The sequence below is a fragment of the Brachionichthys hirsutus genome, chromosome 15 (assembly GCF_040956055.1).
Source record: "Brachionichthys hirsutus isolate HB-005 chromosome 15, CSIRO-AGI_Bhir_v1, whole genome shotgun sequence".
Taxonomy (NCBI): domain Eukaryota; kingdom Metazoa; phylum Chordata; class Actinopteri; order Lophiiformes; family Brachionichthyidae; genus Brachionichthys; species Brachionichthys hirsutus.
The window spans coordinates 7,084,848-7,202,574 of NC_090911.1; the positions used below are offsets into that span (position 1 = coordinate 7,084,848).

The 117,727-nt window shown below is 42.1% G+C and overlaps 4 protein-coding genes and 1 long non-coding RNA gene across 5 annotated transcripts; 3 read left to right on the forward strand and 2 right to left on the reverse strand.

Annotated features, from left to right (window-relative positions):
* The first annotated feature begins 23,020 nt into the window (after nt 1-23,020).
* On the forward strand, nt 23,021-35,607 carry cables1 (Cdk5 and Abl enzyme substrate 1). The gene is made up of 10 exons (XM_068749090.1): nt 23,021-23,571; nt 28,320-28,391; nt 28,488-28,580; nt 29,318-29,395; nt 31,685-31,790; nt 32,336-32,492; nt 32,611-32,714; nt 34,701-34,807; nt 34,901-35,108; nt 35,467-35,607. The coding sequence occupies exons 1-10, from the start codon at nt 23,021-23,023 to the stop codon at nt 35,605-35,607; spliced, it is 1,617 nt and encodes a 538-aa protein (XP_068605191.1).
* A 4,975-nt stretch (nt 35,608-40,582) lies between these two features.
* Nucleotides 40,583-53,181, reverse strand: npc1 (Niemann-Pick disease, type C1). Its single transcript, XM_068748576.1, has 25 exons — nt 53,104-53,181; nt 50,780-50,908; nt 50,579-50,685; nt 49,752-49,897; nt 49,357-49,524; nt 49,016-49,265; nt 48,787-48,869; nt 48,310-48,680; nt 47,931-48,157; nt 47,678-47,778; nt 47,323-47,425; nt 47,047-47,236; nt 46,610-46,792; nt 46,389-46,503; nt 46,083-46,210; nt 45,644-45,778; nt 45,404-45,493; nt 44,419-44,609; nt 44,219-44,334; nt 43,967-44,096; nt 43,654-43,839; nt 43,188-43,419; nt 42,722-42,835; nt 42,368-42,530; nt 40,583-42,259 (listed from the first exon to the last, which is right to left on the reverse strand). The coding sequence occupies exons 1-25, from the start codon at nt 53,179-53,181 to the stop codon at nt 42,177-42,179; spliced, it is 3,819 nt and encodes a 1,272-aa protein (XP_068604677.1). The 3' UTR covers nt 40,583-42,176.
* Nucleotides 53,182-54,463: 1,282 nt separating this feature from the next.
* On the forward strand, nt 54,464-56,216 carry LOC137904978 (uncharacterized). The gene is made up of 2 exons (XR_011105820.1): nt 54,464-54,627; nt 54,961-56,216. It is a non-coding gene; the product is annotated as an uncharacterized lncRNA (long non-coding RNA).
* A 2,170-nt stretch (nt 56,217-58,386) lies between these two features.
* On the reverse strand, nt 58,387-91,465 carry egfra (epidermal growth factor receptor a (erythroblastic leukemia viral (v-erb-b) oncogene homolog, avian)). Its single transcript, XM_068748677.1, has 28 exons — nt 91,381-91,465; nt 73,197-73,348; nt 72,201-72,387; nt 71,875-72,006; nt 71,688-71,756; nt 71,307-71,425; nt 70,799-70,940; nt 70,119-70,235; nt 69,342-69,468; nt 69,182-69,255; nt 69,016-69,103; nt 68,688-68,887; nt 68,407-68,539; nt 67,899-67,989; nt 67,197-67,354; nt 66,768-66,806; nt 66,516-66,660; nt 66,300-66,422; nt 65,187-65,285; nt 64,207-64,392; nt 63,214-63,369; nt 62,523-62,598; nt 61,761-61,907; nt 61,540-61,637; nt 61,287-61,454; nt 59,600-59,647; nt 59,414-59,507; nt 58,387-58,912 (listed from the first exon to the last, which is right to left on the reverse strand). The coding sequence occupies exons 1-28, from the start codon at nt 91,463-91,465 to the stop codon at nt 58,569-58,571; spliced, it is 3,597 nt and encodes a 1,198-aa protein (XP_068604778.1). The 3' UTR covers nt 58,387-58,568.
* Nucleotides 91,466-96,590: 5,125 nt separating this feature from the next.
* Nucleotides 96,591-106,054, forward strand: mmp16b (matrix metallopeptidase 16b (membrane-inserted)). Its single transcript, XM_068748358.1, has 11 exons — nt 96,591-96,716; nt 98,365-98,513; nt 98,735-98,749; nt 99,003-99,119; nt 100,149-100,453; nt 102,494-102,655; nt 102,838-103,055; nt 103,187-103,325; nt 104,203-104,353; nt 105,370-105,485; nt 105,693-106,054. Exons 1-11 carry the CDS (start codon nt 96,591-96,593, stop codon nt 106,052-106,054), a joined length of 1,860 nt encoding a protein of 619 aa, XP_068604459.1.
* Nucleotides 106,055-117,727: the final 11,673 nt, after the last annotated feature.

Sequence of the window (117,727 nt, forward strand, 5' to 3'; positions counted from 1 at the left end):
TTACCTTTTCACAACTTGCTTCATCCAAAAATGTCATGTCATTCTTCTGGACTTATTTATTTTTGAAGTATCATGTTTATTTTATTATCTCATTTTGTTGTTTTATTTTTTAAGAAATCATTCTATTTAAAGTCAATCCCCAAAAAATTGGTCTGGTGATGCAAAATAATTTAGTTATGCTGTGTTTTAAAGACAAATTATTTGTATTTTTAGGCAGTGGTAAGAAATTCGAATATTACTTTGGAATTCTTTGTACGAGACACATTTTCTCTCTGGCTGAACTCAAACTGAATAATCAGGTGTTTTCACGATGGAAGTACATAAAGAGAAAAAAAAGAAAAAAAAAGAAGGTTCTTGTCATTGTTAGAAATTCAGATGTCTCACACAAATGTTTCAAAAACTGCATCCAAAACTGGAAAAGAAAAATATTTCAGTTTCAAGATTTTTCTTATTGGTTTGCTTCTGCACTCGACTTATGTTACATTAAAGCAATCATTTATTCTTCCTGACAGTATTTTTTTACTCAAGAGTTTTTCTTTCCTGTTGGCCCCTGCAGGCTCAAAGCGCAATCCACTTTCCTGTGTCCTCTTGAACCAGCAGCTCAAAGTACCTGTCACAATGTTTACTGTACTTAAGCGAATATGGCCTTTGAGTAATACCACATGAAAAGATTTTTAGAGATGTTTAGGATTTATGTCTGAGCTTAGCGTTATCTGTCTGTGTTTGACACATTGATTTAGCTGAGCATATTGAGTGTAGCAGAATGTGGTCGCTGCTGGACAATCACTAACACGGTCCTCAATGGGATCTAATCTGACATTCTATTACGATGCTGCAGCCGTGTCCTTTTTGTTGTGGCAAGATCTGCATGTCAAAAACCTTTTATTCAGTCTTAGTACCACCTGTGTCGAGTTTGGCTGCAGATGGCAAATGGAAATACACGGCATGTTCTCATTTGCAACAGTGTTCGATAAAATTCAACGCTAAAACCACCAGCACATTGTCCTTCAGTTTCCAAGCAGATAAATTACAAAACCACCTTAAGATATGTAAATGCGAACTGGTGTTGAACTCAAAACACGAGCAAATATTTATAGGTTTCTGAATTTATGAGGTAGTTCTACCTTGGCACTGTCCGATGGGTATCCACGGTGCTGCGAGGGAGGAAATATAAACACAACTTTGCTGAAATCCTCCCTGCGCTCTCATCTGGATAGATGTCCGCAGAGCTGAGGGTCACATCAACAACTGAGTTCACACGGAATGATGCAAATGGCAAGCTTACAGTTATTATCTGTGCTGTGATGGAACCTTGCAGTGAATGTTGTTTGTCGCAGGGCTGCAGCGTTGGTGGGAATGTTGCACAAATGAGCGCTGGAGCGCTTTAAAAAGGGGAGAAGAGATAGATGTAAGCCAGCAAAGAGGGAGAATACAGAGATCTTGATTGCTGCACAGGGTTTAAAGTCCTCCTAAAGTAAACAGTGCAGGCTAACCCAGCAGCGGGAGCAGCAGCAGCAGAGGCAGCAGACGGGCTGCAGGGCTGTTTGACCATGGGGCAGCGGCACACTATGTGCCAGTGACTCCCTCAGGAGGTGCCCATTGATCTTTCCATTTTGCCTTTCCAAGGAAAGAGCTGATGGCCCTGCCTCCGGAAGAGATGGGATCTCTTACTCAGCCCCTTTGGTTTTCCTCGACAGACACTGTGGCATATTCTGGAAGAAAAAAAAAACAAATTAGGAAACATATAGCTGTCCAGTTTGTATAGGAGCTTCTTAGATTTGGAGCATCATCAAATGATGTCTGATCAAAGAGCGCACAGATAAAAAAAAAAAAAACGTTTGCTTTCAAACTATGTCCACAGAGTGTTTTGTGTTCCTGGGTCACAAACATATCAATGGGTACATATGAAGGAATAATAATGTAATAATCTCTGACTGTCTCACTTATATGTTGGCTACAGAAGAAAAGGAGTAATAAATAACAAAGAGAAACTCTTCTCTATAATAGTAAAACACTCGTCAAAAATGGAATGATAGTGAAATATGCTCAGAGCTTACTTCATATCGCTAAGTATAGATGGTGCAACTTATTACGGCTTCATTGGGCGGGGGGGCAAGCTTGGTGGAATAAATTACTCTTCTGGTGGGAATCAGAGGGTGGGACACGGTGAGTGTCAACTGTAAGATATGCAGTAAGCGTTTGTCCCAAGTAGGAGCTGCTGGAAGGGATGAACCTGGAGGTGTGCTGCATAATACAAGACAAATACAGAATGATTTTTAATGACAAAAAACGTACCTTCATACCCTCATAACAAGTTCCACCATTACAGCATTTTGTCGTATCTGATGGAAATTACTCATCAAGAAATCAACATGCATACTGCAGAGAACCAATACATATACGTGTACTGCAAATTCCCCCCCCCCCTCTATTTGTACATTTCAGCGTCTGGTACTGCAGGCACAGTAAACAAAGCTCTACTCCGATGTGCAAACATCCAAGATGAATTAAGCCAGGTTGGGATTAAATGCCTTGCCTACCTGTGAAAAAGCATGGCTGTGTTTTCCGTTTGTTCAGTCTGTTGTTCTTTCTAAAGGTGTAGTCTGTGGGGAATTTTCTGCAGTTAATAGTGTGCCAAACCCATACGCGCAGGTACACACGATCACAAGGTCATCGGGAAGGAGCGTTTAAATAGTGCCTCTCAGCTCTTTCACATTTCTCCAAAGTCCTCATGTTGTGTATAAATGCGGTTCTAACATTCTAAACTAGGTTCATCTCTGGTTGCATGATCGGACCCAGGTTGAGAAAACATGCCTTTAACCTGAATATAACCTGAACTGATGATACTGCTATAAAAAGTATGATGGAAATTTAATGAAAGTAGTTTAGATTATATATAGTCCAATGCAAACTGGTAGAACTGGAGGTGGTGGTTGAGTCGGGTAGAAAAGGGACTGCGATGGTAGCAGACCAGTCACTGGCAGCATCACCAGTGGGTAGGTTAGAGGTGATCCTGGATTACCGTTCTTAGTGTGAGTGTCCATTATTGTGTGCTGTTTTGGGAGCTCCATAAATCCTCAGATATAGTGGTGCTATAGTGGTAGATTTGAAGGAGCCATTGATACTAGTCTGATGCAATCGAACATCAAGAGAGAGAGAGAGAGAGAATGGAGATTTACACATATTACAACTAATCCTTAAGACCTGAATGTTTGCATGAAGTCTGTTGATACTTGGCAAACAGCAGGTGGTGACAGTGGAAAAGTCATAGGATCATCAAAGGCAGCTCAATTCATCCCCATTAAACCGGAGAAAATGATTCTTTTCTGAAATTTATATTGCAGAAAAAATAATATGTGAAGTACGTGATGACCCCGGCACATTTTTTGACTACTAAATATATCTATTTCTACACAATACAATGGTAGTTTTGTCAGGAAATTGACGTAAATGACGTAAAGGTATTTGATTGCCAAGTCCTCTGCCTGAGGGGGTCTGGGCTCTGAAATCCAGCCAACACAACAGTATTTTCTGCTGGCCAGATTCAAGGAGTACTCTGAGATTCCTGGGAGTTCAGTGCAAGGTTACAGCTATCTCTCCTGTCCTACTAGCCACACAGCCAGCCTTGTGTCCAAGGCATTTTGAATTAAGTTCAGTGCTCTCGTGTGTGAGAACCCAAACTCCTCGCCAAATGCAATACATCTCAGAGTATTTCTGTCAGAAGCCTGGCCCTTAAAAACAAAACACAGTGAAATCACAGCAGGCTTGTTTTAATCAATTAAACGTCTGTCAACAAGCAGAATGCTAATCATTGTCCCGATGGGGAAAGAAAATTCTCTGCTGGTGATGTATGATCAGGAGTCTGCCATTTACCGTAATAAAACGCTTGTTGCGAGAACATCTCGTCCTTATTTCAGCGTCTGACGGACGCTACAGTACCCATAATTTTCAAATTTGCGTTTTTCCGTACAGATTTTCTTCTACGCCGTACACGTCTTAAAATGCATAAAAAAACGTACTTTGTACGGCAAAAACGTACTGGTTGACAGGTATGTGATTGTTAAAGGATGAACAGACAAAAAGGTGGCTTCGGCTTGAAAATGGTTGAGAAACATCTTGTAAAAATAAATTCATGCCATTGTTGTAATTAGCTAAAAAGATTCCTGTAAATATTTAATCACCTGCATTCGTTTGTCTGTCTGTCCGTCTGTCTGTCTGTCTGTTAGCAACTCAAAAAGCTACAGACGGATATTAATGAACTTTTCACGAAATGTTGGGAATGTTACCAGGAACAGATGATTACATTTTGGTGATGATCTAGAAGAGATCCTGCATTCTGGATCACTTTGAATGTTTCATTAACATTGCAGTCAATGGAGCATCAATATCTCGGTTGATTATTGACCGATGTTCATGGAATTTGACACAGTCGTGTAGGACGGGGACCTCTAACTCACCATGGATCTGATCCAGAATGACGTTAGAAAATAATATTACATTTTAACATTTAAAACTCCATTTACGGATTCAAAAGTCAGTTAAAAATACACATCAACTCTGATTCACTTTTACTTTTCATGGTTGGTGTATAAAGATACGAAAAACAATTTAGGACATTTTGATGATGATCCAGATCACATTGTGGATGGTGTAAACCCAATTAGGAGGGGAATGAGCTGTTTGGTGGTGGTCTGCGCTCTCTGAGTGCTTTTCTAGTTTTAATATAAAAAGTGAGAGACAACGGAATTCCACTTTGGATGTGTGTCTTTTTAAAATGAAAGAAGCATTCGGGGGGAACAATGCCTTCCCACTGATATCAGTTGTTTAGTTTATATCCTCCAGTCTGCGAGGGAAGCTGCATGGAGTCACTGCTTTAGTCATCTGTGAGTTCCACGGAGTTTGGTGGGATTTGACCAGCCCCTCCTTCCCAGAATGCAACGCAACGTCTGAGACGTTAGGACTTCAGAACAAGGTATGCTTGTGTAAACACCATTTGGCTCAATGAAGGCTTGAAATGTAATAAATTTACATTTAGTGCTCAAGATAGCAGCACAGTCACCCTGTGAACAGTGACTAAATCGTGTAAATGCAGCAGCGAGACAGAAGAGACCAGCGAGACTTCTCTCTTGCCTGCTGATTGGGCGCCTCTCTACTGAGACCTTTTATTTAACTCCTGATAACCATAGACGCATCTAAATAACAGCCTGACACATGCAGGCTTCAAAACAAGGAGGCATTATGATTGTTAAGATTTACCAGCTGTTGAAGTAGTCAAAGATTTTCTTTTTCTTTTTTAATTATTTAGGAACATGGTATCTGACCAACCCTTGCGTACTATTCATTTTGACTTTAACATCATATAAGGGCTGAATTAGCAAAATTAAAAAATAAATAAAATCGTTTCAGCCATCTCTGCAACATTGCACTCTTTAAAGTAGACGCTCAGATCTTGGAAATAACCAACGTCCAACGAAAAAGACAAGCACAACCAGCGTGTTTTACAGAAAGTAAAATTAGTCAATTATTAGTCATTATTCAAAAGATGCTCAGTCAAAAAAATTAGGATGAGAAGTCAAACCGAAACCTGCTGGTGAAAATGTGCTCCGGCACGCAGTGATTGAATGTCAAGTTTCTGAGTTTTCTTATGCTGCCTCTGATTTGTTTGATCTTCTGCAGGGACTAAAGTAAAACTCAAATCAAATAGATTTTCTTTGGGAAACGTAGCGGCAGGAGGACTGTTATAAGTCGTATATGTGAACCCACTGACTGAGCAGAACAGAGCTGCTTCCTTATTCTCCCCTGACCAAGCAGACCCTTTGGCTGAGCCAACCAATTCATTATAGCCATGACTTTAACACTTCCTGTTTTTCCCCTCCTTAATTATGCCAATCTGCCCGGCTACTCTAAAGAGAGGAAATACCTCAAAATAGTTCCCAAATTTCAGCACATTCAATTATTTTGCAAGCAGTACAGATTGCATCTGTTGTGTTAATGTACGCCACAACAGCGTTTGATCGCAGGGAAATGATGTCTGTCATTTCTTCCTGCTTCGCCCTCCAAATAATGTGGGAACTGTGAAAAGCGTTGATGCTCAATGTGGGCACAGATTAGTAACTACGTGCCCTCAGTCAGGCCCATCCAAAATCAATCTCTGCCTGAGATGTTTATTATTACACACATACAGCCACTTATTCTGAGGAGAGAGAGGGAAAAAGCCCTGATTTATGCCTCCACTGTTACCCTTTTCCTGTCCTCATTTCTGAAAACAAAATTCCAGTGAATTCCTGCAGCATTAACACGAAGCAGTTACGAGGTCAAGCTTTCACTTACACTGCACAATTCAACTGGCGGGCCGCAGTTCCTGCACAGACATTCAGCGTTTAGCCGGAGCTTCACTTCACGTCACTGCTACTGCCGTGAAGGCTGAGCAAAGGAGCCTGAACACAAAGTTACAAACTGACCTTGACAGCAGGCACACTTCATATCTCCCCGCTGCCTGTTTTCCAGTTACACTAAAACCCCAGCCAACGATCAAGAAGTCAACTTGACTCTTATCATAAATTCACTAAACTTGTTGAACACCTGCCAGTATTTTTCAGCGGTGCCCTTTTCAACTTTGAACCGAAACTCACCTCCAGGCCTCACCCCTTGCATTTTTCATGAGGAAACAGGAAAAAGGAGGAGAAAGTGAGGACTATGTGTGTAGAAGGAAAAAAAACCCAAGCTGGGGCATTTTTAAAAGGGGAATTTATGTGGACTGTTTCTTATAAAAAATCTGGATTTAAGAATAGAGAGGACAGTGGGGCGTGGATTTCTTCCTCTGGCCGTATCAAGCGAATACCATCTATTGTTATGAGCTGTGGTGTTTTGAGTCAAATCACGGAGGTTGATTTATTTCTCTCTACAATACTATCAGAGTTTTAATATTTATTTGCTTATTTTTGCTTGTGTGTCCTGAAAATGAAAACGTTTTCTTTATTTTAAATTGGTGGTGCATCCGTATGTACAGCAGGCTTTGTGATAATCTACGACGTATTTTGGTTTGGTCACTCTTCTGCCGCCTTCCACAGCTGCAATACGTGACACCTACAGTGAAGAGTACTCGCATTTTCAAGTCCTTACTTTGTGATTGAGGCAATGCCATACGAGAAAACCCCCGTATGCGTCCTCTTCAGTCACGCCATCTCATTTATTTAGCTTCTAAAGAAATGTACAGATCTAAAGACAGGGATGCCTGATTTGGTGGACTGGCGGTATGACATCATCAAAGAGGAAACCCAAGCAGGCCAAGCGGTCCTGCTGGAGGCCCCTCAGTAAACAGGCTGGTTATCACATCACTAACATTTATTTAACCCTTCTGCAGAAGGTGTTCTGTAGAGCATGTGCAGGGGAGGGAGCTGTTCCCAAACCTCTTTGGCTGACCTGTTACCAACCCGAACATGCAAAGCATTCATAACAACGTAGTGTTAAGTGTTTTAGATTGCTCTCAAGACTCCCTTGAAATAGTACGCTACGCTCAGTTCCCCATTTCATCCAGTCCTCCCAAGTCTGGCCGCCTCTTTGAGTAAGAGGACTAAGAACATGACTTCACCAGAGAGTTGCTGGGTCAAGAAATGAGACGGGCGAGAGGGTTAAAGGATGAGGAGACTGCTCCTATCTTTGGATAGCTTGAGCTCGCCGCCGTTCCTCTCTGATTTGCAGCGAGGCTGTGAACGTAGCTCTCTCCCACACGTCCCCACATCCCAGCGCCAGGGCCTGTGTTTTCTTAATTCATTACTAAAAGAAAGGAAATTTAGCCCATACCAAAATAAATATAACTTCTAGGATCAGACCATGTGTCATAGTGCGATAGCGCCAAGGAAAAGACTGTTGTTTTAACTGGAGGAGGATGGACCGCTCCGGATCTGCAGAGCGTCTGTCACTCTGCTCTTTGTCTCCATCACACAACACAGACCAACAACATGTACCCTTATCGCGTGATTGAGGCCTAAACACATTATTTAAAAGCGGACAACACTCGGCTGTGAAACTGTACGGTATTCACTGGGTGTAAGTCTGAAGTCAATGACGTCGCCTAAAAAAAAAGAAGAAGAAATGTTTTTGCTTTTAACTCAGCCTTTGAGGATTTCCATGACTCTAACCTAACCCTGACATATAAACTTTTTACACCAGTTCTTAGTCCCAGTAGTCACATTGTTCTGTCTGGGCTCTCTTATTGCCATCACTTTTTGCTTATAAATACACGATCCCCAGAGTCTTAATCCTAAGTATTTTTATGATCCTCTGATTTTCCTGCCATGAGGCTAAAATATGTAGTTTTTACTAAACTGACGCCAAAACTATTTCGCAGATTACAAAGACATCTGATTCAATATTGATAATCCACTTGGGTGCAATTTTTTATATATTTTTTTATCCTTTAACTTAAATTATCTAGCTCATTATGATGTCAAAATATCTTTTAACCTGCAGAGGGAATGACAGTCCCGCCGGGCTCAGCTACAGTTTGTAAGTTGTGTTAGTTACCTTAAATGAGAGTTGCAGGAGGTCATGACATCAAATTCATTCGTTTGCCTCATTGCTTGAAAGATGTAAACATTTCTCAACAGATTGGATGCAAGTTAGAATTTGGTAATGTCCAGTCATGAACAGTTCATGATGTGTGGATGTGCGTTTCAAGTAGTTGAACAGCCCTGATCTCATCATGAAACTGCAGAAGCATCTTCCGATGAGCAAAAACGAAGAATCAACAGGGCTCGTTCACGTTTTATTGAAGATGTTTCACCCCTCGTCCAAGAGGCTTCAGCAGTTCTGGACTGAAGAAGCCTCCAGTCCAGTTGATGCTTCATTTTTGCTCTTCATGATTTACCTGGTCCTGGATTACTGAGAACCTACGCAGACATGTAGAAGCAAAATAATGGTTTCAGCATTCAAGCAACGCATGATGTCTATTCATTACGCAAAAGTGTTCAAATGGAGTTCTTAGTGACTTGTCTAGAGTACACTTCAATGATTTGGGTCTAGTTTACTGAACACTAACAAAAAGGTTTCAGGAGCCCAGGTCGGGTTTTTAATTTTATTCTTATTTGCGGGTTTTTGCCATTCGTTTTGTGGCTGTCTTCATGGAGCGTTCACTTCGGGTGAGGTCTGTTAAATGGCCAATTGAATGCTCTGTCAAGCGGAACCTTCTTGTGACCCTAACGCACGCACACACACATGCCCACACACACACACACACACACACAATTCCTTCTCTGGCACAATCGACCACAATCCTTTGCTAGAACTTTAATAGTTTGTTTATAATTAGCCTTGGCACCTCTTGACTACTTAGAGAGAGTAATTGTTTTTGAAAATGGCCCCTGGGGTCCTGTTGACTGATTGGCCCAAGGTGGTTAGGGGGGGGGGGGGGGGGGGGGGGGGGTAAGGAGGGGGAGAACTGAGAGTCAGCAGTTGCAGTAGAGGGTCTGTTGCTGGCCCACTGACTGCATTCCTCTCAAGCCGTTCTGGACCCTTGTCTGACAGCCACTCCGATAATATCCCAGTCAGATAGAGTCGCAGGGGCGGCGTGTTTGAGCCCTGTTCTGAATCACTCAATGAGAGGAGCAGCAGCAGCAGCAGCAGGAGGAGGAGGAGGACGGGAATGGGGAGAGAGAGATGCACCAGAAATACCTTTGTTCTCCCAAACCCGGGCAAGCAATGCAGGCTAGGACACAAACAGCTTGACCTCCATTCATAGCAGCACTGTTTATTCAAAGCGATGCAAGGTGTAAATAGCGTTTGTGTGGTCCTGTGGCCTGTTGGTGGGGAGAGGTGTAAGTGAGTTTGTGTGTAGCATCACTTCACAGCCAGAGTGTTGGGTGCCAACACCTGCTGAATGGAGCCATCCTCCCCCTGAACTGAGAGACTCCTGCGTCTGTGTGCGCAGGTATCTTATTCTGCGTTCATTCTGAGGTTCTAGTTATTATGACACGTGATACATGACCTACATATGGCTCTCTGTAGGTCTGATTGTGTGTAAAAGATATCTTAATACCGGTAAGTTCTTGAAGGGTTTTGAAGTTTTACGGGCTGAAAGCAAGAGGCAGGTCTGCTAGTACACATCTGTGTATCCACTCCTGCTGCTGCTGATGTGTCTGTACTTGTATGTTTTTTTGTATTTTGTCATTACTGTTAGATGTAGCACGACTTCACCGAGAAACATTCCTAGTCTGTGAACCCTCACTGACAATGGCAATAAACCACTTCTGATTCTGATTCTGAGATCCAAGGACCGACTTTGTGTCATGGAAAATAATCCATCATATTTAGTCTACTTGTAGCTTTAGTGCGGATCATTTTCTGGCAAAGCAGACCCTCCCACAATTATTTTGCTTTTTAATATTTCATCTGTACTATTTCAAGAATAATAGTACCAATAATTTTTATGTATATCCATTTAGAATTCAAAGTTTAATGGCTTGTTCATATGCATGGATATTTGTTTCCTGTGCAAGTAACTGTACTTTATGCGAATAAATGTTTAGCAGCATTATAGCTGTGCTGTGTCTTATCTGAATATTTATTAAAGACATTTGTTGTGGTCTGGTCTGGAAACCATTTCCTGATTGCTTGAATTTTAATGAGAACTTTGTTGGCAGAGGCCTGAACTATCTGAGTCCTTCCTTTAATGCCGTACTCAGCAAAAACTCTGAAACCCTGTGAACACAGAGGTGCTGCAACAACAACAAAGAAAGCAGGATATAAATAAGATAGCAGTTTAGTCAAACGACTAAATATTCTATTTTCACATAACAAAGTTGTGTAGCTTGTAACTTCTTCCATTCCACATCTGCAGGGCATTTGTTCTGTGATCACATTTTGAGCCGTTTCTGTCACTGGCGTTTGATTCATCTGAGTGCAGATGTTGTCTTTTCTGCAGAGCGCTGAACTCCCCTATCCAGCCCAGGTTGTGCTAAACCATAAGTATATCAAATATGATTTAGGTTTTTAATTTTCTGGTGGAAGTTTAACAGTTCTTACAAGTATATGATTAAAAATCCTGGGAGGACAAACACACATTTTATGCTCTTTCTGAAAAAACAACAAAATGTTTTTGTAAAATCTACAAAATCCCTGTCAGCCAAGCAGTGTTCTCTGTTTCCTCCATCCCTGCCAGCCTGTGACTGACCCCTCACCCCCAGCCGACCTGTCACCTGCAGACACCCTCTGCGGTGGCTTTTGATGTGCTGTTTGCGCTTATATACAGTAGGGGTTAATCACACACCTTGAGAGAGTAACGTGGAATTCCATACAATGGGCCCGCTGGCCTGTGTTGTCTGAGGGCTAAGAGAAGGATTAGAGATTAAAGGGCTGCCAGTTTGTGAAGTAAACAGGAGAGAACAATATTTTACCTACTCCAGCTTCAGCCATCGGATGTTGGTGTCAGTCCACTTTTCTGATTGATGGCTTTGTGAAAGGTTGATGGCTGGCATACTCACCTTGTTTTGTGGATTATTATACACAATATTATTAATATTGTGATGGTTTTGTCTTGTATTTTCTTTGCTTTTCTTTGTGGCTTTTGTGAGTCACACATGTACACTTTACTTAGCTCTGCAGATATTTGAGAATGGCTGTTTTTCTTCTCTTCCTCTGCTCTGCTATAATGATTTTAATCAAGCAGGGATCTTATTGTTTTGCATGGTTCGAGGTTATCAGCTATTAAGTCACATTTTAGCTCAAATAAATAAAGATTTATTTCAGTGAAACCCGGTATAGCTCAGCCATAACCACGACAAACACGACACATCAGTCAAACTAATGTTCCTTTCTTAGTCTCAGAAGAGTTTGGGGGGAAAAAACAACAACTTTACATCATTGATCTTCTAATCTTGGAAGTAACCCAACATTGCTGTGATATTCGTTCAATCTTTGCAACTTGTTGTATAAACTTTGCGATGAAAGACGAGCTCCTAAAGAACAGAAAACGTATTCCCTCAAATGCTGCGTGCGTGGAACCGGACACCCCCCGCCCCAAAGAACACGGTAATTCACATACTAATTATAAGTGAAGCGCTTGATTTATGGTCTAAAAAAAATTCATAAAAATAAACATTTGTTTTTGTAATAGCGGAAACCAACCAAATGAAACAGGAACATATCTGTAATGCATAATGGCAGCAAATTATGAAAAGGAAAGACTTAAGATGATTAATAGCTAATCGTCTCTCTTCTTCATGCAGACCGCCAGTGTCTAATGCTAATACTAGCATTTTCACAAGGATAACATTGTCTAGTTCAGCAGAGTTTATTATGAATACTTGGAAATGTTACCATGAATAGATTATTACATTTTGGTGATGATCCAGAAGAGATCCTGAATTATGGATCACTTTGAATTCTTCATTAACATTGCAGTCAATGGAGCTTCAAATATTTTTCCTTAATATCGCGGTTGTTTATGGAATTTGGCACAGTTGTACAGAGTGGGGACTTCTATCTCAACACCGAATTAAATATGGATCTGATCCAGAATGACGTTAGGAAAAAAACATTACATTTTAACATATAACGGCTGCTTGCTGGAGGTTTGAGCTCTTTTCACATTACATTTCTGTGCAAGCCAGGAGTCACAGGGTGGGCGTAGGACGTTGACACTAGTAGCCACATTCTGAGTCCAGCTTCTGATCTGCAGATATTAACTCATTATGAATAATTGGTCTGTGTTATGTTCCTTTTTCCATATTTGTGACTACAGACTAACTGTACGTAAACATAATTTCCAGGAACCAGTGACTGATAAGAGTACTCTGGAAAACAGGAAAACAAAACTGATTTTTTTTATGATGTAAGGCACGTCTTATGTTGTATTTGGTAAACGAACGCAAATCTCCCAGCTGTCATTTAAGCAATGCATACTGTTCTGCTTGGCAAACCCCATTGATAAACCAGACGAATGAAATTAGTTTTCCTGTATTTCCGCATGCTTGTGATGACAAGTGAATCATGTTGTGAAAATATTAACCACGGATCACCGCCTCTTTAAAATTGTGCAATGCAACTAGAAAAACAGCAGGGAGTATGGATGCTTGGAATGTCACATCTTTCTTTTATACCTGGCTCGCACCATCACTGAGTTCCACGCAGTCCTCACATGAGCATAAGCAAAAAGGCTCTGTTTCCAATTATTTGATTGTGTGCCATAACCGAGCTATAAAGAGCAGATTATTTTGTACAATAATTTGTGACTTAAAATAAAATAAATAAATCAATTCAGAAACATTGTTTTTGCATCATAGCTTATGATGCGTTAAAGTCGGCAAGCAATCTATCATCTATTTAAAAATGACCAATATGAAGAACACGAATGATGAAAGATGCAAAGCCTCTGGTTTCAAAGGGAATTGCTGATGAGATTTCCTGGAATAGGTGTCAGTAGGAGTCAGACGCTGCCTGTGAACAGGCCTTGCTGCTCTTTGCACAACGTCTTCATTCCTCCCTCCCACTGGAATCTGATGACAAACTAGGTTTAACCGCCCTGCTATGTAGTTGAGTTCAGCTTCTTATTGCTCTGTGAGGAGGAGTCACTCGCCTAGTGAGAAATGAATTCTAGCGCTGTGATGGAGGGGGGGGGGGGGGGGGGGGATTTATGTTCATCCAGCACATTGAGATTTGACTCACAAATGCAGTCGTCATTGGAACAGACATGAACAGATGGACTGCAATTCTAAATGTGGCCAGATTGTCTTCTCTTGTCTGCATTATTTACCAGAAGAGTTGAATACCTTAATAAAAAGCCGGGCTCGATTGGTGGTAGAATCAGGTTACAGCATTAAGAGCCATTAATGGTTTTGGTGATCCCTCAAATTGTAAAATCCAACATTTTGCAAGTTCATTTTGCAAAAAGGTGCCTGACACAATCAGCAGATATAGAGCAACATTCAATTTAATTCAGGTTTCTGGCCACCCAGTGAATTTAAAGCCTATTTTGCGTGCATTCTTCCCAGGTAGCTGATAATCTTTCAGGCACAGCTAGTGAATATTTCAGGAACATTTGAATCTTGCCAGAGTTCACACAAACCTTGGCAATGCCGGACGAGATTGGGTAAAGGGATGTGATGCAACTCCAAGTGGATGCCAGTCGCAGTAAAACTTTCCAGGAGAAGCTGGGGGCCAGGTCACACTCAGGTTACCTGTATGGAACAGAAGCCTTATGTATTCAGGAACATGATGGATGTGGAAATCTGCCATTGATTTATTCATATATTAATTATTCACTTCGTCTCAGGACTAAGAAGTTAGGTAAATATTTAGATCTTAAACCGCACCGGTTTATTGTGGGGCAGGTGTTATCAGCTACTGCTGCTAACAGGTGCTAATTAGAGCAGCTTTAGTGAATGAAAACAGGGATGTTGGTGGGCTGCAATTCAAACCAATAAGCTAAAAAAAACAACTTAACAGATAGCTATATAAAACAACATTGATTTTCAAGTATCTGTTTGCTACTCTAAGGTAACAATTTTGTGACACATTACATAGTATCAGTTGTTATTATAAAACAACTCATACAGTCAGTGAATCCATGCTAACCGTTTTTGTGAATCAATTAATTTTTACAAAGTCAATGGAACAAATTCAGTCAATCTGCAATTGTTAAAAAAAAAAGTTCATCAAAAATGTCTGAGCAGGAATCATTACAATGTCAAATAGAAGTGATTTATATTGGGATGAAAAGATGCAAACCCACTGATAGGGCCCTTTAAAGTGCACAATACATTATTTGTGTTTATAGAGATCTGGCCTGTGGTTTTCAGGACAGACCTAAATGATACTAGCCAGAGCAGGTTTAAATATAGTCTCAGTAGGAGATAAAAACAGTAAAAGCTGTAGTATCTGTACTTCAAAGTCGTCAAATTATCAATACTTCCCCTGGCATTTCAAGTCGTGCCAGGTCTTTCATCTCTGCCCACGGTCCTTTCGGGCAAAGCACTTAGAAGGAGTCAGGAAGTCATTGGTACTGCTTGGCATTCTGGGATGCATAAGGCAAAGCGCTGGATAGTCGATATAGAAACAATCAGTCTTAGAAGATTTATTCCTTGTTGGTGTATTTCATTATCTAATGTTGCTGTTGCATTTTCTCTCAGCTTCCCTGACTTCATTCATTTATGATTTAAGGTGAGAGTAAAATCCAGATAGAAAATCTTGACTAGAAATAAAAGCTCAACAAATTATAGTTCCCCAGCTTCACATTCACATGACAAATCGTTCACATTTCCAGCCTGTGTGTTTCCTCTGAAACCATTTCACGGACAAAAGAGAGCTAAAAGTGCTGATTTTGCATGAAGGAAGGTGTTTTCATAAGTGGTTCGGCGTCTCCGTCACAAAGCAGGCCACACACCACTAGACATTATCTCTCCGTGGGACAAGGGAAGTTATCTTGGGGACCTATTGTGTGTTTGGTGGAGTTTTGACTGCATGTTTATGGCACCTCTTCTGTGCATACAGGAGGTGTTGGGGACACCAGGGGTGGAGCTTTGGATCCCAGAGGAAAGTCTTGGCTCCAGGGGGCCTGTCCTCCCCTCCGGCCCTTGTCGGGCTGCTGGGGAAGCCAAGCATGGAGACAGTAGGATAAGGGAAAGGGGAGGGGGGGGGGGGGCGACATAGAAGCAAATGAGCAGAAGAGGTGCTAGGCCGGCTCTTGCCCTCTCACTGACAGGATCTGGTCAATGTCCTGCCGCCAAGGGTCGCGGCCCAGCTTACGCACACAAACTTATCTCCAGTACATCTGCCGGGCCGCCTGCGCAGTCAGGCTGTCTCCATTGCAGGCCACGAGCGTTTTCCTGCTGGGGGGGGGGGTGAGAGGAGGATGGCGGGAGGATGAAGGGAGGAAGGGAGAATGGTGGGGGAGATACAGGGGACAGAGAGGAGCTTGAGGCAGGGAGGAGCGGGAGGGGGCTCAATGTGAAACTGCCCCTGCAGAGGCCTGCCAAGTCACTGAGCTATATGGAAAACATGAGCTGCCTCCAGGGTAACAGGACCACTTCTGAATTTCTACGAACAAAAATAGCTCCGATGTCTGGCTGCGACCTCGCTGTTCTCTGGCCCTCATCGCACTCAACATGTCTGTCACATTTGAATTCCCACACGAAGGCAAAGCTCATGTTTGAACCGAAAAAGAATAATTTCATTGACTGTAGAGAAAAAAAAGGAAAAAAGGTAATCATTTTGGTGGAGCCGAGCATATTTATCATGTTTTTTTAGATAGTTGTGACCTCTTAGCGACCAATTGCGTGGAGCTCAGTCGAGGTCCCTTTGGTGGTCCCCGTTTCATCATTTAAACAGCACAAGTTCCAATTCTCATGACCTAATGCATTGTAGAATGCCTGAAAGCTGCTGCTTGTGTTTTCTCTTCTCTCGCTCAACCTTTTCTCTTCAACAGCAATCGGGACCCAAAACAGGAAGAGGTGAGGTGGGGAGCTTGCAGTAAAGTACAGAGTGTGCTGTGTTTGTGCTCAGAAACATTTCACTCCATCTTTGGAATGGTCATTTAGGCATTATTGTCTTTATTTAATAGTTGATGCTGTAAATGCAACCAGAAAACATGAAGAAAGATGTTTCAAGCATCCATAGACACAATCAGCGCTAGGATGAGTTAAGCATCTTAACAACGAGACCAACAAGACATGCCTTGAGTCTTAGTTTTGTCATTTTGGTCTTCATATCTAGTAATACATTACTGTAATCAATTGAATAAAGATCTCACAATTTAGAACATTTCTGGACAAAAAAAAATCCCAGATCACCATCAGGTTTCACACAAGCCAAAAGTCTCGAGGATCTAATCTACCTTTTTGAAATTAAAATAACTGTGAATGTTCTCCATTGTGAGATCAATAAAGTGGATCCATCTTCGAAATTGAAACCAAGAAACTGAACTGAATCCCTGAAGCATATTTGACGTGGACATTTTACCTGCTGAGTGTTCATGTCATGCTCCACAGAAGACTGGCTAATGTAGGGTTTTTGCTTAAATCCCAATTACAAGAACATTACACTGTGATGATGATGATGATGATGATGCTTATTACTCAATCATTAATGACAAGATGTGAAAAAAAATGGATAAAGGAAAGGTTGTCATTATGGTAGATAAATCATGCTTAAAAGTAAAATTAGAGTTATGGAAAGATTGTGCTTACAGTAGGGAAAGTAAAGTCGGGTCCATTTCCTTGAAAGTTGGACTTTCGACATGCATATGATCCTGACCTGCATATGCACTGATCCATTTTAACCTAAAGAAGGAACATATTCTCATCACAGCTTGCCACATACTGATGTCCTCCCTTTCTGCATATAAGCCAGACTCACAAAGGTACCATCTGCATTTGGATGAGACCCAGACAGATGTGCCAAAACTGCAATACGTATCTGGGAACGAGCCCAGCCTCCGGACACTCTACGTCTGATTGATTAATCCTGCATGTAAATTTGCGAGCTCCGAAAATCGTACAACATATTCATAATTCACACTTATAAAACCAGTGATCTTGCTCCTGTCCTGCTCTGTGGTGCCTTGCAATGCCACTGCATTCCTAAATCCCAGAAAGACTTTGTTCATTTCAACTATGTTAATAACGATAAAAACAGTGGCCAAAAGTGCAGAAAAAGACCAATAAACCAGAAGTGCCATGTAATGCAGCAAAAAAGCGGAATCAATTACATTAATAAACTTCTCAGCGTTTTATGTCCGTGTGTATTTTCCTTGTTTTGATTCTTACATGGGTCAGGTACCTTTAAGGATATAGTATTTCACATTTTGGCTGTAAAGCGGAACGCTATTCCTCCCATGCTAATTCCTAAATCGCAGATCCTGCAATATATCCTGTAAATCCTACATGACAGCCCACCTGACCCTGACACACGCACACCTATAAACCTACACACACACAACTCCCCTCATCTGCTACTCATTGGGTGCATGGCTAACGCAGGACATTTAACACAAAAATAAAACCGTGCAATGGGTGTTTACAACGCAGAGTTAGGCCATGTGACCTTTGGTGATTAAACTGCTTGACAGTGACTGGAGGAGGAAGGGAGCAGCAGGGCGAGGGCTCGATTATGGCACACTGCTCTTCAACCTTTAAACGCTCTTGATGTTAAGGAACAAGCATGACAGTAAAACGGACTGTTTCAGCTACAAGTCGGGGGGGGGGGGTATTGTAGCTGATTTCACTGTGACACAAACAGGAAGTAACTTAAAATGGGAAGAGCTGAAGGTACTCTTCACTTTGCACCTCAGTTCAGAGATTTTAGGGAACTTATTTTAACCTCGCTGTGCAGTTCAGGTGGAGGGTGCAGGCGGAGAAAGGAGGAGAGGAGGGGAGGAGGCGCGACCTCCTTAATGTACATTCTGTTCTGCTTTGGCTATGATTCCCAAGGTTGCCTGTTGTATGTGTGTGTGTGTGTGTGTGTGTGTGTGTGTGTGTGTGTGTGCGTGCGTGCGTGCGTGGTGGTGCCAGGCACAGCGTCTCCTCTGGCTCACAGTGTTGACCCTGCCCTGTACTCTCCTCCCACTGTGGGTGAGGCGTGGCGGTGCAGCCCGTAGCAACACTGTGCTAATACTGAAATGTGCAACACAGATAGGTAAACAGACAGACACACACACACACCTTTACACGCTCAGAGGAATAAAAGGCATAATATTTGTTCATTGCATATGGGCATTCATAGTTCAGAAGCCGCAGACATGAATCCTGCTTTGTGATTGCTCCTATATTCCTGCTGTTAGCAGGTGGCAAATGGTTCCGCTCAGCTTTTGTCATGCTCTCCGTTATCTAATGAATGAGACAATGGTGAGAGAGCTGCCAATCAAACCAGCCTTGCAGTTTTATTAACGATGCATTGTAAAAATGTCAGCACAAGTTGCAGTGTTTCTTCTACTTTTCCTCTGACCTCTCACGATGAACAGAAGAATTCAAATAAGTCCCCCCTTTATGTGAGTCCTCCTTTAGCAACACCCAATCCTGACAACCGTAATTTTTATAAAGTGAGACAAATATTGCCCTTTGAAATGAATTGCAAGGTATGTAGCGGTACATTCCTGCAAACAGTCTACCCTGATTTTGAACTTTCCTTCACAAGTTCAGCTCGTACCTCATTTAAAAACCTTCATGCTTGTGTGTGAGAGCCCATGTCCTTCCAGCTATGGCTCCAGATCATATCTTGCCAACAGTCCACTTTATGTCTCTCACCCACTCAATTCCAAATGAATATAAATGAGTGTTTTCATTGTGAGACATAACGAAAACAGCAAAGTATGTTATGAGAAACACTGGCTAAAATACTCTTAAAAGGAGCAAACTCATCTAGAAGAAAAACAAAAGTAGGACATTCTTGGCCAGTTCTTGTTTTTCATGTCTGCATTTGGCTAATGTGCATAAAATGCAGAAAACCAGAAGAAAGATGAGGAAGACCAATACAATAAAAAAAAAAAGACACATAGTTATTAAGTAATACTTGCTTTTTAATCAACACAAGATTAAATGCTCTATGTTTGGCTTTGGTATTTAGCTTTTCAAAAACTCAAATGCATTTTATATTAAGCGCAGCAAATAACCTGGCCTGCTTTATCAGATGTAAAACCACACAAAGTGAATAATAGCATGGAGTACTAAGGTCAAAAGCAACAGGTACAAGTCACTGGATGTGGCACGATTTTTGTACAAAGAGAGTTCATGTATTGTTAGAGAGGGCTAACTATAGATCGGATTTTACCATTTAAAAGGAAATATAAATATAACCGACCTCATGCATGTTTTCAAAAAGTTGTATCGTCATTACTGTGGAATCCTGAGAGATGCCAGGAACATGTCAGAAGTATAAAGGAGGTTTTGAATAACTTTAACCCTGCCTGCCTCACATTCTGGAAGAAAGTATGTGCTAATGTGTTTGCAGCGTTTTAAGAGAGTCCGCTGCTGAGCATTTACACTGCAAGCATGAGGAGACGTCTACAATTAAAGGCCTTTTATGGATAATTTATCAATCGTGGCGGATTATCATGATGCGACTATGGCTTGCTAAATGCTAACTGAATTTAGCTTGTCAGATTTAAGTCAGATGTCACAGTGCCTGAGATGTGTTCAGGGTCTCACAGCGATCTGAAGGTTGTCTATAAATCTCTTGTTTCAGGAACCTGGTCTGACCCTCCAAGTTAGCCTTTGTTTGTGAGACGCCTTGGTCCCCCTTTAATCTTGTGAAGAGATAAATCCTTTGATGGACCTGGCCTGACTCAGTTGAAAGTGCTGGCGGGCCATCTCCATAGATCAACATAATATGGCATGTTTGATGTTGGGGGGGGGGCTGTGGCACACGGGTGGGCTATTGCTCCATGTCCTACAACAGAGTCATCAATCCCAGGCCATGACCGCAGACCCCACCGACTCTTCGTGCCTCCTATCCCCTCCTCCTCCTCCTCCTCCTTTAATTGCGGACCACAACCAGCTCTGCCCTCTTGACCACAGAGCACAAACACTCAATCAGGATGAGCATAAATATCTTCATCAGGCACAAGCAGGCAGACTTTTGACACACAGATACATTCCTTGTTTAATAGAATTGAGCACACACCCCGGATAGAATAAAAACAATCATTTTTGAACTCATTATCTGTGACTTTTGACCTCTCAAATGCATTATGCACCGCATCAGTCTAAAGTTCGGACACAATGGTCAAGTATGTCCAAACTTTACTGGAACTGCCATCTGAAAGCCTGTGATAAAACTAAGGTGAACTTCAGGGAGCTCTTTTTATTCCTCTGATAAGACACCAAGCCCATCAAGTTGAGCCACCGACGACTCAGTATCGGCTTCACGCACTCTCTCTTATCTAAATCCTCCATCTACACACACCTAATCCAGCCACAGCTACTAATGTTGATAGATTTGGTTTCGGCGTTGAGGGATTCAAAGTCAAAAATTAAACAATCACAGCCTGATTCACTATCCCAAAGTTGAAAAGATCACTGCTGTGGGCCTGCTAAAGTAGACACTGTGTGTGTGTGTGTGTGTGTGTGATGAATGTAAGGAGTGTGTCCCAGCAAGCCCAACTAAGGCAAGCAGTGACATTAGCACCCCTGAAATAGCTTGGCTGGCATTTTAATTGCTTTCTCCTGCAATGGCTCAACATGTAATGGGATAAAAAAAAAAAAAAAAAACTTTCCCAGGCAGAGGATGACCAAGAACACTAATGATGACAGGGAGTCGTTCCAAGTGACGCCTTATAATAAAACAATAAATACTTGGATGCTGAATTTTATTTCCCCGTTGTCGCCTCTGATCTTTGTCCTCTTGCTTCCACATTCCCTCTTTTCACCTCGTACTTTCAAAGAACTCTGATGAATGCAGAGGGCAGAAATGCTGCACTTCCATTCTGTGCTTTTAGGCACTAAGAAACTGCAGGATTGTGTCCATACGTCTAAGAGCAGTGAGGGACAATCTATGATGCATGTTGCCATGTTTGTCTTGAATCATCGTAAAGTAAAAGCAGAGTCATGCGCATGAAGCCTCACAATGAGGTGCTGAAGTGCTTCATGGGTAGGAAACTTCACACAAACACAGGAAGCTCAGTGTTTCTCACCGAGGGCAAGAGTCTTTGCTGCGGTGCTGCAGGGACTGATGGGCCGCTCAGATTAACTGGGGCCAAAGAACCTGCAGTTCCTACATTTGTTTGTTGCCCAGGTTGTCTGCAGAAAATGGAGAGCGCATAGATCCTTGTTTCTATAGCGAGCTATGGGTAACATTTATTGAATATAACATTCAATTTTAAACGCTGGTTTCACTTTTCCAGTGCAAAAGGCAAAAAATGAAATAATGAAAAGCTTTTCTTTGCTTTTTGGAAGCAGAAGTAAAGTTGCGCCACACCTTAAGGGTTTAGAGGACTGATTGAGATCATCTACCTATCGCTGCTGGTTTTATGACGTAGGCCCACTAATGTTGCACTGTGCAGCGTGTACAGACCTGCAGAACACAGATGTGAGGTCTGACAGCGACCTCTTGTGGTAAAGAAGTGACGTTCGAAGCCTACAATGCAGGCAAAGACAAAAATAATCCCTGCTGTACAAATATTTATCCATTTATCAAACTTCCTGATTTATAAATTCAGTTCTATAGACGAATGCATGTGGGTCATGTGATTCACAATCAATTTATATTAATCATTTCTGTATGTGACATATGCATAATGCAGCAGATTTGGTCATACTTTTCAAGATGAGTTTAACATTCAATTTATTTTACACACAATCCATTGGAAATAAGATTTAATTCAATAAAGACAAATTACAAATATCCAATACTTTAAAGCGCACCGGATGCAGATGGAATATTTAACTGGGTTAAACATGCAAGTGCGCGTCAAGCAGACAGGTGGCGCAGTTGTCGCATAGATATTCACCTGAGTTTCAGAATGTTTTTTATTTGTTGTACATGCTTTGCAGCTCCCATTGGTCGTTTTGCACTGGTTTGTTCAGAGAGAGAGAGATAAAAGCAAGACGCTCCTGCGCCATATTGAGTAGAATGTGTAATTGAGGAAGTTTCAATCCCCTTAATTAATAAAAGAAAGACAAGATGATCAATAAAATTGTCTCCCGACCGAGTAATATTGTGCAGCTCGGGCTCCTTTAGAGGCCATAGGGTCGTGCACTTTTGGCATAACCCGTCCAAAAAAAAAGAAAGGAGGCTTCAGCAGTCAAATGTTTTTTCTAAAATCAAAAATGTTTTTTTTTTTTTACTCATTTTCCCGAGAAGCCCATTGGTCCAAATTTCCCCCTGCGCTGCCACAATACTGCAAACACGTGACCTCCCTGTTTTCACCCAGTTAAAGCGCATGTACATATAAGACAGGCCGCACTGCCATTCACCAGCACGACAAAGCACGAATAACACTATTAATGTCCGGTAAAAGGTAAAAGGCTCTCGGCTTCAGCAGGACTCCGACCCCCCCCCCCCCCCCCCGGGCTCCCCCCCTGGACGTGGGACCATGGCGGCTGCCACGAGCAGCAACACATCCACGACCACGCTCCAGATCCAGCGCTCCACTATCGAGCTGACGCGGAGACGCATCGACCCGAGGAGGAGGCAAGCGGCGCTGTCGTTTCTCAGCAACATTTCCCTCGATGGGCGACCCGTGCAAGACGACGCGGACAACCGGGACGAGCAGGACGACCCGCTCGGAGCCGGGACGAGACCGAGCCCGGTGGCTCCGGTTTCCCCGGCGCACGGAGCTGCCGCCGCCACGGCCGAGGTGCTCGCCTTAGCGAACCAGACTCTCCTCGCCAGCAGCCGGGCCGGTTCCGGGACGGGTCCCGCCGCGGCTGCTGCTCCTCAGGCGGGCACGGACGCGGAAGGAGATGCCTTCGCGCCCGCCACGTTCGGCTCACCGTTCTCCGCGGTGCCACCCTCGACCAGAGGGAGGCTGCAGACGTACACTCAGGGAGTCCTGCCTGCCCCCTACTCCAGGCAACCCCCCCAGAATTACAGCCTGGAGGGCGGCCAGATAGCCAACTCTGCAATAGAGCTGCAGAGATCAAGGTAAACTGTGTGATGTCTTGTGATGTGGAAACATGCGGGCGCAGCGTGAATGGCCGGACTTTGATTGCTGGGTATCAACCCCCTCCCAATTCTGCAAGCTCACCTAAAGGGCTCTGAATTGAGTCTTGCAAGTTTTCACAGTCCCCTGAATTGGTGTGCCTGAATGCAGCTATTTGTTCCATGCGTGCGGCCAGAATGATCCGTTGGTGATGCGTTCAGGGCCTCTCCGGTGCAGCAGCGGCTACACACTTTCCTTAGAGAAAAGGAACATGATATTTGCACAGAAACATGCTTCTATTTTTCTTTTTATTCACTTCAAATGTACACTAATTTGAAGTGACATTTCCTAAGCTTGGTGCACACCTGCTGTCTCCCTGCCTGTAAACATCCGGTAACCCGACACCCCTGTTTAACTGCCCCATGTCTTCTTATTGTTAGCCCTCTTTGTCCACTTTGTCCCCACTGGAGGCACGAGGACAATGTCGAGGGCTCCCTTCGCGGTACGCCGGCTGTCTGCAGCAGTCGTCTCCTCATCCTCTAACTGTCGTCACCTGCTGTCAGGTGCTCTCTCTCTCTCTCTCTCTCTCTCTCTCGCTCTCTTTCTTTCCCCCTGCCAGACATCTCAGGATGAAACGCTCAATAAGCATTTAGTTCCTCTTTGTGATCTTGTAGAAATTGCACTAACAAACTAAAGCTCTCCCAAAAGCCTTAATTTTGATCTTTTTTTGTTGGTGTTGGGGCTGGGGGGGGGGGGGGGGTAATTAAGTATATTTTATAACATTGAGGATGACACAATCGATCTTTTTCAATATGCTTCAGAGTGGCTGAGAGGCTTTTTGTGTTTTTCCGAGGCTGAAAAAGTACAAAACTAGAGAGCACAGACCTCCGCCGAGCAGCTCATTCCCCACCTAATTGGATTTACACCGTCCATACGGTGATCTGGATCATCACCATTGGTTTAATTTCCATTTTCTTGTATGCTCGGCATCTGATTTCTGGCGCGTTGTTCAGTCAAGAGTTCTGACTGTCCTGCTTGTGGAATGTATTTGGAGGATGTTCACACAGAATGAATTCTAATGTGGAGCAGTAAGCAACCTGTCGGTGGGGAGGGCAGCCATATTCCACCAGCGCACAGACAAACCAGCCCCCCTGGACAGAGCCGGGCTTGTCTTCTGGGGGGAACTTGTCCAGAGGTTCCTGGCTGAGGGAGACGGGATGCCCAGACATTCTGAGAAGCAGCACGGCTCTATGCTCGGTGTTTGCTGGCCTCCACTTTCTGTCCCTGGGGCATCAGAGAGCTCCACCCCCCTGCAGCGTTTGGCCTTCTTTCCTGCTCCCATTCAGGAAGTCAGCGTCTCTGATGTGCCACCAAAATAGACAGAGGCCTGATGTGCTTTAGACCAAATCCTCATCAGATTGTAATTCATTAAAGTGTCAGGAGAATTCATTCCACCACCTTAAACCTCAGCTTTTATTAACCCCCCCCCCCACAAAGTGGATGTGTTTAACCTAACCTTAACGAAACTCATTTGTTTTGATTTGTAATGTATTTCCATTTTACAGGAAGTGCATTTTAATGACCCCCCCCCCCACTTTAACCTCAGTCAACTTGAAATTTGGTCAGTGCAACCTCGACAGTATCAATGATGGCGTAACCGTGGCGGAGCAGCAAATCTCCATGTCGTGCATGAAACGGGAAGCTGTCCGCTGTCTATTGCTCAATCTGGCCCCAATGAGCATCCTGTCCTGGAGTCGTCGCCGTGACGATATGCAGGCGGCCGGGAATAAGCCTCTGTGACAAAGCATTTCATTTATTGGTTTTCATCTTCAGTTTCTTCACATGATTTTTGCCAAAGAATGTTATAACTGACTCGAGATTTGAGAATGAAGTATCAAACCCGCCCCCCCCCCCCCCCCCCCCACGCCCTCCCACTTTTTCTGCTTCCTTCTCAGCTGTTCCTGTCACTCATTTAAGGCTAAAATGCCCCCCCCCCCCCCCCCAAAAAAATGCACATAAAGGTCTGAATGGGGGAGAAAAAAAACTAAATTACTGGAGTCACCTCTGTTCAAATACTGTAACTACCGGTACTCAGGTTATTAAAAAATGAGCTAACGTTTCACGACACTCGTAATCATTATCTCGTGCACATTAGAAATGAGACTTGCATAACGTTTATCACGAATCAACATGACAAGCAGGACACAGGACTGGTTTACTTTATCCCGTCCCCTTAAAGTACAAGCGGGTCAAACTACTGCAAAGTCATGACTTTACAGGATTTTGACCAGCTCTCTTTTTTTCCTCTCTCCATGAGGCAGCTGAGGCTGTGTTGTAAAACAAGCAGTACAAGTCATTGTATTGGCCCTGTGCAGGCTTTGTGGGATCGGGTCACATACTTCTGGTTATGAGGCTGAGCGTTGCTTCGCTGATGTCACCGTTGGCACTTTTAACAAGACGGTATGAGAACGGTTCTTTTTCTGTCGCTGGGTCTGTCGGCGGCTGAGCTGTCGACACACGGCGAAGGCCGTACGATCGAGCATGTTTTACATCTTGTTTGTTCAAGTTGGACCCTGGAGTTATGTTTTCACATGATGCCTTTTACTGTTCCCCACCCCCCCCAAGCACTTAACAATACCATAAATCGTTACGCAGAGGTGGAAATACTTCAGCAGTATTTCTGTTTCATTTGTTTCTCCCTTTGGCAACTTTAATTCTGAATCGTTTTCTTCAGCCTGGGCTTTATTTGTTTCTAAATAGTCACTCTCCTGCAAAATAAGGCGATGCCCCGCTGTGAAAGGCCAAAGGGCATACGTGGGAAGCTGCAATCTAAATACCCCTCTTGATTTTTATGTGGTCGTTTGCATGACGTCGGCGGGTGGGATTATCAATAGCTTTAAAAAAAAAAAAAAAAAAAAATTAATTGCAAGAGGAGTTTGCTGGCTGTAAAAAATAAATTGATACCACATGGTTTTGCATTTATGAAACATCCTTTAAGAAAATCCTTCGAAGCACAGAACTAATAATGAAGGATGTTTGTTTGTTGCTCCTTTGCCGCTGATTCTTTGATGCCTCTGACCACGCAGGCCTTGTTAATGTCAAACGGAGCAGTAACCTGGCTGTTCGACTTGTGTCTGGGTTCAGTGAGTGGCCTGGTCCGTGTTGTTGTTTCCAGCATGTGCACCAGCCAGGAAAACGCTTTTTGCTTTAAAAGCACATCCTGTAGTTCATTCATATCCCCGTGGACGGGGGAAGCATGTCCAGCTTTTACTTTCCATGGTTGGTGTAGAAAGAAATGAATGCATTTACAAGGGGGATGAGCTGCTTGGCGAAGGTTTGTGCTCAATGAGTGCTTTTCTAGTTTCATTTCTTATATCAGATCATAGTTGCGAAATTGATTAAGAGATCAGACACTCCGATGGCGCCTGTATAATTTGGTTAAATTTGCTCGCCTGGTGCTTATGTCAGTCTTTGATCATCCTCTTCATCTTTTTCAATATTAGCAGTGTTCCTGCCCTTGTCCCGCCCTAGTCAACAATTTTCAATTGATAATTTCATTTATCCCACAATGTTACACGCATGGAAGCGAGGCTGAGGGGAGACGATCCTCTGCTCAGCGTTTCATCTTGAAAAGGGATGATGTAAGATCATAAACCGCACGAGCCCACTAGTTGCACCTCCAGGATGACGTCGGGTCCCTTTAAATAATGGCCCTTTTCTTCATATTAGCGAAAGCAGTGATGAGATCAAGCATTCTTGGTCAGACGTTCCTGCTAATGCAGCTCGAGCTTCTTCCCTCCACTCCAGGGTCATTTAGGTGATAACAAACAGCCGGTTAGCCAGTATAATGGCCCTCGGTTTCTGTCTGCTTCAACGGTCCAGCTCACGGAAACACTCATCTCACCCCACCTCCTCCAGTGTACAGTGTTCACTCAGGTGGTGTTGGTTTAACCCCCCTGCGAGATCCTCGAGGACGCGGTTATCTCTTGTTAATCGGTGCTCATGCTCAGTCGTTCATTAACCGTCCTCTCTGCTTCGCGCTGCACCGTCTCTCCATGAAGAGTCTGGGTGTCAGATCTGGGCGTGTTAATGCTGTTGGGTCTTGTGGCGCAGCACAATTCTGAAGTGTAAAATGAAAGCCTGCCAGGAGATGCACCACATGCGCGACACAAACAGCTGGTTGTTTACACCCATAACACCCATGGGATCTGAGGAGCCTCACGGCCGTGGTTGAAGGACGCTCCTAATAAAAGCAGCCAAGAATTGTCACACCGATTAAGCCATGGTTTGACCTTTGTTCTGAGGCCCTCAGTGGGCCCTCACAATGAAATGACTTTGAATGTGTGGCCAGATTTTAAGGCCTGTTTTCCATCTCTGATCAGATCCTTGTCTGGAAGAGTCCTTTGAACAAACACTGACCAATGCACCAATGTTTTTTTCTGTTTTTTAATCAGACATGCTTATTCATTCATTCATTCATGTTTAGTGCTACTCTTTAACTACAAACAGACACATTGCTGCAAACTGAGGCAAATGGAAATACGGTTGTAAAAAGTTAGTTCTCCAATTCGTGAGGAGAAACATGGACATTCTTGGGTATCACTATGGAATTCGATTTATTCTTGCCATTTACTCAGACTGCTTGGAAACAAGAATGATAATTATTTTTGAGTTGGTTCTTCTTAGGCCTGTTTCACAGAAAGAAATAAAGAGACTGATGTTTCCTCTCCTCTTCCCTTCTGTCTGACAGACGAAGACTCATCTCGCAGCGCTCTTCACTTGAAACGCTGGAGGACATTGAGGAGAATGCTCCTTTACGCAGGTAGTAAATGCCTTTTCCTGTTTTCCCTCTCCTCTCCTGTGAATCAGCCCCTCTGGTGTTTTTGGGGACGCTGATGTTTTTGTGTCTGTTTTTTAGATGCAGAACCTTGTCAGGTTCACCCCGACCAAAGAGCTTCAAGAAGATCCACTTCATAAAGAACATGAGGCAACACGATATGCGCAATGGAAGGTATGAAGGCAAACAATGCCATCCCTTAAGTCGGTGCAAGTCCTCAGCGGGTAATTGCAGGCTGTCTCACGTTACGAGGGGACGTGGGTGGGCGAGCCAGCCGGGCCCTCTCCCTGCAAGTCGGGGGCAGCCTCCGTGTAACACGGAGCTTAATCTGATTCAAATTCATTATAAGCTTGATTTTTGTCACCTTTTAAACATGTTGGAATCTCAGCAGAACCGGCGAGTGTTTGATTTAAAACACACAAAACACGCAGGCTCATTATTTAATAATGGCGTGCATCCCAGAAGCATTTAATGTACTTTTGTCCACACATGAAGTCAGCTGACGGGGGGGAAACTAGTTTCCACTCGCGTCCACATCAGTGACTTGTGGGTTGTTTGTGGTTCAGTGCCTCAGTAGGACGATTCGTCGTGTGTTTGAGTCGCAGCGATTTAAAGAAGTGATTTTTTTTTTCACGCTGTTGTTTTCTGAGTGCTGTTCATCCCGTCACTGTGGAATCGCTCTACTTGTATAGTGTAGATGGAGTAGGTTTAAAAAAAAAAACCCAGCTGTTAACTCGAGACGACAAACAAAATGCATAATTGTTTTTATACCAAACCGCTGTCTACACGTGCTGCAACACAACACAGACACACTCACACACTGAAGTCTCAGCCCATTTGTATTTTTATTCCAGCTTTTATCCTGTCGGATAGATATTGATTAGCCTGTTTACCATTTTTTGTTTTTATAGGATAGTCCTTATCAGTGGCAGAAGATCCTTCTATAGTGTATTTTCTGTCCTGCCCTATCGAGATTGTAGCCAAGCAGGGTATGTATCCTACAGCATGCCGATCCTTGTAACCTCCTCCAGCCTGTGCTCCGTCGCCTTCCCTTTGTCTCCTCATCCCTCTCCTCCTGTGGATGTTCTCTCCTCCTCCTCTGACTGGCACTTGCATTCCTAAGGGCTGGTTTTAGTGGATGCATTTTTTTTTTTTTTTTACCATACCGGTCTAATGAAAAGCTGAAATGAGCTTATGTCATATATTTAGCTCAATGCTTGTTGCTTATATTGCTCTTTCCACAATGGCGCTGGTTGCTTTGGGGCATCCTTTTTTTTTTCCCCTCCAAGTCATCCCATTTTTATCTGTCATAATTGTTGCTGATTTTGCTGCTCAGCATTGAAGAGTCAGCGTTCCTGGTGCTCCTTCTCCGCTAAAACCTTAAATTACCTTTGTAAGTCTTTTCTAACCATGACGCTGTTGCATGCGCTCCACATAGCCACAATTTGCAATAGACTATTTAGCATTTTCTTTTGCCGTAACTTAATATTTGTTGGTGCTAAAACATAAAGCATCCCTGGTTCCTCTGTAGAAGTTAGACCAGGGCTTAGTGCAACATTTAATATTCTGTTTGCCGGACAATCAGTGCAAGGTCGAGGGTTAATAGACCTCCGGGAGTATCCGCAGTGCACATCTGACTGCTCCTGGCAGATTGCAGTTATTTGTAACAGAAATACAAATCATTGCATGTTGTTATTATTACATGATGCCCAAATCTGACATTGCATGTAAAAGAAAAGAAAGTCTTTGATACTTATTTACTGTAGTTTGATATCAAGACATGCCTGTCTGTTAAATATATAATGATACGCAGGAGTTAACTAGTTTATGCTGGCACGAAGAATGAAAGCCTAACCTTGTCTCCAGTGACAAAAAAGAAAATGCATTAAATAAAAAAATACATATTAAAATGTAAAAGGCTTCAACAGAGAGGACAAATGTCCTCACAGTGAATAATAATAAGCCTTTCATGAGTGAAGTTCAGACACATTTTAAGGAGCATATTATCACAAACCCGGCCCGAAGCTTGATGTGAGCTGTAGCGCACGTGTGTTAACTTTATTCTTTTAGATTAGTAATTATTCTCAGATTGTAGATGCAGAAACGGGCTGTGATTTCGTTTGTGCAAATTTCAACGGCCAATAGCATGATTTTTCTTTCATTGTTCTTTATTCTCAGCAGACTGAAGCCAAACGATTTATTTTCTGGTCCTCCCTGGGAAGCTGTCTTCTCTTCACTTTGTTAATTTAAACCCGCTTTTCCATGAGATGCCCGTTGCTTTAGGATTTCCATGATTTGTGATACAACACGGTGAACATTGTGTCCAGACGCGCCTGTGTTTCCAGACAACACTGTTTTCATTATGACGATTGAAGACACAATTTATCAAAGCTCTGAGGGGGGAGTCATGTGAAGCCCCCTGTGGCTATGTAATCTTTTTATCTGGTTACCGCTTAAAACCAAATGCATAAAAGAGCAAAGGCAGATAACGGAGGGCAAGACAGCATTCAAGTTTTTTGTCTGCTGTCATTGCGATTTCTTTCTGCAGTATAAATATCAATCAGGAAAAAGGTTTTTTATACCACGAAAATGACAAGTTACACATAAATAACTTCTCATGTAAATATTCTTGTGTTCAAACACTAAAAAAACACAAACCTTAAATTACAGAGACTTTTCAGATCACCTCACAAATTCATGTCACTGAAGAGTATTGCAGCACATGCACGCCCATTAGCCGGTATCAGCGGTCATTCGAAACTCGCCAAATGAAATCAAAAAAAATATTTTAATTACTGGGTTATTGTTCATTTATTATGTTTATCTCTACGCGGCGCTGCCAATTAAATGCGACATAATGAGCACACAGGTTTTAATTTAGTTGCCGTGTGCATCAGCCTGCAGCCAGTCTCAAAATAAAGAAATATATGCACGCTGCTTGCTCCACTGACACACTTATTACTATTTTGGCATTTGACGGGCTGCAGATCTTCCATCTCAGTAAGGCATTTTCAGGTTTCGTGAGGCAGCAACTGAGAGACCGACCTCTCAGAATAAATCCAGACTGTCCTCCATCCTTCCTCCCTGAGGCCAATTTCACCCCAAAAATACAGGAAATGACCGAAACAAGGCCAGCTAAAGAGCACAGACAGATACTGGGAGTTGTTGGAGGAAACTTAGAACGGACCTCCAAGTTGCTGTCAAAGAAAGATGGTGGATAGAAGAAGCTGCTTGGCGGGTTTTATGGTGAACGGCTCTAAAGGTCTTGTGCTCATTAGGGATGTAAAGTTGGAAGGAGGGCGGCAGCGGCATCCGTCAGGAGGCGTCAGTGCCAAGGAGATGGTGATCGGGCTGGAGGGAGTGGAGCTGGGAGCTGATGGAAAGGTGAGAAGCGGGAAGAGGGACATACGGAGGAGGAATGGGATCGTCTAATCGTTGTGAAGCAAAAATATCATAACGTCCGTAATGTTCCATTTGATCTTTAGTCTGTAAAATTATGAAAAGATCATTTTGTTGTGGCACAGTCACAACTAATTCATTAAAGCGTAATAGATGAGGGCAGAGATTAGGCTGCACATGAGAACACAAGAAACTGTGTGCGTTCAGGATATATTTGCTGTTTTTGTCCCAGTCTAGCTTAAAGGAATCTTCATTCAACTTGATCTGCTACTTAACCTCTGAATGAAAACATTGATTTTGGTGGTTTCCAAAAGAAAAAGGCTTTATATTCTGCCGGCGGTGTCCAGACACGTGTTGGCGAGCACGCTGGTTCACTGGAGCCACACAAAACGGGAGCCATTCTTACTGTTATTGGTGCCATCTGTGCCCCCCCCCCCCTCTTGTGAAAACGATCTATTAATCTAAGATGTGATTTGAATAAAAGACTTTTTCAGGCATTTGTGAAATAACTCAACAGCCATTGTCTGCAGACTGTGTCCTACACCCAGTTCTTGTATCCCACCAACGTGTTGGGCGGTCGGCGAAACACCATCGACTCCACCTCATCCTTCTGCCAGTCTCGAAACGCCAGCCACAGAAGCCTTAGTTTGGGTCGAGCCAACAGCAACCAGAGCAGCTTAGACACGGGTCAGTCAGCTGGCGACGAGCACATCTTCCTTCTGAGTGTTTTGTGTTGTTTTATATATATATATCCTATGAAAACATGAAGCAAAAATGTTTTCAGCTTCAGCCTCTGTTCTTGCAGGGAATGACTTGGGGGACTTCCGCGAGTACGACCCGAATCTGCTGGATGACCCGCAGTGGCCTTGTGGCAAACACAAGAGGGTCCTCATCTTCCCCTCGTATATGGTGAGAACGCGTTGCAGCACAAAATCACTACAACCTGCAACGAAACCAATTGCAGCCTTATTGTTTGGAGAGCTCAGAGGAAAGGCTGCCTTTATTCCAGACAGGATTCCACGAAAAAGAACGAGTTTGTTTTTTTCTTTTCCTTTCCAGTCCAATGAAGCGTGCCTCCATATCTTACTGTTGTGAGTTTATTTTTGTCTTTGTGGTTCTTTTTCTGGCTCTGTTTTCCAACCGTTTTTAAGACCAATAGCATCCCGGAAAGGTTTGTCTTCCCCTGAAGTTTCTTTTCTTTTTTTTATATCAGCTGTTGAAAAGAAGCCAAGAGCATGTTTCAGGTGGTTTTAATCAGCGAGGTCACAGGCCGACACTCTCCCACCTTCTGGGACCTGAATGAATACTGCGTGCTTTATTCCACTGCGGCAGCCAGGAGCTCTTAAAAAGCTCCTTCACCACAGCAACCTTTTTTTTTCGGGGGAAAGGAATGGATGTTTTATCATGACTGGAAAAAGAAAAACAGTCCTGACTAGACTCTGACCTCATTCTTTCATGGGCTCTGTTTTTTATGAGGGAGACTGTCAGAACGCACAAATAGGACTGACATAGTTCAAATGTTCAGTCAAGGCTGGGCGATGTGTGTTTTTTTTGGTCTTCCTCTACTTACAGCTCCCAGCGTGTAACAACAATGACCATTGTGTTTACTACAGGAATAGAAGCAATAAATTCGGTGGTTCACTGGCTGAACAGGGAGTTCTAAGAAGACGCTCTAACTGGACTTTCAAGTTCAAGCTGGGGATAATTTGAGCTTCTATACCTTGAATGCATCTAGAAAGGACGATCTTCCATTAGTCATGTGGTAAAAAAAAAAAAAGAGAATGTTGGATGGAGTTCTTTTCTTTAGGATTTAATCATTCTCCTTCAGGGATCACGATCTGTAGCAGCGTTTTAATGTGGCATTATTCACACACCATGTCTGGACTAATAGCACACAACACTAGATGTCTGGACTGTAATAACACACATGGATAGATGTCTGGACTGTAATAACACACATGACGAGATGAGAGATGTGTTGTTGTTGTTTTTAGCATTGAGTTGAAAAAACAATCTATTCCCCATAGTAGAGCAGCACAAATTTAATAATGGAATTAATCTGTTGCTCTAATCTGCAGATTATTTTTCAATTCTTCAATTAATAATTCTTTCTGTGATTTTTTTTATTAGCATGATCTAGAACCAATGTGATTATTACAGGAGCAATAATCCAAAATGTTTTTATTTAAGGCTACAGTGAGAACATTCTGGTGTTTAGGCTTGAAAAATTACTGAAGTGAGCGCTTGAGTAACTTTCCTTTCAATCTCCTCCTGAATCATCGACCAATCACTTCAGCTCTGTCAACGCTCACGTCTGAGAACACAGCAATGCTTCAGCAAAGCTAAAGTACGTTCAATATGTTCTATTCTGCACTTTGACTGGGGAAGAAACATGATAAAAGTTTCTTGAAGGGAAAATAATCAATCGTATTGGATAATAAACCTTTAGTGTGAGTGGCCAAACTGAAAGTAACCTCTTCGAAAACGTTTTATAAAATACAGTCTGTTCTTCGGGGAAATGCAAAAGTCGCAGCAAACGTGGGCAAACATTTTTACTACAACATTCTGGTGTGCTTGCTTTTATCAAATGTTACTCAAACAGAAGTAGATTAATTTGTTGGGACTACTTTCAGCAGAGGATTGATACGTACTGTATTTACAGCAGCACGATAATGAGTTTGGGATTGATGTAAGACAAACCAATGTGGCCCACTGATGTTCTTGCAGTGTTTGCATGATTGTAGCTTCGGGATGTGCTCTGGTGACCTGGGAACGCCAGCCCTGTTGAAACCCTCTTTTGCGAGACTTTGGAATCCAACACTTGCGTGTTAGGATCCAGTCACCTTCCTCGGTGCTCAGTGTGATCATTTTCACACCACTTCTGGTTCTTTTCAGACCACAGTCATCGAATACGTCAAACCGTCTGACCTCAAGAAGGGCATGAATGAAACCTTCAAGGAGAAATTCCCCCACATAAGGCTCACGCTCAGCAAAGTTAGGAGGTAAAAGCACCGATAACTCGACATCCTTTTGCGATGGAGTTTTTATTTCCTCATTTTTCATTCCACATTCTGTATGCTTTCCCCTTTCTGCAGCTTGAAAAGGGAGATCAGAAAGTTGGCTCAGGACGAATGCAGGTACGAGGAACCTACGGTCGCGATGGCGTTCGTCTACTTTGAAAAGCTCGTCCTCCAAGGCAAACTCAACAAGCAGAATCGTAAACTCTGCGCCGGCGCTTGTGTTCTTCTGGCGGCCAAGATCGGTGGCGATCTCAAAAAGCACGAAGTCAAGCTCCTCATTGATGTGAGTTCCTTCTGTTTCCCTCGGTCGTTGTAATGATGACGCTGACGTTGAGGAACAGTGAGGCGACACGCCGCAAAAATTCTATTCATTTTTATTTCTGTAGCGCCACGTCAGGAGAGGAAAAACTTAAATTTAGCAGGCAGAAACCTTGAACAGAACCTAAGGCTCATAGTGGATAGTTCAGACAGAGAGACAAGGACAGGTAGGAGGAGAGTGACAGAGAGAACAGGAGCAGACAAAAACATCATATATTTCTATTATATAGATGGCCTGACATTTCCATTTGAGCGGTTGTTGCCCTGATGAAATGTTTGTTAAAAAGTTGCAGAATTTAGAATCTGATTTCTTTTACCTGCAGAAACTGGAAGAGAGGCTCCGAGTGAATCGCAGAGAGCTGATCGCCTTCGAGTTCCCCGTCCTGGTGGCGTTGGAGTTCAACCTGCACCTGCCAGAGCACGAGATCATGCCCCATTACAGACGGCTGCTGCAGACCTCCTAGCATTAGTGACCCATCAGGAGGACGGCTGCAGTTTCTCCTCCTGATCATCTGCTCCTGAGATCTCCCCCCCCAGTCTGACAGCATTAAGCTCCCACGAGCTATCGGCCAAGGCGGCCCTTCTTCTACTCTGAGACCTTTTCCTCAATGAGTTGATCAATCAACAGCACTACAGACATCTGAATGAAAGGGTTCAACACATGCAGACGAGTCGTTTCACTCGTTTTCATCTTCATTTAGCATATTTTAGACGCTTCTTGTTGATTAAGAGAGTTTCTTTTCTCAGTTCAACAAACAATTTTAATGTTTTTAATCATCTTTTCATTAATCCTCTGTCTTGTACTTTTTAACATGATTAGTTGCATCCTGACTTAAGATTTAAGTACCGGTAGCAGATTTTGGCTGGATTCCTTTTCCTTGGTGACGGATTTTGTCTCACTTCATTGCTTTAAAAGTGCACTTTTGGAATATTTTGGGGAAATGTGGGACTCTTTTTTTTTTTTTTTCGGAGCTTGGGGACTAACCCTGAAAGGTGAGGTGTGTTCATATACACCATGAATAATGAATTCGAATGGACCTCGAAATCGTATTTCTCTTGAGCGTTTTTTTTTCTTTTTTCTTTACCAGAATTCTAAGCATGAATAGTGACACTGGTTTGTACACAAGATGGGACTTCCTATTTTCACTGAAGTTTTTCGTTAATTTTCTACCAATCAAATGCTTGCTATGGGACTCATGTCACATGTCCTGTACTCTATGTTAGAGTGTATTGCTAGCACATTTATGGTGCTATAATGGAGTCTGACAGCTAAGTAATGAAGTTCATGAGGACCAAACTGGCATTAAGCTGTGATGAGGATCAGCAGCAGACTGGAATTTGAAGCTAATAGAAATGTCCATTAGCTGGAAATGGGCTACGACTTTGAGCTATAGGTGTTGGGAAGCAGGTGCAGCTCTTTGAGGAGGGGAGTAGAACTTGGATCAGATCCCCACAATGATGAATATGGATAAAATAATTGCATATAATTTGAATCTGCATTAATTGATTTAGAAGGGGGGGGGGGGTCTGACAAATATTAAAGTATTGTAGTTATTTTACATGCTTCTTTCTTAACGTGATTTTCTCGTTCTTGGAAATTGGTTTGTACCAAACCACAGGTTGCGAAAACAAAAGTGTTTAATTTTGCTCCAAGTATTGATTGTTTCAGAAAATGATCACAGCATAAATCCAAATCTCAGAGAAATGTGTGGATTAACCCAATCTCAGTTTAGTAGAACAGTGCTGATCTTATTTTCTGTCTGCAAGCCCAAAGATTTTGTGAGAAGATGCACACTAAATACTCTGTGAGGACCGACCCGTGTGCTTGTAAATAAACTGCTTTGCTTGTTCAATCAAATCAAGTCTGATGTGTGTTTTTGCTGCAGCTGAAAGTCATGGGAACACAAACCAGCTGGGTTTGAGTTCAGGGAGATTAGACAGTGGTCATTGATCGGCAGGTGTATGATTCAGCGTTTAGCTGGTCTGTCATATGAAGTATTCATAAAAACTAGAACAGGTGCTAATGTTTGCCTCAGTTCACATTAAACTGGTGTAATTATATTTACTTGCATAAAGTATCTCTCTAAATGTGTTAAGATGCTACTCTATGTATTAAACGTAAAGCAACCGTCAAAGTTAAAGTTCAAATTTAGCAACTTGAGTTATTCGACATGTAACGCATAAAGATATATTGCCTTATCAGGGCTGTGGTGGGTGTGGCCTTTATGAGGTGACGCAGCAACATCACAAGCATCAACAACTTTTATTTTGAACTCTGATTGGTTAATGAAAACATGTGACATCCCCTACTCACTGAAAATAATATTGGAATAAAATGTAAAAAAAAAAAATAGTACATATACAAATTATATACACAATTGAATGTAATAACTTAATGAAAGTTAAGTTCCTCTGGCCTGAACTCCAAGCATGAAACGATTATGATTCTGGTTCAATAAACAAGTGTGAGCTTTGAGCCGTGGCTGGAGGCGGATTGCACCTATGGCTATGATGCAATCCAAGAGGTCATTTTTTTGTATCACCTCTCCTGCTCAACACATCCAATGTAAACAAGGCCAGGAGTCACGCCATTCTCGTGCCGCTACCAAAACAAACAGGCCAGGCCCGAGTGTGAACACGGCATGTGCGGTTTAGTCCCTTCCATTGACAGCCTAATTCCCCTTCACCGCCTCATAAAAGGGTCTATTGACAGCCCTTCCTGAGCCCTGCTCACACACATAAGTGACCCTCATTGGGAAAATATGTGCACCATCGTTTGGGGCAAGCTTCAGCCTATCGCCCTTCCCTTTAAAATAACAGCATTTGGCTGAAATGGCATTTTGCACCTTTCCTCTCATGACGCTGTGACTCAGGGATTTTAACAGTAGTTTGTAAACAAGGAACTTTTTGAACACAGATCATTGTGATGCATTAAGTGCTTAAAAAAACTAGGTTGCAACTGGTTTAACATCTTTCAATATGCATTCTGGTTTGCGTTTATATCACATTAAGAAAACATCTCAAACTGTTTGTTCCTACACTGAGGAAGGCACAGCGCTGCAGGTAAACCTGCACACCTGATCCTGTCACCATGTTTCACCAGGCTACCTGGAGCTCAGAGATAGACGAACCCTCTGTAACCGAAAACCAGTGACGCAAAGCAGGACATTAAATGCTCATTGCACTTACTTATTGATGATCTTTAAAGAAAAATAAACCTTTGCACTGGGTGAGCGGAGAAAGCACAGGGAAGGGCCGGTGGACACAGACGTGACAAGGTTTCTCATTTACAAAGTGGGACTGGATGATGTTTAATTAAGTTAGGCAGTATAAGCTGTTTTTCATTCTCATACTATTATAAGATTTAAAAAAATAAAAAATTATGATATGAAGTTCACTCAAAATGAGCTTTTTCCTCTCCCATCCAGTCGGGCTGTTTGTCTGAGGTAGTTATCGTCTGCAATCACTTTAATTACACTGACTGGATTTTAATAACAATTTTGTATCACACTTTCCGTTTTACACTCTTTAGTCTGGCCCATTTACCCTGATTGCTAAATTGCATTTTACTTTAAAATGTAAATGAAATGAGAGTGCAATGATCTATGAATCCGTGTTTTATGCTAAATGCACATGCACAAATGCAAGATGTTAAATGTTCAGGGCTTCATCATGCAGCTGGACTCTTTTACGCTGAAGCCACACTGTTGTGAGAATGCAGAATGTCATTAATTGTTTTGCTGGAACAATCAGGTCCATCTCTGAAAAAGCTGCAATCTGGTTTGGCAACATGTTTGTATGGACGTTTCACCTTTGTTCACAGACGTGCAAATGTCACCCATACCGTGGGCACTAATTCCCCTCATACCATCATGGATGCCTGCCTTTGAGCTATTTACGAGTCACATTCTGGATAGTTTTCCTCTTTTGTCCGGAGGACACAATGTTGACGATTAAAATGAAACTCAGTCATTTTATGTCAGAGGAGCTCAGGTCCAGGGAGGTGCGTGGTCTCAGCTCACATGGCAAGGGAATAGAAAAAGAAAAAAAAAGAAATTTAAGATGACTGACATGGATGCTCAGACTCTTTTGATATTATGGGTTGTAGAAATTCCTTGCAATTATGGATTAAGAAACTTTGATGTTAAAAAGCTGGCTCTTTTTCCCACACATATTTTCTAGAAAGTGGGAGACCTCTCCCCATCTTTGCTTGTAACTTACTGAGATGTAGTGATGGGTTAACGATACCTCAAGGAGCGTATTGACACATTACACAAACTGTGTCGACACTGTGTTGACACTTGTGTTGGTCACTCAAAAGTGACCTCTGCTGTAGATCTAAAATCATTGCAGGTAAACACAATGAAAAAAGATGGAAAACCTTGCATGCTGTAAACCCAACAGTAGCCTGTGAAATATTATTTTAACTTTAATTGCTAGTCTCTCACTTAAACTATGATCATCTCTGTATAATATCATTTTCTCCACTTGTTTGCTGAGTGAAGTTGTTCATGTGAAGGGTTCAAATTGTGCTTGTTTGTGTAAATGCTCAAGAGTTGGCATGTATAATATAGCAAATTTGTATGTAATAAAATTCAGAGTTAAAATGTTTATGTGGTATTTTATTAACCAAAGTGTTCAATCATATGAAATAACACACTAAAAATGGATTCATTCACACATTTCCGAGAACGATCCATGAATGGGAGCAAACAATGTAATCTCCATCCAACGAACCCGCAACAAGTCGATACATTTTGTTTCCTTTTAACACATTTTGTCGCGGCACATCCGGACGACACAACTCCTGCATCCGATCACGTGGGTTTCTGTTAAAGCGATACGCGCACCAATCCGGGGTTTCACGCTTGCGCACTCGACACAGTTCTTTTCTGACGCGCCAGTGTTGTTCGTCCCATCCCTCCTGAGATGTTCCTTAATAAAAAAAAAACCCAAGCAAACTACACATCAGCTGCTATCAGTTGACCTGGCGAGCGGACCAATCAGGTGTTTGTGAGATTCCTAGAACTTTGACTGGTACATAAAATCCATATCGCAACAGTATCCGCAATCCGGATCCGATCCGGATGAAATTGGGTGCTAAGATAGAGACCCCCACCCTACATGACTGTGTCAAATTCCATAAACATCAGTCAATAATGAACCGAGCTATTGAGTAACAAAGCTGAAGCTCCATTGACAACAAAAGTTTCAAAATTATCCAGAATCTCTTCTGGATCTTCACCAAAATTGTATCAACTATTCCTGCTAAGATTCCCTACATTTCCTTAAATTTCCTCAAGATCTATCTGTAACTTTTTGAGTTATGTTGCAAATAGACAAACCAACGCCGCCGAAAACAACCTCCTTGGCGTACAGAAAGAACAGGTCGAAGGAGCGAACAGACATGTTATCTATTTATTATTCAACAACCTTCTAAGAATGAGATTCATAAAATTGTATTATTAAAGTTTTCCTTGGGCAGGAGTCGGGGGGGGGGCGGTGGTGATGTGTATCGGGTCAGAAAAAACTGAACAAATGCAGCTGTACTCTTCCAGAGAAACAAGACCCACTGCATAAGTCACCAAAAAACAATTTAATGAGTTAAAACAGTTAAAATTCAGACATGAAACCAGTTTTATCAGAAACGCATATCAGAAACGATTCCTCCATGCCAGGTAGTACAAGTAGCTTTCTTGTTAGTATTAGAAGACGTGAAACACTTTCAATGAGAACATTCCATCTTATGTTCCATAAAACATTGCTACACCAATAAATCTAAAATTATACTTGACCTGTAGAATTAAAAACAACTGCCTAAACATAGCAGCAAATCTGTTAATAGTTAAAACAGTAATAACTTATAATAGCTCCTGACTGTATCACAATCTAATCACCGTGCATCATTTGAACATCAACATTCTTTAGATAACAGAATAAATGAGTGAATCCTTTCTATGTCGTTTACAGGTGAATGTTAAGCTTCAGCTTCTTCTCTGCGTTTCATTCAGTGACTGCACCGTGTTTCCTTTGTTGTTAGCATTATAGACCCTTTTCACACCAGGCATCAGAACTTACCCCGACGTCCCAAAAGCACCAAAAGCACCAAACCCACCAAAACCCTCGACTAACACTTTAAAAAAGGAAACTTCAGAAATATTAAAACAATTCTAAACTGGAATGTTGCACTGTAAAAATTAAAGCGCTGCCATTGATGCAGCTAGAGATTAGCAGGTAACACCTGGGCTGCAGCATGCAAGATGATTTTGGCCTCATGTTTCCAGCCGGGCGACTTTTGAATAAAACGACGGCTGCGAGGTTTTGAGGCCGTTCATTATCCACGTTCGTGTAGAGATTGAAACCTCCGTTTAGGCCGCAACTCCTACACCACTTGAAGTATGCAGACGTGTACCGTACACGCCTCTCACACACCTATGAGTCAATAGTGACATCAAAACAATGCCTGGCTAGAATAAGAACATGCTGACAACTGTCATGTTAGCCGAAAATGCTCCAGCTACCTGGCCTGCAGTAAAATTCAAAATGTGGACAGTCCAATGTTGATGCCTGGTAATAAAGAGACCCATGATATCTTTGTTATTTGATCGTCTTATTACGTGCCATTCATTTATGGTTCCCGCCTAAGTAAACATGATCAAAAAAAAAAGGTTGCGTTCTACACTTTTCTCTTCTGTGTAAAACCGACCAGTTTCATCTTTTGAGTTTTCAGAGCTACTGATGCAGAGCTTGCATGTTAAAATGCTGGTGCCTCTCCGTCTTTTGTCTTCCTGCTACTAATGCTGAAGTCAGGATTGTTCTGTGTGAGTCAGTGCGGGTGAGTGAGTGAGTGAGTCAGAAGCGGGTGGGGGTGGGGGGGGTCCAAGGTTTTCTGGAGAAAATCAGGCTGGACTAGGCACTCCTCTTCCTGAGTTAGATCCTTGCATAGTAGTGGCAACGATGAGTGTGTCAGTAATCACTCGAGCTCACACCCTCCCGGGCAAATAGTTCCTGATTCATCGTCCAACATGACCTTCTAGTAGTTGAGGAGGCGCTCCCTTTCTGTACCAGCCAAGCGCTTATTCGCAGCGAACACCTTTGCTTTGTTCACCGAAGGACCTGAGAAACACAAAACGACACGTTACACATATATATATATATATATTCTTTAAATGGCTTTAAATCCCTGCTTCATATATTTCCTTTCAATTGTGTGACATCACTGACCGACATAACTGAGCAGCACAGGGAGGAAGACCAGGCCGTGCGTCGCCCCTAGCAACACAATGGCCAAGTACATCCTGAAGTAGAAGACCTGGAAGATCTGTGACTTGGAGAGGGCCAGGATCAGGATGCCTCCGAACTTTGTTAGTGTGATCCCACTGAAGACCTGTGAAAGGTTAACAGGAAATAAAACAGATTTTCACAAAACAATTATTGTAGACAAAATAACTTGTAATAGTAACATGAAAGCAAATTCTTTCCATCTATTGAAAAAAAAAAATCATAAATATTTTTTTGCCACCCCCAAAATGATTTACTTCCTTTTGTGGGCTCTCTTTAGGATATTCTCAGACTTACGGAGCTGCCCATGTGAGCTAGGGCTTCCTCGGCTCGCGCCACTCTGTTCTTCTTCACACTGATGGAGAACGCTCGCACGATGTGACTGCAGAACTCCACCGAGATACCGCAGCTCTGGAACCGGGGAGAAAGCAACGGAATGAAATACAACAATCAAGTTCACTTATTATTCGCTTGAAGAGCGGTGCAAAAGCAAACAATGCGGAGACGTAGCCAAGTCACTGCATCCAAAGCCTCTCTAGCTAGTAGTACATACAAGAAGTAAAAAAAACAACAGTGAGCGTTCCTAAAACAGAATTATGCCAGTGTTGAGTCTGAAGTATGAAGTTGACGAGTATAACGATGTCATACCCGGCAGAAAGAAGAGCGAACACAGAAAGGACTAGCTGAACGGAGTAGAAAGATCCTTGGCCCGACGTGTCGCGTACCAGAAGCGTAAATATTGCGTTTCATGCCGTTTTCTCACCATGACCAGGTTCACCAGAGATACTGCATTGAGGCTGATGCTCCACAGGTACATGACGCCGAACATGTTGATCAGGATCATAGCGATGGTGACGCTGACGAGCACGGCAGACCACAGCTCCAAGCCCAGCAACACCGCCGTCACCACAAATATGGAGGCCAGTGACACGCCCAGGTTCAGGGCGGTGTCGTAGGCAATCGTGAGGTACTGCTCGTAGAACACGTAGAAGATGCTGCAAAGGAGGAAAATGCATTTTAGTCAAAGCAACTGTTGCTTTTTAATAACCTACTTCCCCTCCAAAACATTGAAGCTTGAGTTCACAACTAGGCAGAGAATCAATTATAATTTCACCCCCAGAGTGAAAATGGAAAAACACCGTAACAATTCTTCGAACAATAATTTACCACACAATCCAGGAAGCATATTACGTAGAAGAAAAGACGACATTCAGCAAAACGAGACTCACCTATAGGCAAAAACCTTGTGGTTCATGGTCTGGGTGATGTTTTCAGCAAGGTTTCGAGCAATTTTCAAAGCATGTATGAAGTCTGGGGAATCCTTCAGGATGGTGTGGTAAGTCATGAAGTACGATGCTCCGACCCGCGCGTTCCCGGGATAGAGGTCCACCGCGGAGGCATACGCTGCATGGCCACTGGAGGAGCATAAACACATTGTGAGAAAGCTTTAGTGTGGAAACCAAAAGTATAAGAAGATGAAGTATTCAATAAAAACAAAAACCTCAAACGAAAAGACAACATATCGCAGAGCTATGAAATTACCCTTTTCCACACTTGGCGTTGGGATTATCTGACAGAAACATGGGCAGGAACCGCATGAAGTCGTCTCCTGCCGGCCTCTGCTTCCCGCTGGGAGTCACGGGCCGACAGTGGACACAGGAGGAATCCACCACTTCAAAGCAATAGAAACAATATCGTCATATCGTTGTGTTTACAAAGGACTGGCAGAAAATAGTGAAACGCATGTCAGCAACGCAGGTGAGAGAAGGTTTCAAAGTCGCTTTCAATCCTCACCTGAAGCGTTGCAGAAGGCCCCGGTGGCGTTGTAGTAGCGGCAGCATGTGGACCGAGGCGTCACCCAGTCAAAGTAGTCATCGAGCCAAGAGGAGGACGGGAAGGCAATGGTTGTACTGGGAGTAGATCAAAGAGACACTGGTATCACACGCATTCCCCGTAGTGCATGAATGAACCCCGCGTTCATAGATCAGACTCACTAGTCGCTGATGAGCGATGCAGAGTAGACCTGCTGGACGAGAGAGTCGTTGTTGCAGCCCACTCCTCCGCAAACAACATTCTGGTCCTCCGGGCTACTGTAGTTGAGACCATCCTCAACCACGAAGTACACCGGAGGTCCGGCGTGGAGATACTCGCTCAGGTTTCTAAAGTACTGCAGCACATACGAGTCCTAGACGGAGACACGGATCGTCAGAGTGACATCGAGCGTCATGGCCGACTGGAGTAGCGGTAGTAGATTCCTATGCAACACACTTCAGGTGTTACTGTGGATATGATTTACTTTGAATTCATCTATTAAACATGACTCAAGCTGAGGCGACTAGCAAAACACATCTGTGAGCCTAGTTATGATAGTTATGCCTGAAGATCATTTATCCATCGAAGCCACGCATAAAATAGCAGCACAGATAAAAGATCGGACCCTTCAATCCTCTGGTGAGTCTAGATACGGTTGTTTTGGATGGAGAATAAAATACACCAACAATCACAGAATCACTTTCAAATCATTTTTCCACTGAAAACTCCAAAAGAAAAAAATCTAAACGAACTAGAAAAGCACTCGGAGAGCGCAGACCTCCACCAAGCAGCTCAGTCCCCTCCGAATTGGATTTACACCGTCCCCATGGAGATCTGGACCATCATCAAACGGTTCCAAATTGTGCTTGGTGTCTTTATACAACAACCATGAAAGGTAAAAGTGAATAAGAGTTGATTTTTTTTTTAACAGATTTTTTTTTATCCCTGAATGGAGTTTTCAACGTTAAAATGTTAATATTTTTTCCTGACCTCATGCTGGATCAGATCCAGAAGACATTTTGCATGATAGTTCATATCAGACCCTTTATGACTGATTTTGGTGAGTGAATTGAATCCATATTTTACAAGATCTTATAATGGAGGCTTGTGTTGCTAACAGACAGGCAAACAAACGCCTGCCTCGAGAGAGGTAAAAAAAAAACTCACGTCTGGCATGGAGAGTTTCTGGTCCAATCCAATCTCCACTTTATTCACTGCAGCGATACTGAAGGAAAGCATCCCAACAAACACTGCCACCTAAACAAAGAGGGCAGACAGAGACACGACGTCCTGATGTCGATCAAGCTATAATCTAACAACTAAACCCATTCACGTGTTGGAGGTGAACGGAGGTAATATAAACGCCACAGCCAGACAGCCCCCCCCCCCCCCCCCCGAGGAACTCACAATGATCGGCCGCACCCAGCCCTTGAGGATGAACGGGGCATAGACTTTCTTGAAGAAGCAGAAGAGGATGCCGTCCGTCTTCTTCTCCTGGGCTTCCGACAGCTTCACGCAGCAAACGATGTCAAATCGGTTCTCCTTTTAAACGCGACAGACGTGTCAGAATTTGATGACGTGCAAATAATTTGAAGGTCATTGAATTTAAAACAAGGCTTCATCACGCTTCACCGAAACGCTGGAACAAGTTGCACTGCAAACATGAAACTGAACTGGCTAATTATTAAACAGCAAACCAAAGAAGAGCGGAGCCATTTAATCCATTTCATCAACAGGATAACAATTGATAGCATCACACTGGAAGTACAGGAACCCTGTAACCCTTCCCTGTTAGATAGATCACCAGCACCCCCCCCCCCCCCTCCGCTCCGCTCCCAGCTCTCACCTCCTGTCTTCTTGCATCTATTCCAAGCAAGCTGACAAAGCAGCTGATCTGCAACAGGAAATCAATAAAAACAGCCAAGCCAGCAAACAGCGAAAACGTCCTCACGGCAGGCATGGTGGACAGGGCTCCTGTGGAGGTCAACAGTCAGTTTTTTTTTTAGCATGTGACTCAAAAGGAAGCTACGACACTTTAGACTGTTACATCGATCCTGCCCACAGAAACCTTTCAGCCTTTCGATCAGTACATTTGGACGCCGTCGGCGTACGCGTAGAGGACAGCACGCTTCAAGAGAATGAATTATTTTACCCAGGGAGAAGGCAACCGTCTCAGAGAAGGAAGAGAGGAACATGCTCGGAGCGATGTCTCCAAGAATGCGCCCAATCTGCTGGTGAAGTTCCTCGTGAGGAATCCGCTCGTCTCTCTGTTGAGAAACTCCTTTTAGTGGGTTGAGCAGCGCGCGTTTAGAATGCAGCGCTCAGAAGAGAGATCAAAATGCTTCTTTGATGCATCAGGTGAAGGCTGCTCACCTGATAGGTTTGCACTATAATGAAGATGTTGTCTACTCCAACAGCGAGCACCAGGAATGGAATGACTTCGATCACAATGAGGGTGAGGGGAACACCAAAGTAGCTGAAGATCCCAAGTGAGGAGGTCACAGAGCTGAGGACTATGAAGATGCCCGCTAAACCCAGAGAAATCTTTGAGTCCACCTGTATAGGGGGGGGGGGGGGCAGTGATCATTCTCGCTCTTCCCTTTAGCTTCTCTCTTTTACACTCGAGCAGCCGGAAGTCATCCAGCTCGTTTTCTATTTTTGCAGAACTTGGATACTTAAATTTGTTACAAGCCAGGAGTTCCACATGAAAAGGTTGTCAGACATGGCCTGTGGGGACACTTGGAGCGGCAAGCAGGATGGCACTGTACAAAAATACAACCGCAGCAGCAACTTTGGATTTGGGCTCCTACCAGCAGTCTCCTGAAGCTGTGGATGTGACCCAGGGCGAGGGAGATGTAGACGAACATGATGATATAGCTGATGACAATGGTGCGGATGTCGCTGTTGCTTTCTCGGTCTATCTCGTCTTCAATACTCCTCTCTGCACTATAGGCTATAGTCAGGTTGGGGTTTTTGAAGGACTTCATGAACGTGATGAATCTGAAATACACACACACAACAAATACAATAAAGTATATGTACCACTGGCAGTGGCTCTAGCTGGCTGGTACAATTACGGCTCTCACTCTTTCTCCCACGCCAGAGCTTTGTCCAGCATGACAGAGTTGTTCAGGTAGTTGTTGAGAGGAAAGGTGATCACCAGAGCGGTGGCATTGTTATAGTTGGTGTCTGTACAGGAAGACAATGAAAGATGCGCTCTGTATTTAGACCGCCATGTTTTTAACCACATTGATAAAAGATGATCAATGACCTAAGAAATTTGGGATGACATTGTTGTAACTTCATATACAAAATGTTCACCGACCACAGGTGCATTTTTTGTGCCTTAAAAAAAAATCTACAGAGGGTATAAACAGATAATGTAGCTGCATTAGATGGAAAACCGCAAACCGACTTCTGCTTTAGTCAATAAAATCTCACCGTCGTAACCACCCATGGCCAGCCAAGGGAAGATGGGGCCCCCGAAGGTCCCTAAACAGGGGTCATGGAGGAGAGTGGTGTCATTGAGGGACGCCGGAGCGCTGAGGAAGAAAGGAGCAGGAGTTAGGAATCGTTATTCCTGTGTTCGAGCAACTACATGACCGTCCTAGTTTAAGACTAACAACTGCTTTATAAAAGACGATAGTTAATGGTTATCAATCAACAAGATAACAAAACAAAGCTTTAAAATTACCTGACACAGTACAGGAAGTGGCTGTGAAAGTCAGCGTAGACATAGAAATGGTCTCCAACGGTGTGGTCCAACACGGTGTGGCTGTTCTGGAAGTAATTGAGGACACTCAAGATGGTGCAGTCGTCGTTGTAGGGGGACAGCGGCGCCAAGCAAATATCCTTCAGCGTGATGTTTTGGCCTTCATGTGTGGCCACGATGCTTTCGATTTCCAGCTGCAGATCCAGAACCTGGTCGGAAACGAAAGGAGAAGATAGAAAGAAAAATTAAAGAAAGAAAGAAGAACAACATTTTCAGCTGCAGCTGTTCTTCACATCTATATCCAATCTGGTACAAAAAAAGATCGATGACGACTCAAATGTCCCTTCTTCCTTTGACCCACCTGGTGCAGAAGTTCTTTGCCCAGGATGGCTCCAAATGGGACATCAGATCCTCCAAAATATGGGGAGTAGATGAAAGTGTCATTGCGCGGGGTAGTTATAATCAGCTGCATGGTTCTGAAGAAGGGTCCGAAGTGGCTGTCAAAGTAATCCTTCTCCTGGCGGGCCTGGCTCGTGGGAGCCGACCACAGTTCGACGGGGTCGGTGGTGATTTGCATGTAGACCAGGCCCCCAGAGGAGGCAATCACCAGGACCAGGCTGCCCAGTATGACCACAGAAGGATGCTGCACACAGAAGGATCCCCAGGAGCTGAAGATTGTCCGCAGGAAATTCTCAAAGACTTCACCCAGTTTCTCACAGCATGATGCATTTACTACAAGGGGAGGAAGACCGCGTTGGTTTAAATTTGTGTTCCAGCAGGACAAACAGGCGACATAAATATGGCAAATACTTTGACTTGCTGCCATAAATTACAATACCATTGTCGGGGTCATCCCTGTTGAGGGACAACGGGGAGTTGCTGTCCAATATGGGGCCGTACTCAGACGTGATCATACGTTTTCTATACAAACAAAGAATCATAAAGCCAAATTCAAAATGAAAAAAGCAAATCTCAGAGCACATTTTAGGAGGAATGGCACGAATCCTCGAAGAAAAACTTCAAAAGCCAAAAAAATAAATAAATAAACCCATCCTCCAGTCTCTTACCTGTAACACCAAGTTCCCAGCACAGCCCCAGAGAAGATCAGCAGGAAGGCCATGTAGGAGAACCACACGATAACAGTCATGGCATCAATGCCAAGGATCGTCCAAGGAGACGGGAGAGGGGGAGGTACGGGTTTGGGGCCACATGCCTTGGAGCAGTCCTGACAGGAACATGGACCCGAACCGTCCTCCAGACCCTCTGTGCAGTCGTACGTCTGGTTGTTCATGGGAGCGTAACCAAACACCGGAGCGTCTGCAGGATCGAAACAGCAAAACACAGCACGGTGTATTCACGGCACAAACAGCAGCACTATGCAGAGAGCATATTCTACAAGATGATTTACCTGAGAATATTGGGATTATTGGAAAGGGAGTCTGTTCATTGCTGACGTCGAACATGTACTGGATCCAGTTAGTGGCGTTGCAGTACTCTGCATCCTTCCCGCACAGCAGCGATAAGGCTTTGATGTTGCTGGAAGGAGCCTGGACGTCCTTACAGGCATTGTACATCGCTGAAAAGGTCAAGTTGGGGTTTTTTTTAAGGGGAAAGCGCAAAGGTTTTCATCAAGTTAAGTCGCACATCACTTATTTCCTTCAGGAAAAAAAAGGATGACGAATAGACTTCTATGACCATTAGTCACCCACGGAAGTAGAATTACACAAGACGTGACACAGATGTGACGCAAAGAGGGCGGAACCGTCCATGGTGTCGAAATCAACTGAGAAAGACTGAACTCACCACCAGCAAATGTCTCTCCGATATAGTACTGCACTTCCACCACATTAGTTCCGTTGAACTTGGTAGCATTCATGAACTGACTTTGGTGGGGGCTGCACGTCAGCTCGCAGAAGAGGTTCATCAGATTAAAGAAACAGGCAGGACACCTGGACACAAGGAGGGTTAGCGGCAACGTTTTAAAACTGGAAACTATATTATTCTACTACAGGGTGATCTATGGCTGCTCAACACCTCATAGGCCGAGGAGCTGAACACTGACAACCCTCTGCAGAAACGACTTCCTGAGGAGGTTGTGTTCATTTAACATCTGCAGGAAACTCCTTTTGATATTCAAAGCTGGACTCTCTGGTGACGACAGCAAAAGGAATGATGCTGAACGATGCCAGACATCTGCTGCTTCTGAGGAGCAACACCGACAGGCCCTCGTAACATCAAACCGGACAGCGATTGTAGTGGTGCGCTTTAATTTGTATTTATCATGTAAATGACTGTTGCTACTTGTGAGTGTGTGTGTGTGTGTGTGTGCGCATACATCCATTAAAGTCTCTTCGCATGACAATTCTTTACACTACATTTTGTATATTTATCTAATCTATCTATCTAATGGTAAATAAATCAAAAAAGAAAAAAAATCCTCAATCTACCCGCTCATCTGCGTCTAAATTAAACGGGGTCCAGTTTCATGGAAATCCATTCTGGGTGACCAATCAAGCAAAGAGACCGAGACGTAGGTGGAAACACGTCCTCCTTGGCAGAGGTAAAGAGACCAACTGCCTAATTTGATGCTTGCATGTGTTTCATTGCATGCGTATAACAGCCCCGCATACCGGGACAAGAACTGGAGGGGCAGCTGGAGGCTTCCTTTGAGGGTGTTCAGCTGGTGGACATCGCAGCAGAGGCTTCTGTTACCGTAGTCATATCCAGGACAAAGCTCCTGCAAACCAAAATGTCACGCTCATCAAATTTCTTCCTGCACAAAATAAAGCTCAGCTGCAAACATCTGGGCGGGGGGGGGGGGGGATACGCACCTTGAGGAGATCCAGATCTTCATTGTGTAGTGGGATTGGCGGACCCGTGTAATTGCAATTGTACTTTTTTCCGTGCACCCTCTGGGATTCTCCACACTCGCCGTACCACACACAGTGCTGGGCCTCGACCTGACAGACAGACAAAACAAACATTTGTGTAGTTTGTTGCAGGAGGAAAGTCATTCACACTTTATGTTGCGGAGTTGCTGGTCTGTATGAAAGAATCTGTTTTTGAGAGTCTGGTGATTCTGATGAATCGTTCTACCGATAGACAACTACTGATGTTTTTATCTCGTGAGGACAAGGTCCCGTCAACAAATGCAGGATAATCCATTCACACAGCTCCGCCGCAGGACGCAATGGGGCATGTGACCTAGTTTTATAACTTATCAACACCAGCCTATGGTGTGAGCGTAACCCTTTTTCTTTAGTTTAAACATTTTGGGTATGTTTCACATCCTATGTTTCTAGAATCTTGCATTTTGGATCGCTGACAGAAAAATCTCACTTCTGCATTTGAGGAGTGCAAAGTGTCACCACAAAAATATCTTAACCTAATGTGACATTCAGTGTCAAAATATCAGGCCAGAAAAAAGTAGCACTGTGGTAAGATTCCTAAAGTAACCTAAATACATTTGGCTTTGAAGTTTTGTTGTTCATCTATTCAGCATAAGAGCCTTCCTGTGTTTTCCATAAGGAAGTTCATTCACTGCGGAATAGTTATCTTGGTCGTTATTTGGTCTTGAATGTCTCCAAACAAGGGATCCAAAAGCATTTTAGCATGTTTTTCGACAAAGTCCACAAGGTGTTGAAATTTGATTCTCCTGCCAGTTCTGTGTTGTATCTCAACAGGCTGTGGCTTGATCCAGATACTGCAAATTCTCTCAGATATATTGCATATGCATGCAGCATTTTAACCAGTTTAAGTATTTTTCCAGATTAGCTCCAGAGATTTTCATTTCATTCCCAAAGTATTCTTTTGAGAGTTGTTCTTGCTTCACTGTAGCCCCGACTCCTATCCATGTGCAGACAGCTGCAAACCAAGTCTTTTGGCAAACCCGAGGTGAACTGCTCAAGATAGTATAGCCTGTCACGATCATTTTTAGTTCTGTCTTCAATCAAACGTTCAAATGCATGGATGAAAGACCGATAAACCTGCGGCCGCAGCTGAGGATGCATTTTATCCAACCGTTTTATGAGTAACATCAGGGCTACACTTTGTTCTACTTCTGCCTTGTGAGCTTAAGTTCAAGGACCAGAGCCTTTGCAGCTGCAGACTAGGCCAGCAGTCACACTGTATTGGATTTTTGTCCAATATCCTCTTTAAGGACAGGGAACTCATCCCAAGTTGAGTGAAAACCAATGCCTTACAAAGCTTAGTTTGGTTTAGACAAGCCTAATAAACAACCTTACAAAAGCAAGACATGCACGTTTTTGTAATCTCTCTGTTCATCTACTGCAAAATCTGCAATTATTCACTCATCCTATCACCGTTGCTACTGCTTTTTGTTTTTTTAACCAGTGTACTGTTAGCTTATCTTGAAACAGTAATGAGTACACGGAATCAATTTTGCAGCTTTAGCACAGGTTTGAGGTACTATATGCATTGCACTAAATACATGGAGATTAACACTGACAAGAGTGTGACTGATTGTCAATTAAATCAATTTACTGGCGATGGAACACGTGACTTGCATTTGATTTGAAATTGCAGGACAAATATGCAACAACCACACACACATATATAGCTGTATATAAATAGAGCTATATATAAGAGACATATGTTACATTTTCACCTTTATGCCCATCACTAGTTTGCTTTTTAATCAACATATACTTAATTGCTATGTACTACATAATGCAAATATTAATAAACTCTCATTTGCACTGTCTTTACCTTTTATAAAGAGTTGAAGTGGAAATTACACCGCGTTTAGCTAGCTAGCTGCTAATCCATGTAATTCTAGTTTTGCGAGCAGCATGAACGGGATACACGTTTGTGTAACCACGTTTAATTTTTAGTACTTAGTTGATTTTAATTTGCAGAGACGTGATATCAGGACATTTAGGACACTGGTCGGCATTACAGCCTGCATCAACGCAACCTGTTCCTCAGGAATGTAAAAGCTTACTTAACATTTTGCATTTTAACTAACATAAAAAAGGCCGGGACAGTTGCAAACTCGTAAATAACTGCGCAATAATAATCCCCTCGGATTAAATGGTGAACCCCTGATAGAGACGCACCGGTTTGTTCAACTAAGATTAACACAACATTAGCAAACTGCTGACCGAGCTGAGTCACGAACGCTGATCACACTCACCAGCCGAAAATATCCTTCAGACAGGAATACGAGGAAGAAAATGAAGCACGAAACGCCTCTCCTTGGTACGGAGCCCATTGCTGTCGCTGGAGAGACTTCGCCGAAGTGACACTCCTGTTGACGTTTCGCATATATTGCTGATGGCTTCTTTTTCTTCTTCTTCGTCGGATTATTGCTACTTCTTCTTCTTCGGATTATTTACTTTGGTTGGAGACAAACTGTGCGGCGAGTGCTGCCCCCAAACGACGCTGAAGGCTCATTACACAAAGGTACCTGCGTATATCCATGGCTTTTCAAGAGTTTGTATAAAATAAAAGACTTCTGTACAAGTCAAATGCACAACTTAATTTATACTGAGGTACACTTAATTACACAAAATATATCATATGTCTGGAAATAATAATCATTGTTTGGCATCTGCAAAGTGTCCCTCATGATCATGCTTTGTCCCACTCACACAGACCTGTTGTCTCACATTTGTCCGGTTGTGATCTGGTCACCATAGTCTTGAACAAGGTCCAGCATAGGTCCCCTCATGTGACTTCAGTAGCTGCTAGTCATCTGAGCATTTATCATTCTGTCTGTCCTCTACACATCAGAAGTGCATACAGCATAGCCACACTGTACTCCATATCTTGTTGCCAGTTGCTATAAAATAATATAACTGGACTAAGAATCACACATTATACTTCATTAAAAGTAATATGAGGCAAGAAAAGGATTACTATAGAGGTCACTCACACAGGAACCAAACAATTGGTGTTAGGATTCAGCATTACATTCGAGACTCAAATCCAGCTTTGTTTGTTTTGTTTGTTTGTTTGTTTTGCCTTGATGGAACTGCTTAATTACTGACATGAGTAATAAGTATGAATTACTATTCGGACACCATAAAGTTGTCCTTTGTTATTCTATTATTTACGTGGTTATATTCTGGTTTTACAATCTCAGAAAAGAAGCTATTTAAAAAAAAACACTAAATGTGCATTATATTATTCTTATTATTATTATTATTATTATTAATATATTCGCCGTTAGTTAAAGAGTAAAGTTAAAAAGTATTTAAAAGATTTCATCGTGTGCATTGGCTGTCTTGTATCTGGGACGTGAACCCAGAGTTTACGTCAGCAGCTCAGCAGCCAATGGGCGTCTGATCCGTCACTGACGCGGCTCAGCAACCAATGGTCGTCTAATGCGTCTCTCCGCTCAGCAGCCAATGGTCGTCTGATCCGTCACTGACGCGCTCAGCAGCCAATGGGCATCTGATCCGTCAATGACGCGAGGAATGACGCGCATCTTTCGCGTTTCTGTACAGTTCTGCTAACAGCTAAGCTAAATCAGCTGCTGACAGTGTCGGAGATCGTAGTATTTTGTTTGATCGCTGTTGAAATAGTCCTGGCCCACGTCAAAGAGTTCGGTAGAACTTCATCGTATGTGTCTGGAATGGATGGATCGATAATTGACGGAATTACGTCGCTATTTGAGCCCGTTCATGGGCAAAATCCACCGAGTGGCCCAAGAAAGGTAACGGCAGCGACCTGGTGTAGAATAGAAAGCCTTTAATGTCATGGCATAGTAGCTACACAATGAGATTAGGAGCGGGGGGACCAGCAGCAACAGAACCACAACAGACCGGCGAAACGGAACTTTTACAGTGTTGATATTGCAGACGGTGTTTCCCAGAGTGACCTGGTGGAGGTGAAAAGATGCAGAAGGGGTTTGTTTAAAAAAAATAAACAAATGTTGCTCTTAATAACTTTTTAATTGGACCATTGTGTCTGCAAATAAAGATTTGATTGATTTGATTGATTAATTCCAAATAAAGACAGCTGTTGACATTTGTCTCCTGTGTTTCAGATGCAGTTCTAAGCTTTGTAAAGAAGACTGCGGTTGGGGTAGCAGGTCTGCTCATGCTCCGGAAACCGCTGACGACTATATCTGAAAAGCCCAGACATTATGGAGAGACGCAGGGAGATAGCACCGAAAGGAGGTGAAGCAGGAGAAGAGGCTGGGAAACAACCAGTCGTGTTGTGACTAGAGGGAAACGAGGCCACGGTGTGTTTGTGGGGGAACAACAGCGATAAAGGCTCATGAAGAATGGGAGCACGGCAAAATCTAGAAAATGCATGCACTGTTTACATTCTGTGAGCATCAATCTCGCTCTGCTCTATTATTTAAACTATAGAAGGTTACTATATTTGAGTGAAACAATCTGCCCCCAAGATAGTGTTTAGATGTGAATGTAAAGTGTCTCAAAACAGCAGCAACAACATCAAAATCCTGTGGTTAATCCTTCCACAAAACAAATAGAATACCGGTACACAGAAATATATTACAGGTGAGGATCTTATTTTATTAGGAATTGTTGTTTACTGTTTAACAGCCCAGACCTATACAAACTGTACCTTTAAATTATATTCATATGCCTCCATGACAACAAAAAAATAGAAAGTTGCAGATGTCTTTTCTTTAAAACATGTTACACTTTATTCTTCCAGTTATTTACTTGTCTGAATATTGCTAATAGTTCTGTCTTGGAGTAATGATTCTGTTTAGGCTCTTCAAGCTTTTTCAGTACAAACAGCCTTGAAATGAAACGGTAATTATCTTAATCTTGAAAAAGTGTGTCCAAAATGAAAAGGCAATGCCTTGAAGAAACGGTATCTAGTAAATTGATAATTTAATTTATATCTTAAGGACTGCCACAAACAAAGCCATCAGTATAATCTTATAATGGGTCTGGTAATTTCTCACAATGAAAAAACATCTGCAACACATTTAAAGAACAGGACGTCACAGCTCTGCCAACATGAAACCATTTGTACTTATTTTATTTCAATTGCAGGAGAATTTTCCGATTGATTGTTTGATTATTATATGTGAATATTTGTTTTGATGATGATATATGCTGCCGAAATGGCTTTGAGTTATTTACTAATGTGTTAACTATTACTTGACGTGTTATGGATTTTGACAACAGTGAGCAGTAGTGTCATTCAGTCACAAATGATGCAAAAACAGTTGTCTTTTTAGCTATTCTACTCAAATGCACTGGTGAAGATGTTGATCTGGCCAGTCTGAATGTGATCAAATAAATAATATTCATAGTGCCACCAGTATTCTTTATTTTTGCCTGATATTTTGTGTACTTGTGTCCCGTCAGGTCCGTCCGTTCTCCAGCCTGATCCAAAAATCTTGGACCAGTGTTAGTCGTCGTCAACAGCATTGCGAAGTTGAATGCCGAGGGTTGACTCGCTGCGCTCGTCAACTCGTCGTCTTCTGCGTTGCAAAAGCAATAGCCCCTTGCGGCTAGATAGGCGCTCGGGCCTAAATAGACAATATTTTACTTAAAATTCCCAACACACTGTACAGTGGTAAAGTGAAACCAGATTCAAGTTCTTTAAGTTATTACAAGATTCATAATCCTTAAAAAAACAAATGCATTTGAATAATTGACTCACAATATATTGTGGAAGTTTGAAATTTGATAATTTTTTCCTCATTTTCCTTGCTGTAAACACAGAATAGCGATGAAATATATTTAAAATAACAATAAAAAAGAAATTAGAAAATCGAAATAAGTAATTAATACTTATTTCGCTTTTCTAATTTCTTTTTATAGTTTACAACATGCAGGGCCAAAGTAGCAAAGCAAAGAATAGAGTTGGACACTGATGAATATCTACTTAGGGATTTAATCATAGTCTTTAGGAATTGAGATAAAAAAAGACTGAGGAGATTAGTGACTCCTTGGACTCTCAGTCCGACTTTCTAAATCCAACCCTAATTTAATTTGTGAGGACAAAAACAGACGTGTTTGTTTCCATACAAAAAAGAGATTTATTCATTTTCTCTTTTGAAGGAATTCATGACAACTCAGATTTAAGTGCATATTCTCATATGATGTGACCAAACTGTGTACTGATTTTAAATTATAGGTGACTATTTCCAATATATTGCATATATAATCATTGTTTTCTGCACAAGTACCTGTGTAACATCTTCAAAAGTAGGCTTACGGGTTGCTGCGATAGTATATCCCTTTAAAACTAGGAATAATGTCGGAAAGGTAAAAGCTCTGGCAAGAGTTCAAGTCTTTAAAGAGAGCGTGAAACGACAGCACACGTCTGTTAAAAAAGGAAATTTTCCAAAGTGTTAAAAATAGACACATTAGATTAGAAACAGTCTTAATTTGTAACGTGACATGGAATAAACATCTGAATGAAACAACCCATGCTTACAAGGAAATACAACTTCGTAAAATGTGTTGTTCACAAATAGCCTAAAACTGCTAAACCAGCCTTTTTTTTTATTTAGGAACCAAAAATAAATAAATAAAGAATTGAGAAACATTTATTGGAAAGGTTTGTTGGTGTTGGTTTTAACTAATTTTGTTTACACTGATATTCTGTGAGCGCAGTCTCAGTGTTAAAAATATACTATCTGATGGAAGTTAACAAGAAAGAGACCAGAAACCACGTCCTAGATACACACTAAGATAAAGCTCAGAGTTTAGCTAACTTTGTGGGTCCACACAAATACGCTTCATGCTACGGGAATGCTGCAGGTTTTCAGAATACATCCACAATCACATTTTCTGTATTTACCTCTACATTCTCTAGTTACTGTGTCATCGCATATCAGGGGATAAAGGACAGACTGTTATTCTGATCTAAAAGCTACAGCGATCAGTTTGCAATGCCTACAGACTGTCTTAATGTAACATTAAAAGTTACATTTCAATAGAATTCACCTTTACACTGACTATACATTCTATACATCATGTTTCCTCACCAACTCATCCGTCAGGACGAGTTTCGTCAGGCCTCTAAGGAAGTCAAAAGTAATGCCATCCTTTACTCCCCAAACCCACCTTTAGTCATCTTGGGTCCACCAGGGCAAAAGGTTCTGAGGCTTCACATCAGCATCGCGTGAAAGCTGAAATTCCAATGCATGACATTGATCCGATGTGATTTTACAGCCCATGTACCTCAGGTTGGGTTTTAGATTAAGCTGCCAGTTTCTGTTCCCTGCAACAAGAGCATCCGTCTCTTTAAAAAAAAATCAGAGGCATTTCCATCCTTTCAGTCACAGTCCTTTTGCGCACAAGTTTCAATGAGCTGTGTGTGAGATTTCACTTTCGTCTATGCGACTGGTCCAGCGAGTCGCAGTTCAACCGAGTCATCGATGGGCCAGCTTCAGTCCAGCTTTGATTTAGAGTCCCTTGTAGTTTGGTGGGAAGAAAAAAAACAAACCCTCTTTGGAATGAAAGTTTTTCTTTTGTGTGAGATGTTACTGCATGCAAATGACACACGGGCGGATGCAAGTGTCAACTGACAGGAGAGAACATACATATGAAAACATGGTTGTACCACATAGTTATGCTTTCACAGCCAAGACATCTACGAGACATCTAAATGGAACAGAAGACAGTCTGTTATTTCTTGTCCGTGCTCACCACGTCCTCAGTCTGGGCCCAAGTACTCTGCATTCTCTGCTGCTGGGATGTGTCCATTTATGCGGGATATGAAGGTAGGAGTAAAATCTTGCTGATAATCAGGGTTGTCTATGCTATTCTGTGGCTGGTATTTCTGCGTGTTGTGCATTGCGCCATTGGAAGTGAGCGGGAGGAAGGTGCCGGATGGGACCTCATTGAGGTACTCGGGTCCATTGACTTCCTTCCTAAAGTAGTTCAGGTATTCTGTTTCTGTCTCATCAGAGGAGATGGTGGGAAGGATGCTGCGAGGATGACCAGGGTGCTTGTAGATAGGATTCATCACATCAGAGACTCCGTTCTGGTTAATGTAGTCTGCAAGATAATCAGCAACAAGAATAATGACGCTCGATGGTTTCTCATTATGTGTAGCAAGTCGCCTATAAAACTGAACAGACCATGATAATAGCACAGCAGTCGCAGCCCATTAACTACAAATAATTACATCACATTGTCAGCAATAATGCGCCTTAGGCTGAGAGAATTCAAAAGCTGACGAAAAAAATAAAAAAAGCCTTGCGATCTGGATTTTTGAAGAAAAAAAAGAAGAAACATTTCTTTATTAATTTTGTTAATAGGAAATCTTTTATATGTCTATTTTATTTTCTGTATTACCACTAAAGAATGCCAACACAAAATGATAAAAGGCACACAATGTTCAGATTGGGGAGGCGGTGCTGCAATTACAGCAATATGCTTCCCGTCCACTAGATGACCTCCATCCTCACAGAATCGCGCAGGAAGAAGGGGAGCGACCGATGAGATGCGTTTGAGCTGCATAGAATAGCGGTGGTTATTAAGATGGAGGATTCTCACCTGGAGCTGGCTGGAAGGCCTTATCTAAATGATTGTCCGTGGGATCAGGTATATATCGGAGAACAATGCTTCCGTCTCTGCTCGGGACCCCGTTCTGAAAACAAAGAACAGTATGTCGGGCAGTCGCACACAAACAGAGAAACTCTCTTTCTGCATGAGCCGTCAAATGGATTGATCTCTTCTTACCATTAAGCCATTTCTGTTGTGACATGTCCCAATGCTGCTGTTCGTGCTCTGTGAAACAGATAATAAAAGCTCAAGTTAATGTGTCATGATGACAACACAGGGCAGGAAATTGTGTTTTATAGCGCCATAAACATTTGAAAATTACTCTATTGTCAATACAGTAGACATTAAGAAAAGCACAACTTAAATTGTAATACGCAAATGTAAATAGATTCAGATTGGGCAATTCATTGTTTCTTTTATGGGAGTGAGTTCTTTTTCTAAGCCACTGTCAGTTTTAAAGCCTCTCAGGAGACAATAAGAATCTGCTGAATGAAGATAGTGATGTGCTTTATCTGCAACCGGGGAACCGCTCTATCATCTGGTGCAAGCTGATTAGGATCAAAATAAACGTCCACTGAGCAGATTCATATTCATTCATGCAATGTGACAAGCTTTGTTGTGTCTGTCAGATTCTTGAGTCACGGGACTTTGAACGGTGCTAAAACCATGGAAACAGAGAATGAGAGAGAGAGAGAGAGAGAGAGAGGAGTGGCAGCTGTGGCAATGCAATTACTTTCAACAAGAAAAAGGAAATTAAAGACAAGGAAGGAGCAACCATCTGTGAAAAATGTCTCAACCTATCATGGGCCGTGCCCCGAGCTTTTTCCTATGCTAGGCTTTTGTTGGACAAAGATTTTAAAGAGTTTGTCTGCAAAGGTAATCAAGCTTTAAATGTTATATGAGCTAACCAGGCTGTGAGTGGCCGGCAATGATCCCAGGTATAGAGGAGCCAGGCCTACGCATGGCCTCCATTGAACCTGAGGTGTTTCTGTTTTGCTAATGAACCTAAGACTTCTGCTCATTCAGCTCTCATTAATCAAAGGGCACTTGGGAGCAAACGTGGGAGAAAGGATGAAGATGATGATGATGATGATGATGAGTGGGCAGGGGTCAAGAAGAGGAGAAATAGTCCCGGTGGTGACCAATAAAGAGCAAGAGGGTAACTGGTCAGCAGGATCCAGGCCAAGAATGACTGGCCACTCAGAATCAAGACAGAACAATTTAAACTCTTCACGCTGCATCATCAACTGGATCGTGGTCAAGAGGCAAAAAATTGGTTTGTGTGTGGGTTTTCTTTCATTCTGACTGCAATGAATTATGCATAAATTCCATCTGACAAAACACAGCTAAAATAGCACAATTAAATTATATTACACTTCTGGTGCAAATTCTTAATCAATTATTGTTGTTTTTAGTCTGGGAAATGTAACCCCATCTCCAACGCAGCTGGTATTCCCCTCCAACATTTGCAGACAAAGTCAACGAGAATGAGTCTAAAGTGTGTGACTGCGGTTACAACATCTGTCTGTTCCTCATTACATGTAATGAGTCTTTTTTTTTCCATTCATTTAAAAAATAATAATAATTCATTGCGGATTAAACAAAAAAGCACATTATGCGAAACATCGACATTATATTCCCAGTCATATAAGTTGTGATGATGTTAGCAAATACTGTTGGATGCATGTTTTTAGAAAAATTACATCCATCATTGCTCCTGTATGTGCAATGCAAACAGCATTTGAGTTCATAAATCATTCTTTGCAGGATTGTTGGTCGGCAAAACAAAAACCTAAAAACAAAATCCGAGGTTTGCCATGAATCCATCATTTTCAGATCGTCACATGAAACAGCAGGATCTTACTGTGGAGTGTAGCAGCGGGGTCTGGGAGGTGCTCGGGCTGCTGAAGAATCCGTGTTGCGGCAGCAGGTACTCGTCAGCATCCACAGCGTCCTCCATGTCCTCCCTGCTGATCAAGCTACGGAACAATTTAGCATCCGAGGGACTCGGCAGGTGCATGCGGTCGTCACCCTGGAATAGGAAAATAAGTAACCTAGTTAGCTTCGTGTGCCGTCAAACAAATTGCATATTTATGACTAGTGCGAATGCTAAATACCTGAATGACCAGATAACGAGAGGGATCACGAGCCATCTTTGTGAACTCCGCTATCAGTTCCCGGAATCGAGGTCGGCTAGCCGCGTCAATCATCCAGCCTGTGCCGACACGTCAAAGCAGACATTATCATAAGACAAAAACATATTGCATTCACCAACATTATCTGCGGGGAAATGAGGGGTAAATATCATGCAACGCAGCCAGCAACCCACTCCTCTTACATTTCACCATGATCATGTAGACATCTATTGTACAGATGGGCGGTTGAGGCAGTCGCTCCCCTTTCTCCAGGAGCCCAGCTATTTCACTGGCTGGAATCCCATCATAGGGTTTGGTTCCAAAAGTCATCAGCTCCCAAACTGTTACACCTGGAGAGAGAAAAAAAACGTCTGATGAAGAGCTGCCGTTCACCTTCACAGTGGCAGGATGTAAACGTTCCGAATAACAGTCCGAATAGAGTTGACATGTTGGCTCTGCCTGCAGTGGTGGGAGTCAGCAGGATGCATATCTGTGTTGGAGGAACTGAAGAAGAAAAGAGGAGGAAAGGAAGCCTGTCACTCCTGCCAGGGTCTACTGATGCTTTTGCCATATTGAGCGGAAGGAATGATCAAACCCCCAGGAAAAGAAGATTTGGAAGCCGGCCCATATACGAAAGCTGTGTGAGTGTGTGCAGTTGTGTAGCCATATGTCTGCTCCTGGGGCTGAAAGAACAGCTTTAGAAATCCGGGTTGTGCCAGCAGTCCCTTCTGACGTAACACTGTCCCAACTGAGATTGCTGTTGTGTAGGTGTGCGCTTCCAGTGTCCTAAAAATCACAGATGCTAGCAAGATGTTCTTCCCTTCTCATTCTCATGTGGGAAAATGCTGACGAGCCTGAATAGATCCAAAAACAACCTCCTGTGCAACATGTTTTTACACTTTATTGAGCAATGGTAATAGCGATCGGCTCAGTTTCCAAGAGGTAACACGAAGCACACGACTTACCATAGCTCCATACGTCACTCTGGTGGGTGTACGTTCTGTTCAGGATAGATTCAAGAGCCATCCATTTTATTGGTACCTATGGAGAACAGATCAGTAAATACTGCAGTGATTCCCAACATGCCTTAAATCTGAAAAGCTCCAGTAAGTCCTGTCAGTACGTCCGGACAATAAGCTTGAATGGATTGCTATTTCCCACAATCTTCCTGTAAATATATACCGTACTATCCTCCTAAGCGCTTGCAGATATTTTTCCTGGCACAATTTATGTCTGTTTTTAAAAAGGTGTTTTGTTGTCGTTTATAGTCTATAGATACAAGTAAATAAAAAGTACTGCACATCTTCTGGGAGGACATTAAATGTTTCTCTTGGACATAGAAACACTGATGAGAAAAGGGACTTATTTTGATTTGTCATTTCTCTAAGAACTCGATTCACTCGTTTCGTTCAGATATACAAGAGAAGAACTACAAATGCAAAGATAAAATATTTTTTGCATAATGAAACAAATTCATTCTTCGATTAGAAGGCATCAGGTTAACAAACGCCCAGTTTATAAATTGAATGTTCACATTACGGGTGTATTTACAAGCACCGACATGGAGATGAAATGCAAAGTTGATTTAAGGAGTTTTGTAGACATTAATGAGAGACACTCCTTAGCAAACCAACCTTTCCACCTTAGCAAACCAACCTTTCCACCATCGGCGTGGTACTCCTTCTCATCTGCATTTAGGAGTTTGGCCAGACCAAAGTCTGTGATCTTGACATGTTGGGGAATCTTGACCAGGACATTTCTGGCTGCCAAGTCACGGTGTACCAAGTGGCGCTCCTCCAGGTAGTTCATGCCCTTTTGTCAAGCAAACGATGAAGTGCAAGTTATTACAAAAGTGTCTTACAACTGACATGGATGCAAAAACACAGAAGAATTGCTTGATCACACAATGAAATGCCTAATTGTGGTCGACAATTGTTATCTTCACCCGATGAGTCAAATCATTTGACACTCACAAGCATGTAATGTTTACTGTGTCCGACACATCAAAAATCAAAAACGTACAAAACCAAAAAATACAAATACAGAGAATTCAGAAATTTTCAATCAAAATATTTATTTCACAAAGCAGACAAACAGATATTTGCTTGCTGCTTCGTGCAGCGCTACCCACTGTAGCACAGCATTCATTGTGACATCGCTTTTTGAGCCTTCGCTGTCGGCTGTACATTGACTGTATAATCAGGCATTGTAAAATGTTGTAGTAGTTGCAATACATATATATATATATACATATATGTATTGACCCTTTAATATCCATCTGTTTTTATGTTATTGAGTTTTGGTTTCTAGACATTCTAGAGGTTGACTTCGGAGAAGGTTGGTTTGCTGTTTGACAATATTTCTTAACGGCTAAAAGTTGCATGCGCTGCTCTTTCTAACAACTTGACTTGCTCTGCAGAAGCACTCAATTGGATTGCTGCTATCTCATACCCCGCTTCTCTAAACAAAACAAAAAAACAGGCATGGGATGATCATTATTGTTACCGCAAGCAAACATCAGCAACATATTAAATATCTTTATTGGCTCACATCTAATGTAGGTGTGTCGAACAGCCCTGCAAAGGTTGTACCTATGGAACAATACCTGATGTGTAACCTGATGACTTTCAAACGGCGTCTCTCTCTTACCTTGGCTATCTGCACACACCAGTTGAGCAGGCACTGGGAACCGATGTTGTCCTTGTTCTCTTTGACATAGTCCAGCAGGCAGCCATAAGGCATCAGCTGGGTGATGAGCTGCACTGTGGATGTCAGGCAGATGCCAAGCAGGCGGCACACGTGGGGGTGTTCCACACTGGCCATTACATAAGCCTCCTGTGGTGCACATGTAGGCACAAGAAAAAGATGTGTTGTTATTCAGGTGAACATGATATGAAGGCAATTGTGTGACACAAAGAACAAAACAAGCCCATTGTTCACATGGAAAGACGTCACCGTCCTTTCTTTCCGTCTTCCACTGAATCAATATTAGTAAATCGTGCACAATGAATAAGAAAGGCCTTAGTGTGGACAACCTGCACTGAGAGGTAGGTTCTTAAGCAGCAGAGCCAAGTTGATCTTATGTGTCTCAGCAGAGAGCAGAAACTCTCATGGGTATAAGGGGTTAAGCAGCGCTGGCCAGCACTACAACAGGCCGCCCACAAGCAGGTTCAGAAGACTCCAGAAGTAACAGAGGCTTCTGGCAACATCACATCGAAAGTTGCACATTCAACAGTTTGCATGGTGCATTTTAAACTGGCTGCTTCCACAGAGCAGCTCCAGGACTGCAATCCTTTCCTCAACATCTCAGTCTTGGGTTACACCTGCCACAACCTGTCCTCCAATGAATTAGTTCCATTTCCTACAGCCATGTAAGAGAGAGGGGGGGGGGGGTCACTGTGTAGAAACCTGGCACAAGCCAAGAAAGTGAACACGTGTTCATTAGATTCTCATAACGCTAGTATAGAATACAGGATACATAATGGTGTGATTGACACCTGGGAAATAATATCTGTCAAAACACTGCGATACATCTGAGCCTGTTATCTAAGCCACAATATTTTGATAGTACAAACAATTATTACTGTCATATTTTTGGTAAAATGTAACATATGAATCTGTAAACCTACATCCAAGACCTCTTTGTTTGCTTTTGGTGATGTGGCTTCTCTTAGAACCTTGATGGCCACCGGGATCTTCACGTCCTCGCCCTCTGGAACCCACAGGCCCTGCATGCACACAGGTTTGTTATGTTACATGAACAATGACACCAGGTTCAAATGAATATACGCACAGTTACAGCTAGCTAACATATGCTGCACAGTTACACATATATGAACCTGCATTTTATAAATTGTATGAGTGTAATCCTACACCAGTTTATTTTCTATACTTGTGAGGACTATTATTGCTCCATAAACCCAGATTATTCAGGAAATCGTTAATCAAATGTAATCAGCTATTGTGCTTCAATACAATTTTTGAGGTAGCATATAAATACTTATGACTAATTAAATGATCCTCCACCGGCTTGAATTATAATAATCAAATATTATAATTACCGGTCGTCTCTGTTAAGGGAAATTGCAATGCAAAATTAGCACTTTTATTTTTGATATCTTAAGTATATTTCACTGCTAATATTTTTTTTCAGGGTAAAATATAAATGCATAACTTTTGCAGTAATAAGTATTTTTATTATGGTTGCAGCTTGTTTTTTTCTATGAACATCCATACTTTCAGCACTGATGAAACAAAACATTACCCTGAACGGCTTGCAATGTCTTTCTCCCACTAAAACTGAAGCTCCATTTTAGCCCTTTGAGAAATGTACATACTTCACAAAAATGTCCTATCTCTCAAGGTCTAAAACTTAAACTGGTATTCACAAGGATAGAAAAGAGTGGTGCACGTACACTTGTATTAGTTCTCACAACAATGTGTTGACTTCCATTCTCTCTCCGGGGATTTAGTCTAACCTTAACCAAAAAACGCATTCTCAAAATAGATAATGGACTGTGGAGCTGGCCCACAATGTTACAGTGGAAACAGCATCAGTAAGCTGTTTACACAGACACATACACACAGGAATGTGCCGTTTAAGTGAAGAATGCACAACAAATTTAGATGAGCAAAAACACGGGCGAGTGGTTGCTATGCAGGCTTGGCACATTTAGTACTCCTGAGCATTGCCTTTAAAAGGCTCAGGTATTCGGAGGGACAAGCAGAAGCTTCTTTTGTACCTTGTAAACTGTGCCAAAAGCTCCCGATCCCAGCACTTTGATTTTTTTAAATTCAGGCTCCTTCAGGATCCGCAGCAGAGCCTGGTTCGGTGCCTCACCACTTGGAGTCAAAGGTTCAACCAACTGGAAAGGAAGGATCGCATCATGTTTGCAACTCATCCCTGATGTTTCGATGCCTCCCTGCAAAAAGCAGCGACTTCAGCTCCCTCGTCTCACCTCTCGTTCTTGGAGAAGCCTACGCGTGGTTCTCTTCCTTTTGATGTGACGTCGGCGTAGCAACACAAAGACAGACAGACCAGCGACGACAACAGCCAGCAGGCCACCGACTACGCCGGCCGCAATGATGGACAGACCAGAGGAGCTGAAAGTGATTTCAAAGAGCTCATCGTTACAGTAAACACGGAATGATGAGATCAGTGCTGAGCAGTGGCTACTTCAGCATCAATGATCAGCGTTATATTTATTTACCCTTTGTTCTGGCAACCGTCAAGACCAGGCGCATTGCACCTGTTAAAAAATAAATAAAAATAATAATTAATGTAAAAAATTGTGGTGTGTGCTTTAACATAATGCCAAATTGCCTTACTGTAATACAGTTTAATCAAAGCTCTAACTTCTTTATAAAGTTCTGTAACTGTGTATTTTAGTGTTTTATACAAATCTATGAAAAGTACATTGTGCTCCTTGAAAAGAGCTCTAGAAATGTCAATATTTAATCCATTGTGTGCATAAAAAAAGAAAACAATCATTGCGTCACCCTTTTTTTCCAGCTAACCTCCATTTCCAATCCGTGACAGAAGAACGACAGTTCTGGATTACACTCCCACATTAACATTTCAACAGGAAAACAGGAAAAATACGGGGCCACTTCTCAGGTTGGCTGAACAATAGCTTTACCCTTGAGTGCAGTTTTTATGGCATAGCTGGCACACTTTCATCTCGTCCACATATTTCCACACCAGCGCGTCATCCTCCCCGGGCACGCCTTGTGGACACCGATACACACAGAACAATCCATCCTGGAAGTTGGCACACTTTGTGCAGTTTCCCGAACCCTGGAAGTGAAGAGCAATAAATATAATGTAAACAGACCTGTCTCATAAAAATCATTTCTCAAAGGATGCTGCACCCATCTTCCTCGTAAAAATGCAAATGCTAAGCAAATAAATCCCACCCAGACATTTTGTGCTTTATTGTGTCTTACAATCAAATCCACTGTTCCAATTTGACATTTTCTCATAAATGTTTGATCCCATTTTCAATAATGATATCTAACCTTTCCAAGAGTTGCTGTCAACAGTTTCAAAAATAGGCTTGAACATGAACTGGATGAGATGAGAATTTGACTATACAAAAGTAGGCGGTGCTCTGGCTAGATCACACAGCCACACCCAATATCCAAAACAACAACACAACTTGTGGCTGCATTTGTTAAGGTTGCCGTTGATGGAGAAATTGGTAGAGCTAAAGGATACATTTGTGGTGCACGTTCTTAGTGCGCAAACGACATTCATTTAACCAATAACGCTTGCAAGGCGATACTGAATCAGCTCAAGTATTGGGAGTTTGGATTTTTTCCATAATAGTCGTGGCACATACTGGTGCATTGCAGGTTGCAGTCCCATTCACGCGCCGGCACTCTGGATGACACCCCATGCAGGTTGTATTCACGTTGGCCTCCCGTGGCTCTCTGCAGCAAACAATAAGAATGTTGACAGACTTATCAGCGAGTTTAAAGTCAAATTCTTGATCCTTGTTTTGAGGGCACAAGTTAAATTGTAAGCATGCAGTGGTTCAATGTTTGACAGAGATCTGTGAAGATAAATGATGCACACGGAGTGCACGTGCCATTTCAGCTGCAATGTTTGTCTTATTTCTACTGGAGGTTTAACTTCAAAATACTTTGGACCATACTCAGTCTTCGGTTTGCTAACCCTAACCCAAACTTGTCTAATGTCACAGTCTGGATAGGTTTGTGGTATGAAAACAGATTTTACTGATGTTAACAGTGCAGCACACTGATCTGATGTTCGTTTTGTTTGTATAAAGTGAGGAGCACTGCATTTTAGAACTTAAAAAGGCAACAGGACCCAGATTCCTCCCTTACCCCTCCAGGATGTTGCAGGAGTCAACGCAGCTCCCATCTCGGCTGTAATCTCGGCAGGCCAAACACATGTGTGGGCCAGGACCCCAGCAGCCGTCTGTGCTGCACTTCCTGTCACAAGTGTTGTTCCTCAGAACTAAACACAAACACAAAATGTAAAAAAAAATATATATATTCTCAAGCATTGTGGACTTAGGCTTCATTAATTAATGCTGGTTGTGCATGTAAGAATCAGTAGCTGCAAACCAAACAAGGAAGAACGTTTGAGAAATAAATGTACCTACCACACAAGGCTGGAGCAGCACTTTCCTCTATGGAGACACTTTGGCTCTCTGATTTAAAGAGTCTCTTCCAGTGGCTTTTGTTCGTGTAGCAAAGGTTATGGTTCTTAAAGATAATCACGTCCCCATCGCTGATTTCTTTGAGGGATCGGAGGCCTAGGGAGGTGATATCAAGATTAGCCACAACCACACTTCTGCTACCCCTGCAAAAAAAAAAAAAGGAGAGATGTTATGAGAGCCATGAATAATGCTTAAATGTTGAAAAATAAATAAATATCGTGTTATTGAATGGATGAAAATCTACTGGGGGGGTCTTTAAAAAGGGACATACCGCTTATTACGTCCTCGAACGATCTCCAAGTTCTCAAACGGACTGAGTGAGCTCATGCTCTCTGGCCATGTTTGAATCCATAAATATCCTAAAGCAACAACGGATTGTTAATTCCAATCTCCTCACTTAGTGCATAGGACATCGCTCCAGCTTTCCACAGTCTTACCAGTAATTTCTTTTACAGTCTTAAACACATCGAGCTGGGCAGGCTGCATCTTTGGTGTTTTGGTATATGAATCCCTACAAACAACAAGAGCACGCGTGTTGTCCACCGCGCTAGTTGACAAATATGATGGCCGTTAATGCAGTCGATGCTTTTGACTTACCCGTGAATAGAAGTGTGGATGATAGCAATGCTGCCTGTGATTTTTGTGCAGTTTCTAAAGGATTCAATGTTGATGGCATTGATAGACATTGTGTGGGTTAGGTTGCCTGTTCCGAGTCCACTACACACTGTAAGAAAAGTCGTTAGTATTAGCCAAGCTATGAGCTATATGTTGGTCAATGTGGCGATAATGCAGGGATTTTGTATGATACAATGAAGTCATCTCATCTCACTAAAAAAAAATCAATTAATTAATCCCCAAACTAATGCACATAAAAATCAAGCCTAAATATACACGATAAGAGCATCCAGAACAGCAAACGCAAGAAAAAAAAGCATCTGTGCAAGAGAACATTGCTGCTCATTGAGTGTGAGGCTAGCACACGCTAGTATGCGCTAGTGGTGAAGCTGACTTATGACAGCAATAAGCTTGATGACTTCTCCACACTTTAATTGCCGACCTTAGATTTGACCACTGAAAGCAAGCCAGGCTTTCGTCTTGGAGGACTCAGGAAGAGATTCCCCTCCTTACAGTTCTGTGCACTCGGATCATGTGCATGCACTTTGTTTCATGTGCATGGGTTTTTGAAACTGACTAAACTCCAAAGAATGAGCATATTTCCCCAAACGGTGAAAGCAAATAGTGGAATATATTGCTGTAAAAATGTGCAGTGCTGAAGTTGAAAATGAAGCGCGCTGGAATAAAAGCACTTACGTGGTCCAACCACCCTGTACTACGCTGCGTGAAGGTTATACAGAGACCTCTCATTGCTCCTACCTTTTGGGCACAGTCCATCACATTTGGCACACTTCCTGATTCCTCCCTCATCCACCTCGTACGTGTTACCGCTGCACGTCCGCACGCACGCGCCATGATCAGTCACTACGTAGTTATCTGGAAATATTACAAAACACAAGCTGCATACTTCACGTTTGCACGGAATTTAACGGTTAACAGTCTACAATTCAAAAAGAATTAAAAAGAAAACCAAACATACATGAACTCAAAATGCGCTTTTGTTCTTTTATTACTTGAATTAATTCTTCCACCGGTATGTCTACAGGTGCATTATGATTCCGCTGGTCAGAAGGTGCAAAATGAGTAACACTAGGACGGACCTGTGGAAGTTAATCTGAGACAGAATGGTGTTCCATTAACACGCCTTGGAACTCAATAACTCTCTTTTCGTGGTTGCATTAAATGAAACTGTAACCACTGAATGCCTAACAAACGTGGAGAACAACGTCGGCACTTGTTCAACACGCCGCTACTCAAATTTCATGCAGCCCAAAAAGCTGCATGAAATGTTTCACAGGGCCGACGGGGAAGTCTGCATATTTTTCAAAGCAACAGCCATAACAGCGCATGCTTTTATGTGAAGTAAAATATATCAGTGCTTAGAATTTAAAAAAAACGAAAAAACGAGCCATTGATTCTCTGTTTGCAGACAAGCTTACGTGGACAGTTCTTGACACAGGTGGCCCCAAAGTTGTACTTTCCATGCGGGTTGGGTACGAGCTGGTGCAAGTTGGGGTCATATCGCATGAGGCCTGGGCAGGAGTCCTTACACACCCCATCATCCTGAAAGTCCCGACAGGCCTGCAGCACAAACAAATGCTATCTCGTACACTGGGACCATAACAGAGCCCCTCACTAATGATAATACGACATTCCTCGAGCACAGCCTTGGCTTAATCCTCAGCGCTGCACATGCAGAGAGGGAGAACACACGCTGACACTCCCGGCACGGCGGGATGAACGATTTCATCGAGATGGTGCTGAAACCAATAGCTACAGCCAGAATCATAAAAGCACATGCTGCTGACTGGAGGTGTTTTTGCTATTGGAGGCCTCTCATGCACATTCGAGTATGAAACGTTCAGCGCGTTTGGTGGTTCAAGCGCTTCTCCCTGCTCCTTGACAATGCCATTACTCCTCTACCTCACCTGAAGGTCATTCTCTTACCAGACAGTCAGTAGGCCGCGGTCCTGTGCAACCCGCTGCACAATGCTCATTACAGCAGTCACTCGGAGAGGGTCCTTTGCATCTCTTAGAGCACTGCTGTGCACAGTTCAGCTTTGTTACTGAAAATCAGATCAGGACAGATTCAGTATCAGTAGTGTCGTCCTTTTTATGCGTATTATATATGAATTAAAACCAGATTACAGCTAAATCAAGACAACCAGCAGTAACAAGAGCACTTCAGATGTATGTCCTGCCATCAGCGACTTTACATCATACACAGATTATATCAACTAATTAGATCTGCCAGCTCAACCTCTTTCCAGGGCAACGAATTTTGAGTTGTATTTAATTTTGCCACGATAACCTTAAATGACAACTCACGGGTCTGGCAGTTTTGGGGACCAGGTGCCCAACATGAACCATTGAAGCAACTCGAGTCACATTTTTGACCTGTAAAAGCAGAAAATAAATAAAACTGGATAAAAAAGTTGCTGTGTATTCGTGAAATCGTTCAAAGTAAAAATGAACTTTGCAGGTTTGGCATTCTGCCGTGACAAATATGACTCACAACGTGGATTGTTGCTGGCCATTGAGAGCTCCATGATGGGTTTGCTGTCAGGGTTGACAATATCATACCACTGTATTGTTTCCACATTGCACAACTTATGTAGCCCGAAATTGACACCTCCTTTAAGAATTTCTGCAAAATACGTATGAATTTGATTTGATTAATTTTACAGCACTTTTACACTGTGTGGTTAAATGTGGGATATACTTCAATTAAAATATCTTATTTGTTGGGGCGTAAAAAGTCCAGAAGTAACTCTTGATTTGTTCACTACAAATATACTGTAGGTGCAATGAATGGATGAATGAACGAATGGGGGGACTGACCTGTGAGGCTGTTAAGAAGAAGCTCCCTGGTGCCCTGTCCTGTATCTTTGTCAAGATTGACAATGACAGTTAGGGCAAACTTTCTCTCATAGAGTGTGTGACCTCGTATGATGCGCAGGTTCTCCAGAGGAATCCTGGATGCAGCGTTGAGAGCGATCAGGACGTAGCCGCCCACTTCTTCAATGGACTGTGGAAGCAAAAGAAATTGGAAAACTTTGTTGTAAGGGCTTCTTCTAGATCATCCTAAATGAAAGACATTTCCAGCATCCACGATAAGGGATAACATACAACATAATTTGAAAGGTCAGTTAATGTATAAATTACAATCCCTGTGTAGTTAATTAATGCATGATGTTGCACTTACTCTTGAGCTTTTGCTCAAAATCATGATTAGCGAGTGCGACAAGTTGCTGATATGTAACAAGTCTTGAGTAAATGAAACATCATTATTTACTGCCTTATCTTTGTACTGGAGCGTCCGTTGATATGTTAGTATGTATCTTGGATGATTAATACCAGGATGCAAAAAAAAAAAAGAAAAAAAAGAAATCACTTACATTAGGAGGCCTTTCTGCAGTAAGCAACTGAAAATCAGGTGCATTTTTTTATATTTCTCTCAAACGAATAATGTCAGAAAGAATGTAGAATATAAAAGTGATGGGAACAAAAACAGGATTTTGAGGTGAAGAGACATTCCACTACTCAGTAGTGAATGCAGCCTGAGAAATGCTGCTGAAATCTGTTGGCTGCATGTTTTTCTGCATTTATGTGTATGAGTGTGTGTCATCTACATCTGGCTATAAGCAAAGCTGCAACCGGTGCACGATGAACACACTGAATCATCCAACATTACACACGCGCCAGTCAATATCTGTATTGAAGACATAAGAACATTAACAAGCCTGAGATAAAACGGGACAACTCAGTGACTGACTAACTGGTGGGAGGCAGGGTACACACTAGACAAGTCTCCAGTCACAAGTCTGCTATCTTTACCCTGAGGAAGGACAGGTCACGGTGCTCCTCCATGTACGTGATCTCCAGGTTCTCCAGGACGACGGTGCAGTTGCTGTAGGTCTTCACCATGCTTCGATAGTGGTCGTCTTTGGAGCCCAGCAGGTTGAGTCGATTGGTGATGCCTTGGCATACTGCAGTGAAAAAGAGGCAATATGCAAAGTCTGTCAGAATTTTACATGAAACACAAGATGCAGTATTTAGCTTGCATCTTGTGTTTCATGTAAAATATACCCACGGTCTATACTGTCAGGTCTCGAAAAAGTCACTCCTTGTCTAACGAACTGGCTGAATCTATGATCTTTTGTATGTGTCAGTGTGCGTAAATTTAATCTGATCCAAAAATACACTGTCTGGGCTACAATCTACAATCGGAATCAAATCCCAGTGACAAAGCGATTTCTGGCTCATGAGTCAAAGTGAACTTTTCTGCGTTGAAGGAAGCAAACGCCTGAATATTTCCACTGCGATGCAGACTAGTTAAGGCGACCGCTGCAACCAGCAGATACTGTTCTGTTGTGTCATCGTAGGGGAAAGATTTAGTTCAGCGTGTCACAGATTCCATGAGCTCTGCGAGGGCGATCTAGGGGAAACTTTAAGTTCTCTAAATCTCATAATTAATACCAGTCTCAGTATCTTGATTCTAGTCTAAACATATCTTATTTCAGAGCAAGTCCTTAACGTGACAAAATAACAACTGATGGTTTAAATTAAACGCTGATCCCTGCCATTTCTCACGTGTAAAGTTGCAATAACAGCATAACCATTTACAAAGAGATTCAAGAGCCTGTAATTATGGGCCGATAACGTATAGCCTATCTAGCATTGTGCAAGAGCGTTTGGCTAAGAGGGTTGTAACTGTGATAACGCCAGAAAACACAGCAGACGTCTTTTCGCAAAGGATTGTAGCTTTAAAGGAAGAGCGAGTCTTAAGAGCGTGGGTCATTTTCAGGCGTCCTGGGCAGACAGGCTCCAGCAGGTAAAGAAGACAGTATCAGCTGCGTTTAATAGTGACGCCCCTCCAACACAAACAAATACAGACACACACACACAAATGCAGGCATTCATACAGGCAAACTCCCCGCACATGCACATACTCAGGCTATAATTGTTTTTCTCTTTCAAGTCTTAATTTGTGGGCTAACAAACAATGGGATCAGAAGAAGGAAAGATTCTGTCTCCCGTTTATTGAATACTATGGTTTGTAATGTTTCTTGTCTACATTCCACAACGTGCCCGTTCTTGATGGCGCAGAAAGCCAAACGCATAAGCCCCTGGCTCCGAGACACACCTCGTGGCATTGCGCACAACAGATCATTTGATTCCACTGCCTAAATAAAAGGAGGGGGTATATAGTGGAACCTCGGTTGTCGTACATAATTCGTTCTGTTATGCAGTTCGATAACAGATTTCTTTGAAAACCGAAAATCTATTTCCCATTAGAAATAATGGAATGACCATTTACATGCCAACAGTTATATTAATATGCAACGTGTCTCGAAACAACAGGCAACACATAAAAGTGTAAATAATAAGTAAAACAAAAGCATAATAAAAGTACTTTTAACACAAGTATGCATCATTTTCAAACCGTTTTGTCTGCGGTCTGATGCATATGTGGATGGATGGAAGGTTATTCCTTTGAAAGGGAGTCCTCCTCCATAAAATGACTGGGTAACTGTCCTTCTGGGGTTTTTTTTCTTTCTCTCTAGCTCAGCTTTCTTCAGAAAAGTCGAAATCGTTGCTTTCTCTATACCGCACTGCTCAGCAAGATCCCAGGCATGAACGCCATGTTCGTATTTGGCAATTATTTCCTTATTTAGTTCAACAGCTGTTCTCACTACTTTCCTCTTTTCTTTTCCAGTAGTATTACTGCTGCCTTTCCTTCAGATCAATGGGCTAAAGAGAACAAAATGAAAAACCACGCACACAAAGCGAGAAATGAGCACGGCCTTTCGCCTTCGTTCGCCTCGGCTCAACTTCTGTGTTCCAACTCGGAAAATTAGTTTGACTTCCGACAATTGAAACTCCTTTTTTTGGTTCTAATACCGAGCTGATCGACTCCTGAGTCGTTCAATATCCGAGGTTCCATCTTTCAGCTCAGTCAAACTACTATTGGAAACAAAGCCTTTGTACTTTCTCCTTTTCATCTGAGCTTCTCATGCATGTTATTTTGAATTTGCACAAACCAAGGTTGTGGGTCCAATCAGTGAGAACAAACAGCTGTCTCCCACCCTCCCTATTCTTCCCCCCTCATTAGCTTGTCCTTTAGGGATCTTGCTAATTTGAACCCTGCAGTCTAGCAGCCTAACACCCAAGCAGGGGAGGCAGAAGCAAAAGCAAGCTGACCATTTTAATTAAAGGAGCCATGTGAGATGCAATTAGCCTCCTAATTATTACTCAGACTGAGAAACAAAAAGGTTGCCATGACTGTGCAGCCACGAATATTAATCAATCTGGTTTAGACACAGCGAATGACAGTTTGGTAGTCGGGATGCTGATAATGGTTAATTCGTTTATTGCTTTCGCATACGCAATAAGTAGATGCACTGTATACGTCACCGGTGCAAAGATTAGACTTTCTTCCTGTTTGGATGTTTTTTTCGGTTAACATTTATGATGAGCAATAAAGGCAGGTGAAAAATAGTTCAACAAACCTCTTGCACCAGAGGCGCAGACTCGTGAGCTGCACAAGAGCAAAAACAGAGACTGCTGATCGCTCAGGCAAGCTGCAGGACAGCCACTATAAACATTCTCCCCTGTGCAGTCGCTGATTGCATAACTGCACCGCAGGTGGTAAATGACCTGATATTCTATGGCCATAAACGAACTTCCTCATCAAGCTGCATTGCTTGAGAAACAAAGGTCGGGCTACACCTACTACACAGAAGTTATGACAGCACTATAGTTCTATATAAGCTTTTACTTCTTTATTACTTCATTTTATTCAGACTTTATACTCATAGAATGACTATTTTATAATAGTTAGATATATGTCATAAGTACAATGTACCCCTTGTTTGTAGAGACAGATAACACATTATCCAGATTGAAAATTGCAGGTGATTCATTTTTGACTAATGAAATATCCTAAAAAACTAAACACTGCTTATACGCGTTGGGTGGGTCACGCAACGACGTAACTGATAGAACAATAAAGAGTTCTCGGAGATCGCTTCACTTCCTCCAGCTGTATTGCCGTCACTAAATGTCCATGGAGGTAATTGAAGGAGTGGCAGATCTGGTATATCTCCAACCTCGATAGTGTGTGCATATGAGTGACTGTGTTTGTGTGCATGGGTGTGTGGACCAGTATGTACCGTATGTGAGTGTACAACACTGTGACAGGTAGGAAAACATTTCCTGGATTGCGCTACACTGAGCAGCAAGCAATGAGAACCACACAAAAGAGTTGATAAACCCAATCATTAGTCATCTAAGCTTGTTGAAATGTGCGGTCACATGTCGCTCTTTTCAGCTTTACTTGTGGACTTGTGTGTGACATTGAAAATATTTAGTTTCTTGAGGCTATGTGATCTGTGCAAAATTAATCACCAACGTTTACTGTACTGAAACTCCATTGTTAAGTGAGGACCACCTGTAGTGTGCATGTAAATTTTAAAAGAAGAGTTCAATATGTGTGTGTGTGGGGGGGGGGGGGGGGGACATTTCATTTCTTTTTAGCATAGACTTAAAAAAGAAAACTAATCTAAAGCTAATCAAACTGTTTTCTTGTAATAGATGACTGACACACACACACACAGACACACACATATATAATGCTTTTTCTTTAAAATAAAGAAAATGAGAACAAGTAAAATATTTGAAATAAAATTTATAATGAAATATGTCAAAACCAACCAAAGGAAAAGGGTTCAAGTTTACAATAGATTTACATTTTGATGTATTTAAAAAAAATAATTGGCTAGAACTCCATATTTTTCTGATCATCAGAGGAAGTACAGTACTAATAATAATAATAATACATTTTATTTAAAGGCGCCTTTCTCGGCACTCAAGGACACCGTACAAATACATACCAAAATAACATGTATAGAATAGGATAACAAAAAAAGGGATAACAAAAAAAACTTTCTAGGGACAGAGTAGAATTTGTCGAACTAAACTTCTGTAACTAATCTAATGGAATCCTTCTCTTCACTGAGCCATCTGCTACTGAAATCATAATAATGCTTTTTTACCTTCCTACAGACAACAGAAATGGCCCAGCCGCATTCTCTTCCTCTCATTCAGTACCTGCAATTCAATTACGCTGTGTCCAGAGTCTGATCATTTGATTATCTGGAAACTTAGACAAAATTAATGGAATGTAGCAAGGCTACTGACACAACTTGTTTATTTCTCTCTCAACAGTCAACAGCATTAGGCAAAGTATCTCATGTAACTGAATACGCAGTGTTTCTTCGCTGATAACAAAATCGATGCCGAGAGCCATTCGCTTATTTACAGTTAAATTATGGTAAACAACTTATATTCTAAAGATGAATTGTAAGTGTCAAGAAACTGTAATAAGACTTTTCCCAACTTCATTTTTAACTTGTGTCACTCTCTCAAAGGCTACTATCAGCGACTGGGGGGGGGGACTGTCCCTTAATTCTCTCCATGAATTCAGCTCACACTGAGATTCAAGAGGACATCACATTTAATGCAAAGCTCAATCTGGCAACAAAGTTAAAAACATGGCATTCTTTTGTGGCGTATACAATTTGAGTAAACATTTAAGAAATGCAATTAAAAAAAAAAGATCCTGACATCCTGCTTTCCGTAAAGAGGAAACACAATCTTCCCTTGCGTAGGAGATGCACAAATCCCTCAGAGAAAACAACTTGGGGCCCAAGAAAAGAAATAAAGGGGCAGAAAGGACTGGAGGATACCCCCCCCCCCCCCCCCCCCCACACACACACACAGATACATGCACACACTTTTCCTCCCTATCCCCTGCGAACTCAACAACTCAAGACCTTTTGGCATGTCAGGAAGTTGATCTTTGAAGCAGATGGCAGTCAATTGTTGTCTGAAATGGAGGAAGACGCACCATTCGTATGAAACAGAATGCAAACGTGAGCAAAAAGAAACAAAGGGGAAAAATTCAGGAGTGGTTTGTGGTTTAGCTATAAAATATATCCAGCCAGCTGTGAGGTCAAACTGTGGACATGGGCTGCACAACGTCACATTTGATGATGAATGAGCCTGACCTTTCCCTGAAGGCTGACAAAATAGGTAAAGCCTCTGCCAACGAAGCATCCCGTTAAATTACGTCCCATATCCTTGATTCAACTGTGGTAATTCTGCTCAGTCAGTGCTGTTTAGTGTGTTAAAAGCTAAGCAAAGTGAATAAATAAAGACCAAAAAGGAGAATGTTTACTCTCCGCTTTAAAAGAGAACTCTCTTACGGTCAGTGACACACTCCAGATACCTGTGGCTCGGCCCATCATGTCTGCTCTCCACCTTAGCACGAGGACAAATGAATCTAGGCTACTCAGGAACACAGAAAATGCAAGCTGTGATTTATTTCTAAGCCTTTAGATATTTTAGGAATGTCGTTTGTGCTCTCGATAGGAACAAAAATCGACAATAAAAAGGTACAGAAACGCTGTGTAGATAAAAAAAAAACAGTCACTGAATACGAATAACATGCATACTGTTCTTTCATCTTCTTGAAGACGAGACGACCGTAATCGTCTCGTCTTCAGCTGCTTATCTGAAGCTACGGGTCACGGGTTCTGCTGGATCCTATCCCAGCTGGCCACAGGCGAGAGACAGGGTCCACCCCAGATGAGACAGACACCGTTAGAACATTAAACACTCTGCACAGAAAAACTTCAGGCAGAATCTAACCTGAGAACTTCTTGTTGTGAGGCAACAGCGCTGCCCACTGCGCCATTACGCTGGCGTGATTGTACACCACCAGAGGTAAATCAGAAAATACATTTTTTGTATTTCATCAAAGCGATGCTTACATTTGGATAATTATATAAATTGATTTGCTGATTTACAAGAGGGGTTTCCATTGTGCCATTTGCTGTTTGAGCTACTGCTGTGAATAATCTACATATTGCACCTTTGTCTCAGTAGTCAATGATCTATTCATTCTGAGTAGTGATAGTCATGGCAAAAGAGATCAACCACAAAATAAAGAAAATGCTTTGGAAAAAGTCAGAAATTATTGTGCAAAAACTTGATTTATTGGAGTTAGTTAATCACTGTGATGGGAGCATGATGGCACAAATAATCAAGCAATATATGTCATCTGTCAGATAATTCACCCACATAGCCTGCTGCTGAGGCCATTAGTCCCAGCGCACAATCCCATTCCTGTTGCCCAGAATTCACATAACCTCCCTATCTCAATTGCAATAATGCATCCACCATTCAAATGGAAGGATCCAGCATTCAACCCTTTTAATGTCCACACATTCCTCCTATTGAAGCCCAATCTCGCCAAGACAACCCCCACCACCATCTCCTTTTCCTCTCCCTCTGCCCCTGTTAAAACCCTACTCCTCATCAATCCCACAGGAAGTGCAAGAGGAAGACTGGAGAAGGAGTGGGCGGTAAGCACACTGCTGCTCAATGACCCCCCCCCCCCCCGCCCATCTCTCCCCAACCCCCTCATCCACCATGCCAAACGCCCCTCCGCCGCCAACCGTCGCTGATCCATGCCTGGAAAAGAAGAGAAGAGGAAGACAGGCAGAGAGGAGAGAAAGCAAAACAACAACCGCAAGCAAAAAAACACACACACACATTTCACACATCATTCCAGCGGGAGCGAGCAGCTGTGACACGGGAATCCCCTGTTGGTTTAAGCAATCCCAGCGCAGGGCAGCAGGCCCAGGTTGAAGCACATCAACAGGCCGGACAGATAACTCTCACTCACTGACCTCCTCACTTCCTCTAAACAAAGGCGATAAACAACTTTTGACTCGGCTTTTCTGCTTAAGGGGTTTTGTATTTTTAGCCCAATTGCTGACAGGCTCATTTCTGTGTAGGCCTAAACCGCTGCATTGCCTTGCCTTGCCTGCCAATAACTCCGTTACCGCCTTAGTCATGTCTCTATACCAACTTTAAACTGTTGGAGTCTTTACAGAAAGTGAGAGAGAGAGAGAGAGAAAGAGAGAGCGGCCATAAAAGGCTTTTTCTCCCAAAGCCTTGGGGTTCGCATTAGTCAGCTTTACGCCGTTGCTCAGCCCTTACTCACCATTTCAACCCCTGCTTTCCGAATCAGCTTTAAAATCCACCGATGAGTTGTTTCCTCCTCATCCCGCGCTAGCTTCGAGAAAGGGGCCAGGGACAAATCGAGCTCGAGCATTTCGTTTGCCAAGGGAGCTTGAATAATTTGAACACTTGCTGCAAGGAAGCAATTCGTTCTATGTTTTTCTCTACTCGGAAAAAGCACGCCCGATTTAATTCGCACAGGAAAGCTCTGAAGAATTCAGAAGCGTCTTCCTGATGACACATCAAACCGATATGACTGAAATGCAACAGAGGCTATGCTGCCAAGTAAGTACTAGGGGGGGGGGCAAAGCACAAGGTTACAATCTTAAGGCAATTTTCAAAATAACTATATCTGCACTAAAATGGTGCAAACTGCAACAGAGAATTGTGCCAGTTTTTCACTAAACACTTCTCCGCCAAGCCCAGGGCTCAGATTTCCTCCATTGTTAACAGGCAGTGTGTTATCCTGTTCCTGACACACACCTACACACACACACACACACAAAAATCACATCAGACATGATTAACGAAACTCGAAAACAATGCAGTTGCTTGTTTAAGATGATTATGACAAAGGAGTGCGGTTGTTTCAAGAACACCCCCTCGGTGCAGAGACACAGAGGGGCTTTATGACCCAGCCGACCTGGTATCAGTCATCAAAGGCATCACGCTTGGCAGACTAGCCCCTTCTTACTATCAGCTACACCACTGAACACAAGAAGTATGGCTACATACCATTGTGTATGAAGCACAAAATGAAATGTGACCACTGCAGACACCGGATAATCGGTGCGGATCTTTCTGTTGAAGGGAAATGAGAGCAATCTGAGAGAAAACAAGAAAGAAAATAGAACCAATTACTATGCTTTTACTTTTTAATTACTTTCAAAGCATCATTTGCAAAAATGCTGATATTCAAAGTTCAAGAAGTTTAAGAAACTTAGAATTGGTCAATCCCATGATAAGGCCCTTTTCAAAGATCAAAACACAAATGATAAGTCCTTAAATATTGAATTAAGATGGAAATCCTGGAAACTGAACAAACTCTGTCTTTGGAGAAAAACAGTGTGAAATAACAGCAATCTCTAAGAGCTCTTACTATAAGAGAGAAGATTGTTTTGTCAGCGATAAACAGCTCAATGCATGCGATGACATTTCCACTTGTGACTCCTGGATCTCAGTTCAGATGCTTTTTAACTGTCCAGCAGGTGCCGAGCATTTACATCCGAGGATAAATCTTTGACAGTTTGGATAACTTTACTGACTGAAAGCTTAAAATCACATAAAAAGAATCCAAAATGCTGTAATGTCAGGCCAAATAAAAAGGAAAAGAAAATATATTTTGCTAAAAGTGCACCAAAAGGTAAATAATAAATATGAATAAAATGTATGTAGTTTCTATGTAATTTGACCCAGAAACCCAATTAGATTCTTCAGTAATTTAATCTCCCCGTGTGCCTGATCATTGAGATAATACCAGGATAAAAAGTAACAAGCAAATTCATATTAAAAATCTCAGACTGCCTCTAATCTGCTCAGGAAGAAATTGTTGTTGTAGTGGAAGCAGATCCTGAGCGCTAATCCTTCCTGCCTGGCACGAGTCCATCTACGCACTCCAGGGTATTTCAACCAGGGAATCCATTCTCCACTTAGCTATTGAGCTGAAGTGGTTTCTAATGAAAATGAACATGAGAAATAGTTGATAGTGATCATTTATCAGTGATGTTTCAAGTATCATGGGGCCCTAATATGACCCAAGGTATATATATGAATACTTTTTGTATACACTTAATATATATGTCTTTCACAAACAGTTTATTGGGCAATCTTGCATGAGGGCCAATTTCACTGTTTTTATGGTGGGAAGCATTGCAAGTGAAGCAAACAGAATTCCTGCTTTGTTTTACAGGCCTCTGGCTTCAATTATGAAAACACGTGGTGATGAAGCTGTTCGGCTCAAAGTCCCACCAGGAAATTAATTCTATGCGCAACGAAGCACTGGTGCCGTTGAAACTTAGTAGGCAATTAGAAAAGGTAGTGTTCAGAGCGCATTATATTTTAGTGCTCCCGGAGATAAACAAATCACAGATCAACTCTGTAGGCGAGTCTCGATATACGATGTTATGAGCAATGCCGTCGTCTCATCCGTAAATTGTTGGGAAGTACGCTTGATGGCGGTGATGAAATCCCCATGAGGTGACGTTGCGCTTGTAAAATGCTGGAATCACAGCGAGACAAGGGCTGACATCTTCTTTTCCTCCTTTAATACCACATTGGTTACGATACACTGCCAGAGGGGCTGCAGACGTTGTTGTCTGAATCCAGACAGAGCTATGTCTTGTTTGTTAGCTGCTAGCCAGGATGATATTTCATAGGTCTACAAGGAGACAATGGAGATGGGCGACAATGGTGTTTGATGGACGAATCCCAACGAGCTGACTGTTGCCACTGACAAACGTTGAGGACACGAGTTCAAAGACCCTTGTAGAGGCACTTGCATGGCTGCAGAGTCTTCGCATCATGTAAACACAAAATGCTTTTCTTTATTGGTATTTGTAAGTTAGATGCCATAGTCCAATGTAAAACTCTAAGTAGATTCTCTTTACAAAAGAGGGATTCTCTTCTCTGTTCTGTTGACACAGGGCCGTAAAGTCAGGCCGACAAGGCGCGTTAAGGTCAAGACAGATAGGAAGACTTGTGTCAAAGAGACCAACAACGTTCTGAATAAAGGATCTTTTGTCCAAAGTCTTAGATGTTCTGGAGAGAAGGAGAAATTCATTCAAGTTTGGTGTAGACAAGATTCACAGGAGCTGGATATTGTACTTTCTGTATGCTTTGCTTTCATGCATGTTCTCTGTGTTTTCTATTTGTATCCTTTCCTCCCACCCACTATAGTAGCTGCATTGGCTAATTCTCAGGCTTATATAACCAGACCCGGTAAGAGACACTCACAAAAAGAAGCTCACAAAAGGCACATTGCAACTTTAAAACTCAATCTTTGTTCTCTACAATGAGAGCAAAAGGCCTATTCAAAGGAGTGACGGGAGGTCTAGACTAGACACTAGAATCAACCTGGAAGCAATACAAATATCACTTAACAAGGGACTCTTCATGTCTGTAGATGTCTAACCTGCTTCTGAAAAAAAACGTATCTGTAAAGCATGCTTTCTACTTTTCACCTACACCACAAGCAAGTTGATAAAACCATTTTCTCTTAACATTGCTGTCCAAGTTTAGCTCAAAGCAAGATTAAAGTGATAAGGCTGTTTTCCTTTCCATGCAGTGGATCACAAAATGCACACAGAGAATGCACACAGAGAATGCGCACGGCAAAGCCTCCTCTGTTCCTATTTGACTAGTTCTTACTTGTCACTACCTTTTCAGCAAATACTGTAACTTTACAAATGGGAGATCTTGATTGATGCCCTACCACACCCTTGCAGTGAAGTGCGTAATGCCTTAATCACATTGCCAAAGGAAAAAAACACCCAATCAGGATTCCTTTGAAAGGCATACATAATCCTGCAAACTGTAAATGTAACTTGATGTAGTTTTGATGTTAACATATTCAATTCTCATTGGTGAAGTTGCCAAACTGCAGAAAAAAAACAAAACTGAAAGTGTGAGCGTGCTAAAGACTTTTAGCAACAGGCTATAGTTCAGAGCCAAATACAAACGAGTGGAAAGCTGTTAAAGGGCTCCAACAGGAAGCACTCACACACCTTTACATGCAAAATGGGATTGCAAATTATACGTCCTGTTTGCCATCTTTATTGCTTTTGACAAATGAAGGAATTCATTATCAAAAATTGGTTAAATCTGCCATAATGTGCCATAAAGTCCAAACCACTAACAGTGACTCACAGCTTAAAATGCACCATTTCCTTTGCTGGGCCGATGGATCACACAGGAAGACGCTAAGTGATATTAGGGAAACGAGTTTCAGCGATTAGCCAACGCCCCGCAACAAATAATTTCTTTTAGAGTTTTCAGAGACGAGGATTTGTTTGCGAGGCTAGTGTTCCTTCCCTGCCTGGGGTTCCGTTCTTGGGTGAGCATTTGTCCTCAGTCGGACCCTTGAGTCATTACAGAAGATGTCCCACTCCCATGTCCACAGCAGTTGGGATGCTGACACAAATGATATGCCTGGCATGAAGAAAACAGAATTCTTTCACTGTACAGTATCCTCATTTAAAATGAATTCAAAGACTTGTGTTAGACCTCACCATGTAATTTGGATACTATGACATGGGCTTGAGAACACTTCACCATTAGAGCAGTTTGTTTGCAGACAGTTGATGAACATTTCACTGACATCTTCAGCATGCAGCATAGAGTCCAGGTGTTGCAAGAGAAACAAGAAAGAGACGCTCAAGACTGATGAGAAGCCAAGGATCACTCACTTTGCCTTTGCATCCTCAGTCCTACTGTCTTTGTCCTTGTGCTGTCACTCTTCACCACCAACCCCGTCCATCTCACTGACATTCTTACATTTGCATTGTGAAAAAATAATCCAGCACTGAATCCAGACACACAAACCGATTTATACGTAAAGGGGGGGGAAAAAAGGGCATCAGACGATGTCTGTTTACCATCTGTCCGAACACGCCTGATAAAAGACTTCAAATGTCTGCACCATGGAAACGTCCAACATGAACCAGGGTGCAACTTTCTATTGAGCGAGTTAAAGGGATGGTTTTTATCCAAGCTGGAAGCCTCCAGCATGGAAACATGTACTGCGCCCAGAGTTACAAGGACTGACTTAACTGCTTCAGTATTTCCTGCACAGGTACATGTAAAAAAAATAATAATAGCTTTTTCACCGACCCAAGTTTAATAACCCTTCTGGAGCGGCGGCCCCTTTTCTCTGTCAACATGACATGACACCGCACCTCACAAGATGGGAAGATAGCAGAAGGAATTTTTCCATCATGACTTCCTCGGTCTCTTTCCGCTGGAGATTCCATACACAGCCACGGGATCGTGGGGAGGCCATGGATGCAACGGATCACGTTGTTACTTTGTACAAACAAAGAAATCTCAATGAGTACCAACAGTCACTCACTTATTCCACACATGGTTCTCAGTGGATGCATACAAACCACAGGATGGATCCTCTCTGCAGCTGCATCTCAATAAAGAGAAGTCAACTCTTAGTGGCTAAAAGTAGGCTTTTCAGTCATTTAACATTTAAAAGGCAAACATTTTTAACATGACAAATAAAGACGTGCGTGTGTTCTCGATGACTAAAAAAACACCAAGACCAGACATGTAATTAATGGCTACAGAAATACAGTACAACTCTATTTTAGAGCAACACAATGGATTTATTTTATTTAGACATGTCTTTATGATGAAACGTAAGAAGAACAAAAACTGTGTTACTTCTGTGTTCCCTCTTGATGACATACATGTCTAACGTCAAGTGTGTCTGCATCATAACACAGATCTTTGTTGCCCAAAGACAATATCAGTGCTTCCAGATAACCTGCCCTGTACAGAGGCACTATTGTCCCAGAGTGAAACCTATAGCCAGCAGCTCTTAAGCACCACACAGACATGGTGCAGTTTATCCATGCGGGGAGGGCAGACGACAGACACATTATCCTGCAGCTCCCAAAGCCCAAAACCAAAATGTTATATTTTCAACAACGGCTGCAGCAGATGGAAGTCTGGGAAGGTCATCAAAGGACTAGCAAGACAAAGCAGCAGCAGCATCAGTAGTAGTAGTAGTGGTATGAAGGCCTCTCTGGGATCTAAGAAGAGATTCTAGGATTACACAAGATCAGAGCGGACAATATATTTCACCACCGACGTACGTATAATCCCAGAGAGTGGGCTTTAATGAAAAGATAGCGTGCTTTCTGAAGATGATGGTGAAGAAAAACTGATGATCGAAGCTGGCTTGTCAGATTCCCACACAGCGCATATGTAAAAGCACTTAGTCAGGATGCAGAACTGCACTGCAGGAGTGAGTTTTCTTCATGATTCAGTGCAACATTTGCAGGCATACAAGCATGCTGAAGTGTAGAAATGATGGAGCTGGACCCAACCAATATAAATATAAATGATCTCCCAATGTCATTCTGTTCAGAACCTGAATAACACATTAACTCTGAAAAAGCATATTGATATAAGCTGGTTTTGCTGCGCCCAAAGAAAGCCAGGGAGCCTTGCATTGGGGATTAAAGGTTTAGCCGTGGACATGGCCCTGAGATTAATTTGATCTTCCACAGGTTATTAAACAGTCCAGTTGGAGAAGCTCTCAAGCTGTTTTCATTTCACATCTTGTACTTTAGCAGCTTTAAAAGGCAACAATCAACACCACCTCTGCAGTACAACCTGCCACAGGCATAAGCCCAAAGTGATTCTGAGACCAATCTAGCATTTCCTCTGGGAAATAAATCAGCATGGTTATTACCTGAGTGGAATGCTGGGTGAAGCCGTGGGCATTATTTACAACCTTCCCACATATAATCACTTTAAATAAACTCAGCACATAGACCAGAACATTTTCTATGATTAAGTCTTGACTGACTCCCACAGAAGTCATCACACCAATAAACTTGACATTTAGCAATAGCAACGGTAGATATGCATCTCACGGTTCTTTTGCTTTTGAAACAAAGACTCCTGATTTTCTGCAGCCAACGTTTTGATGGTCCATGAGTTTGTGGAAAATGCAACATGCAAACTCCTCACAGAAAGGCCACAATTCGGATTCAAACCTGCAACCTCCCTGCTGTGAGGCAACAGCGCTTACCACTGCGACACTGGGCCACACCGCTAGGTGCTTTTTTCTCTATATCGTTGCTTTATCATTGGGTAAAGCTAACAGGTAGCTGTAGTTGTTGTGTGACTTCTATTGAGGTTCCAATAAAGCTAAGCAGGTACAACAAGGTGTTGTGAAGCTCTGCTGACTGCTGATTGGCTGAAGAGAATCATCACTGCTTCATCAGTGCATGACATTTATTGAATACCTTGCACAGTACAAATCCATGCCCCTCATCTTTTAACAAACAAGCTGCTTTTTATTTTACTTTTTTATTCCATGGTCTCATTATATACAACCAACTACACGACCTTAACAAAAGTAACTGATGCCAAACGTGAGTTGAGTTGAGTAGAACTGGCACCATGCACTGGCAACACAGCTTATCTGGTGACTCTTCCAGAATGTACCCAGCGTCTCACCCAATGTTAGGCTATGGTTGCCCCGACGACACTGTGCAGAATCAGTGGCTACAGGGGATGAATAAGTAGCTATCTTAACCCTTTCGGATGCGCTTTGATCTTTGAATAGTCGTTCATTAATTTAAAAATGTGATCATTTAGTAGAAATTATTATCGTTGGGTCAAAAAAAAAAGAATTCCCCCTGTTTTTACCATCTGGGAGTATTGCAATACAGGAAGAGGTCAGAAGGTGGCAGTAATAAACCTAAAGGCTGTTCCATTAGGTTGCTTGGGCGGTGGTCCATTAGTATTTAAATGATTAATTCCAAACTATTATCAATTTGTATTTTTCCTTTCTATACCCAGCCCTAGTAATTACCACCAAGTCCTCTTCAAACGTTTCCATAATTATAATTTTTTTTTAATGTACTGACTTCTATGACGCCTTGTCGAGGGGGAGGGCAAGCTATGCAGACCTCCCTGGAGCAATATGCTCGACTGAGTCTAATTCTGGTTCAAACATGTTTTGACTTCTAAAGTTAGAAGAAAAGGGCTTTTGAAGGTCCAAAGGGATGCATCTGGTCGTCCCACTGTGTCTTGTAACAATGGCTGAGGTGGCGTTGGCGTCTTTGAATCCAATAAAGAGAAGGACAGAGTGGCTAACAAACATTCCCTTACAGTCCATTGAAGAAGCGTCCAGACAGCTGAGTTATGAAAATTGATTTTCATTTTTGTGTGTGTAGCCTGCAAACCCTCAAACTAAACAGGAAGGACACTGTTTAATCAATGTCTATCAATTTATACTCTTTTCCTTTTTTTTTTTTTTACTACAAAGAAAGATATCATCCTCCAAACTGCTACCATTCTTACCTCAGCCATGTTTAAACAGACAGATGCTAAAATATAGTTGTTCAATCGCTGCCGGGGGGGGGGGGGGGGGGGGTTAAACCATGATGAATGAGCATGTGGGTTAATGTGTGTATACTCACTTCACTACACTAACACTCATCTAGCTGTGTCTGATCAGCTGTGGACCATTGATCATGTGACAATGATGCACATATAGTGAGAATTATTTTTCAGGTTGTCACAAGAGAATGCGAAATTCAATACGTTAAGTATATATCTGTCGCCCATAATTTCCATCAATTTGGAGTTCTTCTTAAATTGAAAATCTTTAGACACTTGACATTGTGTAAACAGCTGACCAGATGTTCCCTCGTACATCCTAGCAACACAAACACTTTCAGGTAAAGCAGACTCTTTTATTACAGGGAGAAATGTGGTCCATCCCACAAAACCACGCGTCTCCCAGTTTGGTGATTTTAAAGTAAAGTAAAGTAAAGGATTTAAGTATGTTGCTTTGTGGGTTGAGAAACGTTTCCTTTTTCTAAAGAACAAATCTCTCTGGATTATCCCCAAAACATTTTCACTAAACTTGGATGAAGAATGTTTCCCTTTTGAAAACCTGCTTGTGTTCAAAGACAAGCAAGGTTTTATTACAATGTTAGTTAAGAATAAAGGGCAATGGTTTCGGTATCCAGTCAAAAAAAAAAAGTGTTTTGTGCTTTCGCAGGTTAATCCAAAAAGCCAAATCTATCTAAAATTAAATTAAGCCAAAGTAAAAGCAAACTCCTTGATTGTCCTTAAAAGGGAAAACATTAAAAATCCCACCAATTCTTGTAACAAGAACAATTTAGCCTTGGAATAAAGACTTTACTAACAGTACAACAACATGTACTGTAATTATTCCTGTTTTTATAATGATTTTATTCTGCAAACTGTGAAAGCAACTCGCTTTCACAGTAACAGCATTAATATACGTGTTTATTTCTGTGAATCAAGATGTAAAACAAACCAAATCGTCTTTTTCAGTTCTGACGTAAGGAGAACGTGTTTGGAATTTGACGTCTTGTCCAAATCAGCGATGAGACTTGTGTGCTGGGAAAGACAGACATAGAGACATCTGCCTCAGCCTCTCGCCCAAAGCAAATCCAATTACAGCTTTCTCTGCACATACGGATGAACGTACACTCCCCTGGAAATGGAAATTGGATGAGCCACAAAAAATGAACAGTGACTAACCGAATAATTACAGCTACTCATTTCTCATCTTCTCCGGCCTTAAGATCATTCTAAAATTTTTATTTCCACGTTGTTACACGTTTTCTGGCTTGTTTGGAAGCACGGAAATATTTAGGGACTCTGTCGCTTTAGCTGACAAACACCTCTGATTTGTTATGGTCCTCTGAAAACCAGCACTGTTTGTTACTTTTGGAGTGGACAGGAACGATCCAGCTTGCATGCGCACCGCCAGCAATGAGCACGCTGCGCTTATCGCCTCATAAGGAGGAACTGCAGTCCAATAAGAGCGGACACATGGCGAATCCTGAGAATAGGAAGTCAAAGTCGTTACGGAGTAAAGCGATACTTCTGCTGACTTTCTCTCCTGACATCTGGACTTGATGGTCTGAGTCACTCAAGCTGCATGTGGATATTACATTTTTATGTTTTAAATCATAATAATATATATATATATATTTTTCCTATGAGGAAAATGGGCCCGCATTTAGAGACTGAAATGCATTCAAAGAAAAATGACCCCATAAAACGTATTTTGAGTAGGTTGCCTGAAGATGATAGTCCTGTCCAGGCCCCTCGATGGGGGGGGGGGGACAACCGGGTATGTTGTCCCGGGCCCCAGCAAGTCTGTTGACGGCCCTGGTCCTGTCAGTCCTTTGACCTTTCAGGGCCAAAAGAAGGCGGTAAAAAGCAGACAGAGCCGCTGGAGTGAAGGGATAGAACCTGCTCCAGATTCTTCTCCACTTGTTTTCACGACTTTCTTCGGCCTCCATGCTGCTTTAGAGGGATAAAGGGATGTTCTGATCTCATTTTCTTTGAGGACCCCCCCTCTCCCTTTAGCTATTATTGAAGAGGATTGTCAGAATAGAAATAAAACAGTCTGGTGAGAATTAAGGTAAATTCCAGATGATACATACACTGCAATATATTTACAGGATACACTTTGTTATTTTTTTTGTGTGTACAGAAAATAGCTGAAAAAGAGCGTTCAGTGTGTTTCAGTGAGGCAGTCTCAGGTCACACGCACACACTCGCACGCACACACACACACACGCACACACGCACACACACACACACACACACACACACACACACACACACACACACACACACGCACACACGCACACACACGCACACACGCACACACACACACACACACACACACACACCGCACGGGGCACAAAAGGCAAGTCGGCCTCACAACACATTCAAACTAATGCAGAAGAATGACACACAAATGTCGAGGAACCAGAAATGATGTGCGTAAACTGCTTGATCCAAATCCCGTCCCTTCGGCAGCGTCAGGAATGTTGCCCAGATTTACGCACGTCAAAATCATTCCAAATGCGACAACGTGGACGCGGACTCGTCTTTTACGCAGTTTCCTAAATAACCAATCACAGTTTTCCCCCCCAACTACTTTCACGATCAATAAATAAGTACACCGCACTGATACGGAACGCGCGGACTTCACCGGAGTCTTTGTAGTTACAGTTACAGGAGAAACTGGAGCCAAGGAGAAACTTTTCTCCCACGCCGGGTGAACTTACTTTGGAGCGCTCCGACTTCTCAGAGATCGAGTCGAGATGCAGAATCTGGACGAGGTACGAGAAAAGCTGAAAACCCACCGCGTTACGCGTTCCACCCGGACACGGACACGTCGCTCCGGACATACCTTTCCTTTCCGCCAGAACGCAGCAGCAGCAGCACAGGCAGAGGAGAGAGGTGAGACTGATTCCTTTCGCAAATCGGGTTGCCATCGTGTTTTTTTGACGCTCCTGGCGAGAAGGCGGTCAGTCCATGCCAACAGCCCGAGATATTCCGACGTATCCAAAGCGCACAGATCTTGAGGTTATTCTCCTGACTAAAAGACTTTTCCTCCGCTGGAAAACTTTGACAGCTCCTCCTCCTCCTCGGACAACTCCAAAAGCGCAGGGCTCATGGAGACGAAAGGCACGCTTCTGGCGGCTGTGACGTCAGCAAGAGGGAGGACAGACGCAGCTTCTGCAGCTTGCTCAGGTAGGCCAGACCAGAGGTAGGTAGGATGTTCTGTAGGGACTGTCAGAAACGCTACGGCCAGGCACAATTACTCTAGTTCTTGCTTTTAACATGATTTGTCTGACAGGAATTAATAATGTAATATATAGAAATCTGAACATTATAAGTCATGATTTAAATTAATAAAAATATGACCAAGACATTTATTGTCATTCCAAACCCTGGTATTCCTGTAGCACAACAGACATGCACGTACAAAGTTCCGATAACTAATACTCTACATCCACACATCAGTGTCGCTTTAGCATTCAAACTAAGTTGGGGGGGGGGGGTGACTTGTCTCACAAGGAGGTCCTTCACTGGAGTCAAATATTTATGTTAATCTCTTAACATTTAGAAAGGCCGATGTGTTTAACTGGGTGTTCTCTCCCTGCTTTTGATGGTGAGCAGATTTTAAGTCATTAGTTGTGTTTGTCTTTGTGTCTGATGACATTTGTGAAGGGAATTAGAAATATGATGTGTGTTTGCCTCTTTTATATCCAGCTATTTAACCTGGAAAACAAAAATAATTAAGCCGTTTTTTATTATGATTTATTTTGCAACAATGATCAGGAATTCAATACGAATTTTGACGTCAGGCATTTTATGTTTTTATTGAAAAACATCTGAATAATTTTTTTATTTAACCTTTACCAGGTAAGTCAATTGAGAACCAATTCTCTTCTCCTGGCTTTTAAGTTCAACGACCTGGACCTAAATTGCATGTTTTTGGTGGTGGGAGGAAGCTGGAGAACCCAGAGAGAACCTGGAGAGAACCCACGCACATATGGGGAGAACATGCAAACTCCACACAGAAAAGCCACAACGGTGCTAACCACTGTGCCACCGTGCTGCCGAATAAGCAATGTTAAAGAAAAAAAAAAAGCTGAGAGAACCACAAATTGTTTCAAACAAAACCTCTGTGAATGATCCTGGTCCAGAGACGGAACAAAAGCATAGGAGACGTCTGGACTGTTGACAGAGAGTCTGTCTGATCAGGGCCGACTAATCGGATGTCAAGCTGCTTAAATGTGTTTGTTATTGTAACATATCAGACTCCATGAGGATGAGAGTGATAGAAATCATTTTTCACAGCGGTGTTTATTTCATTACTGCTGCCTAATGGCTCAGCAAGTCGTCTTTGGCTGTTCTGCTGGAGGAAGAGGTTTTTGTGTCGGGTGACATGGTGATATTTTCCTTCAGGAGACATTACCTAATGTGCAGCTAACATGGGGATGTGATGCAACTGTCAGTTTGCTGCTACTTTTAATTGCTGCCATTGGGAAAGAGGGGGAAAAAAATCATGTCCGGTGTCATGCCAGTGAGTCAGGGGGAAAATGGTAACTGAAGGAGCATCATTATAGGATTACAAGAGAATGCATTTGTAATGTCAGAATCATTCATTTAAATCTGACTCTGATGTTGATTTTTTTTAACAATTTGATACTGATGCTTGCCACACATGAAGCTGCTTGGACATTTGTGTGAAGAATAAAAAAAATAAATAAATAAAAAAGTCACCTTGGCTTTTCACCATCTCTTATTAAGACATGTGCTGCAGCAAGAAATATAGATTTAGCAGTTGTTGCAGTGTTCCTCCTCCGTCCTGAGGCCTGCTTAAACAGCCTCACACCACAGCTGTCTGTCACCCAAAAACACGAAACAGACAGAACAGCAAACAAGACAGAGGGAAAAGAATCAGAGGAGAGGGAGCGAATGGAGATGAGCGGATACGGCTGGCAAAGAAAACACATGTGCAACTTTGATATATCGTAATGTTTTCCTTCTGCATGCCGTGTTCAGCAGGTGCTGCTCTTCAGCACCGACGGGAACATTCTGGATACGTGTTAATTAAAGCTGCTCATATTTCAGACTCAAATTCAATGTATATAGAAATAGAAAGCCTTTATTGTCATTGCATAGTGGCTACACAAAGAGATTAGGAGATTAATGTACTTCTGAAAGGAGAATGTTGACACAGGGAGTCTGAGTATGATGTTCAGCGAGGCGGAGAAAGATCGTGTGGCCGGCTGTGAGGGGAGTTGATTTCATGCTGAAGGTCTGATGTTTGTTGTGCATGACGGGATCCAGATGGACCACAACATCCAGGTATACACTTTTATAAACACAACAACAAAGAGCATTATTTAGTATGTCATGCAGAATCGTGGTCAAAAAAAAGAGCATATAGCATATGAGATGGTATCGAATTCACTGTTGGTCACATCTGCTGCATCCAGGAATTTTGCATCGCAATTATTGTTATTATGACTTTGAACAATTGTAACAAAAATGATCTTAACATATAAAGAAAGCTTTAATTCTGTGTTTGTTTGGTTACTTTCCGCATCTTATCTTAAATTAGTGCACAAATAAACCAATAATACTAATAAACTAATTACTAAGTACCCCGGAAGAGCCCCAGCACTTTGTACAGAGCTGCTCAACTGTGACTTCTATCGACTGATATTGTTGCCACAATATATCGAGTCAAACAAAGTCAAATATTCTATTCCATCAGCCCTTTGCGCTATTTTGGGAACTTGTCATGGATGCCATATCTCTGCCTTGTCAGATGAAACTGTGACTGAAGTTATCAAGGCTTTAATAATGGCTTTGTTAGATCCTGTCTTCCAGTATGGCTGCAAAGCTCAGGCATCCAAACGTTCCAATTAATGAAGTTTAATCTAAGTGCGATAAGCTCACACGTCACCATCTCCAAAGAAACTAAGGACAAATATTTATAGGCTATGTGTTACACTCATACTCCTCCCCCCACTCCAAACACACACAAACACACCTACTAACACACACACACAATTTGATCTGTTATTTTTCAGTGTTTTACATTTCCTGATGAGGCCCCTGGCCCTTTGACTGCGAGTCAGAGCATGCAGTCACCATGGCAGCCCACTGAGTTACACGGTAAACACCTCAAAGTAAATGAGTAAATGTGTTTTAATCCAATAGGAATTTTTTTCCCAACTCTCAACCAGTCACATCCTGTTTCTAAAAACACGGAACACCTTGTGTGCAGTCATGAATAGAAAGGTAAGTTCAGTGTGAGAAAGACTTGCTGTGTGTGGTGTGTCATGCACAGAATAATTTCAATTATTTATGTAGCACAAAATATAAACATTTACAGAATCAATTACAAACTATAAAGCACTCGGAGAGCACAAGCCTCCACCAAGCAGCTCATCCCCCTGATAATTGAATTTACACCATGGTGATCTGGATCGTCATCAAAAGGTTAGAAATTATTCTTGGAATCTTTATACATAACCATGAAAAGTAAAAGTTAATCTCCATTTCTAATATTAAATTCACAGTCAGCTGAAATGCAAGTGTACCCCCTTTGATAAAAAAAAAAAAATCTCTATAATATCCGCAATCCGGATCCGCTCTGGATGAAATTTGGTGTAAAGATGGAGGTTCCCAGCGTTTGTGTCAAATAATCAATCAATAATTAACCAAGATATCAAGGAACAGATTTTGAAGCTCCATTGACTGAAATGTTAATTACATTTATAAATTAATCCAGGATCTCTTCTGTCTCATCACCAAAATGTAATCATCTGCTCCTGGTAACATTCCCAACATTTCATGAAAATTTCATCAAGATCCGTCTGTAACGTTTTGAGTCATATTTCTAAGAACAGACTGATAAACTTAACCTCCTTGATGGAGTTATTTACCAGTTCCAAAGTCCACATACAGAATGTTAGTGTTAAAAATAGACAAATAGCAGTAAAAGCATAAACTCCCAATGGACATAACTATTAGTTCTGTATTGTCTTAAATGTAAGTAAAAGAATATTACCCAAAACCTCCCTCCTCACTGGAAACAATAATAAGAGCAACCTTTGGGTTGTGTTTCATCATTAACCCTCTCTGACTCTCATATCAAATCAATGTCACATCAATTATGTGGCTCATTTGTTCGCGGGCGTGGAGGAGTTCCGGTGCGCTGCGCGTCCTCGCAGAGCTCTGCTGCGACCGCTGCTGGAGGCCACGTTCCGCAATGAAACAGCGCCATCTAGTGGTATGTTCTCCTTTTCTTGAAGTGGGTTAAACGTGCTTTGGTCGTAAAGCATCTGTTCGTACTACAGACGTGCATTTAAAATTAAATTAGGCTAATGCCAAATCTGTCCGTGTTCCGTCACGTGTTTACGCTCAATGGCTGATAAAAGATCAAATGATTGATCCATCTGAGACACATTTGGTTCATATTGGTGTAAGTTCATAAATGCACAAACAAAGGAATGCACTGTTACACCAGAATTCTATAATGTGAGCCAAGACCTTTAATTCCAGAGTAATTTACCATAAAAAAAAATTCATTGGATGCAGACGCTGATTTTCAAATTGCACATATCATTCGCTTTTGCGATGCAAAAGTCTAAAGCGCACACGCACGCACGCACGTTCACTCATGCGCTCTGTGAGTGAGGGGCAGCTCTGGTGATGTGCGAGAAATCAAAGCGCACGCGTCGAGTCGGGAGGGAGGGAGTCGATCTTGCGCAAACTGTGTGTCCTGGATGGAGCCATTGATGCTGCTGGTCAGGTGTAGCCCCCCCCCCCTGATGTAAATAAGAATGGCGAGAGCAGTGGGTCTAACACGCCGCGTCATCGCTCCTTGACAGGAACATTTTATGCCACCATCGGGATTTTATAAAACACGCGTGGCCCTTTTTCTTGCCCCCCCCCCCCCCCCCCCCCCCACCCGCCTCGTCTTCATCCGAGTCTTGCCTTAACCCGCTCGCCTGATGCTTTTCATTTGACACAAGAGCCACAGCAGACGGGGCGGCTTCTTCTACTAAACACTCGGGGGGAAAACGGGTCATTATGACCTTAGCATCCTCTAGTAAAAGAAACCCACTGGATTGCTTTTACGCGGCAGCTCTCTGCTTGCAGCTTTTGCTTTGGATTTCGTGCGCCGTGTCCGGAGAGCAGCATCATTTCAACGTTGAGGTAAGACGAACGGCCTTCCTTTGCTGGTTATCATCCAGGACCGCGCACTCTTTCTCTCCACATCATCCGCCTCGGCGCGCAAGCAAAACGGCCTCTGTGGAGACTTCCCACGCCATCCGTGGGAAACATAACGCAAAAAAACAACAACAACAAAAACAACATTTGAAGCATCAGGACAGCTCACGCACTCAGGAAAATATCGATCGTTCGTGGAGCGTAATGCGGCCCGTGAGCTGCGCGCATCGAGTCCACTGATGCCAAATGTAATAACATGATCTGTTCTAACAGAGGCGCCTGCAGCGTCGTGATTTCTCTGGTATGCATTAGTGACAGGCCAATGTGAAGTCAGCGAAGCTTTGAGAGAAGGAGATCCAGCTTAGTGTTGGAGGAGATGAAATGTTTGCAGGAGCAATTTGGATAAACACATTTGTTCTTTTGCAGAAAAGGAAAAAAATTAATATTGAAGACGACTCGCATCCAGCATCACTATTTTTTGTCTTTTTTTGGGGTGCTCAGTAAATCTTTTTGTCTGTGAGATTATTTTATCAAACACAATACTCACAAACGACATGAGTAGGAAAAGGGATAAACAAGCGGAAAGAGGGATAGAGGCGGGAGGAGAGAGGGATGGATGGACAGAGGAGAGCTAGTCAGATTAGCTGGTCGGAAGGCATCCCATTGGCTGTGCTGTGATGGCGAGGCAGCTGGATGGCATGTTGTGGACTGAGTCTGACGGTGACCCCCTGGACGATGGCCGGCCTCGCCTCGCTCCTCCTTAAAGCCACTCTCCTTGGGCCAGCAGGAGGCAGGGCTAAAGCTGGAACACGCAGGCTGACCTGAAGCTGCACGGCAAACTGTCGTAGGTCACTGGACGGGCATTCAAATGCGCTCAATGGTGTCCAGTGAGTGTGTGAGCAGGCTATTCTGCAAACTCCACCTCATTCTAAACTTTTGATCTGCACTCTGCCATAAAACATCAAATACAACCGGAGCATGCTCTCTCTTGCTGCTGTTTGAGCTCTTGTGATTCTCAAAATTGTAGTGACAGTTAGAAACCTTTACATCTCTTTTTAAACAGCAGAATGAACGGCACACTGCCATATTCTTATGGATTTTTATGATGGGGATTGCTGTTTATTGGGAGAACTAGAGCAAGACTCCTTTTAATGAGGACTCATTAAACGGCTGCTTTGGCTGTGCCCTTGAGCAAGGTACACCAGCACTGCAGTGAAGGAATGTCTGTGATGCTTTACTGAGATTACCTGATAGGTGAAAACAGAATACAGTGAAATACATGGGGGGACGACAGCATTCATTTATTTGACGGTGAAAGCTAATGACTGGACACAAAGAGAATATGATCCTTTTTTTAAAGACCTTCCTTCTTGATGTTCTGCAGCCTGGCCACTGGCCAATACTTTTTTTTTATTCCAGCAAAATGTAGCTATTTTATTTTAAATAAAAAAAAAAACGTGCAAAAAAATGCTGATGAAAAGTTCTTGATCCAGCAGATAAACCCTTTTATTTTATCTCCTACTCCGTTCTCATGTTATGTCCCTTCTTTCAGTTCTATAATGAAGCCAACCAGTCTAAAACAAGTGTTTAGAGCCCACAGTGTGAAGGACCAGATTTTCCCCCTCTTCCCCAGGAATGGCTACAGAGGTATGGATACCTTCCTCGCACAGAACCAGGAATGTCAGTCCTGCGCTCAGCCCGTTCCATGCACTCAGCCATTGCTGCCATGCAGCACGCCTATGGCCTCAATGTCACCGGGACACTGGATGAGGAAACCAAGGAGTGAGTATGCAAACACGCCATGGACATGCCTGTACAAAACACAAGTACTGGTGCCATGCACGCTCACTTGGGTTGTTTGATGTCACACATTCATTCGGTCACAATTCGAAAAGAAATATCCTTCATGTTTGAATGAGTTGGTGAACGACAGCTCGCCTGAAACAGCCCTCAGGTGAACGTTTTAACGCTTCTCCTTCTTCTTGTTTTGCTTGATGGTGCAGTGATATCACGCTGAGGTGAGAATTAACGCTTTGCCTACCTGTTGTGTGTCTTTTGTACTTGTCATAACCTGATGTGTTATGAGTGAGAAAATATTTGTTTACATTTTTATTAATGGCTGTACTGTGAAATAAATGTTTCCTCATTTCCTGCTGGAATTATCTGCTGAGTTCACTTCAGTGCTTCATGTTGTCTAGTGATGGTGTTTGCCACCCATTTTATATTCATATTAAATCTCTCTCCTCTCCTCTCCTCTCCTCTCCTCTTTAGTTGGATGCAAAAGCCTCGCTGTGGCGTTCCAGACCATTTTAAACGTGTTTCGAGGTCACGTAAGAGGAGATATGCTCTGACAGGACAAAAGTGGCAGCGTGCACACATCACCTACAGGTGAGCGATAGTGGAGGCAGTTGTCATGGTGACTATTTGGTTTTGCTTTTATTATAAGGTTTAGATGTGGCGGTGTCACTGTAATTTTCACAACTCTGCTTCCTCTCTTCTGTCTCCCTCTTTAACCATCTGAGATCACATGTTCTGTGTTGTCATAGAGACTGTGCAAATACGTCACACGTGTGGGGGCGTGCGCACAAAAATGTAGTCAACATCACACATCCAATTTAACACATACCCACATGTACTGTGAGAATGTTTGCTTCGCAGTGTATAAATAGCACACTGGTAAAAAAGAAGAAACCTTTTTAATTTTAAATATATTCTTTTCTTTTCATAAAACAAACCAATATGCTCTGAACAGCATGGAGATTGAAGGATCCCCGCATAAAATGGTTCAAAAAATCACAGTTTAAATTGTGTCCTAATCTCAGCAGAAACATTTAAACTCCCAGCGCATTAAACCCCGGCTTTTAATAGGTCCTGAGGAGAAATGTTAAACGTGTCTCTGGCGTAACTGCAAAATGACAGGTTACAGCATTAATCGATGATAACGCTGTCAATTTATTCAAATCCTTCCTTCCGTCCTTCCTTCACGAATGTGAATTGATGAGCCACCTCTCCTAATGGAATGTCAATCAGTGCAGAGCCGGTGCTACTGCTGACTGCACTTTATTCATGGAAATGAGCAGCGAGAGGAAGGATTCCCATTCCTCTCTGCCTGCCAGGGACCGATAACGACTGCTGTGTTCAAAGTTCAGCAAAAGCTGCTGGGCTTCAAATAGTTTCGTCAAGTGAAACTTTTCCTTTTAGTGTCTTCTTAATTTTGAAAAGTAAAAATATTCACTTGCAAGTAACGGGATAGTGAGGCTTGGACTTCATTTCTGCTGAATGAATTGAAGTGTGTTGCATGATTTGTACGTGCTGATATAATAAGAAAAGAGTATGCAAATGAGCAGGGCGTTGTCTCAGCCTCATACCTGCTCATCGGCCCTGAAATTAATGTACATATTTTTGTACTTTCCACAGCATAAAAAATGTCACTCCAAAGGTGGGTGCCAGAGAGACTCACGATGCCATCCGGCGGGCGTTTGACGTGTGGCAGGGTGTGACTCCTCTACGCTTTGAGGCTGTTCCATACAGTGCACTGGAGACGGGCAGGCGCGACGTCGACATAACCATCATCTTCGCTTCTGGTTTTCATGGCGATAGTTCGCCCTTCGACGGGGAGGGGGGATTTCTCGCCCATGCCTACTTCCCAGGCCCAGGCATAGGAGGGGACACACACTTTGACTCAGACGAGCCTTGGACCCTCGGTAACCCCAACCATGATGGTGAGCGAAAGGCAAGGGTGGGTGCAAGCGTCAAGCTTGTGAAAGTGTGAATGTGGTAAAGAGTGAGACAAAGTTATAAACAGCCCCTTAAAAAGTGAGAAAGAAGCAACAGCAGAGCCAGAAGAAAAATCATTAAAGAAAGGCTGCAGGCAAGTAAAGAATTAATTAGCCGTGCGGTAGTGAGTGACTAAAGAAGAAAGAAGAGCAGTCATCAGGAGAGACAGATAAGGACTCATGGGAAGAAAACTGGAAATACAGATGGCCAGGGCGGAGGATAATATGATGGAGATGGTATCACAGAGCAGGGACGGAGGACGCTCAACCAAAGACAAACACTGCAGAGATGTCTCTGATTAAGATGGGCTCTGTAAAGACTCCTCGTCCCATCTGTCAGGACTCCTTATCATAGCCTCTTCAGATGACAGGATATTTTAAGGCACTGGTTGCTGGAACATGATTGTGGCGATTCAGTTTTTAAGTGTGTTGCTCGGTGTCATCACGTTGCATTATGTTATTTGATGCTGCGTTAACAGCAGTTTATTATGTGGTGCATCCTGTCACGTCATGTGATGTTATGTCATATATGTTATTATGTTATGTCATGTCATTTAGATACTAGTGGTTTCTTTCTTACCTTTGGCTCAATTGAAATCAAATGCATGTGAAGTAATGGAATAATTCATGTTAGGTATTTTTTCACTCAGTAACGTCTCAGCTTTTATTCATTGGATGTAGAATTTGGTCACTAAAATGTCTGAGGTAGAGCTAGTCCCAGAGTGACAATTATAAAGAGTATTTGTCAGAGAAAAAATATGTACTGTATAGCACTGTGGCTGCATGACGCTCCTCTAACCATGCATTCGCATTCAGCGTGTTAGCGAGCTAAAGTTGTGCTTTTCCTGTGCTCGCATTGACTTCAGTGGGTCTTTGTTGTGATGTAACCGCTTCGTCATTTCAAGTTGTTTGCAGTTTGTTGGAACGTTTCATGCTTCAGACTTATTGTGCTTTTGACAGTAAAGCGCTGCAGCGTGTGCACACAGCCTACGCTTGATTGAAACTTCCATCTAGAAGCTTTTCATCTTCCTCAGTCATCTTCCCAGGACTGTTCGGGGGAACCCATCCACCTGTATGCACCATATCAGATAGTGTGTCTGTATGTTAACATTATTTATTTTTTTACCTTACCTTACATTGTTTATACACACAAATACAATTCTCCATTAGTGGATGATGAGCATAAAGGCTCTCATTTAGTTTATTCTGTGAAACCCCGCTCTTATCTTTCTGTGTTATTCTCCATTGGTAATTGTCTCAGACTCTCAAGTCAAATTCATGTTCGCCCTCACTTATAGTGTCCCAGTGTTTATCTTTGTTGAGGAGTGAAGCTGATCTTGGAAGCTCCTGTCTCAGGTTTTGCATCTGGAAAGAAGTGCAACCCTTAATGGGCTTTTACAACAGCGCTATTGTGAGTGTTGCATGTTGACATGTGCGCTAATGGCGGCTCTGGCCTGTCTCTTGGGAGTCCTTGAGGGGCATTACTGTTAGATGGAGGAGGCTGGCTTGTGTCAGACAAATGGGTGAAGGGAGGTTTAACCTTTTCACTGCTGGAGGAGGGGTCAGCGGCTGCTCTGTGCGGCGCGGCTGACAGGAATGGATATCTTGTTTTTAAAGGACAACACTGTCCTGAGGACACCTTCAGTTTTGTGTCGTTGTTTTAATGTGACGCAAACTGGATCCACAGTGTTTTTGTGTGCTATGCCAACATTTGTGCGCGTTCAGGTGCGTTATGGGAGTGTGTGTTCATATTTTCCACTTTGCTCTGATGCCTTGGGGCAGCAACGTGAGCATGGCTGCCTCTGCCCACTGTGAGCCGTGACTCACAGGCTTATCTTCTCTTATAGAGCAAAACAGGGAAAGTGGTCATGCTTTGCAATTTACCTCCAGTAATCATCATACGTGGCTCCTTGTTGACTTGATGGGGGGTTAAGCCCTGCACTGTTTATTCTTTGTGCATTCACAACGCCCCCTGTCCCTCCCCAGGTAACGACTTGTTCTTGGTTGCCGTGCATGAGCTGGGCCACGCCCTCGGTCTGGAACACTCTAACGACCCCACTGCTATCATGGCTCCTTTCTACCAGTACATGGATACGGAGAATTTCAAACTACCTCATGATGACTTACAGGGCATCCAGAAAATCTATGGTAACCCTTTTCCAAAACACATCAGCATGTTTTTGATGATGATGGCGGAGAGTGATAAAAACAAACAGCTCTTTTTGTTATGTAAATCCTACTAAAAAGAGGTTATAAACTACCCTTTGAATCAATGGGATAAACTGAATTGTGTGGAAAAACTCACCTCTAATATCTTGTGATCTGCTTAGGTCCACCAGACAGAGTGCCACAGCCAACCAGGCCCCCACCCACAGTCCCTCCTCCTCGTTTCCACCCTCCCTCAGATCCCCGGAAACATGACCGCCATGCCAGACCCCACCGACCTCCACCGGGGGCCAAACCCTCCAACCCAAACTCCAAGCCCAACATCTGCGATGGAGGCTTCAACACCCTGGCAATCCTACGACAGGAGCTTTTTGTCTTCAAGGTAGAGTAGCTCGCCAGCATGGATTAGCCTACCTGCTGGCTTTCAAAGCATTGCTCATGATAATGACGATGATGATGATGATGATGATGATGATTATATGTATGATTTTAATACCGCATCCCTTCGTACAGGACCAGTGGTTTTGGAGGGTACGGGATAACTCAGTGGTCCCCGGCTACCCCATGCAGATCAACTACTTTTGGAAAGGCTTGCCAGCTAAAATTGATGCCGTGTATGAAAATAGCGAAGGGAAGTTTGTCTTTTTCAAAGGTAATGAAAACAGAAGAATTCAGCTTTCTAATTACCTTTAACAATGTTTTTGTTATTTTCTTTGTTTGATGGTAGCATTACGGACCTATGCGCTATACATTCTAATACCGGTAGTTGTATTCTAGTACATAGATTGCAGTCTAAGTAACCGCCAACAAACAATGAAAGAGATAGCCAGTAAACATTGTACCATGAATAATGCAGGAAAGAAATCCAGAGGATGGAAATGCAATCGATAGGTGTATTTTTTTAATCAAATGATTCTTTCCTCATTCAGTTTACAAAAAAAAAAAAAACACTAATTAACACTGAGATCTTTATCCTGAAATATTAGAAATAAAAGCAGTTGTGCTATTTTATTCCATGGTTGTTTTGTGTTGTGGCAACAGAAACGATGCAGCTGTCTGTCCATCAGGCGGATTAACATGACATCTGTCACCCAGTGAGATCAGAGTGCCTCATGCTTTATTTATTCTCTCAGGGGGACTGAATTGCATGTGTGTGTGTTTATGTCGAGTTACTTTACTGCACGTACGCCAGCGCCGCTGCGCTTCTCATTCTGCCTGAAGCACTTATGATCAGACCAAATTAAATGCAACCATAGCTTGAATAAAACTGAAAACAACAAGTCTCTGCAGAGTTGCCTTCATCTCGCTGTTTATTCTATTACACTGCAAAGATTTTCTGCTGGGCGGAAATGTTGTAAGCCAGGTGATGCAATATATCTGACCTTTGAAATCACATGAATAGAAATAGAAAATGAAATCCCCACAGAAGGCTTGAACGAGCTGAGAAATGGGAATTTTTAAGTCCGGTGTGAATTTTGAGGTCATCCTTATGATAACGCCCCAGAGCTGCCGATCTTTGTGTATTTTAGGAAACCGTTTCTGGGTCTTCAAGGACACGATGCTCCAGCCTTCGTACCCTCAGGACATCTCGCTGTTCGGGAGTGGAATGCCCACTCAGAATATAGAGACAGCTGTCTGGTGGGAGGATGTCGCCAAAACCTACTTCTTCAAAGGAGACAGGTTTGTGGGCACAGATTGCTGGTGCTGTTATGAGGTTTAACAGGCTGGCAGCGATTACTCAGAGGACCGCTGTTGGCTGACATCTTCGTTGAGAAGTCTGTGTTATTAAGTGAGATCTATAGCATTCTCAACAAAGAGCTCTGCAGCGTGTACAGCATGTTGATTATTAGATTTTACAGACAAAAGATTAAATCCCAAATATTTGTGATCTCCTTCCTTGTAATGTGTTTTTTAATTCAATGGAAACTTTAGTGATTGCTGGGAATGTTCTCCCGGAGGTATCTCATAAATTAGCATTTGTATTGCTTTATGTTTAACATAGATTAGTTTCCTCAAAGCTCCGTTTGCTGTGAAAATATTGACTATTTTTGGGGGGAAAATTGTTATTGCGTTTCTGTTCAATTATGTATGGCATATCTACTGATTGAATCATAACTCTAATAATTAGATTCCTGCAGTCGGGAGTGAAACCATGGGAGCCTTTCCAAAACAGATTGATCAGAGAATCTGTTGTTTATCTGTGCGTTAAAAGGTTCCTAAAGTTTGCGGGTGACTCACATGTTTGTTCAGCTGTCGTGATAAATCATATCTGAAGAAGGTCACGGGACCCTGAGATGAAGGCTGGTAGAATGCATTGTCATGATACTGTCATTCTTCAACCTGCTGCTGCACATCATGACAAACAGGATGCTCGATCTGTCCATTCTCACAAACAGGATTTTTATCTGTGCTAACTGAAAGAGACCCGAGGACCGCTAAGAGCGTTGATGTTGTGAAAAGCAAGTCATATGAAAAAGCATTGTCATTATAGAAGTATTGGTGATCAATATTTGGGCTTGTTTATCTTACTTTCTTGTCCCCCCAGTCATTTTGTGGACATTTTTTTGAGTAGTTTCCTCTTCCTCGGGATGAATCCGAGGAAGAGGAAACTCACTAACTGTGGGATCAGGTGTCCGATGGAGGAACAGTGACTGCATACACCTGTGGACTTACTGCTGCATTGCTGTCTATTTTAGATACTGGAGATACAACGAGGACATGAGGACCATGGATCCAGGTTATCCCAAGCCCATCACCATCTGGAAGGGCATCCCGGACTCTCCACAGGGGGCTTTCGTCGATAAAGCCAACGGTATGTCAGCTATAAGGATTGCAGCGGGATTGAAGTCAAGCAGCTCTGCTTTTTGCTTTTGATTTCCAGTGATCTAAAAGTATAATCTCTGTTTAAATCCAGTGGATGGCTGCCACAGCATCTTCAACATCGATAAAGTACAATATATCTTGTGATATTCAAACTTTGCAGAGATGATATAATAATAGTTAATTTACTGCTTTCTAGGCTTCACCTACTTCTATAAAGGAAAGGAGTACTGGAAGTTCAACAACCAGCTGCTTCGTGTGGAGCCTGCCTACCCGAGGTCCATCCTGAGGGACTTCATGGGCTGCGATGGCCTGCCTGCTGACCCCGACTGGGACTGGAGCCCCCCAGTTGCAGAGGAACGCCACTATGACAATGGTGATGTGGACGTTGTCATCAAACTTGACAGCACGGGGGGCACGGAGAAAGCAGTGGCCATCGCTATTCCCTGTGTCTTGGCGCTGTGCATGATGGTCCTCCTGTACACGGTTTTCCAGTTCAGGAGGAAGTCCACGCAACGCCACATACTGTACTGCAAGCGCTCCATGCAAGAGTGGGTCTGAGGGGCTCTAATTGCGCTGTATAGAGAGAGAAGCTCTGATGAAGATCTTGTTATTACTTGAAGCCTGAAGTACAGTAATTGGAAGCACTGTAATGGGTACAGTACTACAGTTTGCCATGTTGGCACATCTAAGCACTGCTAGAACTTCTAACGGGCAAGCTGCGAGGAAGAGAAATGATCAGGAGGACTCAAACAGAGAAGAGTGCGGGAGCCACGTCTCCTATGTCCAATTTATATGTATGTATCTGCTTTGACCCCCCCCCCCCCGTATCTCGGAATGGACTCAGTTAAGTGAGTTAAGCTACAATAAATGGGATCTTTGTCTATCCTTGTCTTTGCACGCCGCTTAACAAGCCCCTTGGACGAACTTCAGTGGACAAATTAGATATCGGCCTCTACTTTCCTTTCCTTTCTTAATGAAATCACTCGGAGCTGTGCTTTTTTGTATTTTATTTTGTATTTTTTATTTATTTAGGGCCCCTGTGAAAGATTATTCATTGTGTTGAGGACTGATACACAAACCAAATATGACCTTTTGTTCCAAAGAGGATTACCGCTCAATGTTGATTTTGATGGGATATTTTTCCCTCCGTGGATCAAAGATTGTCGGTGTCATAATCTGATTTTCTATTGCCTATTGGTATTCAGAGCCACGCATCTCCTCTGTGATCTGTGGGCACAGGAAGCAGTCTTTCAGTAACAGCCAGGAACTCAAGACTGCAGCGGCAGTCCATCTCCAAAAGTGGAGCCAAAAAACCTCTCTGCAATATTTATGAGACTGCCTTAATCACAGATTGCGTTAACTCCCTTCTCTTTCTCTCTGTTTCTCTGTTAAGGAAGCAGCGACACAGTAGGAATGCACAAAGCAAAGGAGGGTGTTAATTACTGCCCGCGGCGTCCTGTAGGACAGCTTGATCTACACGAGAGTTAGTGCTATTGAAAATGTGCTTAGATACATGAATGCAAGTGGGGTTTTAGCTTTTACTGCTTCATCTGAGGTTAGGAGAGAGAAAGGGAAGTTTTGCTGTGTGTGTGAAAGTGACAGTATCATGTTCAGACAGCTAATATTCGAAACTGTCCATATTTGCATTGTAAACGGCTTCACTAACACATGTTTTTTTATTTCTGATTTTTGTTTGTAAATTGGCATAATTGTTCACGTAGCTCATGGTGAAAAGAAGCAGGAACAATAAACTACATGTGCTGATTTTTAAATGACCCACACAACACAACACAAAAAGTAATAGTCATCGCTGCGTCTTTAGTTACCATGGTAACATCCATCTTCCGGCGGGAAGCCACGGTTTCTCCAGGATTGCGCCGTCCTTTCAGTGAGCAGATACTTTTCAAGTAACCAGAAAAAAGAAACTATATCAAGACACTAATCTGCAGAAGCATATTCTGGATGAAAAAAAAACAAAAAACCCTGTGCATCCAATAAAGGAACCAGGTTGTTTTATGAACTCTAATCTTAATCACGCATTAGATATACAAAAATACTGATATTAACAAATTACTAACTAACGTATTTTTAACTACTCTAACATCATTAGAATTAACAGACATCAGAAAACAAAATTAAGCTAAATTAAGTCTGAAGACTTTCATGTATTTATCGCGATTTAAGATATTGCATATAGATATGACACCATGCATAAAGTTTCAACCAGTTAAATTAGCCAAAAAATAATATTAAAAAAAACTGTTTTTGAGAATAGCAGGAAGGTGAGATGGAGCCACACTGAACAGGATCTATTTTGTATTGTGTTAGAAATGCAATGCACATGTTGGAAATACATTTTATCTCAATTGCCTTTGACTGCTAAACATGCATTTAACAATGTGGTTGTGTGTTGCTTCTCAGACTTTGCCAGATGTGAACGTTCATGTGACTTTTTTGTTTTTAAATCTTTGACTTGAAATTCTTATCGACATCGGCTGTACATGCTATCCGACTTTGTCTTCGGTTGATATCAAGGAAATACCATTTATCGACATATCTAATATAACAAGTCCTTTTTTTCCCTGAAATGAATGAATCGTGAAAAATGAAGGATAAACTGATTGAGCCTTGATTTTTTTTTCTTCTCCCTCCAATACTTCAAAGTTACATGAGGGCAATGCACGCCATTGGTAAAGTCAGGCGTTCATGTACTACTCAGTCTTTACTGCCCTTCCATTTTAATCTCCAAGTGACTGTTGATGGGAGAATGGTGGAAGAAAATGAGCACATTCTAAACAAATGAAACAGTTTTGCTTTCCTACAGCTGTGCTTGTTGCACATCAGTACATGTTCATCCATGACCACTGTAATTTAAGGTGGAAGCAAAGATCTTTGGTTCAGTGGTGTGTGTGAAGTCTTGTTGGTGTGTTTGTGAGGAGGGTCCGCTCTGGGCAGTGTGAATCCAAGACAGCCAGTGAGGCGAGTCACTACTATATTTATTGCCATATTTATTCCTCTTGCTCAGCACTTCAAATGCATCGTGCTGCTGCACTGAAGGAAAAAAGCTGTCAATAAAGTGGGTTTGAAGCAGACACCCCCCCCCCCCCCACCGGTTTTACCCGCAATCTTACTCTCCTCTTACTGCCTGAACAAATGATGTGGCAAATTTTCCCACCTTTAAGAGCAAATCCGGAGCTTGAAAGGTTGCAGATTTAACCAACCTCACCTTTCCTACCATTTGAAATGTGGCGGATTTGACCTGTTCCAGTTTATCTCCATACTCCCCACAATATGTTTTTTTTGTTTGTGTGTGTGTGTGTGTGTGTGTCTGCCTTGACACACCCTGCTTAGCATTAGCCATTAGGGGGGAGGCAGATAGGGCTGATGAGGCATCGGTCGATGCACAGGCGGGTGCGGTGCATTAGAGTTGAGGAGCACTTGCAATAATTGCAGTAAGAATCAGATTCATGGTGCACATACTCATTGGTATGATATGTACATAAACATAGAGTGTATACTGCCTGCTTTGGGAGAGGCTTGTTTTCGATTCATCCATTCCATGCGTAAGAAAAATGCTGTGTCTTGTAAATAAACATGTGCATAATGAGTGTTCCCTTGTATCGTCACCTCAACGACAAACATTCAAATCAGGAACTGCTTTCATCACCCCTGCAGGCAAACGCCAGCATGATGGAGGTAGAGAGAAGAAATGGAGAGAACTTCATTAGTCCTTTGGGAAGATTAAGCATACAGTAGCAGCTCCGACAATTAAGCTGCTAAATATGAACATGCATTCACTGACTTTATAGATTATGTTAGATTTAGGTGATCTATTGGTAGGAATTTAATGTAATATTATTTATTAGGTTCCAATGTCTTGGAATGTTGAATCTTATATTTCATTCAAAAGCTATTTTTGTTTTGTTTAAATGGTTTTGAAGCAACAGAGTGTGGAACATAAAGAAATCAGTAGATATGTTTTCATACCACTCATTAAACTACAGAGGGGAGTGGCATTCTGAGATGTAGTGTAAACATTTGTGTAAAAACTGCACAAGTTTGTAGAGTAAAGAATGAACAGAACATTATCGTTTGTTTTCTTCAGCTGTCAGAAGAACAAAACTGCCAGAGGCATTTGCTCAACCTCGGTGTTCATTTATTTATTCGCCTCGTGCATTTTAAATCAAAATGTGCCAATCAAAATTCCCCCACACTCTTAGTGCATAAATAACTTTATTTATTGTATTTTCCAAAGCAGACATCCCACACCTACAGACGCACCTCATCATCATCGGGTGACTCAAGGATGGAAACTGCAGATGTGTGTGAAGCTGTTCACCCTCTTTGGCAGTAGGTGGCAGTATGACGACATTTAAAAGACAGATAGCTGCCACGTGGGTCGTTGGGTCCTGATAGCTCTTGTTATAGGTTATCGATATTGTTATGATAAGTGCTGTTCATTAAGGTTGACAGTTGATGCTGAGGTTTTTTTTTTTTTTACACCCTAACGTTCTCATCAATTGAGTAGTTATTTGGTTTGTGTTTTACTGTTTTTATTTGTGTTTGTCACTTTAGTGATACCAAAGTGACTAAAATGTGACCCACTAAAGAGCAGTCTATAGAAGTTGGTGCTTAAGACTCAGGCTCACTGTTAAACATTGCATTTTTATTTAGAACTGAAACAAAAGCAGTTCGCATGTGTGAAAATGACTTTTCTTAAGCCTGAAAATTTGAAATCCTCAGGAGAAAATTGCATAAAGAAAGGCTCCATTGTCCAAGGGACTGCAGTGGCCTGTTTCTGAACATTAATGATACACCTATAAAAAAAAAACATTTATCCACATCTACTTCACTGATGTGTGTTAGTTCATCTTATGCAGAGGCCTTTCCTTGATACAAATCCCTTATTTTTCAGGTCAGAGATGATTTACTTGACACTTCTCACCTTGAGCTCTCCCATTTTCTTGAGTTTGATCTCACATTCCTTTTATCAACTAATCAAAGAATTAAGTGTACAGTAATGAAAACAATGGTTAAAATTACAGTGTCGGAACTAGAAAAGCACTCAGAGAGCACCCCCGCCGAGCAGCTCATTCCGCTCCTAATTGGTTTTACACCATCCACGTGGTGATCTGGATCAACATCAAAAGGATCTCAAATGTTCTTGGTATCTTTATACAACAACCATGAAAAGTCAAAGTGAATCAGAGCTGATGTCTTTTTTAACTGATTTTTGAATCCGTAAATGGGGGTTTTCAATGTTAAAATTAAATATTAGTTCCTACTGTCATTTTGGATGCGATCCAACATGAAATTCGGTGGTGAGTTAGAGGTCCCCCACCCTACACGAATGTGTCAAATTCCATAAACATCGGTCAATAATAGATGAATGAATATATGTCAAAACATGCAGATATAAGGAATAATTCCAGTTTATGACAAATTACTACTAAAAAAAAAACACACCATGAAAGAATGCAGATTTGCAAACGCTGTTGTTTCTGCTATTCTAATATACTCACCCGGATTCTATTAATTTGTATGGTGTATAATTTAAAGAATGGACTGGAAACCGATAAAAAAAAACATGACGTGCTCACTTATTCCTGAACAAATTTCTGTATAAAGAAATATGTCATGGTGTCATTGAAGACAATCAGAATAAGACACCCATGTCAGACAATCACCATCAGACACACAAGCGGCATCCTTGATCTTCACTGGCCTTGTGACTACTGTAACTATATATATATTAGCCTTAAACAGAAGCAGTCACTCAGTAAATCTTTTAACAATTCCCATTCAGGTCGTTTGCAGCACGGGAAAGACTTCTGCTTCAACATGACTGTGAGGACTCTGATTCTGGCTTCGGCTCTCTTTGCAGGACTGTTTGGCTTGTTAGCTGCAGGCCCTGCGCCCCAATATCATGCCTTTTGCAAAACGGTGTGGTAAGTTAAGCTTGCTAATTCGGTTCTTTTCCTTTGTTTTTAACACACCGCATACAGTAAATGGAAAAACAACAAATTAATTGCAATCTTTGCTACAATTCCAGGCTCTTTGCAGCACCTTGTTCTGAAATCAGTGACAAGTTAGTTGAACAAATTCAAGACTTTGATCCTCTGTCTGGTTGTGCTGAATGTCAGTACAAGGTAGGAACCGCTATGTTAATTTAAATCAGATTTTAACTCAGCTCTATTATCGAGGAAAGACAAATCTACTTATTGCAAAAACATGTTGTTTTCTGTTCCAGCTCGTGTCGTCCAGCGCTCACGCAATCAAGGCCAACCACTCCTCCGTAGATGGTCTGCAGGTCGAGAGCATCACCTTCACGATGAGCCCCACCATAACGAGCGAAGGCTGCCGTGTATTTGTGTGTATCAGTGATACTAATTCTCCATCAGTAGCTTATGTTATATATGCAGTGTGAATAAAGGAATGCATTTGATAGATGTGTTTGATTACCTTCTTGCTTACTGTCCAGGCTCAGTCCATTTCTCTTGGGTTCACCAGCCTCCTCGACGATGGCCAGAACTACTGCAACCTCTACAACCTGCTGTCAGGTGCAATTCAGGAGGCGGAATCACACAGCATGAATTACATTGTCTGTCCGGGCTTTTTGTTATTGTGATTTTAGCATTGATTGAATTCTACCTTAAATAGTCATGTACTACTTTTATATATTTATTTAATGCTAACTTCATAGACATCTTTATTTTATTGATTGATCAGTGGGCGTTGAGCATGATATTCACTTCCATCTATTTCTGTTTGTCATTGAATGTTTCTAGCGAGTGGACTCAACTCTGGGCCAGGCTTCCAGGAGATGATCAACGAATGGGCGTGCCTGGGATATGGACTCGCCGCCTGCAATGTCTGATACATTTAATTACAGAAATTACAGGACACAAATCATGTCTTAATTTTGTCACATTTGATTTGCAAATCACACTCGGTCCCTGACTAATATGACATACTTGTAGTTTTACTGTTGAAATTACTGTGAAATAATGTCATGAATTTGATGCTTGACTGAGAAAAAATCCTAATAAAAAGTGGCAATTTCATTTTGTCTTGTATATGTGTGTATTTTCTATTAATCATTTAGGGTTGATACAATGGATCTGTGGTTGGAACTGCTGCCTCACAGAGGGCGTGAGCATCAAAGGTCCGTGTGTTGCTGCAAATGTCAGCCTCGTGATGAACTGGTGACCGGTGTGTCCAGCCTCTTACCTACCTAGATATATATCGCCTTTTGAAGTCCAGACACTGGTGGTGGTGGCTGATGGCGCTGTTGAGTCAAATGAATAAGTGATTTGGAGAATTCTGAACAATTGGCAGTGATGGGAAGATGGAAGTAATTTAAAACAACACCATGAAGGAAGCAGAGGAATATATATTTATATTTAAATATCATATTTTAAGATGGTAACATGTAGAATGGCTGAGACGAAGGTGTGTTAGCTGTTGGATGGGTGTGACCGGCTGTTGAGAACAGTTCATAACTCACCTTGGGTGGGTGAAGAAAATACGCCTAATCGAAAGGTGTGAATGACAGCACCGCTTGAGAAATAAAATATAGCCTAAATGTGTGAAGGGTTAATTTTCATGACTGAACCTTCGCTAGAGCTTCATTTTCATGCCACACATTCCTAATTGCTATCGTTGTTCTAGGGAGAGGTGGGAGCGTAGTGTAAATTAAATATTGTTAGTTGGTGCCCACTGATACTGAGGGTAGGAAATGATGCTGCTGCTTTACTCTGTGATTTCAGGTCATCATGGAGGAAAGAAGGACATCATCTGATTCACGTGTGGCGATGATGACATGGTTCGTACAGCCTTCTCTTACTTAAAAAAAAAAAGTATCCTTGTGACCACAAGGCTTCCGTTCTGAGGATTGTTTGACTCCTTAATTTCCATCACTGGAACTTCTAAGCTTTACAAGCAAGACACCAAATCATTCACTATATTCTTGATGCGCATGTAAAGATGGTGATAATGACTCACAAGTCAGATGCCTTTCAACTGGCTGGAATCAGAATGCTCCGAAGACAGTGGTGGGTTGTTACTAGCATAATATATACATGTGACTTGACGGTTTCAAGCACGAGGCTCTTCTTTTCAGCTTTATCTCTGGTTTTCTGCATTGAAAAAATATTTATGTTTCTAAATGTCAAACAAAAAACAGTAAATATGTGATGGTTTGTCTCTTCTGAAGCAAAAAAAAAAAAAAAAAAACTTCAAAATTACTAGCATAATATACCTAAACTATAGATCTGGTAAAATATTTGTTCACATTCTGGAACACTTCACCCACAACTGACATTTAATATTATTTTTTGAGAGGATGTGCAAAAGTCGATTCACCACTGCCTCAGATTACCGTTCATCTGAAAAAATAAAGCATTGTGCTTTAACTGTCGTTTAGAATGTCACACAATCAAAACTAATACAAATGAATGATAATTAATGTCCATTCTTTATTTAAAATGAACTGAATGAAAGATGGCATTTTCCATATCACACCTATGGATTTTGCTGCGGCGACTCCTCATGGGACAAGCCGAACGTACGGTAGAAGCGGTCGACCCAAAAGCTTGACGAGGCTTAAATGTGAACTCTAAAAAGGAAAAAAGAGAAAATGGAGCATGAATAATTGTTTTCGCGTTCAGGAATGTTGTAAATATGATGGAAAATTACACAACGGAAGCACGGAAACACGGGACCATCAGTCATTGCCTTCTTTTGCAAAACAAATACCATTGCAATGACAATGAAAATCTCTCCGCCATGTCTCAGTTTAACGTTTAACATTCATGTTCAATCATTCCCCCCGTCTTCCTCCCTCAATGTCTGAGTCTTTCCTGGAAGCAAAAGTGACACGGTACATCAGCGGTAAATTAATGTTAAATCTGTGATGCTGACTACACGCATTTAAGTCAGGATGACTTTCTTAAAAGAAAGAATTGCAGGGAAATTTACTGTAGATTTAGCATTTCAAATATCAGTAGTAACAGTCCTAATAAAACTGACATATCAGCAAGGCATTATGCATATATTGTCATTTTGACAGATAATCATTTAATATATTACAACAGGACTTATATATGTTTTCCAACAGGAAACGTGTGACCTGCAGGGAGGCCAACATAGCACCTGAACTCCTCTACAGTTGAAAGTCATTATAAGTGGCTTCATCGTCTTACTGGAATAAACAGAAGAGTCATGTACATGGCAGCATATGTTGTTCCTCAACATGGATGGATGTGCATGGGTTACAAAAATGCCAAAGATCCCTGAGTTTGATGAAGCACATCTTTAGATATGTTGCCATTGTGCTGCTTTCAATCTATTTTTGATATCTGCAATTTCCATTACAAAATAAAAGTTAAAAAGGGCTTACCACGGAGAACTATGTAAGTAAAACTGATTCATACATTAAAAGAAGTCACATTAGCTAAAACAATATATTATTTTATTTTAACTTGGTTAAAAGCACATTTAGGAGTGTGCAAACACATACTACCACAACAAGTTTGTTAGGGAATGTAAAAATGCAACAGTACATATCATAAAATATGATAAAGAAGATATGGGCAAACCAGACTGGGGATGCTATTAATCTCAATTATTTTATTTTATTATACTGTAAGTGACTTCACTGAGGTCAAACATGTTAACAACTACTTGGGGAGATATCTGAGTTATCTTTTATTTGTTAAACTAATTTAATTTACCAATACATTTCACTTCTTTGCTCTAACAGGTCAACTTATATCATTATAATTAATTTGATTCTCAAACATTTAAAAAAACACATCACATTTCATCACATTTTTCTTTATTAGATCTATTATGATCAGACAGGTTTGTCAACAATGACCAAAACAAATGTGAAATTTCATTTGCAAGAAGAAGAAAGTGCAACTCCAAGGCAGAGCCACTCATTGGTGAATTCCACGAAGCCCGGAGCTTTGCTGAGTCCACTTCCTGTGCAGATAAGAGTGTGACAATGAGTAACAAAATTAAGATTTATGCGTAACACACTTACCAGTGAGTGAAAACATCTTACCTTGAATTACACTGTAAAGGTTACAGTAGTTGGTGCCATTGTCAAGCAGGCTGTACCAGAATGCAGACATAGATGAACCCTGAACAGCAGACAAAGAAAATATGTTCATGACATTTTGTAACAGATTTAACAAAAAAAAAAAAAAACTACTTCTACAACTTCTGAATTAGATGTAACTAAAACATCTGACTCACCTCAACGTGGCAGCCCAGATCCACAAAGGTTGGGATCATAGTGAAGTTAACAGTCTCGATCTGCTGCAATGCTGAGCTGTGGTTGGCCTGGATGCTGTCGGGAGTGACTGTGCCGAGCTGGATTAAAATCAAAAGCAGATGAGCATTAAATACAGTTACAGAGAGCCGCCGGGATAAAGTCCACAGAAACGATATTTCGCTTCATGTTTCTCACTTTGTACGAGACCATGGCTTTGATCTGAGTCAGGAGGGCCATTTGAACTTGCTCACATGGCTCTCCAATCAACCTGGGGGAAAAAGAGCACAACCATTGAGCTACCCATCTATCTGCCGACTGTTAATGAAAACATGAAGTCTTACCAGATAATCTTGCAATAGGCGCGCGTGCCGGTCGGACTACCGCTTGTTATGATGCACGCTCCCAAAAAGAGCACACAAGCCACCGCCAAAGTTCTTTTCAAAGACATGATGGTGTCTGTTTTTCTGTTCCAGAGTTCTGACAGGACTGTGTTGGCTGTTCGGTTTATATAGAACGCATGAAACAGGGCAGCGTGACAACGAATGGCTTGTCATGTGGACCCATGTCAAAAGTGATTTGCATGACATGGATTCACATAATCAAGGTTGAAATCCATACCACGAGTTCCGCTGAGATCTGTCTCCTGGAAGAAGAAAGCCTCATGGTTTCAGTTCCAGAAGGTTTTGACCATCAAAGCTTTTATTTCATTAATTCCTTTGATTATGGTCCAAATTTTGCCAGAGAATAAAATTTGACACAGATTCTCAAATGATTATGCACATCAGATCCTCAGCACAACCAAATTCATTTGATTTACCACCACAGAAAATTATCCTTTTATTGTTTGGAATCCAATGCAGCGTTCTGGAAGTAGTTCATTTGTGGCATTTTTTTAAATTTGTTCAAAAAAGGAGAACAAAATTGTTATCACAATCAATACTGCAGCAAAATACATTGTCATGAAATCTAATCTCATTTAGCATGTATATTTCAGCTAAGATCTGATTTGATTGTTGAGTTCTAAAAATCAACCCTTTTATAAATGGGATAAATGGAACAATTTTGCATTGTAATATTGCATAACAATATAAATGTAATAATTATATTATGCTAAATAATGGCAATCAGTCAAGCATGTACCTCCACCATGGCTCAACAGTCAACTTGAATTCAATCAAGTCTTATCCAAAATCAAACTCATAATCCTCGTTAGCCTAATTGAAGCTTATTGGTCTAATACTCTAATTCAGCCCAAGACCCTTCCTCCCACCAACAGCACCATGTTTTAAAATCTGCTCAGCAGTTTGTTTTTGTTACTGTCGAGGTTGAGCAGACCAGAACGCTCCGGTCCTCAGCTACCCGGACAGCGTGTTTGTTTATTCCAGAAACAGCACAAGAGGAGCCAATCGCAAGGTTTATTGAACAGACAGAATGAAATGAATCATAAACTCTGTATAGGGTTCATTCACTGGCATCAGATCTTACCAAGAGGAAGTCAAATCATCAAAGAACCAAGAGTCTAAAGTATGCTGAGAACTTATTGCCTTTCTGGGGGCTGGACGTGGCGAGAACCTAAGAAATTCGCACAGATAGGAATCGAACCCGGAACCTTCTTGCTGTGAGGTGACCGCACCCTAGATTAAATAAATGATTGAGTAAATATCTAATCTAATTACCCTGCTCATAAAACAAACAAATGGATGTGGGTGAAAACATAACCTGTTTAACCTGAAAAGACCCTTTAATCACCAGCTGTCCCTTTCATTCACTTTATTGAGCTGGTTTCTGCTGTAAATGTAAACTCTATATTTAAACTTTACATGTGTAGCTCTTTTAAAGTGGCATTACATGCTTTGCAATGTAATTTGTTTAATTTTTCATTCTTTTTTTTCCAAGGAACTGAAGTGAGCTGTGTAAATCCAGGATTGAAGCGTAGCGTTCATCACATT

Coding starts and splice junctions, on each gene's coding strand:
- cables1 (XM_068749090.1), top strand. CDS start 23,021: ATGGCGGCTGCCACGAGCAGCAACACATCCACGACCACGCTCCAGATC. Junction 28,581..29,317: donor CACGATATGCGCAATGGAAG/GTATGAAGGCAA, acceptor TTGTTTTTATAG/GATAGTCCTTATCAGTGGCA. Junction 32,715..34,700: donor TCATCTTCCCCTCGTATATG/GTGAGAACGCGT, acceptor GGTTCTTTTCAG/ACCACAGTCATCGAATACGT.
- npc1 (XM_068748576.1), bottom strand. CDS start 53,181: ATGGGCTCCGTACCAAGGAGAGGCGTTTCGTGCTTCATTTTCTTCCTC. Junction 50,686..50,779: donor AAGATCTGGATCTCCTCAAG/GTGCGTATCCCC, acceptor TTTGGTTTGCAG/GAGCTTTGTCCTGGATATGA. Junction 43,840..43,966: donor AACGCCAAGTGTGGAAAAGG/GTAATTTCATAG, acceptor ATGCTCCTCCAG/TGGCCATGCAGCGTATGCCT.
- egfra (XM_068748677.1), bottom strand. CDS start 91,465: ATGGCAACCCGATTTGCGAAAGGAATCAGTCTCACCTCTCTCCTCTGC. Junction 65,286..66,299: donor CTTTTGGCACAGTTTACAAG/GTACAAAAGAAG, acceptor GTGTGCATGCAG/GGCCTGTGGGTTCCAGAGGG. Junction 62,599..63,213: donor ACCACGCCGATGGTGGAAAG/GTTGGTTTGCTA, acceptor TGTTCTCCATAG/GTACCAATAAAATGGATGGC.
- mmp16b (XM_068748358.1), top strand. CDS start 96,591: ATGACCTTAGCATCCTCTAGTAAAAGAAACCCACTGGATTGCTTTTAC. Junction 100,454..102,493: donor CGGTAACCCCAACCATGATG/GTGAGCGAAAGG, acceptor GTCCCTCCCCAG/GTAACGACTTGTTCTTGGTT. Junction 102,656..102,837: donor GGGCATCCAGAAAATCTATG/GTAACCCTTTTC, acceptor TGATCTGCTTAG/GTCCACCAGACAGAGTGCCA.